Source organism: Schistocerca piceifrons, chromosome 4, assembly GCF_021461385.2.
Source record: "Schistocerca piceifrons isolate TAMUIC-IGC-003096 chromosome 4, iqSchPice1.1, whole genome shotgun sequence".
In the NCBI taxonomy this organism is placed as follows: Eukaryota; Metazoa; Arthropoda; class Insecta; order Orthoptera; family Acrididae; genus Schistocerca; species Schistocerca piceifrons.
The window spans coordinates 426,593,856-426,738,034 of record NC_060141.1 but is presented as its reverse complement, the minus strand read 5'-3'; the positions used below and the strand labels follow the sequence as shown (position 1 = coordinate 426,738,034).

Genomic DNA, 144,179 nt, shown 5'->3' with positions numbered 1-144,179 from the left:
ATAAACGATCTAACAACTGTGTCAGATATTTGTTGTCTTGTACAGACGTTGCCAACCGCAGCGCTGTATTCTACTCGTTTACATATCTCTGTATTTGAATATGCATGCCTACACTAATTTCATTGACACTTCAGTGTATAACTATTGGTAAATCACAAAGCATGGTATAGACTCAGAACGAAATTAAACAGTGGTCGAAACTGATGAATCACATTTTGGCAAAAGGAAGTACAACAGGGGTGAACCTCCGGTGGGATTATGGGTTTGGGGGCAGTAGTTTCAGGTCAGGTGTGTGACGATGTAGTGTTCAAAGTAGTACCCAATCGAAGGAAGTAAGTTTTGGTCAGCTTAATTGAAGATCACGTTGCAGAGGGTTCCATTGTAATTTCAGACTGGTTTTCTTCATATAAGGATTTAGGGGAAAGGTGTTATCAGCATCTCGTAGTAAATCACAATATAGAGTTCTGATCATTATCCACAGGGGCTTGCACAAATAGCATAGAGGATTATTGGTCAGCTGTGAAACCTCTTGTAGGGAAGGGGAAACGTCGGATTTCCACACATCAAAGTCACTTAGACGAGTATTCGTGGAGGCGTAGTATTCCCCAGACATATTGCCCGTTTAAATGTTCTGTTAAACGCGTTGGGCAAATGTACCGTTCGAAATAAGTTAGCTAATTTCACATTAGAATGGGGGAGGGTGTGGGGGGGTGGGGGGGGGGGTGAATGTGGGTGTCTGTGCATGTGTGTGTGTGTGTGTGTGTGTGTGTGTGTGTGTGTGTGTGTGTGTGTGTGTGTGTGTGCGTTTTCGTAATGTTGTGTATGTGGGTACGTGATTTTTGATGATGTCTTTATAGGCGAGCTTCGGTTCTTTTAGGATGTTCTCGTCTGGCAAGTTCACTTTTCCTTTTTATTCTTTTCCTGCATTTATTTCATTGTTGTATTACACCATTAAGTATGTTTTAGTGTAGTCCAGTACGTAATAGAAATTTCGCAGCTGTCGTTCTTCTTTCGTTTCCCAGCACTAGTATTTTCTCGAATCTGTACTTGCAATATTAAAGGCGATACGCCCGACACAACTAAAATTTATATCCCGTCCTTCAGTTGACCTTTACACTGACACTACCTATTCGAAAAGAACGACATATGTAACATTGATGAGATTTACCTATATATGTCAAATGGAGAGCAGGATACAAATGTTATGTATAGCTATGTAGCTCAACTAAAGAATGGAATACTGTTGTCACTGCTGTGATCAAAATTATAACTTTCAGTCAATACTAATAGCATCGAAGTCGAAAAAAAAAACTGTACCCCATAGTGAAGTACGGGATACAAATTGTATATGTGTCGTCTTATTGGTTCTTCACGTATTTCAACTGAGGTACAGGTTGCAAATGTAACGTACGTCCATTTCGAAGTTTTCGTTAGCAGTGTACATATTTATAGGTCAACAGAAGTATGGGATACAAATATTATGTACGTAGCTCCTTCTGCCATCGGTGGTACTACTAACTACATAAGAACAGAGGGAGGCGAAAGAAACAACACATGTAAAATTTGTATTCCGTGCTTCAGTTGACCAATATAGTTCAACTGAACAACAGGATATTAATGCAAAAAAAAAAAAACGAAGAAATCGACGTACACTAAAATTTTATCTCGTACAGCAGTTAACCAATGCAGTTCGAATGAGGTACGAGATACAACCCTGTTGGAATTGTGTGAACAATATACAGGGTGATTCAAAAAAAATACCACAACTTTAGGAATTTAAAACTCTGCAACGACAAAAGGCAGAGCTAAGCACTATATGTCGGCGAATTAAGGGAGCTATAAAGTTTCATTTAGTTGTACATTTGTTCGCTTGAGGCGCTGTTGACTAGGCGTCAGCGTCAGTTGATGCTAAGATGGCGACCGCTCAACAGAAAGCTTTTTGTGTTATTGGGTACGGCAGAAGTGAATCGACGACAGTTGTTCAGCGTGCATTTCGAACGAAGTATGGTGTTAAACCTCCTGATAGGTGGTGTATTAAACGTTGGTATAAACAGTTTACAGAGAATGAGTGTTTGTGCAACGGGAAAAGTTCTGGACGGCCGAGAACGAGTGATGAAAATGTAGCACGCATCCAGCAAGCATTTGTTCGCAGTCCAGGAAAATCGACTCGCAGAGCTAGCAGAAAGCTGCAAATTCCACAATCAGCTGTATGGAGAGTCCTACGAAAAAGGTTAGTTATGAAACCTTATCCCGAGGCGATGGATCGGCCGCCAGGCAGCCCGTGACAGAGCACTTCCTCACTGGCCTCCAAGAAGCCCTGATCTTACCCCCTGCGATTTTTTCTGATGGGGGTATGTTAAGGATATGGTATTTCTGCCACCTCTCCCAGCCACCATTGATGATTTGAAACGAGAAATAACAGCAGCTATCCAAACTGTTACGCCTGATATGCTACAGAGAGTGTGGAACGAGTTGGAGTATCGGGTTGATATTGCTCGAGTGTCTGGAGGGGGCCATATTGAACATCTCTGAACTTGTTTTTGAGTGAAAAAAACCTTTTTAAATACTCTTTGTAATGATGTATAACAGAAGGTTATATTATGTTTCTTTCATTAAATACACATTTTTAAAGTTGTGGTGTTCTTTTTGAATCACCTTGTATTTCGTGTGTGACGGCGCAAAGTGCACTGTGTAAAATAGATCTCTTTGGCATTGTCTAACACTCTTTGTGTGCGCTAATTATTCTGTTGTGTTCGCTGTAAATTTTTTTGTTCTTGAATGTGCAAATACAGTTATTAGTAAAATGTCATTTTTTTCTCCTTAATACTTATTCAGCTGCGCAAATTCCAATAGGTTATGGGCCCAGGCTGCATTTGGAATAAGTATATCAATAAAATAGTAGGGAGAAAGTATTAGAAAAGTTCCAATTTACGTGAAGTGCGAGTTATCCTTACAAGACGATTGAAATTTTTTTCCGCATTATTTTTCGGTGTTCTTTACGGCAATAAAAAGCAAGTTACCGTTAAGAATGAGTGCGGCACAAATTCCACAGATTGAAAGACTTATAGGTCGTGAAAACTATGCAACCTGGAAGTTCGCAGCAGAAGCGTATTTACGTTTAGACGACCTATGGGACGTGGTAGATGGGACAATGAAATCCACAGATCAGAATTATTCAAGTAAGGATAGGAAAGCAAAATCAAAATTGATATTACTGATTGATTCGGTGAATTATGTTCACGTTGAAAAAGCTGCTACAGCCAAAGAAGTCTGGGACAATTTACGAAGTGCATTCGAGGATGGTGGTCTTACGAGAAAAGTAGGATTATTACGCGAGTTAATTACCACTCATCTGGACAAATGTAAGAGTGTAGACGAATACGTTAACAAAATAATAACCACGTCGAACCGACTGAGAAACATCAGATTCGAGATCGCTGACGAATGGATAGGAACATTGCTGTTGGCAGGACTGCCCAAAAGGTATGCACCTATGACTATGGGACTTGAAAGCTCGGGCATACCAATCACAGGCGACAGTGTTAAGGTGAAAATCCTGCAGGACGTAAAGAGTGCTCCAAGCTGTTGTACATTGGAGAAGGAAGGTGCGTCTGCTCTCTACTCAAAAAACAAAAGGCAGAAACCAGTGAAGTGCTATAAATGTCAGAAGATGGGACATATTGCGTCTCAGTGCAAAGAAAAAGTAAGCCCAAGATCAGACACTCAGCAAAAGAGGTATGTTACTGATAGCCCAGAGAGAAGGACCAATAACAAAGGTAAGGCACTCTCATGTTTTTATTCTTTTGGTGGGATGAGCAATCGTGATATGGAATGGATTTTAGACTCAGGTGCATCTGTGCATTTTGTTAAAGATAAATCACTTCTTTATGACATCAAAGATAAGACTCATATGGGAATATCTACTGTTGATGGCAACAAGCTCCAGTGTCACCTGGCTGGGAAACTAGATCTACATGTAAGTGTAAATGGTGAATCAGATATGGTTACAGCACACAATGTTCATTATGTGAAAAATGTGGCAACTAACCTGCTGTCTGTAGGGGAAATTGTGAAGAAAGGATATACAGTCACTTTTGACATGCAGGGTGCAAGAGTAATTAGTGAAAGTGGTGAAGTTCTAGCTTCAGCAAGTAACGAAAGGGGCATTTTTAAGTTGGATACCATTGACAGCAAACATAAAAATGTTAGTGATTCAGTATATTCAGCAGAAGGTTATTTATGGCACTGGAGGCTTGGACATCTAAATAGAAAGGGTATGTCTATAATAAAGGATATGGTAAAGGGGATACAGAATTTTAGTGTGTCCAAGGATCCTTGTGAGACATGTGTAAAGGGAAAACAAGCAAGGTTACCCTTCAAGACTAGTAAGAGTAAATCCACAGAAGTCTTACAGTTAATCCACACAGATGTATGTGGCCCGATGGAGTGTGAATCCATAGTTGGGAGTAATTATTTTCTTACGTTTATTGATGATTACTCACGATATACTCATGTTTATTTTCTTAGTTCTAAAGACAAAGTGAGAGATATCTTTGAGGAATATTGCAATATGGTTGAATGGTGGACGGGAAAGATGATCAAGATCATCAGGTCTGATAATGGGAGAGAATATATTAACCAGAAATTGAAGAAACTTCTGGCAGAAAAGGGAATCGGGCATCAAACTACCATAAAGTACAGCCCATCTCAAAGTGGGGTTGCTGAGAGGGCTAATAGGACCATTGTTGAGAAAGCAAGGAGCATGATGACTGATGCTGAGTTATCCAAAGATTTTTGGGCAGAGGCAGTGTCAACAGCTGTATATTTGAACAATAGATCACCTACAAAAGCATTAAAGAATAGAACCCCTTATGAGATATGGATAGAAAAGAAACCTGATCTAAGCAATATAAGGGTTTTTGGGTGTGATGCAATGGCACATATTCCAAAACACCTAAGAGGAAAATGGGATCCGAAAGCTAAAAAGTATATTTTTGTAGGCTATTGTGAAAACTCAAAGGGCTACCGATTAATGGATCTGTTGACTAAAAAGATTGTCACAAGTAGAGATGTAATATTTTTTGAAAATAGAAAGGACTCTAAAGAGAGCAAAACCACTAAGTCAACTGCACCTAGTTCAGAAGGTGAAACCTAGTGTGAGGAAATAGAAAGTGAAGAAGAGGAAGACGACAGCCAAGGACAAATGGATACAATTTATGATGACAATGAGTTAGAGGATGAAAAAATGAAGAAAACAATGTAAGGCGTTCTTCTCGTGTACCAAAACCGAAGGAATATCCGGATTTTGAGATGTATACAGCACAGTCTTTTAATGATGAGCCAAGAATAGCAGAAGAAGCAATGAGTGGCCCAAACTCTCAAGAATGGAAAGAAGCGATGAAGAGAGAATTAGAATCTTTATATCAGAACGAAACCATTGAATGGGTAGATATGCCAGGAGATAAGGAACCACTGCAGGCAAGATGGGTATTCAATTTGAAGATCCCTGAAAGCTCATCACCAAAATTCAAAGCAAGACTTGTGGTAAAAGGATATTTACAAAAACAAGGGGTAGATTACGAAGAAACTTTTTCACCTGTAATCAAGTATGCATCATTGAGATATCTTTCAGCCTTGGCAGTAAAACGAAATTTAATAATTCATCATATGGATGTTAAAACGGCATATTTAAATGGGAAATTGGAGGAGGAGATATATGTAATTCCACCCAGGGAAGCCATAAAAACCAGATCAGAAAGTAAAAAGATTTGGCGTTTGAGAAAAAGTATTTATGGACTTAAACAAAGTGGACGTTGCTGGAATCGATGTCTACATGAAGCTCTAATAAATATGAATATGAAGCAATCCAAGGCAGATCCCAGCATTTACTATAAAGGGAGAAAAGAAGAAATAATAATAATGGCGATATGGGTGGACGATTTCTTTATCCTGACTGAAAGTGAAGGCCAAATGAGAATTTTCAAGAAACAGCTGCAAACCAAGTTTAAGGTGCATGATTTGGGAAAAGTCAAACGTTATTTAGGTATGCAGATTATTAAGGATGAAGAAAGACAAGAACTGAGTCAATCATCATACACGGAAAAAATATTAAAGAAATTTGGCATGAGTGATTGCAAACCCATAAGTACTCCAATGGAAGTAGGAGTGAACTTAAGTGTAAATGAGACTGATGTGGAATGTGACAAGAATATTCCTTATTTAGAAGCAGTAGGGAGTCTGTTATATTTGTCTCAAACGTCACGACCCGACATTGCTTTTGCCACCAATGCAGTGAGCAGATATTGCAGAGACCCAAAGGAAAAACACTGGAAAGCTGTATAGAGGATATTCCGATACATAAGAGGAACCTCAAACTATGAGTTAAAATACCATAGAAATGGTAACGCAAAACTAGAGGGATATAGCGATGCGGACTGGGGGAGTGAATTGGGAGACAGATACTCCACCACTGGCTGCTGTTTTAAATTAATGGGGGGCCTCACATCATGGTCCTGTCAAAAGCAAAAAACTGTTGCATTGAGCACCGTAGAGGCCGAGTATATGGCACTATCTTACACCACACAGGAAGCATTATGGCTACGAACATTAATAAGTGAAATAGAACCCAATTTAATTGAGGAACCTACAACCATATTCTGTGACAATAAGGGAGCCATAAACCTAGCTAAAAATTATGTTACTAGTGCAAGGACAAAGCATATTGATATACGGCACCATTTCATTCGGGACCACGTAGAGCGACAGAACATTGCCGTGGACTATCTGTGCACAGAAGACATGTTAGCTGACCTTCTGACCATACCCTTGGAAAGGGAGAAGTCTGAGAAGATTGTGGGACTATTTGGTTTATCTTGTGGAAGCAACACACAAAATATAAGTTCAAGGAGGGGTGTTGGAATTGTGTGAACAATATATTTCGTGTGTGATGGCGCAAAGTGCACTGTGTAAAATAGACCTCTTTGGCATTGTCTAACATTCTTTGTGTGCGCTAATTATTCTGTTGTGTTCGCTGTAAATTTTTTTGTTCTTGAATGTGCAAATATAGTTATTAGTAAAATGTCCTTTTTTCTCCTTAATACTTATTCAGCTGCGCAAATTCCAATAAACCAACATATATGTGACGTGAGGTATTCTATGCTACCAATATTTCTATCCACTTTTTCCCCTTCATTTTCAACAGAAATAATACGATACAAACATGCGATATCCTTAACGTGAAAATACTACTTGCCTTGATGTATGTCAACCATATTTTTCGTCTCTCGTATTCCTTTGTTTCTAAAGTCTTGTCAGCTCTTTCATCTGTCGTGTAGTGAATGCTCCCTGGCCAATTCTGACGTCATTGGTCAAAGCCGACGGGTTTTATCAGCACCCCCTGTATCATACTCACCTGTAGAACCCTCTATGGTGCTGGTTGTATCCCCTACTTCACTAGACCCCCCCCCCCCCCCCGCCCAGTAAGCAAATAGCCATTAGTTTCGGAGTTCCATCTTCGTTTGCTATCGATATAAATACAGTAAAAATGGAATTAAATGGATTACGAAAGCATGCTTTTCAAATCACTTTCTTGTTTCTGGTTATCCGAAATATAGCAGCAAAAAACAAGTCACGTTAACGAGACCAAATGTGTCGTATTACTAGAGCAAATACGCATTGGAGAACAGAAAAACGTTCGAAATTGCCTTCCTGAGACTGTTATCCAGGTAAGCTCTGTAATTTTTAGTATTTAAAGCAGTTGTTGCGCGCACATGACAGAAATAATAAACACGAAGCAATCGTAAACAGTCGTCTGCTAATGCTTCAGGCTACTTAATCAGGCGGTAGGCCTCGCCCAGTCTGGCTTCGAAACAACGTACAGCGTGTCTGTAGTGCCGTCTCCCTTCTTTTTTTACCTCCATGCATATTACTTAGTAGGTGATAAAATTTTTGTGAAAAAAGGTTATTCTACAAATTTGTAAGAAGTAGCACATTTTTATAAGAGACATAACTGCCATTTTGTATAAAAACACTGTATAATTATTGAAAATGTCAGAGAATCATTGCTGGAAAAGAAAAAGTGAATCTTTACTATCTTTTTTATTACCCTTCCAAGATGATCTCTCCTCTTGTTCTGACGAAACAGGTGTGAGCTGCACAAAGATCTTGATTTCTATGAGAAAAAGAAACAATATTTTGTATATTTGTATATTTTTGCAAAATATACGGTATAAAATACTCGAGTGCTTGTGAATTAGTTAAGCGTGGATTATTTCGATCCAAGCTAGTTGTGAGCTAAGAAGAAATAGCAACATAGTGTCAACATTATGGCTAACATGGGAACAACTGGTGAAAGGAGGGTCGACATACTAGATCTTAAAGGATCACAAAGAACGAAAATGTAAAAACTATAATTTTAAAATATTTACGGACACTGAACTGTATGAGTGTGTGAACGAAGTGAAACAAAGAGCTCCTCAAGACAGACCACTAAATCTGATCTTACAGTGTCTGTACTTGTAACAGTAGTGACTTACTTATAAACAGATATGTGTACAAGATTGATTATTCACGTAACAGTGGTTGTAAATTTCCTTTCTTTGTTAAGAAAAGAAATGGATTAAAAGAAATAATGAGAAACTAGTATAAGAAACAAGAATAGTAGCGGGAAACAAAGTTTTTATAAAACTGTAATACAAATAATAAGCAATGATTGAAACGGCAAACGAATAAGACACCATCACTCAAGATAAGGCAGTTAGATTCAACAGCAAGAATAAGCTTTTTCTTTGTTGGTTTCCTAGTAGCAACTTTCACTAAACACATTATTTAGTGAAACTTCCAGGCAGATTAAAACTGTGTACCGGACCGAGACTCGAACTCGGGACCTTTGCCTTTCGCGGGCAAGTGGTGAGCACTTGCCCGCGAAAGGCAAAGGTCCCGTGTTCGAGTCTCGGTCCGGCACACAGTTTTAATCTGCCAGGAAGTTTCATATCAGCGCACACTCCGCTGCAGAGTGAAAATATCATTCTGGATATTATTTAGTGTTACCAATCTTTTGCTACACGGAAGATTATCGTAGAAAGTAGCAGCAATCTTGTGCATGAATAACAAACTAAACATTTTCCAGTACATAAAGAATAATTAGTAAATATTTTAAATAATGAGACTCAGGAAATAGTAAATGATGGTTTTCTGATACGAATAATCGTTTTTGTAATGACGACACTATTAATGGCAGTCACGATATGGATTTAACGTAAAATATAAATGAAAGAATTTTTTCAGGTATATTTCAGCGCAGACAGTGGACGAATTACCAGCACAATCAACACCCAAAAGTATTTTTTCCAGGGCAGTTATGAAAAAGGTATCACGAGACGACAAAAAAATTCAGATAACGTCGCGGGAACAGCGAACGTTTACGAGCGGAGCAGCGCCACAAACATTACGTAACATTGCCTCAGGTGACACGAACAGCACGAATTGGCTGATGCAATTTCTAAGGGATATGTTTCAAACATTCGATCAAAAATTTACATATTTTGATTAAAAATTCGATAAAAAATTGCAATTCTTGATCAAATTTTCGATCAGAAATTTTCGCAAATATTAAAGTAACAAAAGAATACTGCACTAGGATTAGATGAGCTAACTGCGAAACAAGATGATTTGCAGACGGTGCACGAAGAATTAGCAAAAACCGTGACAAATTCAGACAGAAGTTTCTGAACTGCAAACAGTTTGCGATGCTTGAACAGAAGCAAGTCAGAAGAAAATTGTTGATGAAGTAGACGTCGACATCAAAACTGCACTGCAACAGATTTGTACTGAACAGACCACTGGTTCGGATCAGTTCGGACGAATCAAACAAAGCTAACACGGGAGCCATGCCAGATTGTTTGCTTGGCAGACGAGAGGCTAACTTTCCATCCTTGCAGGTTCGCGACGTTAACAACGGAACTTCCGGCACATAGTCAGTTGCCGCAGTTGACGAAGAACCAAACAGATTATCTGCCACACCATCACGTAAGTCAGTGTTGCATACAATGCTAACAGATTCTTACCTTTTGTCGATATTAGCTGATGAAGGCGTTTTGAAACGCACACAGTTTTAGGAGTTTACTTTTGAATCGAACAAGTACACCCAGTAATATTCATAAGAGCATTTCGTAATACACTGCTACGTAGCTAACAACAAAAGTCAACTTGATACCTGGACCTGGGCTGCAGTTATAGCAGACTGATGTCAAATGTATGACCAGTTCCAGCAGCCCTGTTTGGACAAAATTTGCTCGACAACCGTTCAGGAGCGATTATGGCGTTTGACCCACAACCATTCAGTGGCAAACGCAGAGGATTAGGAAAATTCACTGATGGTAAGATGTCGTAACATTAAGGGGGACCAGTGCAACATAAACGACAGCTGGTAGACGGGTTTCTACATCTGAAATATGATGTCTATTCAAATTTCGCTATGGCATGAGAGTGATCCTGCTAGGCTCACTATGAGGATGCAAATCAGGTTTGCTTTAAATACACGTTGTGACGATTGTGAGTGTTATTTAGCTTTGAGACTGGACGTTGTGAGCTGATGTTAGTCAAGAACGCTTTTAAGGCGACAAAGATGCCATTATCAACATCTCAGAGATTGTAAGAGGGCATGTAATAGGGCTGCGAGACGCTGGGTTTTCCTTCCACGATACTGCAGAAAAACTTGGAAAGTAACCTCTGTGCATGACTGGTGGCAGCGGTGGTCACAAGGATGTAAACTCGCAACAAGACTGCATTGTACTTCATCTGCAGCAATAATACGATCAGCATATCGCACCACAGTGACACAAAGAGCTGTTACAAATAGGTTACTTCAAGGACAACTCCGAGCCAAACACCCTTTAGCTTGCATTCCAGTGAGCGCAAACCATCGCCATTTGCGACTTCAGTGGTGTGAAGCTAGAGCTCATTGGAGGGCAGCGTGGTGGTGGTGTGTCGTTTTTTTTCTGACAAATGCTAGTTCTGCCTCGGCGCCAGTGATGGCCGTGTGTTGGTTAGGAGGAGGCCAGCTGAGTGCCTGAAACCAATCTGTCTGCCTGAGTTTGGGGTGCAATTTTGTATGACAACAGGAGCACTCTCTTGGTTATCCCACACACCCTGAGTGCAAATTTGTACGTCAGTCTGGTGATTCGACCTGTTGTGCTGCCTTTGATTAATAACATCCCAGGGGGTGTTTTCCAACAGGATAACGCTCGCCCAATACCACTGTTGTAACCCAACATACTCTACCGAGTGTCGACATGTTGCCTTGCCCCAGTCAATCACGAGATCTGTCTCTAATCATTAAACGACAACTCCAGTGTCATCCACAAACAGCATTAACTGTCCCTGCATTGACTGACCAATTGCATCAGGAATGGAACTCCATGTCTGGCACCTATAGAAGATAATGGATGTGTGTATGCATGGTTGCATTCAACATGCTGGCGGTTACACTGGTTATTAATCTACAAGAATTTCACGTTTGCGATGGCTTAACTTGTGCTTACATTAACCTGTGAGCTTGCAATCTTAACCAGTTAGTATGCTAGCCTAAACAAATGTGTTCCAGAAATTTCGTTACTCTACATTAAATATTTTTTGATGTTGCAATTTTTTTGTCAATGAATTTTGAAAGATATATTAACAAATCATGATATTGGAGCAAACCTATACCCCATGTGGATGTACTCAAAAGTATGAAAGGACTATTGTCACCTCATATTCGAGAAAAGCTAGTCACTATACCGGAGACAGACCTGGAATGCTTTCTTTCCATATTGGACTCTACTGATTCGATTTATGAAGACAGTCGAGACCAAGCAATCAACTCGGCTGTGCAACTGAATTTCCAAAGTAATGGAATTGCGCAGTAACAACAACAATAATAGCCACGGTTGGCATCTGTATGCGCTGCCACAAAACAATAGTTACAGAAACAATAACTGTCAAAGAAACAAGCATTACCAGAGAAAAGAAGATAACAGATATAGTACTGGCTACCAATATTCACCCGATCGCAATAATCTAAACTGGTTAAACCAGTGGTGAAGCAATATTAATAATAGGCAAAGAAATAATGAAATATGTAATGAGTACAAGCCAACGAATACTGGAGCAATGCAAATCAGGGAGGTTGGGCAAGTGGATGAACATTTCCACAGCAACCAAGTCACAAACTGGCGCAACACGGTACATATAGTCGGGAATTACAGAATGAGATTTTCCCTCTGCAGCGGAGTGTGCGCTGATATGAAACATTCCTGGCAGGTTAAAACTGTGTGCCAGGCCGAGATTCGAACTCGGGACCTTCGCCTTTCGCGGGCAAAGGTTCCGAGTTCGAATCTCGGTCCTGTACACAGTTTTAATCTGCCAGGAAAGTTTCATAGTCGAGGTTGTTGTTAATAGTAACGCTGTTCCACCGCCACCGACAGAAAACTCAGATTGTCACATAAGCCCCTCTCCCTCTCCACCCCCCTTCCCCATCAAAACCGATAGAAGTGGGACATGCGAAATGAACAAATACTTTTTATGAGATACTACCAGGATAAAGATGTAAGAGATGAGTTGTATTGTGCTGAATCGTGCAATGGTGGAGAGGCAGTTGAATTGATGCAGCTATAATAAATGCAAACATATCTGTATACATTATTCGTGGGATTGGTACTTTGGCATATGTAATGTTAGTTAGTTTATTCAAAGACAACAAAAGAAATTAGGTGTGCCTAATCTACCAGTGGAAAATTGTAGAAATCTAACAGTAATGGGTAACAAATCACAAGTAGTGGAAACACAAGCACATATACTTATTATGACAAATTATATTGTATTGAAGTATGACTTTCTTATTGTCATGTGTATAAGACGGAAGTGTACCTACATCAAACATATTGTCATTCTTCATATACTATCAAATGCTAAAAGGGAAGCGGTATGTAAAGAAATAGAGAGTGATAAATCGGGAAATATTTGAATCTTCACAGTCTCCATCTTGTAGCCCTTTTATGGCAATTCCATAACCGAATTGCGATGTCCTCCTAGTTTTAGACGCCAGAGAAATCAGCAAGCTCATTTCCCAGTTAGGACAAAGCCATGAAATTTAGACGAGTAATTGTTGAAATTTCACAATATAAAGTACTTAATTAGTATAGATTTACGTGTCTCATGCTGGAGATAGCACTTCATTCTGATAATGGGAAGTATACAGCATTCTTTTGCACAGATAGAAGTTACCAATTTAATGTACTTTGGGTCAAATGTTAGAGTGGGAATATTCATAGAAGCCCGAGATTTAGTGTTGGGCCCAGAGATGCTAAGTAGACTGACTGTGCTTGTGGATAACCTATTGGTTGCCAAAACATAGAAAGAACACCAGGAATTGAGCAAGGTATTAGAAAGATTCAAAGAGTATAATGTTACAGTAAACTTAGAAAAGTCTGAGTTCGAACGTCAGAAAATTACATATTTAGGTTACATTATTTCCTCAGAGGGAATAATACCAGATAAAATAAAAAAACCAATGACAAATTTTTCAGCGCTCCAAAATAAGACAGTTCAAAACATTCTTATACTTGATATCGTTTTTCAGAAAGTTCATGTAAAATCTATTACTAACTAATGATGCTCTATTAAAACTATTGAGGAAGAACAATACGTGGTTGGGGACAGCACAATGCCAAAAACATTTTGGCGAAATTAAAGAGGCCCTAGTCAGCGCTAACCTGTTATATCATCCTCGTATGATCCAAGACTTTTGTCTCAGCACAGAGGCATCAATGCAGGGAGTGGGGCCATGCCTATTTAAAATCAGAAAAACTGATGAAAATCTGGCATATGTGTGATTAGTTTCGCAAGTAGAACTCTGACAGAATGTGAAAGTTCTGATTCTGTAACAGAGTTGGGGCCTTGGCAGCCATTTGGTTGTTTAGAAAATGTCAGTGCCATTTATAGGGTAAACACATAAAAGTGGTGATCAGCAAACCCTCTTCTTTTTACTAGCCTGCAAATTGTTACACAGGCTTATTCCCCGTTTTTCTTGGAAGAATTCAGCTTCGAGACACTATGCATAAAAGGGGAGCAGAATATTATAGCAGATGCACTGTCACGATTACTATAAGGTTTACAATAATTCAGCGAGTTGACAGAACAAACTTCCGATTTTTGCATTTTCTTTATATACCATGACACCCATCAACCATACTACTTAAGGATGTATCGAAATATGAGTAAAATACAGGAAGAAGATTCACACTGGTGGAACATAATGTGGAGACTACAAGAAGATTACGGTGAACAACTGGGTAAGTATTAAAATCTGCACCAAGGAGCGTTGTTTCAACTTCACACACCAGAGTTGTCCCAATGGTGCACCTTGACGACTTTAACAAATACACCCACCAAACTTGGGCCTCTATGAGGTATCAAACTCCACAGACAAGATCGTTTTGTAATTATTTTCCTAATGGCCAACACAGGGAACACATTGTCACAAGAAAATATATCATTTGTTAAAAGGAGAAACTCATAAATCGATCTAATTTAACAGAACTCCATCCAGTTATTTCTATTAAACCACTGGTGTTGGAGTCCCTAGACACAGTTAGCCCCCTATGACAAGCTAGGGACGGGGTAAGGTATACAGGGTGGTCCATTTACAGTGACTGTGTGCTATGTATGCTGCTCGGTATCCTGGACGACATCATCCAAGTGTCCGGACAGTTCGCCGGTTAGTTACGTTATTTAAGGAAACAGGAAATGTTCAGCCACATATGAAACGTCAACCACGACATGCAACAAATGATGATGCCCAAGTAGGTGTTTCAGCTGCTGTCGCGGCTAATCCGTACATTAGTAGCAAATTGCGCGACAATCGGGAATCTCAAAAACGTCGGTGTTGAGAATGCTACATCAACATCGATTGCACCCATATCATATTTCAATGCACCAGGAATTGCATGGCGACGACTTTGAACGTTGTGTACAGTTCTGCCACTAGGCACAAGAGAAATTACGGGACGATGACAGATTTTTTGCACGCGTTCTACACTACTGGCCATTAAAATTGCTGCACTACGAAGATGGCGTGCTACAGACGCGAAATTTAACCGACAGGAAGAAGATGCTGTGCTACGCAAATGATTAGCTTTTCAGAGCATTCACACAAGGTTGGCGCCGGTGGCGACACCTACAACGTGCTGACATGAGGAAAGTTTCCAACTGATTTCTCATACACAAACAGCAGTTGACTGGCGTTGCCTGGTGAAACGTCGTTGAGATGCCTCATGTAAGGAGGAAAATGCGTACCATCTCGTTTCCGACTTTGATAAAGGTCGGATTGTAGCCTATCGCGATTGCGGTTTATCGTATCGCGACATTGCTGCTCGCGTTGGTCGAGATCCAATGACTGTTTGCAGAATATGGAATCGGTTGGTTCAGGAGGGTAATATGGAAAGCCGTGCTGGATCCCAATGGCCTCGTATCACTATCAGTCGAGATGACAGACATCTTATCCGCATAGCTGTAACGGATCGAGAAGTCACGTCTCGATCCCTGAGTCAACAGATGGGGACGTTTGCAAGACAACAACCATCTGCACGAACAGTTCGACGACGTTTGCAGCAGCATGGACTATCAGCTCGGAGACCATGGCTGCGGTTACCCTTGACGCTGCATCACAGACAGGAGCGCCTGCGATGGTGTACTCAACGACGAACCTGGGTGCACGAATAGCAAAACGTCATTTTTTTCGGATTAATCCAGGTTCTGTTTACAGCAACATGATGGTCGCATCCGTGTTTGTCGACATCGCGGTGAACGCACATTGGAAGCGTGTATTCGTCATCGCCATACTGGCGTATCACGCAGCGTGATGGTATGTTGTGCCATTGGTTACATGTCTCGGTCGCCTCTTGTTGTCATTGACGGCACTTCGAACAGTGGACGTTACATTTCAGTCGTGTTACGAACGTAGCTCTACCCTTCATTCGATCTCTGCGAAACCCTACATTTCACCAGGGTAATGCACGACCGCATGTTGCAGGTCCTGCACGGGCCTTTCTGGATACAGAAAATGTTCGGCTGCTGCCATGGCCAGCACAGTCTCCAAATCTCTCACCAATTGAAAACGTCTGGTCAATGTTGGCCGAGCAACTGGCTCGTCACAATACGCCCGTCACTACTCTTAATGAACTGTGGTACCGTGTTGAAGCTGCATCGGCAGCTGTACCAGTACACGCCATCCAAGCTCTGTTCGACTCGATGCCCAGGCGTATCATGACCGTTATTACGGCCAGAGGTGGTTGGTCTGGGTTCTAATTTCTCAGGACCTATGCACCCAAATTGCGTGAAAATCTAATCAAATGTCAGTTTTAGTATAATATACACTCTTGGAAATTGAAATAAGAACACCTTGAATTCATTGTCCCAGGAAGGGGAAACTTTATTGACACATTCCTGGGGTCAGATACATCACATGATCACACTGACAGAACCACAGGCACATAGACACAGGCAACAGAGCATGCACAATGTCGGCACTAGTACAGTGTATATCCACCTTTCGCAGCAATGCAGGCTGCTATTCTCCCATGGAGACGATCGTAGAGATGCTGGATGTAGTCCTGTGGAACGGCTTGCCATGCCATTTCCACCTGGCTCCTCAGTTGGACCAGCGTTCGTGCTGGACGTGCAGACCGCGTGAGACGACGCTTCATCTAGTCCCAAACATGCTCAATGGGGGACAGATCCGGCGATCTTGCTGGCCAGGGTAGTTGACTTACACCTTCTAGAGCACGTTGGGTGGCACGGGATACATGCGGACGTGCATTGTCCTGTTGGAACAGCAAGTTCCCTTGCCGGTCTAGGAATGGTAGAACGATGGGTTCGATGACGGTTTGGATGTACCGTGCACTATTCAGTGTCCCCTCGACGATCACAAGTGGTGTACGGCCAGTGTAGGAGATCGCTCCCCACACCATGATGCCGGGTGTTGGCCCTGTGTGCCTCGGTCGTATGCAGTCCTGATTGTGGCGCTCACCTGCACGGCGCCAAACACGCATACGACCATCATTGGCACCAAGGCAGAAGCGACTCTCATCGCTGAAGACGACACGTCTCCATTCGTCCCTCCATTCACGCCTGTCGCGACACCACTGGAGGCGGGCTGCACGATGTTGGGGCGTGAGCGGAAGACGGCCTAACGGTGTGCGGGACCGTAGCCCAGCTTCATGGAGACGGTTGCGAATGGTCCTCGCCGATACCCCAGGAGCAACAGTGTCCCTAATTTGCTGGGAAGTGGCGGTGCGGTTCCCTACGGCACTGCGTAGGATCCTACGGTCTTGGCGTGTATTCGTGCGTCGCTGCGGTCCGGTCCCAGGTCGACGGGCACGTGCACCTTCCGCCGACCACTGGCGACAACATCGATGTACTGTGGAGACCTCACGCCCCACGTGTTGAGCAATTCGGCGGTACGTCCACCCGGCCTCCCGCATGTCCACTATACGCCCTCGCTCAAAGTCTGTCAACTGCACATACGGTTCACGTCCACGCTGTCGCTGCATGCTACCAGTGTTAAAGACTGCGATGGAGCTCCGTATGCCACGGCAAACTGGCTGACACTGACGGCGGCGGTGCACAAATGCTGCGCAGCTAGCGCCATTCGACGGCCAACACCGCGGTTCCTGGTGTGTCCGCTGTGCCATGCGTGTGATCATTGCTTGTACAGCCCTCTCGCAGTGTCCGGAGCAAGTATGGTGGGTCTGACACACCGGTGTCAATGTGTTCTTTTTTCCATTTCCAGGAGTGTATTTGTCCAATGAATACCCGTTTATCATCTGCATTTCTTCTTGGTGTAACAATTTTAGTGGCCAGTAGTGTATTTAGGGACGAAGCGGTAACGTAAACCGGCATAATATGCACTACTGGGCAACGGAAAATCCACGATGGCTGCGACAAGTGGAACATCAGCGACCTTGGCGGGTTAATGTATGGTGCGGCATTGTGGGAGGAAGGATAATTGGCCCCCATTTTATCGATGGCAATCTAAATGGTGCAATTCATGCTGATTTCATACGTAATGTTCTAACGATGTTACTACAAGATGTTTCACTGCATGACAGAATGGCGATGTACTTCCAACATGATGGATGTCCAGCACATAGCTCGCGTGCGGTTGACTCGGTATTGAATAGCACATTTCATGACAGGTGGATTTGTCGTCGAAGCACCATACCATAGCCCGAACGTTCACCGAATTTGATGTCCCGATTTCTTTCTGTGGGGAAAGTTGAAGGAAATTTGCTATTGTGATACACCGACAACGCCTGACAACATGCGTCAGCGCATTGTCAATGCATGTGCGAACATTACGGAAGGCGAACTACTCGCTGTTGAGAGGAACGTCGTTACACGTATTATCAAATGCATTGAGGTTGACGGACATCATTTTGAGCATTTATTGCATTAATGTGGTATTTACAGGTAATCACGCTGTTAACAGCATGCGTTCTCAGAAATGATAAGTTCACAAAGGTACATGTATCACATTGGAACAACCGAAATAAAATGTTCAAACGTATCTACGTTATGTATTTTAATTTAAAAAACCTACCTGTTACCAGCTGTTCGTCTAAAATTGCGAGCAATATTTTTGTGACTATTTAATCGCCGTCTATCACAAAGCGAAAAAAGTGGTCCAACTAAAGCATTCAGTCTTCCTTACGTACTACACGAATATGTAATAAAAAAGGGGGGTTCCTATTTTAAAAAAACGCAGTTGATATCCGTTTGACATATGGCAGCACCATCTAGCGGGCCAACCATAGTGCCATCTGGTTTCCCCCTTCCAGCTAGACAAGTTTCGTTCCTTGTAGTTTTTTCGTTTGATGCTTATTTCGTGAGATAATCGGCCCAGTCACGATCAATGGACCACCCTGTATAATTGCATTATATGATGTTTTTACTAAGTAGCTTTGCACATATTTAGTTTAAACAGTGACTTCTGCACATCTTATCAGAAGGATTACAAATGATTTTTTGCCAAGAGTTAGTAAAACAATAACAAAATTGACTGATAATGTTTCCAACTTTACAAACAGTGAGTGGAGAGATTTTTTTTTTTAAAGAACAACAGATAAAACACATACTGCTTTCACAATCCCACCCAGAAGCAGGTCCAGTAGAGTGATTATTTAAATAATAGGTTCATTAGCACATATACTGTTCACAAACAAAGTGGATGAAATATTTGGCCCCATTTCAGCTAACAGTAAACAAAATTCCACGTGCCTCCACATAATTCACATTGACTGAATTGAAGTTCAGAAAGACTGAAATTGATGAATAGCTCAAATCACTACCACAAGTGCCCCAAAATGAAATACTGTTAGAAGTAAAGGTCAGGCTGGTATTAACAACCCTTAATGCATGAGCATAAAAACACTAACATATGCAGAATAGTCGACATCTCACACCCTCGATGATATCCTTTAGGTGAACCAAATTCAGGAAATATACAGGAACTATACTCACACAAAGACACAAAGAAATTTATGCGATAAAGCCAACTGGGAAATCACAAAAAGCTTATAGCTAGGTTCAAATAATAATTAGAAATCACAAAAATGAAACAAAAAACCTGAACATATGCAGATACTAATTTTTAGACTACTATTTAGAAGTAAATTATGGAAAAAAGAAGGAAGAAAAACAAATATGTACAAAAGAGGAACAGCACTACTAGCTGCATTAAGTATACTATTTACAGTATTTACACCAACACCTACAATGAGTAACTATGATTAATGAAAGGTAATGTAACTAACTGCTACAAGTAGGGTGAGGAGAAATAAATGTGACTTTCAGGAATTAGGTCTAAAGATTAACTGAGATTCTAATGAAACCCTCATTACATTATCTGCTGAGTAAAACGCTTAAAATGTAAGTTTTTACTGTCTGAAGACAAGTGCGTTTTAACATTAAGCTGTCAACATGAGAAGGCCAAATATGTATCTGCACTAACCAGAATTTCGCCTGAATGAACTCAGTTTTATTACTCATGCACTGTAGAAGTCATGAGAATAATGTTTAGCGAAAATGGTAAACAGTGCATTTTTAAACTTCTCTACAAAAGTTGTGTTTAGGTATAAGTGCAGAGCTGACTGTATTACAGGTGTTCAAGCAAGTAAACAATTTATTTAGTATTAGTTATATGTGAATGATACAAATGTACATCCCAACTGAAATGAGAGGATGTATGAATACAGTGGTGGAACCACGAAGACCCCATTAGTAGAGAATATAATTATGTGTAAATGTGTAAGTATGTTTGACCAGGAATGGGATGTAGAGTAGTGAAATATGTAAGAATAGTCATTATTGTGACTTTGAAAATACTCGTGAACATAGTGTAAGTAAATGTACTAACTCTGTCACATGTACACTGAATTGCATATGAATGATTGAAGCATCTAGCTAAACAACATTTGACAGCATAGGATTTTGCTGATTAGCATAACGCGTTTAGCAGTAAAGAAGAGATTTAACATTCGCCTTTTCCCCATATATGATGTACACATAAACATTTCACAGAATTTTAACGTTTGTAATCACTACTAAATGGTGAAATGTTTACACAAAATTACATTTTAAGTATTTTTACAATGCAGATGTTAAGTAAAGCACATATTTGAAATCAATGCATTGATACTCGTTATGCAAAGAAGAACTAGCAAATTGAATATTCATAGTTACAAGAACAATTGCTGAAAAGACAAGTAAAAATAGGCAAATATTTGTCTCACTGTTCAAAAGATAGAATCACCATTACAATGAGGACCATATATACTAAAAATATTTAAGTTGACTTGAGCAAACAATGCCAGTAGCGGAAGAAAATATCTTTTGACACAATGATATGAATTACACTGTCATCTCGTACATGGGTCCACATATATATAAACCTATACATTGTGTGAATAGTAATTAGACAAGTATTAAAGTACAATTCATTATGGAACTTTAACGTTCATCTAAAATGGCTCATTTCCATAATACTGTAGCAAAGTCTTTTTCTAGCTGTAGTCCGCATACCTGTCTTATGTCGATTATTATCTTAACCATCCACTATTGAAGAAAACTTAGAAGTAGATTTCATGGTGAATTCTTCTGTAAGTGTTGCTGATTCTAATTGTCAGTATGTTCTGTTAGTTATGAATTTAGCTGCCCCATTATTCTGAAAATTCTCAGGACATTCATTTGCCTAAAAGGCAATAAAACAGAGTTAACCCATCTTTTCAAAGGATCAAATGACACGTTTTAGAATTAGTGTAGAATCATATGTTATGACAAATGTAGATAAAAGACATTTTTTGAAATGTATTTAACGAATGATAACATCTTATTGAACATGAGTATTAAAACGAATTAATGTATATATGTATGTAAAAAAAACAATGTAAATTTCTGTGTCAATGACAAATGTACCTGTTACTGATACTAAAATTAGGTGGATACAATTCGATCACAAAGGAAGTCATAAGAGAAAGGAACAGCCATATGATTACAATGAACATTTATAAGCAAGTTTACAGACATTTAATTCATGCAATAAAGGGAAATTTTGAGGAGGTGTAAGAAGAGGCAAGTGGAAGTAAGTTTGCACAGTGTTCAAAAGGACTACAGCCAGAAGTATAATAAACAGCGAATTACAAATGTGTGGCATAAGTTCCCTGAACTGGTATCTTGGCCACAAATAGCACGTCTTGTGTTATCTTCGGTTTTCACTGTACTACAAGCAAACCTTCATAGTATCCTGGGGATAAGTCTTAAAAGCACAAGGCAAAATACAGTTATTCAGCTTGACAGGACTGCTGCACACTTTCTCTTGTGCTAGACCAGAGTCAGCATGGCTGAGAAATCGAACAACCTTCTCAAGCAATGTAATGATTTGGAGATTGGCCTTTAAAACAATGTGGGTCAAAATATCATATCTGAAATGTTTCAGTGACACAAACTGACCAATACGTAAATGAGTCCATTTCATCAAATATGACAAAAAATAAAAACAGTGATTCTTATAAGTCAGAATAAATGTAATGACAATGATGGGTACTTAATGTTAAGTACATTCTTGCGCTGTATGCAATTCTTTATATAACGCTATTTGTATAGAAAGTTAGTTTTAGTTTTTCTTTGGGAAAACACACCACTCTCATGAGAAGAAAAATACAATACATCCCTCACATCATTTGCTGTCCTCTGGTCCCATAATAAAAGGTACTTTGCTAGACTGTATAGGCACATTACATATAGTTGAAATAGATCTACCTTCCCAGTCCTGTCTGAAACTCCTTCCTCTTGTCAACATTCTCTGAAGAGATCAATTTCACTCAAATTTTTAACTTTCTGGACTTCATACTGTTGTGTTTATACCCAGTTCTAGTAGTAAACCGCCCTTTAAAAATTAGTACAAATGAGTTCACTATCTCAGATTGAATTGCACTTTAATATGTGACCAAATTTATATCAGCATTTAAGGGGAGCAATTACTTTGTTAATAATCCAGCTTTGAAATTTTGTGATATGAATTCTGCACTCATGTTGCACCACATAGTCTTGAAAACTTACTTTTCTCCTATTTCTGGAAACCGAATGTGTGAATTCATTATAATTATTTAAAACAATAGCTCTACTTGAGAGCTATCTAAAATACCCTTAACAATATTTTATTCAAAGTAAGTTGTTTATAATTAACTAAAATATAATATAAATCGTTGCCCTGTAAAACTCATTGAAACTGTGGCACATTTTCTGATGTAAGTAACAAAAAATTTCTAATGACTTTTAATTGTTATTTCGTAAATCTTAAATTTAACAGTGTATTCGATTGTTTAGTTTTATACAAAAGGAAGTGGTGTTTGAGCCATGTAGAGGCAGTTGTAAGAGATTCGAAGAGGAAAAGACGGTCAGAGGCAGTGAGAGAGTCAGTCAGTCAGTCAGTCAGTGAGTCAGCATAATTGTCTTTCAGATGCTGTTTGTGTGAGAATGTTAGGGGACTGACAGACAAGAAATGTATATACCATTAATGTACATCCAAATTGGTCATAATACCAAACGAGAAAAGTGATATACTCTGTGTTTTATTTAAAAAATTAGTACATCAGCAACATCGAACACTGATACTTTCTGATGCAACAACCCCTGAGGATATCAAGGTTGAGTATCTAATCACATGGAGCAGCTAATCTTCATCGTACTTGTGAATGGTGGAGGTCCAAACTATTAAGTTACCCTGATGGTGTGATTGAGAATTCACAATTCCCACTGTCCAGTTATAGACAGAACTACAAAATCTGTATATTTTATTCTCACTCAGCGTCAGTGGTAGTTAAAATGCTTCCCTCTTCGCACACATTTGAGCATGGCGGTTTAATATGATGTCGCTGAGCTGGGATGTGTGTAAGTATGTGTACTAAGTTTTGCACTATATTTCAGAGTCTAATTGTGACATTGACAATAGATTTTTGGACATCAGTTGGGAGGAGACAGAAAGTGCAGTGTAGCAGCTCATCATTGGAGCACATTTGAGAGGAGTATAATTTATAAATTTGAAATTACTTTTCTTCAGACTATAATTTTTCCTATTTTCTTTTGTTGTATGACTGTTGATAGGCAGGAATAACTGTGAATGTGTGTTTGAAGATAATCTAGTTAAGAAGTTATATTTTTCGTTTTTTGTGCTAGGAAAATCTCTATACAACTGGAGAGGTTTCATATACTTAACATCCTCAATTGTCGACACTGAACCTGCAACAGTCATCTGAGGCATTACATTTCTCAGGATTTTCTCCAATTGAACAGGTCACAGGTTTATTAGAAATGTTACCTCAACTCTTGGATCACAAGCTTACAAGTCAGAATAATGATTTAAAGAATGAACTGACAAATCAAAACAATGACCTAAACAAGTATTGTTAATCTAAATGACACTGTTAAGACAATGGAAAAGAAAATTCACGTTATGCAGGAACAAGTAGCAAACTCCCATTCACACCATAGTTAATTATGTCAGTCGACTGCCTTTTAAATTCAAACAGTAAATGATACATTGATAATGTATGGTTGCATTGGAGAGCTTTGAAGATGCTATTCATGCTGAGTTAGGTAGAAGTCACTCTGAATTCAAAATCATGCACAAATATATAAAGCAGGAAAGTGAGTTCATCAAACAGGAATTAAAACTAAATAGATCAAATTTGTAATGATATTACTAGTGTTAACAATTAGCTTTTGACTAAAAACTTGAACAGATTTACATCTGATTAAGTGATGGTGAAACAAACATTTCATATCGGCAAATTGGTGGAAATTTTGTATCATTTTGTAACAATTTATCTCTTGAATATTTTCCCTGGGAATTTTAAAATTCACACAGTGGACTACCTATGGCAATGTAAATACAGTTTTCTCTGAAATTGCCTCATTCTGCAAAAATTAAACCAGCCAAATGTTTCCTTGGTGGTGAATCATTGTCGAGGACTAATCAAAACGTAAAGCCAAACATAACATTTATGAATTCAAACATATGTTCATGAATAAATTCTGGTCTGAAAGTGAACAGGAGGGAATCAAAACAGAATTTTTGAATGGTAGTAGGTACACCATTAGGAAATGAGACACTTAAAGTTGTAGATGAGTTTTGCTATTTGGGGAGCAAAATAACTGATGATGGTCGAAGTAGAGTGGATATAAAATGTAGACTGGCAATGGCAAGGAAACCTTTTCTGAAGGAGATAAATTTGTTAACATCGATTGTAGATTTAAGTGTCAGGAAGTCTTTCCTGAAAGTATTTGTATGGAGTGTAGCCCTGTTTGGAAGTGAAACATGGACAGTAAATAGTTAACGCAAGAAGAGAATAGAGGCGTTCAAAATGTCACGCCACAGAAGAATGCTGAAGATTAAATGGGTAGATCACATAACTAATGAGGAGGTACTGAATAGAATTGGGGAGAAGAGACATTTGTGACACAACTTAACTAGAAGAAGGGACTGGTTGATATAACATGTTCTGAGACATGAAGGGATCTTTAATTTAGTATTGGAGAGCAGCATGGAGGCTAAAAATCGTAGAGGGAGACCAAGAGATGAATACACTAAGCAGATTCAGAAGGATGTAGGTTGCAGTAGGTACTTGGAGATTAAGACACTTGCACAGGATAGAGTAGCATGGAGAGCTGAATCAAATCAGTGTCTGGACCGAAGTCCACAACAAGAACAAGGTACAGACCAGGTAATCAATCGATGCGATAATTTTGTGAGAAACAGTTGTATAATCATGCTCACCTTGACAAACTTTTTGATGATCTAGTTCTTGTTGACGCCTTGAAAAGACATAGACCAATGAGAGCTGATTGGGGATTTGTTTGTGGTCCTGATGATTCATTAGAGAATTTTTTTAAGACATGTGGATAAACTTTACAAAACCTTTGATGAGAATAAGGTTAATAACTCGCATTACAACAGAAACAACAATGATAATTGGGGTCATCTCAACACAACCAGAAAAATAGACAGATTGGTAACAGAACAAACCATAATACTTATAATAACAGTTACAATAATAACAGGTATGGTGATAGTGATACTCAGAATGGAAACCATAGTAACCAGAACCAGGAAAACTTTTAATACCTTCACTTGGTGACTGTCAGGTGAAAGAGGTAAATAATTTTCATGAACAGGCAATAACAAATTCAAACTAAGAGCAGTGTGATGATGAAAATGGATATGACTATCCTGTTAAGGCAACTAATTTTGAAAGTAAGTTTTGGGATGTTATAATTAAACAGTTGTATAGTGGTAAGAAATGTACTGTGGATCTTTATGAATTTGAAGATGTTTTAGTGAAATTGCTTAACTCTGATGTTCAGTGGAAGATGTAGATGTTGACATTGATTACTTTGGTATTGGTATTTTAATATATCCTGAGCAGGAGGCTTTTGTGGCTAATTGTAATGAGGAGGGGTAGGCTTATCTTGAGTCAGTAGTGGTGGAAGCGTGTAATATTCAGGTGAGTGGTGTCAGCACTAATGATTTGGTGGTTGCAGCACAAGATTAAACACTTAATTTGGAAGAGCTCGGTAGTGTATTTTATGTTGAAGTAATTGATCATGACCAGGCTAGTAGTGAGACTTAGAAGAGACAACTTGTTCCAATCAACATTAGTGATGTTTTGTGCGAATGTGAGGGTATTAGAACACAGCACTGTGAGGTAAAAAGAGGATTATTGAACATTTCAGAGATGTTGGTAAGGATTGATCACAGTTCAGTTCATATAGTGTGTTGATCGTTCTCAGCCAGAATTTACTGCAACACTAATGAGTACACCTATTCAAGTCCAATTTGTAAGTCCAGTCAAGCATTAGAAGTTGCTCTTGACACAACCACACAGGTATCACTTTGCTCTATATGACTATATAATGATAATGAGAACCATTGGCAGAAAGATTTGTATTTTGAGGATATAGAGAATGATTTTCTTAGAGAAACTAATATTAACAAACAGCAGGATTTGGTGGTAGTCCATACATCACAGTTGGCAACTGATGTGGTTATTGTTTGATTGATACAGGTAGTGCAATTTCTATTATTTCCGAGAAATTCAGAGATAGAGTAAAGTGGAGTTCTGAGTACACTGAATTTCCTATAACAGAAGTTAGTATTAAAGGTGCTAAGTTTAGTAAAGTTGTAAACAAACAGGCTTTAATCACATCTTGTGTTGACAACGCAGTTTTTGAGCAAGGACACTTGGTAGTCAATGATCTGAAAGAGCAGATATTGCTTGGCATGGATTGGATATTGAAAAACAATATAACATTTGACTGGGTAAAGTTCGGAGTAATGTTCCTAATGCTAATATACATTTTTCTGGTTATACTAGATTATACTTAAGAGCTGGTTACACATCTTTTAATTAAATATACGGTTTTGACATTGAGGTAGAAAGTGGCTACATTGATGACGATGATTTATCAAGTAATGACCTTCATCAGCTTGTTGTTGATAAGGTAAATAAAGCAGGCAAGCTTACTGCATATGAGAAGTCAGATCTAGAAGAAGTGTTGATATGTTATAAAGATATATGTAGTGAGGAACCAGGTAAAGTTAAGAACTATGCTTGTCAGTTAAAGCTTCAAGAGCACCAGCCTTTCTTTAGAAAACCATATTCGATTACTATTTGTAAAAGACACCTTGTGAAGAGAGAGAGAGAGTTGCAGAAGATGCAAAAGGGGAGGATTACTAAAAGGAGTACTAGACAATACAACAACCCTTTGGTTGTTGTAACGAAATAAGTTCACCCTCAAGGGGATGCTCACATTTTGGGCATCATGAATGTGGCAAACACAAGTTCCTTAGATAGTGTGATATTTGCTTCTACAGTTTTACACTTCAGTAGCACGTTCTTCTCACACAAATTGGCTTATGAAACTGGATGATATATGCATTAAAAAACTGAAATTTGTTGATTGGAGAGCAGTGAAATGATAATTGAGTTGATTGCTTATTTATTTATAAAGTGACTGTGAGATTTCATCATTAACTTGCACACTTAGGGGCATGTACATTCTTTGTGCATCATGTGTGTAGCGAATGCAAGGTCCCTAGCTAGTATCATATTTGCTTCCACAGTTTTACACATCGATACCACATTCGTTTTATGTGAGATTAGACAGATCTTTCCTTATGATACTGGATCCTATGTATTGTCAGTAGATCTGTTGAGGATTGGATAATTGAGCTTACCATATACTTGTAACACAATCTTTGGTTATATACTCATATACATAAATATACTTATGATATGTATGCTTTGATGATGCTTATATGAATGACACGTGCTTATTATGCCTTTTCACATACATGAATACTATGTCCTTGAATGATTATTATGATGCTTATTTTGACAGTCATTACACACCTGATACATTTTATACAGAATGTCTGATACTTTACACTTGCTGGCTGATGCTTTGAGAAGGAGGTAACGCATCACATTTATTATTGTGTAGATTTTGAGGCAATAATGCTTTGTGCTCTGAGTGTATGATGTATTTAATGGGATTGTGTAATTCTATTGAAGTCTTAAGATGAGGATATGAAGTTAATGGTTTTGTTTCTATGATTGACTCCATCACTCTGCTGAGTATTCGGTAGTGTGTTCTCTGATTTGGCCTTTATGCTTTGCAGCTTTCTGCCTTGTCCTAGTGTGACAACATAAAATTTACCTACTCATTCTCTGACTTTTCTTTTATGCTTCACAGCTCTCTGCATTGTCCTGGTATTGTAACAGAAAAATTTACTTAATTGCTTTTGGCATTGTCTTAACATGATAATAGAAAATTTACCTAATTATTCTCTGACTTGACGTTTACACTTTGTTTCTTTCTGTCTTGTCCTTGTGTGACAACAGATAATTTACTTATTTGATTTCTTTTTTATCCTAATGCGAGGACAGACAATTTACTTAATTGCTTTCTGTTTTGTCCTAGAGTGACAACAGATAATTTACCTACTTGCATTACATTTCATTCTTCACTGTTATTTTTTAGTCAATACTTACCAATGACTCAGTGAACTTGCTCAGTTGCATAGATATTTAACTCTACTGGACTGGACACTTGTCTCTTTCTTGTTTCCTTGTATTTGATGTACTCTTGTCTTGCCTGAATTTCTCCTAGATTCTAGCTTTGGTGCAGGAAGCCTTTGAAATTTCGAACATGTATGTGGTTGATGAACTTTGGGTGTTTGTTCACCAATTCTATTCTGTATAGCAGAAATATGATTTAGGGAGATGGGATTTTGAGTTGTTATTTGATGTGACACTTTTCAAATGAGCTGATGATGATATCTGAAACTGATTGTTTCTGCATAGGCTTTTGTCCTTCTAGACTCCTGGTATATGGTTTTGTAATTTTGACTTTCATTTTTGTATCTTATGCTATGTATTATGATTGTGACAGCGGTTTGGGACAGGATGTTCCACCTTACCATTTTTGAAGTGTAGAATTTTGGTTTTCTTCTTGTGCAAACACACCCACTATATAAGTTTGTTTTTAATTTTCAGTAGCAAGTGAGGGTTAGTTTTCTCGAATTTCATATTGCAGTACCATGTCTATCTTATATTATACAGCCTGTTATGGTAGTTCAAATTATAAACAAATTACTTTCAATAAAATATTGCTAAAGGTGTTTTGGATAATAATTTGACCTAATATTGGCCAAGTATGTCATTCAATTAGCATGTAATCGATCAGTTATTTAGTTATACAAGAAAAATCATTACTGAGGCCATTAACAAAGTAAATGAAACTTAAAGTGTTAGCATTTAGTCTAAAAAGATTATGAAAAGTCAGATAAATATACATAATTTAAAGGTAATCAAGTTGCAAACTTGCTTCCTGGACCATTCCTAAAATCTCAGGTTGATGCCACCATATGACACAGATAATGGGGAGGATTTGAGTGACAGAAACATATGCATAAGGAAAAGAGGTAAACCAGTTGGGTGATCATGACATGAATGACGTAGTACAAAAGACAGAAACAGAGGACAGATTCCCCATACATTTCTCTGAATACCACACCCTGCCCATGTCAATGAAGGTGATCCTTGGATGTAGGTGTTGCCACATATCAACAAACAATGGCTGAAAACAAACTACCAACTTTGTTTTGATTCACACCTTGGGAGTATCTCATGTATGCTTTTAGGACATTTTGTTGTAATTGATACCTCATACCAGCGTAAATTTCTATATTTCACATCATATGTAATGCATTAGATTCTATTAATTCTATCCCTTTATAGTTTTGTATGTTTTGGGAGTTGCACATGTTCCCTATGATTTCTATTATATAATTTAATGATTCAATGTTTTTGGTGCTTCACACCACCTGTATCTCATTGATTTTGGTATTTCCAACTATATTTGGGGGGGGGGAGGGGAGCTGTTGAAATTGGACAAACTTCCCATTCCTGTCTGAAATTCCTTCCTCTTGTCAACATTCTCTGAAGAGATCAATTTCGCTCAAAGTTTTAAATTTCTGGACTTAATACTGTTATGTCTATACCCAGTTCCAGTAGTAAACTGCCCTTTTTAGTTTAAGTTACTATCTCAGACTAAATTTCACATTAATATGTTACCTAATTTATATTACCAACTAAGGGGAGTAAGCTATTTGTTAATAAATCAACTTTGAAATATCCTTATACGAATTCTACACTCATGTTGAACCATATATTCTTAAAAAATTATTTCTCTATTTCTGCAAAACCTAATACGTTTATTCATTATCCAAAAAACCTTTAGCAATATTTTATTGAAAGTAATTTGTTTATAATGAACTAAAACATAATTTAAATTGTTGTACTGTAATGATTTTTAATTGTTATTTTGTAAATCTTACATTTAACACTGTATTCGACTGTTTAGTTTTATATAAAAGGAAGTGGCGTTTGAGCCAAGCAGAGGCAGTCATAAGTGAGTTTAAGAAGGAGAAGCAGTCAGAAGCACGAAGAGAGTCAGTCAGTCAGTGAGTCTGCATTATTGTCTTTCAGATGCTGTTTGTGAGAGACTCTTTTGGAGACTGTCAGACAAGAAATGTATATATCATCAATGTACATCCAAATAGGGCATAACACAAAACAAGAAAAGTGATATACTCTGTGTTTCACTTAAACACTGAACACTAGTACTTTCTGAAGCAACAGCCCTTGAGGATATCAAGGTTGAGTATCTAATCATATGGAGGAGCAAAGTTATTTGTGTACTTTTATTAACTACGATTGAAATTTTCTACTTTTCACTCTTTGTCTTACTTGTGAATGGTGGAGGTCCAAATTATTAAGTTGCTCCGATGGTATGATTGAGAATTCGCGATATCCACTGTCTAGTTGTACAGGGTGTCCACAAAAGGACTCCCTGATTTCAAAATTAAATATCTCGAAAACAAAGATCGATAGAGGAATGCAGTAAACGGTATGTTTATCGTGAAAGCTTTAAGAAGTTTATACAGCAGTTTGAAATAATAGTTACAAAAGCTGCTGACAGATGGTGCTGTAATCGCCATACGAAATGCCTAGTATAAATAGTGATCCGAAGCCCAGAGCGATCAGTTCCACTATTGAAACGTGAAAGGAGGTTAGCGTACCGAAGGAAGAGATTAAAAGCATGTACTCCATTGAACAACGCGTTTTTCTGGTGCTAGAGTACCACAGATTAGAAGAGAGTCCTGCGACAACAAGGTGAAGTTTTAATGTTCCAAAAGGACCCGATGCGAAAACCATTCGTACCCTCTTCGCAAAATTTCAACGAACAGGCAGTGTAACTGATGATCTAGTGGGGCATGTTGGCCGCAAGCAAACCGCAGTTACGGAATTATTCAGCGAAATCCAATGTTATCCGTCTGTAGAATTGCATCTGAGACTGGTTTGAAGCGTTCCAGCACGCAGAAAATACTGAGAAAGAGCCTACACATGTTTCCATTCAAAATTCAAATGCACCAGGCCATACCCGTACGAGCAGTGCAACAAAGGGTTGCCTTTGCTAATCAGATGCTCACAATGATTGATAGTGAAGGATTTGATGTTGGCTGCATCTGGTTTACAGATGAAGCAGACTTCCACCTGAATGGATACGTGAATAAGCAGAACTGGCGATTTTGGGGTTCCAAAAAACCATATTGGTGTCAAGCGAAACCTCTGTATTCTCCTAAAGTTACGGCGTGGGCTGCAGTATGCAGCAGAGGGATTATTGGCCCTTTTTTCATTCGAGAAACGGTCACTGGTGCACGTTACGTTGCAATTTTGGAACAATTTGCCGCCACACAGCAAGCATAAGAGGATCGACCAGGTACTGAATGGTTTATGCAAGATGGAGCCTGACCACATCGGACCGAACAAGTGTTTCACTTTCTTGAGGAATACTTCGGGAATCGAGTCATTGCTTTGGAATATCCCAAATTTACTTTTGCAGGCATGGATTGGCCTCCATATTCGCCGGATTTGACTCCCTATGACTTTTTTTTGTGGGGCACAGTGAAAGACATGGTCTACCCGAAGCATCCCACCACGCTGGACGAGCTTGAATCGGCGATCTCTGTGGCATGTGAATCCATTTCTCTTGAGACACTACGAAATGTGATGGCGAATTTCATTCTTCGTTTGCGCCACCTCTGTAGTGCCAGTGGTGAATATTTTGAAAACATTGTGATGTGATTGTTTGCAAAGATTGTTTTCATATGATTATTTCACTTATGTATGCTGATATAAGCTGCACAGCGTACAGCACCATCTGTTAGCAGCTTTTGTAACTATTATTTCAAACTGCTGTATAAACTTCTTACAGCTTTCACGATAAACATACCGTTTACTGCATTCCTCTATCGATCTTTGTTTTCGAGATATTTAATTTTGAAATCAGGGAGTCCTTTTCTGGACACCCTGTAGATAGAACTATAAAAACTGTATATTTTATTCTCACTCAGTGACAGTGGTAATGAAAAAGCTTTCCTCCTCTCATACATTTAAGGGCGGCATTTTATAGTTAACAATCTATAATTTTCAAAATTATATATGCAACCTGTAATTTTGTACTTATGGTAAGAACCACCGTTATCCACTGTCATAAGCGAGAACCAATTTACGCTCTTCCAGCAGGTGTGATGTTACTTAGTACATAATAAAATTTTGTGGAAAAGATCATTCTAAAAATTTGTAACAAGAAGTGTGTATTTATTTCAGAAACATAACTGCAATTTTATATAAAACACAACATAATCATTTAAAATGTCATATAATCGTTACTGGAAGTGAAAAAGTGAATCTTTCCTATCTTTTTTGGTTACCTTTCTGAGATGGTCTCTTGTGTTGTTCTGACGAAGTGGGAGAGAGCTTACAAACCTCTTGATTTCTATGGGGAAATTTGAAGAGTATTTTACATAGTTTACATGCAAAGTATACAATATAACAATTGTTCATGAGTTAATTAATTGTCAGATATTTCAGTACAAACCAGTTATGAACCAAGAACATTACATGGACAGACCCACATAATTTCATGTAATTGATTTTAAATCTAGATAACTTGTGTAAATCAATTTTGTCAAATGTAATTTTTATATCATACATAATATTTCAAAAATATAGTGGCAGTCAACCTGTTGCTGATTACAATCGCTTGTAATACGTTGTTTGTTTTAAAGATTAAGTGAGGAGTGTTCCTGATCAGATATCTCCCTCTCTTGTCTGTTATCGTTTAGACTGATGGGATGCACTGTAGCTGTATTCCTAGTGTATAATTTATCTTTCTTTTGTGTACAAAAATTCGATGTAAGTATCATGTATAAGCTTTAGAATCATTTGCAATTAAAATTAACATAAATTAGTTAAGTCTCTTGAGTTCTCATTTTAACATTTATCCCAATAGACATATGACGCATGAAATGTTTTTAACGCTATATTGTTGGTGGAGATGCAATGGCCGAATACAATTAGTATTCTGCCATTATTCATTTGAAACTAGCTACAGCGTCCCAGAGATTAATTGCCAATCATCATGAGGTGTTTTGCAAACTTGAATGCAAGCACGGAACTTTAAATGATCTGGTGACAGACTCCAAGCTGTGATTCAGTTTCACCTGTAAATAACAAGTACTGGCCTTGCAAAATTGATGGTGTTATTTCTAAATTTTATAGCATTCTTCTAGAAGTCAATGTGGCCACTACTGAAGATGCAGCCACCATCAACAGTGGCCACCTGCTTCAGGTAATTTTAGCGTTTTTCCTAATGATTTATTTCAATTTCTATTTAAAGTCAAGTTATCACACATTTTAGTAATCTTGCGTGAGCAGGCAGTCAGTTCAGCTCCCAACTCGGGGCGCAGAAAAATCGTTATACAGGAATTACATATGTATGTTCTCTTTTTTATGTATCTAGTCTGTGGGAGGACGAACATATCTACGAATCTGGAGATACTGTGTATGAATGGAAATTGAATGTTAACTGGCTCATATCCGAGAAACTAGGAAATCACCCCCATCCTCATATGTCGTGCTAACGGGGTAAGGAACGTCAGCATTAGTAACTGGCATTTCAATAACGGGTATTTAATGTGTGGCTCATTAATTACAAGATTTACAACGAATTATTTTCACTATCGTTTTTGTTCAGCATTTTCTTATAAAGCATTGTTGTATCAGAAGTTGCCAAAAGGGCCGCTCTTGCGCGACCTGTCGGCATGATTAGCCATTCTTCTGTATCTGTAATTAGACATCCATCTTGTCTTTAGTAACTGTAGATCATTTTTCTGCAACGTTTTTGTATTTCTTTGTTGTTTTTGTAAGTGTGTAATTATTTGGATTTGAGCAAATAATTTTAACTTCTGGTTGACTACAAAATTTTGACAAAAATTGGAAAGCCTGAAAGCATGGATGCCAATCAGCAAAAACAAAACCAAACTCCAGGCAATGGTGACAAACAGTGGAGCTGAATTAACAGCTGGCGGATTGTGATACTTAAGTATCAGAATCTGGAGCAGAAAATGTAAATATCTTGTTTGAGGAAGAGGATGTATAATCGCAAATTTGCATACTGCTCATGCCGTCACCAGTCAGCTTCACCATTAGACGATTCGATTGCACGAATTAATGTGATTTTCACACAAGTTGTCAAACAACAATCAGACAGAATGGAAAATAAACTTAATCTGAAAGCACTGAAAATAAATTCAAACCATTTAAGCATTTCAAGAAGTAGTTTCTAGGAAATATACCATATTAACGAAAAAGGTCAAACAAGACATACATGCTGCAGTGCAAGCCGTAGGCGCGGAAATTGTGTTCGAACCAGAAACTGCGGGATAAAGTATTCGCACAGAACTTGGCGAAATACGGAAAATTTTAGCAGAAGATTTACCCAATAGTGCTCAAACAACCGACGTCAAACAACTGGTCAAAAGAGTTGTTAACACGTCGCGTGACATAATGTAGACGCCCATCCATATGCTGAAAATGTAAGGGAATAAACCGATGTACAGCCCGCAAATACAAACGAAATAGCATATCATGATGCATGTCGAGGATGCAGTTACGATTCTGTGGGCGCAGCACCGACATTAGCAGCTGTGCTTTTGGAAGAAAGCATTCTTAAACACAGGCTGTGTGGCGACATCGTGCAGTCATCTAGTGGTGTATCGCGCGCGTCATCGCGTGTGTTTGGAAATCGCGCCGTCAAACATGTCATGCGCAAGCCTCCAGAAGTGCTGTGTTTTATTTCATTTCATTTTTTATTGGTCCTTTTAATCATTTGTTGTATTTGGTATACAATATGATACTGGACAAGTCATTGTGATTTACAATACACATTTTTATATTACAAAAGAATATTTACATTGATTTAGGCTTATTATTATCACAGCTGATAATTCAGCTTTCATACATGATATTTAACACAAGTAATTCAATCAGTTTTTTTCTACATAAAGCTTTTATCAACGTTTCATTCATTCTTTTTAAATGTTTGGCATCAAATGTTTATGTTTCAAGATATTCATCTATACCATAACAAAACTTATGCAGTAAATATTTATGAACAGCAGTTTTAAATTTGGAAGTATCTTTTATTGTCTTAATGTTATTAGAAAGATTATTGTATAGTCTGTTTCCTGTTTGCTGTGGTCAATACTGTTTTAGTGTTTTGTATGCATGTTGAATATGTATATCCTGCTTTCTCCTTGTGTTACACTGATGGATTCTCTGGTTAGTTGACACAAGATTGCTGCTATTTTCTAGGTTTTCCTAACAAATATTATTGATGTAAGATGCATGTGAAGTTTCTCAATTAATAGCTTCCATGAGCTGCTCCTTTGGTATGTGAAACAACTTTTGCTTGCAGATGCATTTCCCCAAAAGATTATGCCATGTCGCACTAAAGATTCTAGCAGGGTGAAGCATACATTTTTTAAATGTCTCTTTAAATGTGCAACCAGAAATAATTTTGATAATATAACAAATGGTAAGCAATTTATTTGTAATGCATTTTGTATGTTTCATCCATCTAAGATATTCTTGGAGCCATATTCCAAGAAGTTCTGTAGTGCTTACATTTTAAAGGGCCCTGGTGAACATCTCTACGTTTGGTGTTAGTGGACGTTTATCTTGCACTATGCGTAAGTGCATTGTAACTGTTTTTTCTGTGTTTACTACTAAATTGTTTCCAGAAAACCAGTCTGTAATGTGGGGGGTACACTTTTTAATTTCTTGCAGTAATTGTTCTCTTGTCCTTCCCTTTGTTATCATATTTGTGTCATCTGCGAATTTTATGTAATGGCGTTGACTGGTTGGTTCCAAGTCATTTACAAAGAATAGAAACAGGATTGGTCCTAGAATGTAGCCTTGTGGTAAGCCATACTTAATGCTCTGCTTTTCTGAGCAGTAGTACTTTATCTTGTTCCCTTCTTGGATAGCAAGCTCAACTACTTGCTATCTATTTTGGAGATATGATGTTATCCATTCATAGGCTGGGCCCCTAATACCTACAGATTCAGTTTCTTAAGCAAGATGTTGCGTTATACATGTTTTTTGTTTTTGCATCTTTCATGCTAGCGTAGTTACCAGAGAACACTGCATGTTAAGTTATTTTCAACTATAAGCAAGGAACCATCGAACAAGCCATGCATTCTTTCCTGTCTCCTGTGGCTGTGATCAAAAAGCTAATATTAATGTTGTTTGAAGATATTTTTGTGTAATGTGGTTCTGTCAGTGAAGTGGGCACAGATTCTAAAGACCGTGTCAAGTTGGAAGGCGGACCAATTTTCAGCTGGTTGCGCATCCCCTTCCACCAGCCACTGGCAGTCAATAATATTCATCCTCTTTCCAAGAGGCTAGCAGCGAGCTACAGCTAGACAGCGAGAATCTCGCTTCTAGATGCTGCACTGTTGCCATACTTCACGACGACCGAATTACTCATTCAACTGTCAGTTTTATTGTTTTCTTTTTTTCTTGTAGCAATATAGGAGTGAATGTGTACCTGTAAATGCTTAAGTGCGATTAAAAAAGGTCATGAGGTGGCTTAAATATGAAGATCTTTATAAGCAGGCGAAGGGGATTATTTACAGCAGTTATAACTATTTCAAACTTAACTTTGAAAGCAGCTGATATTTGTAGACACAAGAACGGACTCCAGAACCATGTGGTGTTGGCAAGAGAGCTGTAAAGAGAATTGTAAACGAAAGTGTGAGAGCTGTAGGAAGTGTAGAAAAGTTGGTTTCATGTCGCCTGGAAAGCATCTAAATAGCAAGGAACATATGACATGAATGAATGGTTTTAACAACGATATTTTAAAGTGCTCCATGTGAATGATGAATGCCCAACATCACAAAAACGTGTTACAGTTATGCAACAGAAAATTGGCTTCAATGGTAAGTGCTTCGTCAATGTAAAGAATTTTAGAAGACATTGGCTCCAGATACGTTAAGAAGAGAGTTTTTAGTTCAAAGAAGTGACATAGATGCAACACGATCTACATCGCATACATAGATTCACAATACAAGAAAGGGAAGTAGTTCGACGGTGTATTACATTGATGAAACAGGCTTAATTAGAATCATTCCAAGAAGATCTCCTGGAAAATGAGCGATTGTATTGGCGGATTTAAAGTTCCCATAGGAGTAGGTTCTTGGATAATTATTCTTCATGCTGACTCTTGTTCTGGTTTTGTTTCTGGGAATAAACTTGTATTTACGTGCAAGAAAAATAGCAGTGACTACCATTCGGAAATGAACAATGTCAGTTTCATGACGTTATTCACAATTCTAGTCATACCTTGCTTCAAAGTCGGTCATTGCCAGTTATAATTCAGCTGTTACAGAGAAAACACCAAATACAAACACCAGAAAAGCAGACTTTTTCCCTGGTTTAAAAATAAGAGTGTTAAGCACAGCATAATCCAGACTTGTGCCAATCTCATGAGGCTCGTTAATTTATACAAATCACATAACAGAATGTACAAACTTGCCTACCTCGCATTTGAATAGGGTCGCACAGTTTTGCATTTACTCACGTGTAACTGTCAGTGTAGCGCCATGGAACTAAGTTCAACAAAGGGCTAAGGCTATGTGGGAGACAAAAACAAAACAGTCAAGATAACATCCACTGGATTGCTTGTGCATAAGGCAATAGACAACTTCCCACAGCCTGTGCGACATGCTGAAAAGTTTCAGAAAGAAGAATTTGATGCGGAAGAGATGATGGATATAACCCTTAAACCTGTCATCATAAATTTCCAATCAGATTGTATGGAATCAGACTCACATAGAAGTGACGATGGTATTATGATGTAGACTTTGGAACAACATAATAAAATTTCTGAGTTTTAAAGACTCATCCCTTAAAAATTGTTTGTCAACTTGTCAGTTGCATACATAATAATGAGAACTTCCCAACCTTTTTGATTAGGACTTCGTATCCTTTTAATTATGCAGACTATAATGTTCAACATATTGCCCATGGAGAAGTTAAGCTTCTCTCACCATGTTATATGCTTTAATAACATGTGAGAGTGCAGCTGGATAAATTCGTCAGAAGCCTGATATTTCCACCTGTAAACCCATGTCATTTTCAAGGCACAAACTGGATAAAACCCTAAAACGACGGAAATCGTGACTTGCCGAGATATCGGTGGTTTTCGATGTTATCGGTTAGCACTCCCTGGAGTTATTCACAGATGGTGGTTAAATGTTTACCTGTTCAATGGATTATAAATGCGATCTCTCGTTGTAATGTTGAACGAGTTTGCTTACACTCATAATGCCTGTTAACAGCGAAAAATATGACAAATTACTGACCATTTTTATCATAGTCTTTTACATTAGTCTTTTATACCACTAACTCGTTTTTGAGTGCAGTGATTACACTTAACTATAGCCAGACACATTCACACACACACACCTTACACATTTTTAAAAATTCTATTGAATAGAAGCAGTTGTCAAGCAAATATCATGATTTAGGTTTGTGCTTGAAGTTAATTTTGTTATGTATTAAATTTTTACTTATAATACAGTTCAAATTGCAATAAATGATAATTATTGCAAGCAGTTTCAATGATCTTGTCGTTAGACAATTGTCTGACTCCATGACACTACAGTCCTCTGAGGACCTTTGCCTCCTCAATCTCAGATTTCCAATCGTTTCGTTCTTCAGCACGACTGCGCCACCTCCTAGCTCCCACTGCTCTCTCAGGTTGACTTCCACATCTTTCAGCTGTCTCTCCCTCAGTCGTTCTCTCCTTCTTCTACCACCGGGATGTGCCATAATCATCTTCTTTGGGGGCCTTTCTTCTGTAATATGCTGGACATGTCCCAAACATCTTCCACTTCTCATTTTGATTGATGTTACCAAATCAGGTTCTTTTTACAGAGTCCTTATTTCTTCAATACTCCAAATTCTCCAATCTCGCCTTCTTTTACAGGACCAAAAATCTTCCTCAGCACTAGACAATTGTCATTTTGAGAAAAATTGTGCTCCACATCTGCACAAAGCTGTGTCAGCTGTTATTGCCTCCCACCGTCATACAGAGTAAATCTGTGGAGCAGTGGACGCAACGTCGTCAAGAGGTCAATTAATATCTCTCTCATGGCGACAGATCGAAATTGGTTTTAATACACACATCAAAAAAGTTTTGCATCACCCTGGTTACCAGAATTCCTGAAGATAGACGTTGACTGTGGATATTGTACCACAGGCGCAGTCCCTTTGACTGTTCAGAGATGTCACTAAACCCGACCTAAAGATGTAAACAACCACGCATGAGCAGTGCCTATAAGACAGAGGTGGTGCGACAGCCGATCAGTTCCAGTCATTCCACCAGGAACGAGGTACATACCTCGTGTTGTCTGTAGTTCAACCATGCCTAGACAGTCAGATCCGCGGTTCGATCACGTCCGCATTGTTACTCTGGGCCAGGAAGGGCTCTCAACAAAGGGAAGTGTCCAGGCCTTTCGGAGTGAACCAAAACGATGTTGTTCAGACATGGAGGAGATACAGAGAGACAGAAACCGTCGATGACATGCCTTGCTCAGGCCGCCCAAGGGCTACTACTGCAGTCGATGACCGATACCTGCGGATTATGGCTCGGAGGAACCCTGACAGCAACGCCACCATGTTGAATAATGCTTTCGCGCAGCCACAGGACGTCGTGTTACGATTCAAACTGTGTGTAATAGGTTGCATGATGCACAACTTCACTCCCGACGTCCAAAGCGAGGTCCATCTTTGCAACCACGACACCATGCAGAGCATTACAGATGAGCCCAACAACATGCCGAATGAGCCGCTCAGGATTGGCATCACGTTCTCTTCACCGATGAATGTCCCAGATGCCTTCAACCAGACAATCGTCAGAAACGTGTTTGGAGGCAACCTAGTCAGGCTGAACGCCTTAGACACACTGTCCAGCGAGTGCAGCAAGGTGGAGGTTCCCTGCTGTTTTGGGGTGGCACTAATTGGGGCTGATGTACGCCGCTGATGGTCATGGGAGTCGCCGTAACGGCTGTTCGATACGTGAATGCCATCCTCCGGCCGATAGTGCAACCATATTGGCAGCATATTAGCGAGGCATTCGTCTTCATGGACGACAATTCGCAGCCCCATTGTGCACATCTTGCTTCAGGATAACAACATTGCTCGACTAGAGTGGCCAGCATGTTCTCCAGACATGAACCCTTTCAAACATGCCTGGGATAGCTTGAAAAGGGCTGTTCATGGACGATGTGACCCACCAATCACTCCGAGGGATCTACGCCGAATCACCATCGAGGGGTGGAACAATCTGGACCAACAGTGCCTTGATGAACTTGTGGGTGGTATACCACGACGAATACAGGCATGCATCTGTGCAAGAGGACGTGCTACTGGGTGTTCGCTCTTCCTGCAATGCTGACACTTACTCGATCATTTCTGCGTTAAGTCAGTCGTAGGAGTTAGCTTCAGGTGGCGACGTAATTGTATGATGCACTTCTGCGGCGTACTTGTCACGTAATTGGCTTACTACCAATGCAAACTGGTTAGTGTCTGCCGAAATTCCAGAACCGAACAAACTGGCCTCCACTTGCACCAACATCAAAGCTGGATTGTGTGACCACAAAGGTGGTAGTCTTACAGCCTGTTGTGAGACAACGGACGCACCGAGGTTCGTGTCTGTGATGTTTTAATTTTCTTCTATAAACGCTCGTAAACCCAATGGTACTACGCAGATGAATCACATCGGTGTCAAACACAAGCTGGGCAGCCTGTCATTCGACTCTTAATAGCCCGCGTCATGTAGGATGGTGTTTCCACGCATAGAGACGGAGCGGTAAAGCCGTCGGCACTCGGGCCGTGCATTCCAACGTTGAGCGTTGAGCGTGTTGAGTCGACCGTGCTGCTGAACGCTCAGAAACGATGCAACTTGTGCATACGGTACGCGCGTCGTAGCGTGCTCACATGCAACGGCAGCGCGCTCCAGCGGCAGTTGTTGGCTACCGTTGGCGCGCGCGAGCTAAATAGCATACAGTCATGTGTTTACGAAATGAAGAAGCGTAAACTGGCTGCTTTAGCTTTACTAGCAATCATCGATGACGACAGGAGAGAAAAGCGAAGCAGACAGTGGACAAGAGAGTGGATTCAACGACGCAATGCTGGGACAGGAGCGTTGCATATGCTCCACAATGAGCTGAGGTACGTAAACATAGCTAGTTTGTTCGCAGTTCTGTTTCAATCTCCCAACATGTTTTCGGTTTAACCGGTTTACTGAATATTCTTCAAGTACTTCGTATATTGTAGTTTTAGATTATGTAATTTAGAAAAGAAATTCTTGATACTGATTTTTGTAGCTCTGATGTAAACTATTTTGTCATGTAGTAGGTTTCAAGATCCAGTTTCATTTAGGAATTTCACGCGAATGGATGCGGAAGTTTTCATGAAATTGCTGACTATAATTGAAAATGATATCCGTAGGAAAGATACGAGCATTCTTGGAGGGATGAGAATGAGCGGCAGCAGAAAGTGGGCAAACAAAGTCCATGTTGCCGCTCTGCGTTGCTGCGACAACAGTCACGCTCATTTGCCTACGGTACCTCGTATTGTACATTGAAATCTATGAGGGGAATAATAAACACACACATCAAAAAAAGTTTTGCATCACCTCAGTTCCGAGAGTTCCGGAACCTGTACAGAAAATTGGAACAGAGATCAACATAAACATCATTTCCGTCCTTTTTATTGCTCATGATAACCCCACATAGCATGTTGTACCACCATACAGCGAGACCATCAAAGGTGGTGGTCCAGATTGCTGTATACACTGTTTGATGTTTACACAAAGTGGAGGCCAGTTTTTTCGGTTCTGGAATTTCGGCAGACGCTAACCAGTTTGCGCTGGTGATAAGCCAATTACATGACCACTATGCCGCAAAAGTGCAGCATACAATTACGTCGCCACCTGAGGATAACTCCTATGACTGGCTTAAAGCAGAATTGATCTAGCGAGAGTCAGCATTGCAGGAAGAGCGAATCCGTCAAGTTCTCACTCAGGGAGATACTGATAGAAAGCCTTCGCAGTATTTATGGCACCTAATAAGCAAAGAAGACGTGGGAACCGTTCTGGACAGGTTACTGCACACGGTATGGAGCAGTCGTTTGCCGCCGCCTGTCAAAGCAATTAGAGCGTCACAATCTGACGTCATAGTGGAACTTGCTGTTAAAATCCAGGATGCGATGACACCGCCTCCTGTCAGCACAATTACTGTGCAGAGCGCTAGTGCGACGCCAACTATTTCGCATGCAGATTACGACGCCTTGGCGCCAAGGTAGATCTACTGACGCACCAGATCGTCGAACTGTCTTGTCGACGCGACTCGGTATGTCAAACTTTAATCGCCGTCACTTGCCACACACCGCTGAATTGCAAGAACAGTTAACTGCGGCGCTCACTGGCCCAAAGTGCAATGGTAACTCACCTATAATATGATAACATGTGTGTGGCGTTTGAAGCGACCAGAAATAGCTTTGCAGACGGCGAACTACTGGCGCCCCCTAGACCTACTGCATCTTTGACACTAGCGGTCGACGCTAGCCAGAACGCGATTAGCGCAATGTTGCAAGAACGACGTAGTGACACATGGCAACCACTCGAGTTTTTCTACCGCAAACTATCGCCCTCCCAGCGCCTTCGACAGAGAACTTTTGGCTGTTCATGAAGCTGTCAAGTACTTCAGACCTCACCTGGAAGCTAGAGACTTCGTTATCTACACCAATCACAAAGTGGTAACTTACGCTTTTTGTCAAAGCAAAACGAACTGTTGACCTACGCAACAAAACCAGCTAATGTTCATCTCACAATTCAGCACAGACGTCCGACACGTCTGTGACATCGTCACTGTGGCAGTCGACTGTTTGTCTCGGGTCAGAAGCATTACTAGCACGGTTTATTACGCCAAACTCGCCGCTGCTCAACAGTCAGTTCAAGAACTACAAGGACTGTTATCAGCAGGAACATTGGCGTTGGATCTGCAACTTATTGAAATTCCACGGAGCGATGTCAAGCTGCACTGTGACAAGACTCCGTCGAAACTGCGGCCGTTCCTACCAATTGCCTTCAGCAGGAACATCTTGAATATGCTCCACGACTTGTGTCCACCTCGGTATTTGATCGACTTTCCGCCTAATGACGAATCGTTACATGAGGCAGGGTGTACAGAATGACTGCGGTGAGTGGGAGAGGTATTGTCTTAAATGCCAACGCAGCGAGATACACCGCCACATGCAAGCACCGATAGGGAACTTTTCGATCATGACGGCCCGTTTCAGTCTCGTCCACATCGACGTCGTTGGTCCATTGCCGTCATCCGACGACCAACGTTACACACTTACAGTGGTAGACCGTTACTTCTGCTGGTTGAAGCCGCACCAGCGGACAACGCTACAGCCAAAACTCTGGCTCTCGCTTTCATGTAGTATTGGGTGTCACGCTTTGGCTGTCCGTTATACATCACGACAGACAGAGGACAGAAATTTGAATCCGACCTGTTGAGACAATTCGCTAACTAATGCAGCAGAAACCACCCACAAAATGACGAGCTATCACCTAGCCAGTAACGGGATGATCGAGAGATGGCATCGCTAACTTAAGTCAGCACTAATGTGCCACGACACTGAGTGGACCAAAGTCCTTCCCATGGTACTACTCGGCCTCAGACACACTTTCAAACCATATCCAACGCTTCTTCGGCGGAATTGGTGTATGCCGACACCTTGACGCTTCCAGAGGACTTCTCGGAAACAAATGCTCTGTCACAACCAAGGGACGATCAACCAGAATTCCTACGCCAACTGTGTGAGCACCTTCCCTGAATCCGCCTACATCAGCCTCATAGACACGGCAAAGCTACCATCTTTGTGCATCAAGACTTGAAAACGGCAAAGCTACCATCTATGTGCATCAAGACTTGAAAACCTTTTCACACGTCATGTTACACACGAAGGCTTCAAACTGTCATTGCAGCCGTCTTACTCAGGACCCTACTGTGCAGTCGCAAGGGGAGCCAAGACAATTGATATTTCAACTAACAGAAAGGGTTAAACTGGCTTATGTCTTCCAAGAAGAAGCAATACCAGAGCTTCCAAGACTATAGCCTCACCCAACAGCAGCCGCCGCTTTCACAACCGCTAGCGCAGATTACAACAGAAGCGGACCTACCAACATATACCTCAGCAACTGGACGTTGCTTCCACTTTCCAGCCCGATATTTGGAATAACGCTCCGCTTCCGCCATGTGGGCTGGTGTGGCGACATCATACAGTTACGCAGTGTTGTACTGCGTGTGTCGTGTGTTTGGAAACAGCGCCGTCAAACATTTCGCACTCTAGCCACGAGAGGCGCTTTGTTTTACACTCTGAAGTACCAAAGAAATTGGTATAGGCATGCGTATTCAAATATAGAGATATGTAAACAGGCACAAAACGGCGCTGCGTTCGGCAACGACTATGTAAGACAGCAAGTGTCTGGCGCAGTTGTTAGACCAGTTACTGTTGCTACAATGGCAGGTTATCAAGATTTAAGTTGTACGAATGTGGTGTTATAGTCGGCGCACGAAGGGACACAGCATCTCTGAGGTACCAATGAAGTGGGGATTTTCCTGTACGACCATTTCACGAGTGTACAGTGAATATCAGGAATCCGGTAAATCATCAAACCTCCTACATCGCTGCAACCGGAAAAAGATCCTGCAAGAACGGGACCAATGACGACAGAAGAGAATCATTCAACATGACATAAGTGCACCCATCCGCAAATTGCTGCAGATTTCAATGCTGGGACATCAACAAGTGTCAGCGTGTGAACCATTCAACGAGCCATCATCAATATGAGCATTCAGAGCCGAAGGTCCAGTTGTTCACCCTTGATGACTGCACAACACAAAGCATAAAGCCTCGCCTAGGCCTGTCAACACTAACATTGGAATGTTGATGATTGAAAACATGTTGCCCAGTCAGAAGAGTCTCGTTTCAAATTGTATCAAGTGACCGAATGTGTGCGGTTATGGAGACAACCTCATTAATCCATGGACCTTGCATGTCAGCAGGAGACTGTTCAAGTTGGTGGAGGCTCTGTAATGGTGCGGGGAGTGTGCATTTGGAATGATATGGTGTCCCCGATACGTTTAGATAAGACTGTGACAGGTGACATGTATGTCAGCATCCTGTCTGATCACCTGCATCCATTCATGTCCATTGTGCATTCTGATGGACTTGGGCAACTCCAGCAGGACATTGCGACGTCCCACACGTCCAGAACTGCTACAGAGTGGCTCCAGAAACACTGTTCTGAGTTTAAACACTTCCGCTGTCCACCAAACTCCCCAGATATGAACATTATTCAGCATATCTGGGATGCCTTGCAACGTGCTGTTCAGAAGAGATCTCCATCCCCCCTGCAGAATTCATGGTGTCAGTTTCCTCGAGCACTACTTCAGACATTAATCGAGTCCATACCACGTCATGTTGCGGCACTTCTACATTCTCGCGGGGGCACTAACGATTTTAGGCGGGTGTATCACTTTATTTGGCTTTTCAGTGTACGTGCGTATTTTGTTTTTGTGTCTTCCATGCTAGCAGTTTCGTTCGTACATAGTTACGAGCTAACACTGATGTTTTTGTTCCCTGCATGTTAAGTTATTTTCAACTGCAAGCTCGGAACGAGCGAATAAGCTGTGTAATCTTTGCCATCAACTGTGGCTGTGATAATAAAGCTAACGTTAACATTGTTTGAAGGAGTTTTTGTGTAGTGTGGTTCTACCGATGAAGTGCACACACATTCTATCTGTCGACCGATAGTCTGTGCAGCTTGTGCCGACAGGCAGCTTCAGCTGTTTATTCCAGAAAAAAAGTTTCCACATCCGCTGACGACGACATTCATACGCAGTTTTGAGAGCATACTGCCAAAGACGTGGAATGAACGACAGAAAATTCAGTTTACCACCTCATACATACAGGGCGAATCCACATTATTGACCAAGGCAACTATAGAATCCTGTTCGACGTATTAACAGTTTGAACAGCCATTCTTTAACAAATATTGGTCACCACACATTCAAGCATGTCTAAGACGTGAACTATTCAACCTGGAGACTTATAATACTAACCAAAGCAGTTTTCGGAAATTACGTTCGGAAATGACATTGGGAAGACATTTTATTGGTACAATCCCATTTCAAACAAAGACGTGATAGGAATTTTAAAACTGAAATTGACGATCAGAGATCGGGAAAAGCTAATACACGCACCTGAAGACATTTTGGATAACTTTCTAGCTGTAGTGGATTCGGTTGGTTTATTTCAAGAAGACGTGAAAATCATGAACGGCAACCGCAGTGACGGCCGGCAGCATAATGTGAACCACAACAACGATGGTAGGAGTCATGCTGGGAACGACAAAGATGCCACACCCATTGGCGAGCACAGGAATGATATTGTGCACGCATAAAACCAGCCAGAAAGATTCCAGAATTGTTCGTAGAAATAAAAGCAATAACTACTAATATCACCCCAAGTATCAGGATTACAGGAACTCGTAAAATCAGGGATACTGGGAGCAAAACCAAACCTGGAGTCAGTGGCAGCCTAATTTTAGGGGGCCATCGCCAGCAAACTTTTCACAGCCGCCTCCCAGCAGTCAACACCAGCAGCATCAAGCCAGATATAATAACCAACCACACAAATAGTTGAGGTTACTGTTCAGCAACCTCACCAACAAAATCAGCTGTCAAACCAAAAGTGGTCCTATCCTGCCCCCGAATATCGGCCACAGAATGAAATGGAGGCGAAATCAATAATGTTATGATGAACATGCTTCATTATAGCAAGGGAACTGACATAATAGAAGAATTATATAACGATCCAATGGCGAGTATAGAATGTTATGAAGAGCAAGTTCATGCAGCAGTAAACGTTGTAGTTGGTGGAATACCAGCTAACATCATTATAGATACTGGGACGAAATTAAATGCACTTGGTTTAATTTTTTTAAAGAGATGTGTGAGGCCCAAAACGTCCAACTTTCCCTGTGCAGAACTGTGCTGTCTCGGGAACCGTTGGCGCAAGGACGTAAAGGATTGAAACGCTGGCACAGATTGAAGTATTATTTGAAAGCAGAGCTGTTGAATGCACGTTTTCATCGTTAAGGCTTTGTCTGCTGCCTGCCTGATAGGTATGGAATTTCTACAAACAGGGAATGCAAAGGTCGACATCCAGAGTGGAACTTGCCAGATGAAATTTTGGAAGTAAACAGTTTATTTTGAAACTTCCTGGCAGATTACAACTGTGTGCCCGACCGAGACTCGAACTCGGTACCTTTGCCTTTCACGGGCAAGTGCTTTACCAACTGAGATACCCAAGCACCAATCACGCCCCATCCTCACAGCTTTACTTCTGCCAGTACCTCGTTTCCTACCTTTCAAACTTTACAGAAGCTCTCTTGCAAACCATGCACAACTAGCACTCCTGAAAGAAAGGATATTGCGGAGACATGGCTTAGCCACAACCTGAGGGATGTTTCCAGAATGAGATTTTCACTCTGCAGCGAAGTGTGCGCTGATATCAGACTTCCGCTGCAGAGTGAAAATCTCATTGTGGAAACATCCCCCAGGCTGTGGCTAAGCCATGTCTCTGCAATATCCTTTCTTTCAGGAGTGCTAGTTGTGCATGGTTCGCAGGAGAGCTTCTGTACAGTTTGAAAGGTAGGAGACGAGGTACTGGCAGAACTAAAGCTGTGAGGACGGGGCGTGAGTGGTGCTTGGGTAGCTCAGTTGGTAGAGCACTTGCCTGCGAAAGGCAAAGGTCCCGAGTTCGAGTCTCGGTCCAGCACACAGTTTTAATCTGCCAGGAAGGTTCATATCAGCGCACCCTCTGCTGCAGAGTGAATATCTCATTCTAGTTTATTTTGAATTTGTTGTGCACTAAGGTGCAGTGAAGCATATATTGCCAGAACCATAAATTGAATGTCATAGGCAGCAAGGTATTGTGGAAAAACAATCACCGTGTTGACTATTAAAATGGCAAGCCCATATCAAATGATAATTTACCTGATTCTAACTAGGCCTTTACTGAGGCAGATTACCTTAGAGGAAAGCAGGAAGCTGGGCTGTATGATTTGTTATTATCTTTTGTAAATGCGTTTTTTTGTAAATCTGGAATCATAAGATGACAGGTTTACAAGATGAATTTTGTTCCATGTGATACATTTCCACATCAAACTTATTCTATCCTGTGATCAAGAGGGGAGGCAGTTAACCAGGAAATATAAAAGATGTTTGCCTTGCATGTTATAGAAACACTGTATAACATTCCATTTCAAACTGTCAAAACGCCTCAGGAAGAACCATATTTGCTGGCAAGTCCAAACAAAAATGAGATCAAAGGATTGTACCACCACTGTGATTTGAAAATATTTATTGAGTAAAGATATATGTTTACACATTTTGAAAAATTTGTCAATAACCTGTTCTTTTATAATTATTTTGTCATGTATGTATGTACCTATTTTATTATTTTTTAACCTTATACTAATTTGTGATGTCATAAATTAATAAGATACTATTATTTGTAATGTGTAAAAGATTACATGGCTATGTCATGCTGATGAAGCGTGTCTCATCAGCAGAAAACTGAAAATCTTTATTATCAGCTGTGATAATGAAGGAGTTTATTCATGTCATGAACTTTGACCTAGATGTATGTATTTTATTCTTATCAGATGAAAGAATTTTAAACAAACCTGGGGCTAAAGACAGAAACCCATTATTTTTCAAATGGTGACAATGGTGTACGAAAACGAGGTGCTATGCCTGAAACAAAAGCAAAGACTTCTGTAAAATTGCAGATTCAAAATAGAGTATGCTTACATGACAGTGCAAAGTATGCACAGAATTTTGTGGTTAGATTTAGAAACTAGCGTGCAGATGTTATGTTTAGGATAGAAAATGTATTATTAGTTTCCCTTTTTATGATTTGTATTAGAAACAAAATGTCATTGTACTTATCTTTGTATGTTTATTACATTTTTCTCACATTTGTATGTATGTCATGGTATCTAAGGAGGGATGATCCATGCCATATTTACATGAAGGATGGAATCGTGGTTAGGATTTGATTCTTTGCCATGACAATTTGTGTCATTCGTGTTTTCCTAACCCTTTGTCCCTTATATTTCCGTCTTGTAAAGTTAAAAGGCTTGTGCCATATAATAGGCGGTGCTACACAAATCTGGGTGCTATCCTTTAACTCTCTAACTAGTCAAATGTGTAAGATATTGGGGCAAGAAAAGGTATCTTGCCATAGAACCATAGACAAGATAACATGAGTATGTCAAAACCAGAGCAAACAAATTGTAAGTTTTGCACACTGCAAAATTGTAACGTTTCACGACATGAAGTAATGCAAGGACCAGACTATATTTTCTGCAAATAATTGTGCAAGTGAAATTGCACGGACTAAATAACCATGAAAAACGAACCTTCATAGTGCAAAACAGACTGTCAAAGACCCTTAACTGTGACGATCTACTACCAAAGTGAAACAAGCGATGCTAGTGTACATAGAGAAGTACTCACCTTTGCCAAGCTCTGACGCGAAGAGACAAATAATGAAACAGTAAACACAGTACCCTGGTATCGACAGAATTCTAGAAAACACAGACACAATTCATAAAACGTTAACACATATGCAAACTTGGTACTTCCATAAACGTTCGCTGGTCAGTTCTACTGCCGAGAACATTGTAGAGTGCTACAGAGACTAACTGTTAGCATGCACTGTTGAGTGCGAGTTTTAAAAACAAAATTGTTACCACACACAAGTGAGTAAATTAACACATAACAAGACACTCGTGTGTGCACTGTAGATATTAGTTTAGTGCAGTCTGTAAACTGTGAAAAACGAAATCCTACAGCAGTGACAAAGAAACTTTGGTTTGTGCTGAGTTGTCCCCAAGGATACATGCTCCACCATCTTTAGAAAAATGAACAACACAAGTTTACACAAATTTCTAAATAGGAGTCCACACTTAGAGTATACTTTACACAGATAAACAGTCAGTCAGCAATTACAGTGTCTGTAGCTGAGCGTTTTGTAGCAACTACAGAGATTTGATACTGCTATTTTATCTTTTCTATACACAATCTTCGATGCTGGTGAACTTGTTGGCGGCACTGCAGCTGCTTGTTTCTCACCAAGGCTGCAGCGAGAGTCAGATGTCAGCAAGCTGAATGTTGAGCCAGTCAGGCGCTGACGATATGTAGATGTAAACATTCTATCACAAGAGAGTGGGGCGCCTCTCATGCCTTAACGCCATGCCCAGGTTTAGGATTGTGGAGCGGCAGAACACAACAACAAACCTTTGTAATTCCGTCTATCAGCAGAACAAAGAGTCTACATAGCCTTTCATAAATTCAAATCATCGAAATTCTACTGCTCCATACCTATAACTGCCAAACATCAAGACAACAACAAATCTTTGTGATACCATCTACCAACAGATCAACAGGTCAACATAACATTGTATAAATTTATATCATTGAAATTCTCCAGTTCCACACCAACAGTCATCGATCTTCAAGACATCATCAAAACTTTGTAAATCCATCCAATGAGGACGAGTCTACACAACAATGCATAAAATAAAAACCATCGAAATCTCCAAAATCAACAAAAAGAGATTACAATCAAAGAATAAAAATATATCAAATGTACCAGTTTATGTAAGACCTTTATAATTCTACCATGTATCCTATGTTCTATGATCTACTGCATTCCAGTCTGTATAACTCATGTAATATTTTATTTACCTATATATGCGCATATGCAAATACATCTTTAATTGGCATTTTTGTGTGGATGTACTGAAACAACAGCTTATGTATATAAACAATTTTAAATGCTCAAACATGTTATATGAACAACTGTACAGCCAAAAATATCTCATTTTAACTGTACTGGAGAGAATATAAACATTTTTCATGTTATGTGCTAAAGCCTTGAAGGCAGTTTATAAATGAAATTGCTTCAGGCGTTATGGGGGCCAATGAAGCATTACATGGACAGACCCACGTAATTTCATGTAAATCTGGTGTTGCTAAGGCGATGGAAAGGGCAAAATGTGTACTTGCCTATTTATTTACTGTAAATTATTTCAAATTTAGATAACTTACGTAAATTAATTTATAATATTTCAAAGATACAGCAGTGGTCAGCCTATGGTTGATTGCAACCGATTGTGATACATTTTTGTATTGTATTAGAAAGTAAGATGCTCTCTCTTGTCTATTACCCTTTAGACTAATAGGATGCACTATAGATGTGTTCCTTGTGTATTCTTAATTAATCTTTCTTTTGTGCAGAAAAATTCAATGTAAGTATTATGTACAACCTTTAAAATAATTTCCAATGAAAATTAAAATAAATGAGATAAGTCTCATAGTTCTCATTTTAACAGTTATCCCAGTAAATATATGGTGCATGAAATGTTTTAATGCTTTATTTTTACAGCTAATGAACAATACGAGCTTTATGGATTGTAGCATGGAGACGCAATGGTCGAATACAATATGTATCCTGACGTTTATTCATCTAAAACTAGCTACAGCTTCCCTGAGATTAATTACCTATCACCACAAAACTTTTTGCAAACTTGAATGTAAGTGTGGAACCTTAAATGGTCTGGCCACAGACCACACTTGCCATGGACATGAAAAGAGAATACAAACCAAACAAAAAACAATCGAAAACAGTTACGTCGATTCTTTGCCCAGCCCCTCCCCTCATCCTTTTGCCATTTATACTTACATGCTACTCTCACTTTAAGAAGCTATTTGCTATGAGTATGTACTTACATATGGTTAGATACTTGGATGGAACATACTAATGTTATACCCCCTAAGCGCTCATGTGACATCCCTTCTGCTCTAATTTCGAGCCGCCATATTGGATTCTTCATATTGTAGTTATTTTCATATTATAACTTGTGTATTAACACAGTATGCCATTTCATGGCAAAGGCTCAATGAAGATTTATCACTGAAGGTGCAATTTGTTACAATTACATGCCAGTTAACGACATTGTCTGTAAAAAATCATAATAAAATTAACTATGAACAGTTCTAAAGCAATAACTTACGTGTGTACCTCATGGTCGTGTGGTTAGGGACATGGTATTGTGGAACAGAAGAAAGTACGTATAATACCAAGTCCATGCTAACATTTTACTCCATCCAAATTTGTAACACATTCTGGAAGTTTCTTATTCATGTAATAGAAGTACATTCTGCAATATTCGATGTTAATTATACATAATACTGTTCTCTCTCAGTAATGAGTTCCTTCAATTTTGTGGCTTCATTCTGATTAAAAAATGGAAGATGAAATTGCTGTCAATGAAACAACTAGCAGTGTCATTTATGTTTCTTCTCATCATAAATGTATGACCATTTTTTCTGAATATGTCGCGATTTCGGAGGATGAGGTTAGGCAGAAATCTAAGAGTAAAGCCTGAACTGTTGCACATAAAATGAGCGGTAATTATGTATAAATATATTCTTGGCTGTCATAAATATTTGGTTGTTTATTTTCGGATAGGTAGCGATTTCCGGTGATGTGGTTAGGCAGGAACCTATGAGTACAGCTTAAATTGTGGCGAATGAAATGAGCATCAATCATATTTATAGTTTTGCTTGTCACAAATATTTAGCTACGATCGAATGCTTAACAACGCTTTCATAAATTTATCACTCAAGACAAATATCGTACCATACAAGGCAATGCATCACATAACCACCTCAGATGTGCTTCCGATTATTAGTTCCTCATGTATTACATAGAAAAGTTACATCTTACCTTGTGCCTGTATTACCTTTGGCCATAAGTTCTTTGGATTAGCTTTGTGACCTCTTGGAACATACTTGTACTTTTTGACTGCCCAACTTACTGTTGATCATGCCGTGGTTTTGATACTGAACACCTATGTTAAATGTTACTCACATTTTGACTTGATCTCATTATTTATCATACTTGGAAGTTTTATGTGTTGTCGACAATCTAATTTTTTTCGTAAATATCTGAAGTTTTTTATTGTGTTATTTCTTTGGATTTTGTTTTGGTGTTCATGACTTTTTCTTCTATTTTTTCATATGAACATTAACATAAAGCTAGTTTATGAATGAAACCAGTTGTAAATAAATAATTTTATAAGAGAGTTCTGTGTCATCATGCATTTTTATATCTATTTTGTGCTGCCACTGAAACACCAGAAGTCATATATATTCTGTTCCTTCCACTCTTTTTTGTTTGAGCATGTAACAGCATTGAATGATTGTTGATATTCAAAATAATGTAGGTAACAAAATTATTAATATAATTATAGTAAATTTGTTTCAAATAATGGGCACATCTCTAGATTTATGCCCACTCTACAAGACTGCCAATGAACAAGAGGTAATGTGCTCTCCAAATCTTTATTTATTTTTTATTATACATCAGTGACAAGTGAAAATGACTGGGCAGCAGGGACATATTTTGCTCAGATGAGTGCCTACTTGATAAGAAAAGATAGGAAATGAGATATAACAATATATAATAGTATTTTAAAAGCACAAAACTAGACAAATTGCACTATGTCACAGATCAAGCTTGACAAGTGTTTCCACCAGATACAAAAAAAATGAAATTTTTAGCATAATTGAGCACTGTAGGTACACAGTTATCTGTATTCCTGAGATGTTTCTTATTTAAATAGAAATTCTATTCTTCATTTGTAAAATACATAATATTTACTTTTATGTGCTAAGGTTTATCTTGCATTGATGTGACAACGACCATGAATACCCCTCTAGTGTAGTTGTAAATATAAATTCTCATGTTTTATTATACAGTGCATTCAACAAGTAATTATACAATTCATAACTTGCCATATTAAAGTTATGAAAGTTATAAGAGATGCTGGAGTGATCTCCTTGAACTTGAAGGCACAGTTGCACACATTTCTGCATATTTTTGAAGGTGATGTGCAGAACACGGAAGTGATGTTCCACATGTGACGTGTCACTGCAGCTTGGAGTTCTTGTATGGTGTGCAGATTGCCTTCATAGGCCTTTCCCTTCAATGTACCCCATAGAAAGTAATCCAGTGGAGCCAAGTCATGTGAACGTGGAGGACAGAGTCCTCAAGAGATGACATGGTCACCAAAGATGCCCTTTAAAAAGTTCATCGCCTTGTGGGCGGTATGTGCAAACGTCCCATCCTATTGGAACCAGGTTTTCTCAATTTTGTACTCATTCAGTTCACCTGGGAAGGGCTCCAAAGTGTAGGTGCAGTACCGTTCTGCATTTATGGTGACCTGAAAGAAGATTGGCCCAATGATACATTTACGAGTCATGGTGCACCAACACTGTAAGACTGGCATATACAAGGTTTCACGTCAGTGTGGGAAGACTTATATTCGACAGAGAGTGCGCACCATCGAAGATTGTTGCCGAGAACATCAGAGGCACACTCGACTTAGTCAGCTGTCACAGAGCACTGTTTGTCAGAAGATCACGAAATGGACTACTAACATACCATGGTGTTGGCACAGACATATAAATACTGGGACAGCATCGTTAGAGAGGCTATCGAAATTCTTGTCATGGACAGACTCATCAACCGAGATCGCAGCTATAGCTTCAAAAAGGCATGGGAACCAGCACTGAGTCTATTTAAAAAGTCGGCCAGCAAAGAAAACGAACGGGCGACCAGGACAGACGAGGTAATTACACTGACGCCACCACAGACGCCGACGCCAGCGTCTCAGCGATCACCGACGCGGTGCCGCTACTGCGGAGCTCGGGGAGAACGCCTCGCAAGAGAAGGGGATTTAAGACGGCCGCCCCCCTCAGGAGCTCAGTTCGTCAGCGCGCCTGACGATAGCTACATGTCTTATTGCCGAAATATTGTGCCCATTGGACACTGTGGACCAGCAGTACACCTGTGGACTGTTCGAGCAAGAAATATGTCGGGAGAAACTGAAGAATCACTTATAGGGGTAATGTAGCAAAGCGATATGAAATGGAATGAGCATGCATGAATTGCAGTAGAGAAGGCGAATGGTCCACCTTGGTTTATTGGGTGAGTTTAAGGGAGGTGTGGTTCATCTGTAAAGGAGACCATATATAGGACACTAGTGTGATCCATTCTTGAGTAATACTCGAGCGTTTGGGATGCTCACTAGGTCAAATTAAAGGAAGACATTGAGGCAGTTCTGAGGGGGGCTGGTGGATTTGTTATCAGTAGGTCTAATCAATGCACATGTATTATGGAGATGCTTCAGAAACACAAATATCAATCCCTAGAGGGAAGGAAACGTTCTTTTCAAGGTATACTATTGGAAAATTTAGAAAACTGATGTTTGAAAAGTATTGCAGAACGATTCCACTGCTGCCAACGCACACTTCGTGTAAGAACCTTGAATATAAGAGAAATTGGGGGTTGTAGAGAGGTGTATAGACAGTCGTTTGTCCCTATAGGACACTGATGGGATGGCGAGGCGCGGCGACTCGAGCGCACCGAGAATTCCTCGAGCCTCTAGCTCTCAAACAAGTCTCGAGAAGCTCACGAGAAACGGCTCAGCGGCGGGTGCCGCTGCGTGCCAGTTGACTGCGACAACATACGCCGCGCCGCTGTTGTTCTATGAATTGAATGCCGCCGCTAGACAAACTCGCTCGCTGCTCGCTGTGCTTGTAACTAGTATGTCTCAGGCTCCATTCGAGTAAAGTTGTTATTCAAATCAATATGGTCACTCGAAAACGAACATCATGGTGCAGGCAATACTTTACGGACTTGCAACATTTGTCATAAAAATTTCCGTAATGTATTAAAAAATGCAGCGGGCGTGATTAGACATTTTAAACTGCATAATTTATCGAGTAATAAAACAGCGACGTCCGTGGATACAGAGGCTCATTCTTCCAATAGTGCAAGGCAGACAAAATATCCATGTATGCATGGTACAAAAGGTGAATTCCATGCAAAAGTTCGGATAGTGTCCGAAGCGGTCCGCCGCGCTTAAAAAACATTGATTTTTTAATCGTACTCCGATAACGTACAACATACCACAAAATCAAACCTGTACTATCCTAGCTTTTGCACGATACGATATGTAGTTTTATTGGACTAGTTGTGAAGCATAACGTATCCCCTTGCAGGAGCACTGATCTAAATCTTACGTTTCTCTTCGTAGAGGGATGTAAACGGCAACAACAGCTAGATGAAGCACTAGTGGTCATGATAACAGACGATTTTCAACCGCTTTCAGTAGTCGATGACACTGATTTTCGACGTTTTGTTTCACTGTTGGACCCACAATACTCGATACCAATTCGAAAAAAGTTGCGCCTCATGAGTGAGGACGATTGCCATGAACAGGAAGAGGCTGTAAACTTGGCCGTGGAAGACTCTACTTGTGTTTCTTTAACGATCGATATTTGGACCTCACTCAGTAGTGAGGCATATATATTTCATTAACACTAATTGGTGCCTGAAAGCTTTAGCTCTCAAGACATTCCGCTTTCCGGAAAAACATACAGCGCTAAATATTAGTGAGGCGTTAGATAACGTGATTTCAAAATGGAACATTGAAAACAAAGTTGTAAGCATCACAACTGTCAACGCCAGTAATGTGACGGCAGTCGTACAAGTTACTCACAGTGGCAACATAGATATGCAATATTCGCCTTGTTTAGCACACACCATCAACTTAGTTGTGAAAAGTTCTTTGAACAGCGACAGGCAGCTCTGCATAATGCAGGGCCAGAAAAATTGTTAGCTATTTTAAAACAAGTTGCTAATGAAAAACTCCATGAGATCCAAGATCTAATGAAAAAACCTGTTCATAAATTGATTCAGGAAACTGAAACACGGTGGAACAGTACGTTTTATGTGTTACAACGTCTAGTGGAGCAAAAGGAATGCATTGCAGCCTGTTTATCATCTTTGTATTCAGATGTAGAGAACCTCACAGCTGACGAGTGGCGAATTTTGAGCGAATGTTTACATGTGCTGGAGCCATTTGAAGTGGTAACAAGTGAAATATCAACTGAAAACTATACCTCTCTTTCGAAAGTTATTCCAGTAACCAGACAGTTAATCCTAACCGTATGCAATGGGAAGTGGACTATCACGACAGTGTGAAAGGTACAGCAACATCTACATAACTCACTAATAGCGTGGCTAGGATTAATAGAAACAAACAAAGTACATGCCTTTGCCACAGTTCTCGTCCCCAGATTCAAAACGTTACCATTTACGAATCCCATTCATTCAAAACATGCCATTGCAAGCCTAATTGCAGAGTGCACAAACGTGGTAGAGACCATACGATCCACTCATTCGGCTGCTAATGACACTAGCCACGAGTACCATTTCGTACAAAACGCCAGTAGTTCCTTATGTGCTTCTTTCGATGAAGAGGTTTCCAATAAAAATCTAATGAAAAGCGGTTGTGATAGCATAGACCTGGAGGTACAACGAAATTTGGAAGAACCGTACCTACAATGCATGGATAATCCTTTACACTACTGAAACAAAAATGAAAACAGTTACCCAGGTCTAGCTGTCGTGGTAAAAAAATATCTTGCAATACCTGCAACTTCTGTTCCCAGTGAAAGGATATTTTCGAAAACAGGACTACTTATAAACAAACAAAGAAGCAGACCAAAAGGCCAATTGGATAATAAAATCATATTTCAAAACCAAAACCGACGGCAGTGCAGCAATGGGATGTAAAAATGCCTTCTGCTGAACAACTTTTGTTTCCTTTCTTTCTTCAGTAAGTAAACGCATGTACGCAGTTTCTGTATATAAAAGGCTATAGCACTTCTCTTTTACGTTTAAGCATGCATGCATACATGCAGAATGTACAAGGTAATTTATTTTGTAAGAATAAAACTTCTGTTTCATGCGAATTCTGTGCTTTATTTTAAACAACATTTCTATGATTTTTGTCTTATGAGACATATACTAATATTTCAGTACACATTAATAACGGTAGTACAGTTGATATCAATCATAGAATTTCAAAGTTTTCCGTGCACGTACGTACGACGTGTACGACCGCTGCGGCTCAGTGCTTCGTGTACTGAAGGTTTGCGCAATTGCTCAGAGAGTGCAGCACTGTCAACTTCTCGAGCATACCCGAGACATTCTCGAGAAATTGTCTTCGCGTCGCTCGTTTCTCGAGCGCGATCGTAGCCCATCCCTACTACAGGAAACGAAATGAGCAGTAGTAATACAAGGTGCTCTGTGTCGCACACTATGAGGTGGTTAGCAGGTTATGTATGTAGATGTAGTATAGGTTTTCATTTCCATACTTTGATAATCCAGTACTCTTGATCAATAATGACTGGGACACTGCGGTTTCATGTCAACATTACAGAACTTTAAGTACAGCCGTAATAGAAATAGTAATCTATCTATGATACTTTGATTATTACAACATATTGTATACAAGACAAATTTTGAATACACATTTAGTTTTTGGTAATGTTATCTGCAGCATCATGTGCGTAATATAGCTCAAACTGTGCTAGGGAAAAGAAGAACAATTTGTATCACCTAATCACTACATTGTTCAAGAATTATCTTCAAAAATGAAATGATGTACACCCAAAACACAAAATGGATATTTCCATGGATGTTGAGAGAAGCTTGTCACAATTTGAGCCTTATTACATGGATAATGTTCCAGATAATGGTACTGAAAACCAAACACGCATTCAAAATACATATTGTAAGCAAATTGTTGTGATAATATTAAACTGTCATAGATAAACAAAAATAATTTCTGATACTGCTTCACCCAGTGTTATGCAGTGTTGACATAAAATCGCAACATCCTTGGTAAGAATGGTCAAGAGTAATGTATTCTCAAAGTCACTGCACTACTAGACAAGTAGCAGATTCTTAGTTGTCATATATTCTTCCTGGTAGTCTGCTTCCCCCCAATGCATCTTGTTCCTCAGTTAATTGACAGACCATAAAAACGCAGCCCATTTCCCGCATGTGTGGTCAGTACCAGCTGGCTCGCAGCATGAAAACGTGCAGAAGCAATGAACCCTAGCATTTTCACACTGTGTGAATACAGTAGTCTGTCGGCGCACAGCATGCGAAAACGCATCAGCTGACCATCCTGATTCAATAAACTGCGGTTTGTATTGTTGGCGTAAATTCCAGTACAAACATGCACAGAAAAACACCTGTGTAGCCATAGACTCATGTCAGGTCACCATCTAATGGTGGAGAGATCACTCTAGACAGAATGTCAATATAACACCATTTCAGATAAACCAATACTGAATGGTGAAAATGAGGTTACGAGATTCCATCGGTAATTAAAAGAGAAAGAAAGAAATGGAGTATAGTATTGCAACTGAGGAAATAACAACGACAAAGTTTATTAATGGACAAATCAAGTTTCATAAGGGATATTCTTGATCAGCTTTGTATGTTAGATTGCTAGGAGGTGAAACAGCATTTCAAAATATCGAAATTTATTGTCTTGCGAAACTCTAAACATACAAACACATCGAACGATATTTCTAAGATAATACAAATACTTTTTTGCCTTATTCATTACGTTTTTCTCCTACGTAGCAAGTAACAGCATAAACAATTGTATTTTTCCCCTTCAAAAGAGCTGACTTTTTCACTTAATAAAAGGTTCTATAATGCAAAGTGCTTCATCACTTTATGTTCTTATTTAGACACAGTGCAACTATCAGTTCTGTTTTACTTTTCACTTTCAGATATCTGACCTTACTTATGGGAGAACACTCTATGGACAAATATCCAAGTTATCATAGAACATTAGGAATTTGGCATAAAAACAAAGCAAAGTAATAAAAATAAACATTAAGAAGAAATAAAAGCACGAAATCACTACTATAACATGAGTGGGCATGGCATAAATTCGTTAGCTTACGATGATAGCAGACTACAACGTATGTTCTCCCAAACAACGTCACCACCAAAACTTTCTTCTCGAGAAACCTTGATGGTAATTGACGTGACCAGACGTGACGTGATGTGACGTTTATGACTTATGTAAAAGCCACAATTTTAGATACATTGCGGAATGTTTTGACGTCACATTCTGTTCTGTCAATTATGAATCGACCTCAACAGATTTGTTTGCTCCACAAGAGTTCGTCTCTGAAGCGCTGAAAAACCTGGACTGGCAGACATTTAATGATGGATGGCAATTGTCCCATGAAAGGCTACTTACAGAATTTCAAGAGAAATTATTAAAGGCCAATTCACACTTATCGCCAAGTCACATAACGTCACCCCACGTCAAAACATTTTACAATGCATTACAAATGGCGGTATTAACACAGGCTATCAAAGTCGCATCATATCACGCCAGGTCACGTAAGTCACCGTTGAGGTATCTCAGGAAGAAAGTTTTGATGATGACTTTAGTCGGGGGAACCTGTGTCATGGTATGCTAACAAGGGAAGTTCCTATTTCCGCCTTGCTCACTCATGGCATAGTAGTGATTTTCTGCTTTTGTTTCTCCTTCATACTTATTTTATTAGTGGTCTTTGTTTTCGTGACAATTTCACGAAAACTTGGAGTGTTTCTCCATAGTGTTTTCTTCTGTAAGTAAGGCCAGATATCTAAAAGTGAAAAGTGATTTGTGTTTTACAGTTGCACAACAAAACTAACACTTACACTGTGTATTAATAAGAACATGTATTCATTAGGCACTTTGCATTAAACAATCGTTATTAAGTGAACAAGTCACCTTTACTTAAGCAGAAAAATGCAGTTGTTTATGATGTTGTTTGCTACATACGAAAAAGGAATTGTAAGATAAGCAGGTTATATGTATTCCTTTATAAATATTATTTGGTGTGTTTGTATGTTTGATGTGTTTGTATGCATTTATTTTCGCTCTCAAATAAATGCCATTGTTTTGCAATGTTGTTTCACTTCTCAGCAATTTAACATGCAAAACTGATCAAGAATATCCTTTACGAAATTTGCTTTGTCCATTAACGAACTTTATAGTTGTTAGTTCTTCAGTTCTGATAGTGTACTCCGAATTGTTTTAATATAGGTGGTATCTCATAACCTCACTTTCACCATTCGGTACTGGACTAAATGAACTGACACAACATGACATTTGCTGTGAATACACCCTGTCCCTGACGTTGACTTGATGTGATGGGATGTGATGGTCCATTGACATCTGACTTGAATTGGTCGTAAGTGTAGGCCTATACCACAATCCTGTACATATCACTCAGAAAGGGACTGCGAATACAAAATTAACATTAGATTAGATGTACATTTCGGTCCAATAGATCCACTGTGGGGAGTTACTCCTGGATGTAAAACACCTCAGCAAAACGAGAATACTCAGTAAATATTTCCAAAGAAAAACAAATAATATGTGAATGAACCTTTCACGGATATCAAGTGAAATGGTCCTCACAGATGAGGAATACATAAAAAAATCTTAAGCATATTTGCGTTCAAAATAAAAATAAATCGTCACAAAACATGTAAATCTTTAATATACTGAGGTGCATACGGTAGGTCTTAGGCATCATCAAATACGAGAATTATTCTACAGTACGTATTTACAAAGATCGCATTAGTCCTATCTCCATCAGATTCTATATTGAATTTGTGGCGAAGTTAGCCCCTCTTCTAACTTTCATCTATCATAGATCCCTCGAACAGAAAACAGTGCCCATTTCTTGAAAAAAAAAAAAAAAGCGCAGGTCACTTCCTTCTACAGGAAGGGTAGTAGCCAAAAATTACTGTCCAATATCCTTGACATCGATTTGTTGTAGAATCTTAGAAGGAATTCTGAGCTGAAACATAATGAGGTATCTTGAACAGGATGACCTCTTCAATGCCAAAATCACGGATTCCGAAAATGCCGATTATGTGAAACTCAACTCGTACTTTTCTCACATGATATACTGAATGCTTTGGATCAAGTCAGTCAGGAAGAAGCAATATTTCTTGATTTAGGAAAAATATTTGACTCAGTACCACACCTATGCTTATCGTCAAAAGTATAATCATATGGATTATTAAGTGAAATTTGTGTCTGGATTGAGGGCTGTTTGGTAGGGAGGATGCAGCATGTTATCTTGGATGGAGAGTCATCATCAGATGTAGTAACTTTGGGTGCACCCCAGGGAAGTGTGGTGGGCCGATTGCTATTCATGTAGTATATTAATGACCTTGCAGACAATATTAATAGCAACATCAGGTTTTTGGCAGGTGATGTAGTTACCTATAATGCAGTACTGTCTGAAAGAAATTGCATAAATATTCAGTATGAAATGGAATGATCACATAGACTCAGTCGTGGGTAAAGCAGGTGGTAGCCTTCGGTATATTGATGGAATACTGGGGAAGTGCAATTAGTCTACAAAAGAAAGTGCTTACAAATCACTTGTATGATCGGTTATGGAGTATTGCTCAAGAGTGTGGAACCCATACTAAATAAGACTAACAGAGGATATTGAATATATACAGAAAAGGGCATCATGAATGGTCACAGGTTTATTTGATCAGTGGGAGAATGTCACACAGGTTCAGAAGGACCTGAACTGGAAGATTCTTGAAGATAAAAGGTGAACTATCCCAAGAAAGTCCATCAACTTTGTTCTAAGAACTGGCTTTAAATGATGAGTCTAGGAATATACTACAAACCCCTATGTATCACTCACATAGGGATCGTGAGGATAAGATTAGAATAATTACTGCATGCACAGAGGAATTCAAACAATCATTCTTCCCCTGCTCGAAGCATGAATGGAACAGGAAGAAACGCTAATAACTGGTACAATGGTCACACCGACTGTCATGCACCTCATTGCGGTTTGTAGAGTATTGATGTAGCTGTAGACTCCGCTGAATTTGCACAGAAAGCAGGTGGAACTAATATATTATTTAATAATATTAGTAATATATGCACGTCAGTTGGGTCTACTTATAAATTTATCAATGGAGCACAAGCATTTGGCAACCAATAAATCCTTTAGGTTCCTCTTAAACTGAACTTTATTAGTGGTTAAATTTTTTGTGGCTGCAGGCACGTTATTGAAAATGAGTGTTTCTGTTTAATGGGTACCTCTCTGGACCAAAGTATGGACTTCAAACAGCGAGGAGAAGCATTCAGTCAACCAATCTTCCCCCACTCTTAAATGTAACGTGAATAAACATTAATACGTTGTACAATGGAAAGTAGCCCCTGCCAAATCCTTCACATTGGTTTAGAGTGCTTAGATTTGGTGCAGGCTTCGAATGTGTGTAGTCTCATCTAGCGGCTGTTGCTGATGGTCATTAAGTTAAGCTACTTTTAATTTTTCTGTAACGCTAACTCGTATGAAAGTGAATAAGTAAGGTCCTTTCATAATTTTGATAAAAGGTGAGGAGTTGGGTGCATTCATTTGCAAGTTTCCAATGCCTGTGTAATCACGTTTATAGATACATCCGGTGAAAGCCTGAATTCTATCTTTCACCGTTGATAGCTTTGGCGAAGCGCAATATTTGTTGTGGTGAACACACGTGGTGTTCGAAGGAAGACCGTACACATTGACAAAGTGAGTACTGCTTGAAATCCGTGAAAGTTTTTAGAAGTTCTCAATTCACATTGTTTCGAAAAATTTATTTCTATGTGATACGTTTTCCATCATCAAATTTCAGGCCAAAGTGGAACTGGATTACGGTTGTTATGCTCAGGGTTCTTCAGTTGCGTTTTAAGCAGATTATTTATTTGGTGCTGTAACTCTGTCATTAACACACAAAGAATCAATTTCACCCCGAGTACTGTACCAAGTAAGCGAACATAAACTTTTGTTTGAGTGAAAGTGCTAAGCGCGGGTCGACGATAGTGTGAGCGCTGCAGTATATTAGTTTTCAAGGCTAAAAACACGTACAAAAATCGGAGATGTATATACAAATTGGTACCTTGTTTTTACGGGGATTGGCGGCCGGGGCGGTTCTAGATGCTTCAGTCTGGAACCTCGCGACTGTTACGGTCGCAGGTTCGAATCCTACCTTGGGCATGGATGTGTGTGATGTCCTTACGTTAGTTAGGTTTAAGTAGCTCTAAGTTCTAGGAGGCTGATGACTTCAGATTTAAGTCCCATAGTGCTCAGAGACTTTTTTTAATTTATTCTTTTTTTTTACGGGGATTGAAGTATCACTATACTGCTAGTTGACTTCCTTACGCTTATGTATGTTTTTTTCTCAGGTGGCTATTCGGCAGCGTGAGTTTGTAAGAATTGAAAAAAAATTCCCAGGACACTAATGTTATCTATGCGAAGTGATAGATAATCAGTTCATAAATTATAGGTTGTGACATAATGATTTGGCCAGTGCCGCCAAACAGAATTTCGATGTTATTATTTACTATTATCGTACTTCCTGCTCTCAGCTTTGATAAATACTACCATCAAGTAGTATAGTGACTATGACGTCATAATCAAATAATTTGATTATTATAGTCACTACAGTTAAATGTTGCAACTTTTCCAATAACAAGCCCATTGGCAATTTCCTCTACTCTTCAGGCTCTTCCAGATCTGAGTTAATGCTTTATCTTTAGTGATTTTAGGTGTTCGTGCAATAACCGTTTCTCTCTGAAGGGTGTATCATTTCTACCCCCCGTCCTTTCCCTGTAGACTTGACACTCTCTCTCTGTAAAAAACGCTTGTTTTTGGGCACTGATCCACCAATCAAATACACAGCAATTATGACCAAGCGTTGGCTTGTGTTGCCAGGCAACCACAGCATCCTTCATAGCATTCCACTAGTTCCCTCTAAAACCGTTCTGCTCACCAACAGAGCTGGTTAGTATTCAAAAAATGCTTGTCATACTTTAGTTTTAACATTTTTAATATGTGACGAAATAGGTTATAATTGTTTTTTTATGTCTTCATGTCATTGTAGCTTTCGATGGTGGTTTCGGGTCTAGTGTAGCAGGGGATACAACCCGTCGGCTTTGGACAATGACGTCTCAAGTCGCCAGAGAGCAGTTTACCATTTTCGCTTTTGCTGTTATGTTTCAGTTTCGTTTTTTTACTGATTGCTTAATAAAGTGGATCTGTTTATTCTATCTCATGAGATTTTTTTTAAAAAGCCAAAAAACACTTATCAGCTACTGAAGGGAGCTACAACACTAAGAAGAATCGCTTCTCGTTTGGCGACTTGTGACGTCATTGTCCAAAGCCGACGGGTTGTATCCTCTGCTACACTAGTCCTGTGGTTTCAGCTATAAGGCTTTAGGTTGCAGTCTGGAGCATGTCTCTGTGCCTAACATTTCTTCTCATAGGCCGTATGCTGGAGATGTTCTCAGAGGCTGTAAAGATGTAGTTAGTAAATTATCAGACTTAAACAAGCTTAGAAAGACCAACTGTTTATATGTAACAAACAATGATCAAAACGTGACCACATACACCTGCTGCAAAAGACCGCAGAGTTAAGGAGCTTATACTGCAGAAGTGTTAGTGTTGCTTGCTTTATTTTCTACAAAGGCTCTTTCTGTTCAAGTTGTTTTTAACTTCTTTGGCCTCTGTACATCCTGTTATAGTAGGCCTAATGACTGGAACTTGCTTTATATTTTCTGATTGATGCCTTGAGTAGGGTCGACAGAAGCGTCCGATCCCACGCGTCGGCTTTGACCCGTGACGTAAGGGTGTTGTTGTGTGTGACATCATGACGGCGCGGAGTTTGGTTTGAGTGTGGCTGTCTCCAGTTCTGTTTTATCTTATTTTATTTACTTTTCTGATCTGTTCGTTCTATCTCGTGAGATTTTTTTTTTAATTTAAAAACACTTATTACTTATTTTAATTATCTGTTTCCTCGAATTTCTGTTTTAGTTTATTATATTTATCTTTCTGATCTGTTCGTTCTATCCCGTGAGATTTTTTTAAAAAAGACAAAAAACACTAATCAGCTACTGAAGCATCTTTATCTTCTATGGGTTGCAGGGGTTACGACCCCTGGGGAGGTGGGTGGGTATTCATGCATGGCTGTCTTCACTTACACGTTGTAGCTACGCAAGGCGTCTAAATTTGTTTATATTTAGTTTGCCCCCCACCCAAAACACCCCATTTCCCGCGCTTGTCCCGTTAGTGTCATTAGGCTTCTTGTGGAAAGTGTGTGTGTTTGTTTTTGTTTCCGCCATATTTGTGACGTCATGGGTCAAAGTAGACGGGTGGGATCGGACGCTTCCGTATTTCCCTTGAGTATTATCAAATCATACATCGTTTCTCTCTGATGGACATTTGCCATGTGGTTAAGGTAATGCATTGAATCTACAATGAATTGACTATGTCCACCTCAATTTTGCCTATGAATTTGAATTTTAAATCTACTGAACTATGTAAAAATCTATCAAATGTACATTCTCTTCAGATTTCTTATCCAGCTTTCTTTTAATATGTAGTTTCCACTTTGTTCCTCATTCAGACATTGTCATGTTTTTGTTGCCTTTTCAATGCTGTCTTGCTTAATTCTCCTCTCTGTTTATATTTGACTGACTACGGTCCAAAATTATGATAGTGGACATGCAGTTGGAATAATCAGGCCCCGTAGATTTTTCATGGTGTCCTTAAATCAATTAAGGTGAAAGCCATAATTGTTTCATTGAAGAAAATACTGCCAGTTTTCTTGTATATTCTTGCGGAGTGGAATCTGACACTTCTGTAATGCCAAAATAACTTGCTAACAAATAGATACAAGCTTTTCCAGTATTATTTACACAAACACTACTCAAGAAGTACAAAGAATAGCATTAAAGCAATTCAGAAACAAACATCCCACACAGAGAGCATAACCGTGTAGTCCAATATGTACTTTTCAAATGCATCACCACCTAGTTATCACACACAGCACAATTGTCATTTTTTTTGGGTGGACATCAAACTATAATCAGGCCAACAATAGTTTGCAGTACACCCCATCTGCTTTGACCCATGCCAATGAATGCAAACAAAAATGAAATTGACACAATGTCTACTCCTAAAGTAAAATGAAACTAACAGGACAACCGCGGAAAATTGGGAGTATAGGGCTGGAACAAGCTAAATATACAAAAAGAACAAAACACCACACCATCCCAAATGAAATAATTAAAAAAATTAAATTACAACATTCAGCTATGCAAACAAAACCACTGGTTATCCCTGATCTGAACCGCTGGAACTCTCACCAACCTCACGTTGTTACCACAAACGTGACACCTAACATGTACTGCAATATCATTACCCAACTGAGATTGTAATGATACACTCTTGGACTTCACTGTCATATCCAAATTTAACTTAAAAAGCGCAATAAAAGATTAGACTTCTTTCCGCACAACAAACACTAAACCAATCAGACCTAACAACTTTTCGCACAACAAACACCAAGCTAATCAGACCTAACAAATATACCAAACACTCAAACAAAAAACGTTAATAACCCACTGAAAACACTTCCACAACCCACATTATCTCACCAACTACCGAAACTGAAAACCACATTAGCGCTATGATAACCAAAACTCAGATGAACCCAATACCACACATTAAACTCAGCACATCCACCACCATAGTGCATTATCAAATATAACACGGCATCTACAAACATAACCAACTCAAAAAAACTCTGCACTGTAGTGACGTCGTGCACCATGACACTAGTGTCACAGGTCATAGCTGCCGGGTGGAATTAGATGCTTCTGTTGACCTGTTATTTTGATGTTGGTAGTTACAGACAATAGATTCGTTTTTGGGTTTGGAATTATTAGTGCAGAGTATTGTCTATGAATGGAGATGTAATTTTTTGTTATGTGTATGACACTGAAGTTTACGAGAAGGTCTCTGCATGCTGCATTTCGGGCGGGGGGGGGGGGGGTGGTGACATGTTGCACATGATTTACTTCCTACAGTTAATTGGTTTAATTACTCAGTGTGTGAAGTGTTAGGTTTTGTGGAGAAGGTGTGAGATTGATGAAAGTTACTTCCTCTTGAACCAAAACTCGGATGAACCCAATACCACACATTAAACTCAGCACATTCACCACCATAGTGCATTATCAAATATAACACGGCATCTACAAACATAACCAACTCAAAAAAACTCTGCACTGTAGTGACGTCCTGTTGGGTTTGGCGTTCTATTGGGTTTCCTGATTTGAGGAGTGTAAGTTGGCCATTCAAGAGATTGTGTTTATATTTTTTATGTTGTGAGGTTTATGGGGTTATGTATCAGCTGATTTTGGTTGATAAGTTTGTTTGTATGGTTTTACTTTTTTATTGTAGAATGTACAATATGTGTGTTGATGTGCATAATTGGGGTTAATGGAAACATCTGGTTCCACGTGTCTTCTTTGACCAATGACGTCACCAATATGGCAGAAACGACCATTCACAACTACTCCCATATCGCGGCTATGAAGTCATAACGTAAACATGAAAAACAAACACAAAATTAGATCGAAAAACCATAAAATATATATTCCTCCAAAAATATAATGAAACTAATGGGAGCAAGCTAGGGAAATTGAAGGTTTTTGGGTGGGAACAAACTAAACACACACCACTAAACCAAACGACAAAAACTATAAAATAAAATGACCACAACCTTCCCAAAATTAACTAAATACAGTATCCACTGTAATTGAACACTTACCTTGACCTGTATAGGTCAACAGCAACTATCGATACCAAATCATGAAACCCAAAACTACAACCACGTCCCACAATCATCACTACCTCAAAAAACACAACAAACCAACAAAATTAGAATCGAACACTTCCCTTGACCTGTTATCCTTATGACATCTCCACATATAGCCGTCCCTGATCCGAGACACCGGAACTTTAGTAAGCCTCATTTATTCACGACACACTGAACACTTCACGGCTTCAGCCAACAGGCTGAATAGCCGAAGAAATTTTATTAGAGACAATGCACTGTCCCCCCATCATCACTGACAACCGAAAACTGTTGGCCTTGTCAGTCTTATCCACACCTACCAAAGACATAAACAAAGCGATTCACCAAATTCACGCAGGACAAATAGAAAAAAAAACTACAATAACATTGACATAACAAAACCAAAATCGTTAACTCACTGAAAAGTATTCCGCTGAAAGCACAGTCGCCACCGATACCACACAATGCAATGCTACCACGCAAATGAACTCCATACGCCACACAACACACTAACCATAAACATCACCAGAGAGAACCACTGACCACAACAATACGCCACCTATAAACACGCAAACTAAAGCAAAAACATGACCTAACACATACACACACCACCAGAGCACCACCGATCATATCAAAACAACACGTACAAACACGTCACTCTCACAAACTAAACTCGGCGCCGTCGTGATGTCACACACCACAAGAGCCTTACATCACAGTTCAAAGCCAACGGGTGGAATCGGACGCTTCGGTTAACCCCATAATTGCATGTTTTCTGTAGTACGTTGGAATTTATGTTAACACAATCTTTGATATAATTTTAGGTTGCGTTGTTAGTTGTTGGTAAATGCATTGCTGGGGAGGGGGGGGGGGGGGGGGGAACCCTTGGTAAGATGACTTTGATTTTGATCCGATGATGGCATATGCCAGCCACCTGGGCAATGGTAGATATACTGATAATGATTTCAACATTGTCTGCCAACACAGAGCGTAATGGCATAGCTACCAGAGTGCTATCTGTATCTACCATTTAATAGTGAATGCTCACTGTGAGAAGGCTCAATTTGGTGCAGATGTGTGAAGTAAGCAGGCATCCATGCCACGGAGATGCACTCGTGCATCCTACAGCCAACTAAGCGAGTTTGAAAGGAGTCAAATCATGGCCTTCCAAGTGGCAGGATGGCCCTTTCGGTGAATTGCTATCCAAGTTGGATGTGCTGAATCAGTTGTGCAACAATGCTAGTATCGGTTGTTACATGGACATTGTCACAAACAGTCGCCCACACAACACAGACACCCGCTAGGATCATCGTGTTGTAAGGGCAGCAATGACAGGTAGTACAGCTACCACACCATAGATAAGGGGGCATGTGAGCCCAGATGTGTCAACACAAATTGTTGCGAACTAATTATTAGCAGTGTGACTACGGGCCCGCTCACCTCTAGCCCATCTTCCACTCATGCCACAGTACAGATGTGCACGGCTAGATTGGTGCCATCAGACGGTCACTGGGAAGATGGTTCGGCATGCTGTGGTCTTCAGCTACAAAAGCAGATTCCATATGCATGCAAGTGGTGGTCGTTGGCATGCACAACATAGACCTGGTGATTGCTGTCTTGTAGAGTGCATCCATCCAAGGCACACTGGCCCCCCATTGCTGGCCTCATGTTTGGGGTGTGACAAGCTACAGCTGTTGTTCATGTTTTGTGTTTCTAGAGGTGGCATTAACTGGTGCTTAGTACGTGCAGAATGTTGCTGTCCCATTATTTTGCTCTTCTTCTTGCAACATGAAAGTGATGTCTTTATGCAACCAGAAAATGCTTGCCCGCATACTGCCTATGATGCTCAATGTGCTCTGCAAGACATGCAATGGCTTCCCTGGTCAGCACAGTCTCCATACTCCAATTGATCACATGTGGGGTTTGATGAAATAAGAAGTGACTTGTCAACCAACAGCTCTTACAGAAGTACATGAACAGGTCAAGGGAGCATGGTTTAATGTATCCCAGAGCAGTATTTGCCATTTGTACAATCAGCGAGATGCCAGAGTCAGTGCCTGCATTGCCACCACATACTAATATTGACCCGTCCTGAAACATCCATATCTGTTATTTATGAACTACTTGTGTTATAGATCTGTAAATGGTATAATTTCATGTATGTGCTGCTGCAACAATAAATCTTGACTGAATTGGAAACCTTAAAATGGTATTCCCACCTTCATCCCGGCAGTGTATTTTGGGTTGTGGTTGGTAGGTGTCGTGGAGTTTGTTTTACCTATATCGGTGAGGTTTGGATTTTGATATGGTTATAGGCTATCGGTGAGTTTTGGTTTTATGGTATGGTAGATTTTGTCTTAGCTATATAAGTCAAGTGACATGTTAATACCAGATTTGTCGAGTTGTGTGCGATTTTGTAGTATCATGTGTTTTATTTGAGCTCTATAGATCAAGTGAAATTTTCAGTACTGGTTGTTGGAATTGTGAGTGTTCATGGTATCGTGGGCTCATTTGAATTCTGTATGTCAAGTGAAATTTCCTATACACCACACTCCTCAGTTTTGTGCAGTAATCTTCATTCATTTCTTTGCATTTCTTGTTTGACTCCTATTAGCAGCCTGTGATTTTTAACCATTCTTAGTTCTCATATCTATAATCAGTGACTGCAGTTCTGTTTATGTTTTTGGATATCTCTGTTACTGATTGTCATTGTTGGGCCACCTATAACTATTCTCTCTTATGATTCAGTGAATACCATCCATCTTAATCATACATATTTCCCATTTGTCATTGCATGGTGAAGGAAAACATTTCTAAACATGAGCGATCACATTCCCTTCTGTTTGTGTGTCTGCCAGTCCTGTCCTGGTCGCTTCTATTTCATCAGCCATAAACGATCTCTCCTGTTGATTTCAATAGCCATTTTATTCTGCTCATGTCCGCCTTAGAACTGTCAAAGATAAACCCTGAACATAAATTCTTCCGGAGTGATTTTTCTGTCTGATGGAATGTACTACCTCATCTTGTCTTACTTTTCACATTGTGTATATTTTCTTTTTACTGTCTTATTTGTGTCAATGAAGAGAATGTGATGTTCTTTATGTACTTCAAAGAATATAGATGCATGTGTGAAAGTTCGTTGAGTTGATCATATGATGCCTGTTCGAACAGTCACTCATTGATGAAGCTTGTTACATATTCGTCAAAAGTACTAACTGGCTGTTTATTGCAGGGATGGTGTTTTTCATCTGCAGCCACTGTGGTGCATCCTTAAAGAAAAATAAGGTTGAGAAACATTATGCACTTCAGTGTCGTAATGCTCCCCAAGTGTCTTGTATGGATTGCCACAAAGAATTCAGGTATGTTGCCGTGAGGAAAATGTTGTAGCTACTAATATCCAGCTGGAGATGCATTAAGGTATGTTTGGTCATTCTAGCATAGGTACTTCGTGACTAACTTTTCTTCTTCACTTTTGTTGCCTTGTAAACAACTTAGCCAATTATTAAATGTCTGCTGCAAACACAGCATTTTAGTGTTTCTTGAAAATGCTTGAACAATTCCTGAGTCAAAATTATCGTTATCCTCCAGATCTTGCCAGATTTGGGATTGCGGCATACCTGTAAGACTTTAACTTTGCAGCATATGTAGTGTCAGTTATAAGGTATATTCACAATTTTTTTCTTGACTGTTTAGAGTTTCTCTAAGAGAAAGTTGCAGTTCTATACTATAATACATGCCATTTGAGTTTGTCATTGGTGAGATACTTGTTTTGCTTTCAGGACAGCAATTCAAATCCCTGTCAAACCATTCAAATTAAGGTTTCCTTTGGTGTCTTCAAATTGCTTAAGGCAAATGCCAAGATGGTTTCCTTGAAAAGGACACAAGTGATTTTCTTCTCCATACTTTGCTGTCTGTAATGACCTCTTTGGCAGTGGGATAATTAAACCCTACTCTTTCTTCATTATTGTTAGTTTCAGTATTCGTTTATTTTTTAAATGCGTGTATTTGTGGCCATTTGCTGTACTTTTGTACTGTTATATGATGTAGATCAAGTCAACTCAAACTGTTGTTCTTGTTCTCATTATTCTCAGTACAAACAAAAGTTGTTTAAATGGTAATTTTATATTCTCAAGTGCCAGTTGCTTAGAGCTCCTCGGGAGATGTGGTTAACTGGTAGGTATTTCCTCCTTTTACCTCTAGTTCTATCCCACAAGGTGGTGAGGAGATTGGAGGATGGGCAGAGGAGACGGGAGAGATGGTAACCAGTGTGAAATTGCCATCCAATGCACTATGTGTTGGTAGTGCTGGTGCTGTAGTAGGAAGTGATAAATTGTAGGAAGAAGTCATTTGATGAAAGACATGCCACAAACATAAGCATATTCTTGGGGAATACTGTTTGTAATTGAAAGAGTATATGAAGGTATGCCAAAACAGATTAAATGTTTGGTTGGATAATAACAGACCATAGGAGTGGAAACTTTTTTAATTTTCTTAATATAACTGACAATATACTAGCAGTTTCATAATGTCTGAAGTTCCTGATAAATCTATGTTCCTGATCAAGACTTCAGTCTGCACTATTCTCTTTCACGGACTTAGCTCTTACCGACATCCAGACAAATTTCGTCACCTGTCCTCTCTGGGTTGTGAGTTGTGCCTGGATAACAGAATCAGTCATAATATGGCCCACAAAAGATATGATTCTGGTTTTGAGCCCCAGTCCAGCACACAGTTTTAATTTGCCACGAAGTTCCAAAACAGTGCATAGTTTTGCTGCAGGGTGAAAGATTCATTCTGGGTATTAAAATTATTTTTCAAACATAGTTTCTTAAAACCAACAAATGTTTTTCCTTGTTATGGTTAAAGATATTATTTCGTTCTTAATTTATATGATATAGTGCCTGTCAGGTAGTAAATTTTTTCCCACTCTGTGTAGAAATAGCGGTATTCATATTGCCGTGCGCTGTGCTGCATGCAGTGTGGAATAGCAGTTAGCATTGCTGGCTAGATTACTGTGGGTCAACAGTTCGAACTTCATCATCTTCAAATATTTCTTATTCAGTATGTATCATTTCTGGAACATTCTTGAAGTTTCTTATGCTTGTAATGTAGGCATATGTAATGTTTGTATAAATAGCATTTTCTGTCCAGGATGCAGTTCTGTATTGTCTGGACTTTGTTAAATTCCTTGAGGAATCTGCTTTCAGATGTGGACTTGATTGAATGTGGTTACAAAGGGACAACATTAAATTGAAATAAGTTATGATTAATGGACCTTTCTGTTCCTTTTAAGTAGTTTTAGCCCCTTAGAAACATTCTCCCATTAAGTACAAAGTAATTCTTATTTAGAATCCACTGTCATAATATTTGACATTCGACCCTTGTGCATTCGTAAGAAAACGATAGATTGCAGGAAGAGAGAGGAAAAATGAAGCGAATTGTATGCAAATTTATCAAAAACTGCTGACAGGAAAAAATGCAGTTTCTTTGTATATTTCTTTGACATTCTTGCAATTTCTCTTCAAATGAAGGAAGTTGGATACTAGAGGTGGGCAGCATGAACATCAAGCTTGCTCATTACATGTGACATCAGTAGCTACATGGGAATGGAGTAGCGAGAAACTCGTTGCTAGAGTACAGGGCCTCATGAATGAGACAACTCGAGCATACTGGTAGTGGGCGGAAAATTGGCAAAGTGTGTCAATGTCGACTGCCCTGCTGTAGAAATGGCATGTGTGATTAGAACATGTTTAATGAATAGCTTGTTTGATTATCATAATATTTTGGTAGCACTTTTGCTTCCAAATGTCACAGTATCTGGAAACAGCTACAATTTTCATTCATTCCGCTTGTGCCTAGAAGCAAAACTTTTGTCTGCTGTAATAATACTCATTTTCTGAAACTATGTCATGACTGTGCTCTGACTATTCCTCAATATGTGACATAAGAGTAATCCTTCACATCCTTCTCTTTAGCACTTGAACATAACCCACTGGACTAACAGTATTGGTTTCAGTCACTATTTGAAATTAAGAATAGTATTGAGAAACACGTGTTCTGCCAAATACAGCTCCCTATCTCGTTATCTTGCCACTTCAAGGTAGTGAAGCAAATTTTATTAAGCTAGAGGGCAAAGACAAAAATATGATGCTACTTATTCCCATAACTTTTACATGCTGAAAGTTGGACAACTCCTTTGTTAATTAAGACAAGTTATTAAAATTTTCCAGTGAAATTGAATGAAAGCTTTTTCTAAATCTGTTACTGGAATTTATTTTACATTCCATCTTCTATACCTGAACCTTCAATTGCAGTTTAGCTTTTTAACTGTATATGTAACTGAGGGAAATTAAATAAGACAATGAGCAAAAGAAATGCATGTTTACTCATACTTTTAGCATGGCACTGTTCAGAACTATAAGAGGTTTGAAAATAAACTTATGCAGTCTCGTTTCAAGTGATGTAAAAGTAAACAAGTAAAACTGCAGGAAAATCCAAAGCAATGGATTAGGTACCTGATTCATCTGTTATTCACTTGCACAAATTCCTAACAAAATTAGAAATGATTAGCTGGAAATTTTCCCAGCTGATACTTCCCCAACTTATTCAGCGTCTGTGTAGTAGAAAGTAAGTTTTGTCTGCTAATAGCTGTAGAACATCTTTCTTTGTCATCATAATACACTAGACTCTTGCTAATCTGGCCATTCCTGGCACATATGGGTGCCAGAGTAGCAGAAGTGCCGAATTATTGAGTGTCTGAACTGTATTTTATTCATTTATTTTGAAAACATAGACCGATGGATACAATTTTAAAACATAGAGGATATACTTTATTAAATCCAAAAATATATACATTTTCAAATAAAACTTAGTCCTTGAGTGTACAATATACTGTACATAATTACACAGTTGTATCACTCACTATGAAACATGTCCCTAATTTTTAACTGTCACAATGATGATACGTGATGGTGGCATGCTTTATCACGCAACCACTTTACAAGCATCTCATCAGTACTGCATGTATCTGGTTGTTGCAGGATGTACTCCAGGAAGACCTCGGCAGCTTCAGCACCAGCAATGTGAGAAATCTTCATGCTCTTCCCTCCTGTGTCCTCTTCTTCATCACTACTTTCTTACATGCTTTTGATTATTTCTTCACCTGTTAAAGTTTGGTCCGTATCACAGTTTTCCTCATTCAGCCACTTAGTAACGCATTATCAATTTCTTCTCCTCCTGGAAGGTTGCGGAACATGTCAGTGTACAAAGTAATTGATGATTCCGAATTGACTGGCTCATCGCTGTCACTCGCTACTGGATCCAACTCGACATCAATGGATGGCCACAATTTTCTCCAGCTCTTCATTACGGTAGCGCTCTCCATTTTATTTCATGCTTCGGCTGCTTGAAAAACAATATCACGTATGTTAATTGCTTTCCACCGCTTCAGCATAGTCTCAATAGTCATTTTCACTTTTGTTCAACAAGGAGATAAGTGAATGTCGATAATGACTTTTAATTAATTCCAACATTCCCTGCTCCATGGGCTGAATTAGGGCTGTCACATTGGGTGGGAGAAAGAGTGCTTGTATACCATCGGACTTAAGAGATACATCTGAAGAAGGATGACTGGGAACTTTGCCAATTATAAGGATAGCTTTCAGTGGAAGCTTTTTCTTCTTCAGCTCTTTTCTCAATGCTGGTACAAACATTTCTTAGAACCACAGAGAATATTTGTCTGCCCATCCGTGCTTTCTTCTGAGTGCAATACTGCACTGGTAGAGTATTTGTCATTGTGTTGAAAACAATATGGATGTTGGGATTTTCCAATCATCATAAGTGGCAGTTTATGACTCCCATTTGCGTTACAACACACCATTAATGTTACACGCTGTTTCTATTACTTGTAACCACGAGCTTCCTTCTCGTTGTTGGCCGCTAATGTTTTTGAAAGAAGCATCTTGTAAAAGAATCCTGTTTCATCAGCATTATACGAGGCATCAGCAGTTAAATCTTCTTCCTCCATTATCTTCCGTATCTTCCTTACAAACTCATCGGCATCCTTATCGTTAGCTGAGCCACTTTCCCCAGTGACTGGCAGCTGCCAAATGCCATGTCGTTTTTTCCAGTTTCATAGCCAACCTTCACACACTGCAAACAAGTTACTACCACCAAGTCATTTGTTAAATGCAGTTGCTTTTTCCTTTATAATCAGGTCACTGATTGGAATTCCTTTACTGTGTTGTTGTATGAACCATCTGTAAACAGCTACGTCCAGTTCTTCATTTCCTCTCTTTCACTTAACCTTCCATTTTCCCAACTCACTATCCATTTGTGTTGAGTACTGTCGAATAGCATCTTTCTTTTTGATGTCATAAATAGTTGCTCGTTCAACATTGAACTCGACAGCAGTGGCTTTCTGTGAAGAACCTCGATTTCACTTGTCTAAAATTACGAGTTTCTGTTTCAAGTCTAGCGTGACGTGTTTCCCTTTACAAGACATGATTCTGAACTGTAAAGAAAGCTACAATTTCAAATACAGTATATAAAGCATTGTTTAAGTAATCATTGTTGCGCAGGGCAATTCATTGTGTGTTTTTGGATATGTGCCGGATTACTGAGAGACTGGACTACTGAGGGCCGAATTACTGAGAGTGTAGTGTACTGTTACCAACAGCATTTAAGTGTGAATGAGTCTCATGAGTGGCATGAGCACAGTGGAACATGCTGCTCTCTGTGCTTGATGTCTGTCACCAGCTCCTGCCCCATTGCACCTTGGTCTGTGAGTATGTGATATTGTGGCCACAAGCTTACAAAGGAATCTGCTGTCTGAGAGGAGCGACTCTATTTGATATTCGTAGCTTGGATAAAATAACTTTGCTTGTGACATAGATGGGGGTGAAGGTCGATACTGTCTAGCACACATGGCCATTTGGTCTATGAACGTGTGCTTGTAGATGATTGTCACTATATTCATCTGGGGAGGGCATTAGTGGCAGCAGTAGAAGCAGAGGCTATAGTCACCACATTGTGTACATAAGTATCAACTTTGATGGTGAATAACATCCATAAGATGAATACTGCAAAGTAACAAATTTCCTAGCAAACCAGGAAAAATTGTGCATTGAGAATACAATGTAGTTTAATGCACAGGGTAGGATTAACGCTGAGCAGTCTGAGGGAGTTTACAAATGCTTTTCCATCCTGGTTCAGGCCACTGCTGTGCTGGTCTCCAATCTCTTCCCCGAGAAAATACAAAACACAAATAGTTAAATTATGATAGCATGCAGAATGAAGTTTACCCTATTCAGACAGTTTGTGTACATGACATCATACTTTAACTATGACTGTTGCAACAGGAAGGCCATTCATTATTAAAGGCGCATGTCCACTAGCAACTTTTGCAAGTTACTCGCATGAGCTGCTTCTGTGGGTTATTTGAGATGGAAATAGCCGCAGCAATTCGACTTCCACAAGTTTTCATCAGTCTGCAGTAGTAGCTTCTGGAAGCTAATGGAAACAATTTCTTGCATCTTGCTGTGAGTACTCTGAAAACTTGCCAGTAGCTGAAAGTTTTTCCCAAACTGGTGTTTCATGCGTTCAGTACTGTACGAAAATGTCAGTATTGAAAAGGAGAGTGGCACCAAGACAGTTGAACGGAAACAAATGTACCAAGGGAATCCATAAACATATACTGTATAATTGGCCACTGTAAGCCAAGGCAGTGTGAAATGAATTTACTGATTACTTTGTTTCACCAGAAGGGGAAGTAGAATGGCAGTACACACATCTTTAAATTTTAGCTGATTTTTCAGTATTAACACAAATGTAAATGCATTACATTTATAAAAGTAATAAATGCTTTGTGCAAAAATTGGAATAACTGAAAGGTCATTTCTTGGTGATACTGCTTTGCATCCTGGTTTTGAACAATTTAGTGTACAATAGACAATGTGTTTTTGAAAATTGCATATAGCAATCTCAGATGTTTTTAATGTGTATGAAGTCCTCTGATTTTATTTCCTTCATTGGTGTTTTTTGACAGTTTAAATATGTGCACCTCTGTACCCATAACTTTACCCCAAAATTTCTTTCTTTTGTAACTTTTTGTTTTTCGTCACGGTTTTACTTCAGTAGTGGTAATAATAATCCGACAACAGTGGCAGTTGCTCTGGTTTGTAAGCATAACCCTATATACTTGCACTTGTCTATCGCATGAAGCAACTCTAGTGGAGACACTTCTGCAAGTACTTGCAGTAAGTTCCTGAAATTAATTTGCACAATTGACTTGCAAAAGTGAACTCGTGCAAGTTTTTGTTCTAATGTAAACACCTCAGCAAGCAGTTGCAGAAGTTACTAGTGGACACACGCCTAAAGGGATAGTTAACTTATATTTTAGTAATAGTGTGGGGAATATGTACCACTGCAGAGAAGCACCTAAGTGGAATATAAACTTGGTATAACATATCTGGCAATTTGGTGCTGGGTTAAAGAGATTATCCGGAGAATAAATATGATGACTTCAGAAGTAACTATGTATATAAAAACAAAGATGAAGTGACTTACCGAACGAAAGCGCTGGCAGGTCGATAGACTCACAAACAAACACACACACAAAATTCAGCTTTCGCAACAAACTGTTGCCTCATCAGGAAAGAGGGAAGGAGAGGGGAAGACGAAAGGAAGTGGGTTTTAAGGGAGAGGGTAAGGAGTCATTCCAATCCCGGGAGCGGAAAGACTTACCTTAGGGGGGGGGGGGGGGGGGGGGAAGGACAGGTATACACTCGCACACACGCACATATCCATCCACACATACAGACACAAGCAGACATATTTCGACAGAAAAGATTTCGAAATGCAACAGTGACAATAACAAACGTAATTGTTGGATTCCCACGTGGAATGTTTCCTTCTATTATAATGAAGTAACTATGTAATTAGACTGTGAGGAGGAAATTTTGCTGAAATGTTTGGCAGGGTGCAGAAGGGGAAGAAAGCAAGACTAAGGTCCAGTTATTTATAAGATTACGTAAATTCAGACCTTGTTACTAGATGTCATCCATTGAATGGTGCTGTATTCAATCTTTTAGATCGTATAAATGAGAAAGTGAATAAGATTGATAAGTGAGTGTGCCCCTGTGTTTTATTGCATTGCTCTGTTGTTTACATGCATCAAATGGAATACATTTTTTCCTTACTGGTATTTCAAAATTTCGTGTCATTACTATGTAAGAGAATCCAGGGAATAATATTTTGTATTTTTATGTAGTTTACAAAGAGGTAGTATGTCCATTCACAAAGAAAGTCACAAATTTATCTTCTTTTGAACAAGATAATGATTGAAGCAGAAGAAATGAATTAAAATTTGTGCTGCGGCTGAGACTCGAACCTGGGTCTTCTTGCATGCAAGGCGGAAATGCTAACCATTACACTACCACAGCACTATGTCAACATTGCTGCACGAACTACTCAAGTTGAGTGCCCTTCCCAACACAAATTTCAATTCACGTCTTCAGCTTATTTTTCATTACATTGTCTCCAATGCCGGAGAGCCCTGGCAATAGTGACAATGTAAGGGAAAATAATCTGAAGACATGAATTGCAGTTTGTGTTGGGGAAGGCACTCAACTTGAGTAGTTCGTGCAGAACTGTGGTGGTGTAATGGTTAGCATTTCTGCCTAGCAAGCAAGAAGACCCAGGTTCGAGTCTCAGCCGCAGCACAAATTTTAATTCATTTCTTCTGCTTTGATCATTATCTTTAGATGAAGAAGAGACTTAAATGTCTCAGGGGAAAATATAATTATAATGTTCTTCTGAACATTTTCATGTCAGTGTATTTTCATTGCTATGTATTGCTGCAATTTGTGTTTTATTTAGTTAAAACAAAGCACAAATAAAATATGCATGTCAATACTGAAACAGCTCCTTTCTTGAGACTTGCAATTGGATAGAACAACAAGGTTTTAATTTATTCTTCGTCTCCTGATGGTGCTATGGATTGTTGTTTTATTTTTCATCTTCTGATGATTCCAAGGATTGTTTTTACTGTTTGCACAGCAACATTAATTCATAGAGGAAAATGTTATCCCAGGATCTCCATTTACATGTTTTGTGTTGTGTAAACAACCAACAGTCTCGGAACACTTAAGTTTATTTAGTAGAGATATCAAGATGACAGTCCTGTTAATGCTGAAAAATTCTCTCTCAAGTAGCATAATTAACTTTCACTGTTACAGGTTAGTTTTTGTGAAGCATAAAGCCAGTGCTTTTACCATATTCTGAAGAATGTTTTTTGAATGTTGGTCAAAAGCAGTGCAGTGGTGTATAGTGCTTACTGATATTGGCTTATAAGCAGTCTATTTGTTGACACATTATTTGTCTTTTGACTCTCAGATACAGCAGCCTGCCTATTCACCTTGGAGCAAAAATTGAAACGAAAAGACGCACATTCACGCTTGACGATAACCGCTTTTGTAACAGCTTGTAAGTGGCACATTGAAAGCTGTGTGATGGGTCCATCGTTCGGTTTCTTCACATATCAGATTTGCCCAGAACACTTCATGTCGAATCCCCCCTTCCTCCAGCAAATGCCAGCAATCTAGCAGTTGTAGTGTCAAAATTGCGTGGTGAAACTAAACATTGCAGTTTCTGTTGCTAGTGCTAAGCACCGATTATGTCAGCATTTCCCCTCCTACAACTCCGCCCACCACAACGACCAGTCTTGTCTTTTAGATTTTTGTTCATTATTTTCAGCAACTGTTTTTGAAGAATGTCAACGTGAAGAAATAGCACACTAGTTGCGTTAATGGTTTTTTAACTTAACTGGTGTGCTGGTTCTTCATATCGGAAATCTTGTTATTCCATTCACACTGCCCCCCCCCCCCCCCTCCCCCGAGGGTGTCCATTTCATTTTCATTGAAAAAGGGGACATTTAAAATAAATTAGAGAAAAACCTGGTACAATGAAGAAAAAAATGGGACATAAATATTGTATTGACTAAATTTAATACACATACAAGTTTACCTTTACAACGTGCACTCAGATGATCCCAAATCACTTTTTACAATTATTCTGCTATCGCTGTACTTTTCACTTTTATGTACTTTATCAAGAAGTGCATTTTCACTTGAAATTGTATCATAAAAGTCAGTACACAATACACCATTAAAGTGTTTTGACAATGAGCAAGGCTCTCACTGTTTCAACTTTCATTCTGTTGTTTTCATCTGACCACAAAGAATTCACTAACGAAAACACACGTTCCACAGCAGCATTTGACCCAGGAATTGCCAGACAAAACTCCACCAAATCAATCATGTTTTTCATGTTAATGTTTTTACTTTTGAAATAAGCAAATATTTTACACCAGTAAACACTTTCTTTGTCTCCTTCTTCACTTTTTATGAAGTTCTGTGCACATGAAAATTTGGTACAATACTTTTAACAAAAACACAACAGTCCTGAATATCCTTCCACTGTAGCTGCTCCTTTTTAGTATTAACCCAGTCAAATGCTTTAAAAGGTGTGAGAAATGGTAAACACCATTTTTAATATACCCAATGCAAGAGTAATAGAAGATGTCAGCATAAGTATGAAATTGTTCTACAGTAATTTCACCCTCTTCTTCCACCTTTCTTAGAGTCTCATGTAGAAAGGATGTGAGAAATCTTTTAGATTTTCTACGTTGTAATTTGCCCAATAATTTGTTTATTTCTTGATAAACTTCCAGTATTGTGATTTCTTGTTTCTCAATACATTTGTCATGGAGGAAGGTTTTAGCTGGCTAACAAGAAAATGTAGAAGAACAATAGACACAGGGTTATCAAAGAATTGTTTAAGGATAACAGGACACTTATCAAGGGAAATGAAATATGGTTTCAAAGCAAGAAATATCTCTACAATTCTTTCCAATGCTGGTAGCAGAGATAGCCACCTTGTCTTGCTGTGCCCAAGTACAGTTTTGTATTCAGTTTCAATAAACTTACAGAATAACTTCAGAGATTCAACCCTTACTGTATATATATGGAAATGCTGGTAGATTTTGTCTACAATAAATTGGCAGTCGATGGGTAGGCAATCTGAGCCAGTTTGTAAGGAATTGTGCACTACATGTGCTGGACAGCTAACACCTACTATATTATTTAGTGTTCTGTTGCAGTTTATAGAACAAATTGTTTTTTCCTTTTTTCTGCTTACTACCAAAATTGGTGTTCGTGTTGTCTGCAGAAACTGCAATCACCTTTCCCTCATGATTATATTTCTTTAAAACCTCCAGCACATAATTCTGAAGTAAATCTGAAGTTTCTCCAGCTAAATTAACCTATTCGAGCACTTTCACCATGATGCCATTTTCAGGGTGAAAATACCTGATAAGGAGAGGAACCAACTTCAAATCCAGATGATTCGATGTATCAATCATTACAGAAATGAATCGAGCACTTTTCAGTTCATTTAAAACCTGCTGAGCTGCATACGGTGCAATAACATTTGAAATGATTGCATTACATTTTGTGTGTCCACATGTGAATTTAGGATTGAAAAGTTTTTTAACAACTGCTGTAGTACAGTCCATTGACTTGAAGCTATGGTTATGCATTGCACTGTGGTATGTAAACGTAGCTCCTTGTACTGCCAACTGCCTATCCATTTCTGTTACTGATTTTAAGTTTACATAGTAGTCACTCACGCATTTATTTGCTCTTTTCGTTTGATCACTCATGCGATGTTTCATCGTCTTAATGTGGTTCACAATGTCAGACCTTCCACCATGACCAATAGCAAATTTTGATCTGCACAACGTACATTCTAGTTTCTCCACTACCAGTGATAAAAGGAAACTCGCTTTTTATATTGCTGTTAAAATTAAACTTTCGTTTTGGCATAATGACACAGTGATTGCACAGTGCAAAACATTAACAGTGCGGTGACGAAAGCCAGAGAGCAAGTATCAGTGGTGTAGAGTATCTCTGTACCGGAAGGACGGATTCAGTGGCTCGATTTAGAGGAGAAGAATCTTCGTTGTTATTCGTAACTTATAGTGCGTTTAAAATTACTTGCGATTTGTGACAGTTCGGTAGATGTTTGGGGTATACTGAAAGTCATCACACGTTTCCTAGCGTAAATAATTGCGCAGTTAATAGCAAGTCAAACAACCAGTAGGGTAAAATACTCTAGCCAAGTGGAATTAAAAAAAAAAAAAAAAAAAAAAAAAAAAAACGGGACATTTGAGCGTCCCCAAAAATACTTTCGGGACAGCGGGACATTTTGGTAAAAAATGGTACTGTCCCGGGAAAAACGGGACGAATGGCCAACCCCCCCCCCTCCCCCCCAGTGCAATCGGAGTTCTTCTTTTGTGCCACATATACTTGCTTCACACAGTCAAAAAGAAGCAGTGAAAGTAAAATTATATCCTACTACAATTTCAGGGAAACAACTTCAAATGTACTCTAAAAATTGTGAAAAAATGTAAAATTAAAATACCGGCACCCAAAATTGCTGTTTTGATATCAATATATTGGAAGAAAAAATATTGCTGATAAATAGCAATACGTTTTGGGGAAAAAATATCGATATATCAGTATTTTATTAACAGCCCAATCATGTACTGTAAATAAAAAATTACAAAAATTGCCGTGTGATCCTCTTGCTTGGTCATTGCAAATACTGATAACTCTTAATATTCTCCATAGATGTCATTTAATAACTACCATATGATAAAATACTGAACCTGCATATCCACAATAATGGCAAAAGGAGATGAAAAGGAGATGTATAGCAGTTTACAAATATTACTTGCATTAGACAAACCATTGTTACTTCCATTAATTAACCACTGAATGAAGTAAATACAACCCAGCCAGTGAATAATGTCTTGGAATTGTGAGACATAAGTTTTACTCAATGATCTCTGTGTCAGATATTGCAGGACATACAAAAAATGCCGCATGATGCATGCTGTGAACAACATAGACTACCTTTTACAAAGTAATTGTTGCTAGCACTGTCTGCCTCTGTAGCGTTGCGGTAGCGTTACCACCTACCACACAGGGGGCCCGGGTTTGATTCCTGGCAGGGGACTGGGTGTTGTCATTTTCATTACCATTGACTCACAAGTCACTGAAGTGGCGTCAACGAAAGAGGACTTGCAATACTGCGGCTGAACTCCCTCAAATGGGACCTCCTGGCCAACAATTCCATACAATCATTTCCTTGTTTTATTGCTGGCACTTCTGTTTCAATGCATTATGTAGTATTGTGATAATCATTCGTGTTACAAAGCTTCATTCACTTGCACCTTACCTTGAAACGTCTTGAAGCTTAATTATCCCCCATATGGTATTGTACATCAGATGTGACTTATGCTCCATGTATGGACCAGTTTGCTACCCCTGTTGCATTTCGCTAGATATAATGTTTCCTTGTTTCTTATTTAGTGTCTCATACTTCGCCTCAGCTGCTCACCAGATATGTGTGCAAACATTTGAATATTGAAAATCTGACAACATTTTTCCCATCTTTTATTATGAATTTTAGAAACACACAACATATGTCTCACTGGCCAAACCGCATTACCTGAGTCTTTATTTAACTGACTTCAAGATAGCTTGTTGTTACAGTTGCAGATTCTCCAGTAAAATGTGTCTGGTTAGAATTTTTACTAGATGTGACAGTATTGATTTTTTTTTCATTTTCCACAAAGTTTTTGAAGCCCTTTGTGAAGTCCACAAGTCTCAGATTGTCCACAAGCGTAATTGTGATGTTTCAAATGTTTATCACTCTTGTTTACCAGTCATGTTTACAATTCGTTTCCTCAATTGCCTAAAAAATCAACTGTGGCTGTTGAGCTGGAACAGTTGTTGGCAGGCAGCCTCCAGGGAGACTACCGCATCTCTGTTGTACAGGGCTTACCCAGGCAAGAAGGGATATGTCTGGACAGACACTTAATTCCGTAGCTGCTCATGGAACTTCTATGAAGCTTAAATCTCTTTCTTATCCTGCCAGTGGTTTGGGTGGTCTGTTGAGCAGTGTGGCTAGTTGACCTGAGACACCTTTGAATGCATTCAGTCTGAATAATGGACCACATCCTGTGGTTAATAATGTATTTATTGTTGTAAAGTGTTTGGAAGGTCCATTTAAAAGTTGTTGCCTTTTTACATTCATAAAACTCTAGAGAATCTTCCAGAGTAGCTTAAATCTATGAAGAGGCTTCATAACAGCACACTCCTGATCGACACACTGCAGGCTAACCAAGTAAACGAGTTACTGACTGCAAAATTATTTGGAGAATAACCAGTCAACAGTGAGCTCCAAGCTGGGCTTGTTGTAAAGGAACTGTGACATGCTGGCTCATTATGGGCATGGATACTGCTTTGTGTCAATGCTTTCTTCATATCATTGTTGGTTGCAACTGTCACACTACGTTCTGTGTCAATTGCTCCCAACCACATCCCATGTGGTGCAAAGAAGAAGATCCGGAGATTAAAGTGACGCAACACCTCTCATACTCAGACACAAAAAAGATGCTTAAGGCCACGCACACTTTTGTACAGTTGTTTACCTCAGGGTTGACGCTGCCTGTGCCAAGAACCGATGTTGGTACCATGACTTTGATAGTTGATCAGTGCACCTCCACCTGCACCTGTAAATGCAGCTGTAAGCCTGTATCGGTAAACAACCACCGTACGTACCCACCACAGCAATAGTAGTGGCTGTAAAGCTGAGTGTCGGGAAGGATAATGGATTCTCACAGCAGGCAGTAGATGATATCTAGCAAATGTTTCCTGTTAAAATGGCTGTGCTACTGTCCCCCGAATCCGAGCTGGGGACGAAAACCACCAGGACTGAAGTCATCAGACCACATTGCGTTGATCCTGTCAGATGGACCAGATGGTGATCATACTTGTGATGGTATGGATGTAAATATCTGCAAGAGGAAATTGGCGAGTCCCTCAAGTCTCCCCCCCCCCCCCCTTCACCCCCCACCCCTCCACCCTCTTGCCTCCTTCCAATGCAATCTCCCCACCGCAAAGGAGTGACAAAGAAAAAGACTTACCATTGAAATGGCATCAATACTGAAGTGGAACTTCAGAATGGTTTCAGGACGTATCTGGAGGAATGTCTGTTATCTCGACCGGTGTGTGTGTGTGTGTGTGTGTGTGTGTGTGTGTGTGTGTGTGTGTGTGAGTGCGCGCCTTTAAGAGACGCATTTTAAATCCTCTGACGCTCTGAGCTATGTCCTCCATAAAAACTGTACCTCTTCATCTTGTGTGTTGATTTTAATGCACATAATATGCTTTGGCTCTCTGCAATGATCTGTCCCAGTGGTAGAGAAATTGGGAGCCTTCTCTTGACCTCAAGTGCATGTTTGTTGAACGTGGATCAGTACAGTTGGAACACACACTTCAGCACTGCAACAGGGTCGCTCACTGCTGTCAATCTCTCGGTATGCTCCCCAGTCTTGCACATACACACAGCTCAGTGGGAAGTGGTCGACAACTTGCACTGAAGTGACCGCTTACTGGTCTGGACTCACCTGCCAGACAGAGAAATCCGCCACACAATGGATGCATCTTAGGGCAAGCTGGACACTTTACAGCCAATTTGCTGTGTTTGAACACTGTGACATCATCCGGGCATGGGTGAATCTTATTACTCAAATGATCCACAGTGCCTTTGTAGCGTCTGTCCCACAGTCTTCAGGCCAGACGAAAAGGCAATCTGCCCCTTGGTGGAGCGACAAATGCCACACTGCAGTCAGATTGAGGTGGGCGGCTCTGTGCAGGTTCTCAAGTACCGGCCAACTGGAAAGAACCTCGCACTCTGTCTGGTAGCAAGGGTGAAATGTAGGCAAATTATTAGGGAGAGCAAGATGAGATTGTGACAATAGTTCCTGACCACCATAAACTGTTCCACTAGAAGTATAGTTGTATGGGAGGCCATCAGGAGGATTTCTTGGAGCAGCCAGTGGCTGCTGTAATGGGGAAAGTAGGTCTCCGTACCACCCTGTGAGAAATTGCGCAGACAATGGTGACGATTTTTCCACAGTTACTGCCACTGCCAGTCAGGATTCACCTTTCCGATGCTGCAGAGTGATCACTGAGAGGGGCAATTAGGGCTTTTAAGTTCCATCATTGATTGAACAATACAACTGCCCTTCTGTCTGTGGGAGTCGGATTCTGCATTAGTTACAGTTTGACACACATCACCTGGTCTCAGTAGGTTCCTTTACAGTATGTTAAGGTAGTTCACAGGGCGGAGCAAAGAAATCCTCTTTGTCCTTTCCAAATCATTTGGGTATCAGGTCACTTTCCTAACTTGTGGAGAGAGGTCATTTTAATTCCACTTTTAAATCCTGGTATGGACCAAACGGGTCCAAGTAGTCATTGTAATGTTGGCCCTCACTAGTTGTGTGGGAAAGACCTTGAAGCAGATGGTCAGCCAATGCCTTGTCTTGATCTTAGAATCCGGACAGCTGCTTAGTTGTTTTCAGTATGGTTTCAGTAGCTATCCCTCCACCTTCGATGACCTTGCTGTCCTTGAAGCTGCCATGCAACAGACTTTCCTACACCAGCATCACCTCCTGAGTATATTTTTTGATATTGAGAAGGTCTATGATATAGTTGGTGGCATATTATTCTCTGGCAGCTCCGTGAGTGCAGTTTTTGAATATGTCTTCACATCTTTATATGGTCCTCTCTCTCACCCCACTATTTTAGTAATCGAGTTGATGTCCTCTCTGGTCATTTTGAGCAGGAGATAGTGTTGTAAGTGTGACTATCTTTGCCATAGCTATCAATGATATCATGTCCATTGTTAAATGCCTTGTCTAGTGACCTTGATTTGTTGACTACTTCTGTATCTTTTGTTCCTTTCAGGCCTTACAACAACACGTCAGTTGCAACTGATTCTTCGTCATTTGGATGAATGAGTGGAGAATAGGGGTTTTAAATTCTCAACTAATAAGTGTGTGTGTGTGTGTGTGTGTGTGTGTGTGTGTGTGTGTGTGTGTGTCTTTGTCTTTATTTCCTTTCAGTTGTAAATGTTCGTGATTTGTGGGTGAGGAACACTGTTGTTAGTTTAAAGACATGGTGAGATTACTGGACCTCACATTTAACTAGACATGGTGAGATCACATGTAACTCAAAGCTTATATGGTTGACACACTTTATAGACTTTAAACAATGCTCCCTGAAAGCACTCAGCATTTTAAAATGTCTTAGCCACAGTTCATGCTGAGTAGCCCAGACTTGTGCTCCAGTTTTATAGGACCTTTGTGCGATTTCGGCCTGATTGTGGGTGCACGCTGTACTGATCTGCACGAACATCTTATTTAAAAATGCTGGACGGTGCACCATGAAGGACTTGGGCTGGCCACTGGAGCCTTTTGCGGCACCGCTATACTGAGCCTCTGTGCTGAGGCTGGTGAGTTACCACTTCACATCCGGCAACGAATCCTCATGGTGCAACAGGTCTATAAAATACTGACCATACGATACTCGCCTGCATATTGTACCCTTGCTCGGCAACCAATAGAAAACTCTTTTATTCTTGGCACAGAGGAGCTTGGCCATGTGGGATATATGCAGAGGATTGTCTTTTAGAGATTTGTGTGGCTGGTTTTAATGTTTTACACCAAGGTTGGAGCAGATCCGCACCTTGTCGTCTATAGAGGCCTGGAATTATTTTAGATTTGATGAATTTTGAGAAAGGTACCACTCCCAATTTTACATTTTAATCTCTATTTTGTAACATAACAGTTGTATATACAGATGTCTCCCAACAAGGGGGTCTCCCTTGGCTATTCCGTCTTCCCCAACTGTGTCTTCAGAATTTGCCTTCCCTACAGCTATAATGTATTTTCTCAGAGCTCCATGCATTCCTGAAGGCATTGGAGCAGACGAGGTGTTATCAGGACACACAACTTTCTCACCTGCTCTGATTCTCTTAGTGTCCTACAGTTGTTTGAGTGCGCATAGCCAGTAGAGAAATTGGTCCAGTTCACGTACAACCAGCTGTATTTCGTACAGTTTCAGGGATGGAGGTATCGTTTCTGTTGGGTACCGGACCCATGGAAATTTGGGGAAATGAAGAGGCCAAAAGGCCATGGAGGAGGCCTGTAGGGAACATACTGTGGCAGGATGTGCCATTCCCTTGCAGGCTGTCATTTCGATGGTAGTTCACAGATCCATGTGGCTTTTAAAACTATTTATATATATATTGGCTACATTTTCTACACTGCAACATAATACTGAAAGCAAAGAGTTTGAGAGATCACATTTTTCACTACAAACTCTTCAAATTAAGTGCAATAGGTTACTTCATCTCAAGGTATAGTACTAAAACAATAAAGAAAAGACCTTTGCCTCATTGTCAGGTTGCTTCCTTAATATTAGTTGCTAAGGGCTGTATAGGTAGAAAACTTTTGAATCCTTAAATAGTTGTTTTCAGTTTTCTGTAAAAAAAGAAATGTCCCAGAAACATCCAGAAATTGATGCACCTTTGCTTTGATTACATAAATATATTTTTTGAGATATGCAAGACGGCAAAATCTTCAGTTTTGGCATCTCATCTCCGTGCCTCATGCAGCCAGCCATGTTTGACAAGGTTACACATATAAGTGCGATACAGCAAAACTGTCTGAATATGATTCTTGAGAAAGAACTGTAATTGGTTGGTGGCTGGCTCCACCACGTGACTTGCTGTAATGTCAGTCACAGAGTAATTGAAGTACAGTATGTGTGATATCCAGGTTGAGGATAGTAATTGACAGCAGTGTTAATATGGTGACAAGCTTAACATCAATTCCTCGATGGCTTCTTTGAAAAGAACGCTACAGATGTCTCTTTTTCTCCAATCAAAATTGTGTTCTCTACTGTTCAGATTACCGACAGTATTTTATATCATAATGTGTCCTTTCGTTTTCTTTGGGTTACTTTGCAGTAGTACCACCCTCTTCATTAGGGTAACTGTGTTAGGAGATCAATAGTAGGGATTTATGTAGTGTGACTATCTCTCTTAATATATGCTCAGTACACTTACATAGATCATAAGCAAATTGCATCTGAAGGTGTTCATCAATGGAAACAGGTGTGTGGTGCTTTGCGGTTTAGTAGTTGGCAGCGAGTAGTGTATGTGAACCAGAAATATAAATGAATCCTCAATTTCATTCAGTTTGCTGTCGTAATATCGCCACCAGCGATCATTTTTAACTTCTGTATCTTAATATGCCACTTTCACAACAAAGCTTAATACTTTTTTGTATGTGGAGTTAATCTCAAATTATCTGTAGATGCAACTGAAGAAATAACTTGCTCTATCATTTAAATTGGTGGTATTAACATGGGTTTGGATCCTGAGATGTACATGCAGTATTTTAATCTCGGCTTGGTAGTAAATTCTTGTAACAAGAACTCCCCAAATCCTACAGTTGGTTGCTAACTCAATGTGGTTGCAGTGTTGGATCTCAGAAAGTATGTTAAAAATCTGCTCCAAAAGTCAATTATTCACCTCAAGATATTTTAAATAAGTGCATAATTCAAGCTTAGTTCACTGAGTCCAACTTAATTCACACTAGATCAATCTCCTTCATCGTACTTTTCTAAAATCAGAGGGAGATTGGGTTGCCAACTAAGTGAAGAGGGAGATTGGGTTGCCAACTAAGTGAAGTTACATTTGACTTTCCATTCAAATATCCAAGCTTGAAGTTAATTACATTCTTTCATAAAATCCAAATAGATATCCAATTCACACGCTTCCAAAAAACACACCTAAGAATCTTCAGATAAATTTTAAAACTGCTCACATCATTTTATTTGCATCTTCTTGTACAAATAATTGTTACGTAACTTCAACATAATGTCATACAGTGTGCATACATGTAATCCAACTGTACTGTTCCAGTCCGTGATACAAACTCATCTAGGCTGTTTGAATACTAAGCAGATTTACTGTTTATAATTTAATTTTTTTATTTCTCAAAAATTGGCATTGTGAGAATGTGACTGTCGTCACAGTCTCCTTTTTGCATTGTTTATGAAACAGAAAAAAGTCACTTGTAGTTCACTGATAAAGAATACATTAATTAACAATAAAACTTAATAGTTAAAATATTCACAGTCTTTACAAACCACATATCACTGTCGCTGGCAAGAAGATAATCACCTCATGAAACGTTTTTGTCGCATTTCATCTTGTAATAGTGGAATTACTGCTTTTAACTTGACTTTGTTAGAGTATAATTATTGCATGTTGATGGGTAGTTCTTGGTGGTTCAGTTCCGTATTTAAGAAGAAAAAACAATTTCCTGGCTTGCTGCTGAGGGAAAGTGATCTGTGAGGATATGGTCATGAGCAAACTATCCAACCAGGTACGTGGCCACCAATAGACTATAGACATGGGCACAAGGACAGCCAGTCTCAAAGTATTTTGTACTGCTTTATGTAGTTGACATAAATGACTGCTTCACAACCTCTGTTAATCGTTTCCCATCTCCCTCTTTCTCATCCTGTTCTCCACTTCTCCAAGCCCAGTTTTCTGAATAATTTTGCAGCCTGGAATGCTCACTGCACCATTTCCATAATGGCCCTGCTTTCACTCTCGTCTAGACCCTGTTCTTCACTTCTCCTGTTGCCATATACTTCCATTTAACTTTTATTGCATCATGCTGAAAAGTTGCTGTACTTGTCAGTTGATAACCATATGTTATATGCCTTTTTGTTTTATTTACAGGGGTAATGATTATGTGGCTCATACAAAATGCATAACAGAAGATGAAAAATATTCAGCAAAAGGATTTGTACCAAAGCCAAACTCTAATAAGGGTGAATGTAAGCAGCACGAATGGCTTGAAGTCGTCAGAGGAGTCCAATCGCAAGAAAACTTGCCAAAATGTTTGAAGACTGTGTTAGACAGTATTGTTAAATTCGAAAATGTTCCAAGAAAGAAACCAAAATTTTTGGTGAGAAGCTTTTTATATTTATAAAAATTAAGCAAAACTTTATTTGTGGTGCAGCTCTCACTAATTAGAGGTGGTAACTAACAAGCAACTGAAAAACGACCTACATTATTATACTTGAACTGGTTCTGATAGTATGCGGTAAAATCACACAGAATGCAGTTTGAAGAGAATAATTAAGGAGGGGTTACTACTATAATACTTTAGTGGTGCTTTGTGAACAATATGTTCCCCGGGTGGTGCTAAATGCCAAGCACAGCTCACTCTGGCTGAGGTCCCAAGTTTGAGTCTCAGTCCTGCACATATTTTTAATCTGACAGGATGTTCCAGTAATTGGAGTATATCTCAGATTGTCTTTTATATAGTAAAGAAGGCAGGCAAGATTATTTCCACAATAACTGCAGAGCAATGTACATACCATAAATACCGTCAAGTGGTGCAGTAGCAGGACAGTTTTAAATCTACTGTAACAATTGAAAATTTATGGCATTTTATCTGAATGGTTAGCATTGATACTGTTTCATGTCGTTGCATCTTTGGTTCCATCCTCATTGATCCATTCATTTCATTGGGTTTAATGCATTTCATATAGAAGGATATTAGTGAAAAATGCTACTACCCAGTAGTGCAAACAGGTCCAAAACGCAAAATTGCTCACTGATTTAATAGTGGAAGCAGAATTGAACACCACTTTCTATATTAGCATCTTCATGTGTACTCTGTAAGCAGTTATATTTGCATGTGAAGAGGAGTATATAATGTATCAGAATAATTTTCTTATTCTTATTTCAGGTACTTTCCTCCTAAGGTAACCTCAGCCTTTGTCAGGTTCCTTCGGTTCCACTTGACTTGCCTGAATTTCAATAGCATTCGCATGATGCCAGATCAAATAGTAGGTACCCGAACTATTCCCTACACCTTTGCATATATCCAGTTACTAGATGCCATTTCCTGAGTCTCTCCACTTTTCAAGTTAATTGCATTGAGCATGTTTCATGCTCTATAGGCATTATTATCTGATATAATCAGTGGAAAAGTGGTAAACAATAGTAGTAATGATGGTTTCACTTGCCAATATGCAGGTATGTCCTTCAAGCTCATTGTTTGATTCAGTGTGGCAGTTAGACTGTAATCCACATCACATTTATGTGCAGAACAAGTACTTACGTAATTGACATTACCATATTTTTGTCTTGTTTACAACAAGATGACCATTTCTGCTCACGTTCAAAGTCTTTTTGAAAAGTGATGATATACTATGCCCTTGGTTTTGTATCCAATTTTATTGCACTAACATCACATTATGGCATGCTTTTATTATTTCACATGATAAATAATCTTTACAAATTACAAGATAATCAGAAAATCATTTGATAGAGCACAGAGTAGTGTTACAGCAAATGCACATTTTATTGAAATCCTACCCTAGTACACCCTTCACGTTATGTGGGAAACTGGATGACACCCTTTCCTTTTGTACACTGTGCAAAACTGAGAGTCAGTTCATGTGTTCTCTGTATCTGGATTTTTGCTGAGTGTTGGTTTTTGATGTTTAGTGTTCTAGGTTCTTGGTAGCAGTATTTGTGCTTATGTCAGTTTAAGTGCTAATGTCCACTAAATTGCTGTAGCGGTTGCACTATATTTGAAGTGTTCACTGCATCCCTGGTTCTTGAAACTTCGAAGGTTATATGTGTTGCTTTTTAAGTGTGACATTCAATACCAACAGAAAATTGCAAAGAGAAATCAGTAGCAAACATCTGATTAAAGGGATTCAGAAATTAACAGTTAGTACTTGTGATTACAACCTTTTAGATGTGTCAGTTTCAAGAGGCATAACACCAAATGAGATACTCACAGCTTATGAAACACTTGAAATTTCCAGTGCAAACCAATTTCAAACATGAAAACTTAGAACACAGAAAGAATGAATGAGTCAGTTGGTGTGCTACACAGGATGAAGTGTTAGTTTCAGATAGCAATTCCATTCACTGTCACGGACATCACAAGTCATTGAATGGGCAGAATTAAGGTTTCATTTTGCAAGGCACAAGCCAGCCTTTGGTCAGATCTGGGTTGCTTAAAGCTTTGAAGAGAAGATACGGAGGATATGAAAAATCTTTCGATGAAAATTGCTTTCAGTGATATCCTCAATTTCCCAAGGAACTCGAGTACAAATGAAGAACTGCAACATTATCGACTGCTGTTGAGAAAAGGTCTCTACTGTCTAGCCTGAGAATATATTCTCGAGTCTGAAGCAAATAACAGCACGATTGTGGAATTGTTGATATGCTGTAAGATGTGCTAGAAGATGGTTCCATAGTGCAACTCAACATAACCTTGAGTACCAAAGTCTGAAACCTACACATAGCTGTACAATGAATATTTTGTACTAATTATCAGACCAAAATTCTTGTTGAGAATGTACTAACTGTATGTGCATGTGCAGTACACGAGTTATTAGCCTATGGTTTTCAGTTAACAACTATCTTGTACGGATGACTTGTACCACGATTTCATTTGTGCCTTCAGTGCCTTCAAACAGGGGTGATATTCCTACCATGGATTTTTTAAGAAGGCACGTTGGGAAGTTCTCTTTAGTGAAATTTATTTATGGCAGAAGTATTTCACAATGCTTGTTCAAGTGGTGTGGAGTTATTCTTGATTATACTGTTTCTGGAATATTGACCGCATTTGGTGAAAAAAAAATTTCAAAGATAAAAGGTCATAAGAAATTGATGGAAGTGTGTAAAAATAATTATTGGAACATTAATGGAGCTGAAGGATCAGAAAATTTTTCAGAATTTAGTTGATTAGGTTCTCAGTTGTATGGAAAAGGCACTGATGTCTTCATTATCATACTACATAATCATCTGTTAAAAGCTTTGTCTAATGTCACTATTTTGTAAAGCGACTGATTTCCTCTATGAACAGTCAGATGGATAAGCATTTTTATGGATGTAATTGATTATATTAACATGATAGTCTTTAATTTTTAGCTTGCTGCATTGAACACATTTTTGACAAGAGAAGTCAGTGTGAAAATAGTAGAATGTGAGCTTAGAGAGCTTCCCTAATGAGCCATTCAGATTGCACCATCCATTGACTAGTTCATAATGATTAGCTGTTTCTAGGTTCACCAAATATAATTTAAGAGGTACAGTAACAGAGTGATAACCTTATATGTGCTTGCTCCCTTGACTGTTAATAATAATAATAATAATAATAATAATAAATTAAAGATCCCAATACCACAACAGATAAAGGCAGACTTTGCAAACAACAAATAGAATCAGTAGATCACATCACAAGTGGATGTACAATACTAGCAAATACAGAATACCCCAGAAGACATGACAATGTAGCAAAAATAATACATCAACAACTTGTCTTACAACATAAACTTATACAACAACATGTTCCCACATACAAGTATGCACCACAAAATGTACTGGAGAACGATGAATACAAATTATACTGGAACAGAACCATTATAACAGATAAAACACCACCACATAACAAACCTGACATCATACTCACCAATAAAAAGAAGAAATTAACACAACTAATCGAAATATCCATACCCAATACAACAAATATACAAAAGAAAACAGGAGAAAAAATTGAAAAATACATCCAACTGGCTGAGGAAGTCAAGGACATGTGGCATCAGGATAAAGTTGACATTATACCAATTATACTATCAACTACAGGAGTCATACCACACAATATCCACCAGTACATCAATGCAATACAGCTACATCCAAACTTATATCTACAACTACAGAAATCTGTAATTATTGATACATGTTCAATTACCCGAAAGTTCCTAAATGCAATATAACACATACCATACAGTTAAAAGGAAGTGACGCTTGATCAAGGTCCGCGTCACTTTCCATTTTTAACCGTACTTAACGTCTGAGAAAGTAAAGAAAGAATTAATAATAATAATAATCTAACCAGGCAAAATAGTAGTAATCCTCTTAAAAAAGTACACTAGCCACTTTGGAGTGCTGTCTGTGGTGTAGAACTGGTACGAGGTGGCCATGCGACCCTCATCTGCTGATGTAAGTAATGGCACAAAAGTGGTGAGTGTGGGATAGTCAGTTGTATGAAATAAGCGCATTAAGATCGATTGCCGAGGAGAGATAACAGAAAGAATCTGTCGTGTTCTGATGTGTCTGTGATCACACAGTGGATGAAGTTTCCTATTTGTTGGTGTATCAACCCGGTCTTTCCAGTGTGTCCATGAGAAGTGGTGTAGCACTTGCAGCCATGTAACGAGGTGTAACAACAACAGTCGTAAAGAAATCTTAACTGAATGGGGATCAGAGGATAACTTCGCACTTTATCTGATACACTCGGGTTCAAGCTCTCAGGAATGCGCATCCATCTCCTCCAGTTTCTTAGCAAACCTTGTGAAAGGAACTGAAAGCAGTTGACATTAGGTGTCTGGTACCTTGCAAAACGTAATTGCATGCTGGGTACTTAAAGCAACACTCTTCAATGGACCGGACAACTCAAACTGAATAGTAGCCAGCTGAAGGTCTGCAGTATAGTCTGACAAATAGCAGTTTTGCCTTGTTTGTGCAACTTGTCAAGTGTGCCTATGGCCCAGTGTGTGAAGAGTAGATCTGGCTGGAGGTGGCTGTGTGATTTATTTAGGGATGTTTTTTTTGTACAGCGAACTGGACCCACTCATTCAGGTTACCATGAACATGTTTATTTCAACATACTCGGTGACAAACATCTTCACGATGGGCATATTATTAACACATCCCTCTTCCCAAGTCTTTGCAGTTCTAATTGCATAGGATCCTTGTTTGATGAACACTCAGGCACCTTATTGCTGCTTGATCGATCTGCTAAGCTACCTGATCTTAATACTGTAGAAAGCATCTGACTCTGTTTGGAACAGCAAGTGAAGAAACACATTAGTCAGCACAATCACAGCTTGATAGCTCTGCGGGATCTAATAACTGATGAGTGGCTTACTTGGATATGGAATACCTAAAGAAAATACCTGTCAGATTTAGGCCGTTGATCAAGGCTAGAGCTCTTGTTATATAATAGTAATATGCTGTCTCCTGGGTAGTTTGCTAATTTGTTCGTCTGGTATACGTGCTTGTTATCTGCAGAAGTTGTGACAAGTGTTAAGTTTTTCTTGATGTAAAGAAGGAAGGAATTAAATAGAAAAATTCTTATAATAGTAGGTATGTTAATGTGTGCATATAGATTACCTTAAGATTATGCATGGTATTCTGGACATTGTCACTTCACATTAATGTAAGGAAGAAACGTGGAGAAAAGATGGCATTAATTTTCCATGAGAATGTTAGCAGAATTGTTTCCTGGTACTCAGAAAATGAATCAGTGTTATAAAATATGTGCTCACAGAATAACAATAGCAACTCTTGAAATACACCCCGTCTTGTACAAGGGACTACTGCAACCTTAAGAAGACATATTGAATAATAACGGTTTGGCTGCTCTTGTAAATAATTTATGTACTGACCGCTTCCATAGCATAGGAGCCACATTATCAGGTTAAATTAGAAAAAGCGTTCACTACAATTGTGTTTGAATTATAACTACAATCACTAGTGAGAGTTAGAGCAAATTACTTACATGATGAATCATTACATTGAAGTTCCAACATGGACGGGACCAGTCATTCCTTGTCTGTGAATAAATGAGGCAATTAACAGATTGTTAGCTAAGCAGAAAGCAGGGATCCATGGTTCCTCAAGCATGCTTAAAATATTGTTCTATAAACCGTAAGAACAGTCAAGAAATGTGTTCCCAAACTAATGCAATAAAAAACCAGTAATGGGCTAGAAACCCAATTAAAAATCCAAATGGATAACAGTAGACGAAACCTAATAGATTAACCATTGGATACATGGGCACAATCCACCCTGAGGCCTAAAAAGTAAGGAAATTGCTGCAAATATCAACAAGAACCCACTTAGTAATAAAAACAGTATAAAGGCAGTAAATGATGTGGAAATTTGCTTGAAAATGGCGTACCATAAATACAGCAGACTGCAGTGCATGGAAATGCTGGTGGTAAAGTGGTCAGCTATAGACAAAGTGGTAGGCCGCGTCAGTGGTAGAAATCGGTTTTGCACATGTGCAGTGGGGCAGTGTGACCTATAGAAATTTGCATGGCATGGTCACATTCATTGATAAAAAATGTTATGCTCCTGCCCCAAATAACATAATAGAACAGTCACAGGTGACAGAAATATCAGGGGGGAAAAAAATCAGTTTGTCATATGTTAAATAAGCACATAATGAGAATAACATTGGCAAAAAACATTATCAGAATATAAACGTACAAAATCATTGAGGCACGCTGGCCACTTTCCCTCCTGCATCTCTATGTACAGCAGTCTTCTGTGTTTACAGTATGTCATTTTCACACAAATTTCCCTATCAGTTGTCACCTTTATACTGTTTTTATTACTAATTAGGTTCTTGTTGATAGTTCCCACATTTTCAGTACTTTTTAGGCACTCTGTATGGGTGGTGTCTGTGTGTCCAACGGTTAACTGGTTAAGTTGGAGTTATTGTTATCCATTTGGATTCGTGTTAAATTTTTTAAATTTTTGACAGGGTGTTCTATCCCATTATTGGTTTTTTGTTGCATTAATTTGCAAGGATATTCCTTGATGGTTCTTAGTTTTAAAAAAAGGCACACCTGGGGAATTTGGGACCCATACTTTCTGCATACCTGATGATTGGCTTATTTTGCCATTTTTTCATAAACAAGAATGCATGGTCCTGTCCTCATTGCATCTTTAATGTCATGATTCACCACGTAAGTAATTTGCGCTATTTTTTTGCTGTTTATTTTTAACTATAATTCAACCACAATTGTAACAATGCCTTTTGTAACTTAACAGATTTAACCTGATGAAGAGGCTTCTGGGCTATGAAATCAGTCATTAAATAAATTATTTATAAGATCAGCCAAACAGTTATTATTCAAGAACTTTCAAAATATATTGCAAACATTTCCCCAGCTTGGAAAGATCAGCAAAAGGGTTGAAATTTAACTGCTGAATATAAGCATATTTGCAGCTGTACAATCAGTTTTATGATTTATGCTGTAAGGGCATATTCAGTTGACATGAATACAATGAAACTTTTATGTTGAGATATTGTGTTTTGTCAGAGTTTCGTTGAAGTACCATTGTTAGTGTATATACGAAAGTTGCTGTTCAGTCTTATATTACCAACATGTAGCGATATTCTACATCTACATACATAACCCACAATCCACCATACGGTGCGTGGCAGAGGGTACCTCGTACCACAACTAGCATCTTCTCTCCCTGTTCCACTCCCAAACAGAATGAGGGAAAAATGACTGCCTATATACCTCTCTACGAGCCCTAATCTCTCTTATCTTATCTTTGTGGTCTTTCTGTGAAATGTAAGTTGGCGGCAGTAAAATTGTACTGCAGTCGGCCTCAAATGCCGGTTCTCTAAGTTTCCTCAGTAGCGATTCACTTTCCTCTAGAGACTCCCACCCGAGTTCCTGAAGCATTTCCGTAACACTTGCGTGATGATCAGTAACAAATCTAGCAGCCCGCCTCTGAATTGCTTCTATGTCCTCCCTCAATCCGACCTGATAGGGATCCCAAACGCTCGAGCAGTACTCAAGAATAGGTCGTATTACTGTTTTATAAGCGGTCTCCTTTACAGATGAACCACATCTTCCTAAAATGCTACCAATGAACCGAAGACGACTATCCGCCTTCCCCACAACTGCCATTACATGCTTGTCCCACTTAATATCGCTCCGCAATGTTACGCCCAAATACACTCCTGGAAATGGAAAAAAGAACACATTAACACCGGTGTGTCAGACCCACCATACTTGCTCCGGACACTGCGAGAGGGCTGTACAAGCAATGATCACACGCACGGCACAGCGGACACACCAGGAACCGCGGTGTTGGCCGTCGAATGGCGCTAGCTGCGCAGCATTTGTGCACCGCCGCCGTCAGTGTCAGCCAGTTTGCCGTGGCATACGGAGCTCCATCGCAGTCTTTAACACTGGTAGCATGCCGCGACAGCGTGGACGGAACCGTATGTGCAGTTGACGGACTTTGAGCGAGGGCGTATAGTGGGCATGCGGGAGGCCGAGTGGACGTACCGCCGGATTGCTCAACACGTGGGGCGTGAGGTCTCCACAGTACATCGATGTTGTCGCCAGTGGTCGGCGGAAGGTGCACGTGCCAGTCGACCTGGGACCGGACCGCAGCGACGCACGGATGCACGCCAAGACCGTAGGATCCTACGCAGTGCCGTAGGGGACCGCACCGCCACTTCCCAGCAAATTAGGGACACTGTTGCTCCTGGGGTATCGGCGAGGACCATTCGCAACCGTTTCCATGAAGCTGGGTTACGGTCCCGCACACCGTTAGGCCGTCTTCCGCTCACGCCCCAACATCGTGCAGCCCGCCTCCAGTGGTGTCGCGACAGGCGTGAATGGAGGGACGAATGGAGACGTGTCGTCTTCAGCGATGAGAGTCGCTTCTGCCTTGGTGCCAATGATGGTCGTATGCGTGTTTGGCGCCGTGCAGGTGAGCGCCACAATCAGGACTGCATACGACCGAGGCACACAGGGCCAACACCCGGCATCATGGTGTGGGGAGCGATCTCCTACACTGGCCGTACACCACTGGTGATCGTCGAGGGGACACTGAATAGTGCACGGTACATCCAAACCGTCATCGAACCCATCGTTCTACCATTCCTAGACCGGCAAGGGAACTTGCTGTTCCAACAGGACAATGCACGTCCGCATGTATCCCGTGCCACCCAACGTGCTCTAGAAGGTGTAAGTCAACTACCCTGGCCAGCAAGATCTCCGGATCTGTCCCCCATTGAGCATGTTTGGGACTGGATGAAGCGTCGTCTCACGCGGTCTGCACGTCCAGCACGAACGCTGGTCCAACTGAGGCGCCAGGTGGAAATGGCATGGCAAGCCGTTCCACAGGACTACATCCAGCATCTCTACGATCGTCTCCATGGGAGAATAGCAGCCTGCATTGCTGCGAAAGGTGAATATACACTGTACTAGTGCCGACATTGTGCATGCTCTGTTGCCTGTGTCTATGTGCCTGTGGTTCTGTCAGTGTGATCATGTGACGTATCTGACCCCAGGAATGTGTCAATAAAGATTCCCCTTCCTGGGACAATGAATTCACGGTGTTCTTATTTCAATTTCCAGGAGTGTATTTAATCGACGTGACTGTGTCAAGTGCTACACTAATGGAGTATTCGAACATTACAGGATTCTTTTTCCTATTCATCTGCATTAATTTACATTTATCTATATTTAGAGTTAGCTGCCATTCTTCACAGCAATCACAAATCCTGTCCAAGTCATCTTGTATCCTCCTACAGTCACTCAATGACGACACCTTCCCATACACCACAGCATCATCAGCAAACAGCCACACATTGCTATCCACGCTATCCAAATTATCATTTATGTAGATAGAAAACAACAGCGGACCTACCACACTTCCCTGGGGCACTCCAGATGATTCACCTCCGATGAATACTCACCATCAAGGACAACGTACTTGGTTCTATTACTTAAGAAGTCTTTGAGCCACTCACATACTTGGGAACCAATCCCATATGCTCGTACCTTAGTTAGGAGTCTGCAGTGGGGCACCAAGTCAAACGCTTTCGGGAAGTCAAGGAACATGGCATCTGTCTGATACCCTTCATCCATGGTTCGCAAGATATCATGTGAAAAAAGCGCGAGTTGCGTTTTGCAGGAGAGATGCTTTCGAAAGCCGTGATGATGCATGGACAGCAACTTCTCTGTGTCAAGGAACTGAGAATATTTTCGAGAATCCTGCAACAAACCGATGTTAAGGATATTGGTCTGTAATTTTGAAGATCCGTCCTTCTACCCTTCTTATATACAGGTGTCACCTGCATTTTTTTCCAGTCGCTCGGGACTTTACGTTGGGCAAGAGATTAGCGATAAATGCAAGCTAAGTAAGGCGCCAATGCAGTAGAGTACTCTCTGTAAAACCGAATTGGAATCCCATCAGGTCCTGGCGATTTATTTATTTTCAACCCATTCAGCTCCTTCAAAACCCCAGGGATGTCTTATCACTATGTCCTCCATACAGGAATCTATACGAGACTCAAACGGCGGTATGTTTGTACGATCCTCCTGTGGGAAATACTTCTCAAATGCTAAATTTAAAATTTCAGCTTTCACTTTGCTGTCTTCCGTTGCTAGGCCAGACTGGTCAGTGAGAGACTGGATGGAAGCCTTCGACCCGCTTACCGATTTTACGTAAGACCAGAATTTCCTTGGGTTTTGAGTAAGATCTTTTGCTAAGGTATGTCGATGGTAGTGGTTGAACGCTTCGCGCATTGCTTTTCTTACAGCAGCACGAATCTCTAACTAACTTTTGCCTGTCCTCATTCTCCCGATCTTTCTTGCACCGCGAGTGCAACTGCCTTTGCTTCCTGAGCATTCTCCGAATTGCACTGTTAAATCGCGGTGGGTCTTTTCCGTCCGTAACCACTTTTTCGGCAAATACTTGTCCAATGCATGATTTACGATGTGTTTAAAATTTGCCCACAATTCTTCCACGTCCATCGCACCAGAAGTAAATGAAGTTGACTCATTTTCTAGGTGGGATGCTAATAACTACTTATTTGCTCTTTCTAGTAAGAATACTCTCGTAGCCTTCTTGGCCAACTTTTAACTTTAGTAACCATAGTCGTAATGACAACATCATGATCACTAATCCCTGTCTCAACACTGACACCGTCGATGAGGTGTGGTCTGTTTGTGGCTACGAGATCTAAAATATTTCCATTACACGTTGGCTGTCGATTTAGCTGCTCAAGACAGTTTTTGGATAATGTGTTCAAAAGTAATTCACACGGCGGCTTGTCTGTACCACCTGTAATGAATCCATAGACATCCCAGTCTATACTAAATAGGTTGAAGTTGCCTCCGACTAATATAGCATGATCCGGGTACTTCTGCGATACAGAATGTGGACTCCCTTTGAATGATTTTAGAACTGCCATGGTGGAACCTGGTGGCCGGTAATAACACCCCACAATTAACTTTATTTCCCCTACTCCTGTTAAACGTGTCCAAATAACTTTACAATCACACTCTACTTTGACCTCAGTAGACAAAATATTTTTGTCAACTACAGTGAAGACACCACCTCCTACGGTGTCTAATCTGTCTTTCTGATACACGTTCCAACCCTCACTAAATATTTCAGAACTTTCAATTTCACGGTTCAGCCAAGTCTCAGTCCCGAGAATAATTTGTGCGCCACACGCTCCCTGGAGGGCAGTAAATTCAAGAACTTTATTCTGAACACACTGAAAAGTTACTGCTAATATCTTGATAGCTGAAGTGTCTTTATCATGGAGGATTTTTAGTAAATGTCTGTTGATCATTTTATAAATGTGTGTTAATTATGCCCAAGAATTAAGAAAAACTAATAAGATTTTCTTTATTTTTTGCTTCTAATACATTTTTATCTAAATTTTTCTTATTTGTGTAGTTTTCTTATTCGCGTACTTTTCTTATTTGTGTACTTTCTTTCATGTCTCCATACAAAACTATAAAATGATGGTCAAAATTTCTTCAAAATTATTTATTATTTTTTCAGAACTTCTTAAAAAGCAATCACATCAAACTCGCTCCACATGATTTAGACCAGCTTTGGGATTTATTGGAGAAGGAGCATAAACGAGTGAAAGAAAATGTGGAAACATCTACTACAGACAAAGTTGTTGAGACAAACAAAGAAGATTCTACTGCAGATGTGGGTAAGGATTCCCACAAGCAAAATGGAGACTTGTCTGTGGAAATAGTTGAAGAATGTGAAGCCACACCAAAGGATAAAACAAAGAAGAGGAAGAGAAAGTCAAAAGATGAAGCTATAGACATTACTGAGAAAGATGCAGATGAGAGTGTACAAGCAGCAGAGAAACAAAATGAAACTGCCATGGACATTGATCAGGAATGTGAAGATACAACAAAGAGTAAAAAGAAGAAGAAAAAGAACAAAACAGAAACTGTGGATGGTAGTGAAACCCAAGAAAATGGAAATTTACAAGCTGCAGGAGTACTAAATGAAAACACTTCAATGGAAGTTACAAGTGAAATTACACCAAAGGAGAAAGCAAAGAATAAAAAGAATAAAAAAGAAAATAGAAGTGAAATTATGGATGATATTGAGAGTCATGCAAGTGGGAATTTTCAAGCTCCAGTAAAACAAAATGAATCCATCCCTATAGAAGTCAATGAAGAATCTCAAATTACACCAAAAAGGAAAACGAAAGAGGATAAAAAGGAGACTGGAACTGAAGTGGTAGAAGGTGGTGAAATACAAGAACTTGAAGGAAAACAGGAAGATGTGACATTAACAAAAAAGCAGAAAAAAGAGAAAAAGAAGAGGGAGAAGTATGAAGCTGAACTAAAAGAAATTGAAAATAGTCAGTTCAATGATCAGCCTCTGGAGGAAGATGATGATGAAGGACAAAACAGAAAGAAAAAGAAGTCTAAGAAAGATAAAGATGTAAATGGATTAGATAGCAATGTAAATAGTGTCACAGCAGTGCATTCTGAAGAAGTGCCAATAAAACCTAAGAAAAAACGGCAGTTAGATGACCAGTTTGCTGAGCCATTGAAGAAGAAGAAGAAAAAAGAACAAGGTAAAAAATGTATAATCATTAATTCATAATTTACAGTAATGCTGAGTAAATCAAAATTTCTGTACATTATTGCCTATCTGATCCAGGTTTAGACTGAAATTATTAATAATATTACCTATGGCAGCAGAGTAAAAGACCAGGTGGGGAGTGCGTACCAATTTTGGATTGGAAAGTTCTGGAACGGGCTGTAAGGTACACCTTAAAAATCATTTTACACGAGTTTACTCTAGGGCTTTACCTTTCAAATATTTGCTTAAAGTGAATGTTAAAAATAGAGGGTAGTAAGACAGAGCAGAAGGTAGATGGAAGAAAATGTAGTCCTGTAATGCATGTTATATGTTTTCCTAATTCAGGATGTGAAATCGCATGTCCTTTCGTACAGCAACTGAACATCTTATTACTTATATAGTAAGGTAAATTTGTATGGCTAGATAGGCCCTGGGAATCAGCTGGTTGTATGTCCTTAACATGCCTCTGCAATCCTACCAGGGAAAGAGGACACACAATTCAATCATTGAGAGGTCAATCCTATTATAAAGGCACCCTGAAAAATTCCAGTGTTGCTGAAATTCTTCTATAAATTTAACATCATTAAAATTAACGAGTCTTTCTATTGGCTATTTTATCCTGTTGTTAGTGTTTTCCTGTACATCATTAGATTCATTGTGTCCCAGACTTTCTTCTATTCTTACTTCACATTTTCTGTCTCCTCGTTTCACCTCGTTTCCCATGGCTAAGGAATGGCTTTTAGAACTCTATCATCTCTGCTGGTCAAACAAGACGATACCTAAGCTATGGTTGAAGGCCAAGGTAGTAGCTATCCCAAAGCCAGGTAAACCAAGAGATGATGCTAAGAACTATCGTCCAATATCGCTGCTGTGCTGCCCTTTCAAGCTATATGAACGTCTTATCTTGAATAAAATAGCACCACAACTAGAAAGGCAAATCATTCCACAACAAGCAGGATTCAGACCAGGTAAATCTTGCACTGGCCAGGTCGTCTGCCTAACACAATACATAGAGGACGGTTTTGAGAAGGGAGAAAAAACTGGCGTGGTGTTTGTCGACTTATCAGCAGCTTATGATACGATAAACCACAAAATCCTCCTGGGAAAAATTTTTAAAATGACGGGAAACTACCACCTTACTGAAGTTGTGAGATCACTGATCTCCAACAGAAGATACTATGTGGAATGTCAAGAACAAAGAAGTCGCTGGAGGAACCAGAAGAACGGGCTCCCACAAGGTAAAGGTAGTGTTTTGTCCCCCCTACTTTTTAATCTGTATACAAATGACCAACCAGTTGGACCGATGACAAGAAGCTCTATCTATGCTGATGATGTAGCCATTGCATGCCAATCTAGATTAATCAAACAGATTGAGAGAAACCTAACAGATGCCTTAGAAGAACTAACTGAATATTACAACGGGAACCAGCTTCGACCTAATCCAGCAAAGACGCAGACTTGTTTATTTCATCTAAACAACAAGGAAGCAGGGAATTACAATTGGAATGGAACTCAGTTAAACTTCAACACTGCCCAAACCCAGTTTATCTTGGAGTCACGTTAGATTGAACATTGTCTTACAAGAAACACGTAGAGAAAACTAGAGCGAAAGTCAACACACGGAACGGCATAATCCGTAAACTTACCAACTCACACTCGGGAGCAAACCCTGAAATTCTACGTGCATCATCCCTGTCATTGTGCTTTGCTCCAGCTGAATATGCATGCCCCGTCTGGAGAAGATCGACACATGCTCAGAAGCTAGACGCAGCACTAAATGCCTCATGTCGATTAATCACGGGATGCCTGAAGCCTACAAACCGCGATCTCCTTTATATGTGTTCTGGAATAGCCCCCCCCCCCCGCCTCACAGATCAGACGGCAAACGTTGGCGATGGGTGAACGAAGCAGGCAAGCAGGCAGTGCGAAGATAGAAGACATCCCCTGTACGCACATCAGCCAGCTGAGGCAAGACTTAAATCTAGGAAAGACTTCATAAAAGTTGAACGCCCACTAACCGAAAGTCGGTCTACAACTAGAGAATCAATGTGGAAACAGAAATTGGATAAAGGCAGTCTGAAAAGTTGGAACATGAAAGAAAAACTTCCTGCTGGATCACAATTGGAATGGAGAGTCTGGAAGAGCCTAAATAGACTTAGATGTCAAATGGGAAGATCACAGGATAACCTGATCAAGTGGGGATACGCCGAAGAAGAGCCCTGCCAATGTGGAGGAAAACAAACCATGACACACCTGCTGACCTGTCCATCTTTGCTGGCCCCATGCACTTTTCAAGACCTGTGGTTGGCCAACGACGCTGCAGTGAAGTGTGCCAAACACTGGAGAGAGATATGAGCCTTGCATTAGACAATAATGACGACTTACAATATGTGAAGATCATGAATGTATATATGAATGAATAACTATCATTTACTTGTATTTGTAATCTAGTATATACAGCGTATTAATTAATTACAGATGTAGCTCAGACACGATTAAATAAATAAACCTGCTGAAAGTTCTAATCATAATTGCAAGAGCAAGAGGTTGGTTTTTGCTTCTTGCCCTTCTCCAGTTCTTTAGGTTTTGACTACTGGCAAATAAATGTTCCTCTTTTGCATCGAATAAAAATTTCTAGAATTTGAATTATTCAGTAATTTCACACAATATAGCTAGTGATATTTCCACCTAGACAGTGTGTAATGTGAGATACCATTCCAGTTAATTCCATTTAAAAAGCTTGTGTTTGTGTGGGTGTTTTTTTTTTTTTTTTTTTTTTTTTTCTGTGAATACGAGGACTGTCCCAGGGAGCCGACCTGACATATAGATAGTGGTTCTTGTATTGAACAAATTACTGTGATGGAAAGTACAAACTTTATAAAGCTTAAATTTGAAGTTTGACGATTTTACATTGTATAGTATTTGTTTGGCAACCATCAACAGTGGACGCTCTCAGCAAATTAGTGAATGTGAATCAAACTGGTCATTATTATGTCATACAGTACATTCATTTGAAAAGTCTTAGTCCAGCTAATGTTAAAGCTGAGCTAGATTTTTCTCTGCGGGAGTGTGCTCCTTCATTTACTAAAGTAAAATATTGGGTGGCAGAGTTTAAGTGAGCCCGTACAACCTGCCCAGGTGTGACCAAATGAGGTGAATATGCCAGAAATTATAAAGAAAATCCATAAAATGGTTTTTGGCGAGATCCACTGAAAGTGCGCAAGCTAGCAGGCATCATAAGGATTTGAAGGAGAGTTGGTTCAAATGGCTCTGAGCACTATGGGACTTAACAGCTGAGGTCATCAGTCCCGTGAAAGAGTGTCGTACACCACATACTGACTGAAAATTTCATCATGAGGAAGCTGTGCACAAGATGGATGCCATGTGTCACAGTGGAACAAAATCAGCTTCATGAGGATTTTTCACTGCAATAAACCCAAGTTTTTGCATCAATTCATAACCATGGTGAAACAAGGGTTCATCACTTCACACCTGAGACGAAGGTAGAAACAGTAGATTGAAAGGGGAGAATTGGTTCCAAAGAAGGCAAAGACAGTTCCATCTGTCAGTTTCTTTTTCTTCTATCTATTCACATGGGATAATTTTCATTGATTACCTTCAGAAAGGAAAAGCTATCCATGGTGAGTATTACACAAATTACTGCAGGGTGAACTCAAGCAAAAACACAGACTTTGCTAAAAATAAAGTTTTATTTAATCAAGACATTGTACCAGTTCACAAATCCATTATCACCATGGCCAAAATCAGTTAACTTTGGAATTGCTTCCTCATGGATCCCATTCACTGATTTTAGCTCACTGATTATTTTCTATTTCCAAACTTGAAGAAATAGCTTGGTGACAATTGATTTGCCAAGAAAAGAGGTGAAGACTGCAGTTGAAGGCTATTTTGTGGAACTTGATGGTTCTCAGCATGATCACGCTATCAAAGCTATTGAACATTGCAGGGAAAAGTGTATCGAGTCAAAAGGGGGTACGTAGAGAAATAAATGTTTTTCCCAACATTTTTGTGTGTTCTTTGTTAGGTCAGGTACTTCTACGAAAGCCCTAGTATATGTATATCTGACAACACAGTACCCACTCCGATATGAAGTGTTCGTCTGGTGATATCAGTAATAATTTTGTAGACCGCACATTTTCTTCTCTTAAATGAAGACATGAGTGCAGTGAGGTTCCTCTTCAGTTGCCTTATTACAGTCATAGTAAGTAGTCCATTCAGTAAACAAAGTCATCAGTGGTTTTTTAGTGATGAATAAACTTCCAGAAGTGTTGTTGAAACAGTTCTGAAACTTGTCTCTTTTTGAAACATGAGAACCAGCAACTCCTTTTGAATGGCTATGCATTTAAAAAAAAATTTTATGAGAAAGAGTGCAATGTAAAATTTTGTTTCAACCTTGCATTACTTGTCTGAAAGATGTTTTGGTTCATAATGCTGCAAAAATATTACAAGGGTTTTAAAGAATTCTATGAAAAAATAATTCATGCCTTATTAATTTTATTACAGTGTGAAATTTTTAAGTCGTTGTTTAGATTTTGAAACAAAAATGCACACAGTCATAGCCATGACACAAGAAACTATTTTTTTTAACCTTGTTGTGATAATCCTCCTTAAAAAAAACTGCTGCTGTGGCTGTGTACTTTTTTATTTGTGCTAAGCATTATTGGTTCTGATTTTAGAGCACTATGTGCATCCCGGGGTTAATAAAATAACATCTGAAGTCACCTCTGATATTACTGACTGAATGAAAATTGCAGTTGCATTGTTGATGGCTCTTAGTTCTCAAAGAGGTTGGTTACATTGTTACTTTCATAAATAAATTTTCTGGAAGTGTTAGGATAGTGATCAAGTGAAGTACTGAAATTGCTGTAATTGAGATGAACTGTTTGTAATAAGAGAATTGAAAGTTTATTAGATTGGTTTCATAAATAGTACTCAGTGGTGTGTACTGTGAGCCTGAACTGAGTACCGAGCAGAGTCCTGGTCTAAATTTGCTTGAAACAAAAATATTTAAGTCTGTAGACGGACTTGTGAGCCCCACACAGTGTAGACGAAATTTTAAAAAGTACCTACGTCCTGAGTGCTAATGTTGAGCTGTTGGAGGCTAAATAAAAGTCCTGTTTGTTGTTCCACAAAATAATTCCTTAAGTCACACCTGGTGATAACACAGCAGTTAAGTCCCGACCAATCCTCGATCTGCAGATGAGTCCAGATGGTTTGTCAAGGTCCCTTGAGGCTAAAATGTAAGAAATTCAAATTTGGTATGTTAAATGTTCTTGGAATTGCACTAAAAAAATTGACGGTCCGAGGAACAACTACTGCACAGAGGGCTCACATGCAAATAATACCCTAAGGTGAAACAAATGGGTGGTAGGTTTGCTGCACAGGTCTGGTGTCTTGTGTGGTCACAGTTGTATCCCCTTCAAGTCTCAGGCTGCGTCTTTATACACACTCATACTGGACTTTCTGAAATAACTGTAGACAATTTGCTTGAGTACAAAATAACAATTCATGCCAGCTAAAATCTAATAATGTAGGGGATGATGCACACGTTCATGCTGATTAATTTGAGATGTAGCAGTAAGATAATAGTTTGCTGACAATTGATAAAATTATAATTAGTGAATTGGACAGTTTCATTCAGATATCAGCAGTAGTGGCTAAAAGTTATTAGTATGTTGTCACACATCATTCCTGCAGTAAAATGACTTCCCTTTCTTTTGGTACAGCATTTTATTCTGTAAAAGAACCCTAATGACTCATATAAAAGATGTATCATAAAAGTAGAAAGTAGAAAGAAGAGAGCCATATTTGCCTCAGTATTTAGTCTGTAGCAGAATGGACAGGGATTTGTTTCTACCTGTAAAGTCTCAGTTTTTTGTTGAACATCATGAGGATAAGTTTGGGGAAGCGACAGCACTGTCCAAGATGAGAAGCGGTGCAGTCTTGATTCAGACAGCATCTCCAGCCCAATCCCAAGTGATACTCACTTGTGACCTGTTTCTGTCACTCCCCACGAAAGCCTCAACATGGTCCAGGGGATTATTTTGCATTGCGACCTCCTCTTGCTGTCTGAAAATGAGCTCCGTGCCAATCTAGAACGGTGGGGTGTTCATTTCATCTGACGTGTTTACTGGAGACCCAAAGACAACAGGGTTGCTACCGGTCCCTTCATCGTGGCCTTTGAGGGTGATTCATTGCCTGAAAATGCCAAGGTGATAGTTTACCACTGTGACGTTGAACCATATGTCCCTCCCTCTGTGTGGTGCTTTAAGTGCTGGAAATTCGGGCACGTCTTCCCACTGTACTTCCAATGCCACGTGCCGAGACTGCAGACATCCACTGCATCCAGACACTCCCTGTGCGCCTCCTCCCACTTGTATCAACTGCTGAGAGCACTAGTCCCTTGCTTGCCAGACTGCACAGTACTCCAAAAGGAGCGGAACATTATGGAGTACCCTGGACCAGTTGACAAAGAGGATAAACGTAAATTTGAATGATTACACCGCATTCGGTTGACGTCCACATATGCTGTAGCTACATTACCATCCCCATCACAGGTACGTCATACCACACTCTGTACCACGAACAGTGGCCCCTCTGGGCCTTTAGAATACATCCGCCCTCTTGGTGGTAGAGGGAAAATCTCCTTCCGTTGCTCCAAAGTACCTACTTCGGGAGCAAGCGCCCCCCCCCCCCCCCCCCAAACACACAGGACATCAGTCACCTCCCCCCAGTCGGAGAAGCAACAGCCTCCTCCAGCTTCTCTCTTGCAGAAGCGGTCCCTTGGGACCCTCTCTTCGAAGGTCTTCACTAACGCCACAGCGGACACTTTCCAGTGGCTAAAGGAGCCAAAAGCTGCTGGACAAAGAGCTTCATGGTCTTCCTCAATGCCTGGAGCTACTTCAGAGGAGTCCTCCCAGCATGCCCCTAAAGAGAAACAAGAGGGCAAGCAAACAAAGAAGTCTGTTAAGAAAAAGGACCTTCCAGTGGCCTCGGCACCACCACTCCCTACCAGTTCTGCACCTGCTGATGGGGTGGAGATCTCAGCGTCCCCTTAGGACCTGGATGTCACTGATGCCTCGTCCACAATAGGAATGGATACAAATACTCAATCAGTGGCAGCAGGTGACCCTGAAGCGTAACCTGCCTCCTTGCAAGCTTCATGCCTTCCCAGCCTCATGATAACATCATTCTCCAGTGGAATTGCTGCAGTTTTTTCCACCAACTGGCTGAGCTACGGCAACTGTTAAGCTTTACACCTGCTTTCTTCATTGCCCTCCAGAAAACCTGGTTCCCGGCAATGCGGACCCCTACCTTTCACGACTATAGGGGATATTAAAAGAACTGTAGTGACTATTATAGAGTATATGGTGGAGTTTGTGTCTGTCCTGAACTGGGTATGCAGTGAACCTGTGCCCCATCAAACCCTCTTGAAGCTGTGGCTGTCAGGATAAGGACGACGCAGGAAATTACTGTCTGCAACGTATATCTTCCTCCAGATGGTGCTGTACCCCAAAATGCATTGGCTGCACTGATTCATCACCTCCCTAAACCTTTGGGAGATTTTATCGCCCATAACCCCTTGTGGGGTGGCACTGTGCTTACTGGCTGAGGTAGAAATGTCGAAACTTTCCTGTCTCAACTCAACCTCTGCCTCTTAAATAATGGGCGCTCCATACATTTCTGTGTGGTTCATGGCACTTACTTGGCCATTAATTTATCCCTGTGCAGCCCAGGACTTCTCCCACCAGTTCACTGGAGAGCCGATGATGACTTGTGTGGTAGTGACCACTTTCCCATCTTCCTGTCACACCCCCAGCACCATTCCCCTGGACGTCTACCAAGATGGGCTCTAAACAAGGCAGACTGGGAAGCTTTCACCTCTAATGTCAACGTTGAGTCTCCCCCACATGGTACCATCGATGTGGTAGTTGAGCAGGTCACTAGAACGATCGTTTCTGTGGCAGAAAACACAATCCCTTGAAAGTCGGTACCTTGGTGTTCGCCAGAAATTGCTGAGGCCATTAAAGAGCGTCAGCGATCTCTACTGCAACATTAGTGGCACCCTTCCATAGAGCACCTACTAGTTTTCAAACAGCTCAGTGCCCACGTTCGCCAGCTTATAAGAAGACGGAAACAGGAGTGTTGGGAGAGGTGCATCTAGACCATTGGGTGCCATACGTCACCTTCCCAAGTCTGGACGAAGATAAGACGTGTCTGTGGGTACCAGACCCCGGACAGGTGTTACTTGCATTAACATCAGTGACATGTTATCTAACGATGCAAATGCCATTTCTGAGCACTTTGCTCGAGCCTACGCGTCAGAGAATTATCCCCCAGCATTTTGCACCCTCAAACAGCAGATGAAAAGGAAAGCCCTCTCGTTCACTGAATGTCACAGTGAACCCTATAATGATCCATTTACATAGTGGGAGCTCCTCAGTGTCCTTGCACATTACCCTGACACAGCTTCTGGGCCAGATTGGCTCCACAGTCAGGTAATCAAACATCTCTCATCTGACTACAAGCGACATCTTCTCGTCATCATCAACCGGATCTTGTGCGATGGTGTCTTTCCATCACAATGGTGGAAGACCACCATCATTCCAGTGCTCAAACACAGTAAAAACCCACTTGATGTGGACAGCTATCAGCCCATCAGCCTCACTAACATTCTTTGTAAGCGTTAGAACATATGGTAAGTTGGCGGTTGTGTTGGGTCCTGGAGTCATGTGGCCTACTGGCTCCATGCCAGGGCGGTTTCTGCCAGGGTCACTCTACCATGGATAATCTAGTTTCCCTCGAGTCTGCCATATGAACAGCCTTTTCCAGACGCCAACAACTGGTTGCCGTCTTTTTTTATTTACGAAAAGCTTATGACACGATCTGTTGACATCATATCCTTGCCACATTATGTGAGTGGGGTCTCCGGGACCCATTCCTGATTTTTAATCCAAAATTTCCTATTGCGCCGTACTTTGTGTCCAAGTAGGTGCCTCCCCTAGTTCCCCCCAAATCAAGGAGAATGGGGTCCAGCAGGGCTCTGTATTGAGTGTATCTCTGTTTTTAGTGGCATTAATGGTCTAGCAGCAGCTGTCAAGCCGTCGGTTACACCTTCTCTGTATGCAGATGACTTCTGCATTTCATACTGATGCTCCAGTACTGGTGTTGCTGAGTGGCGCCTACAGGAAGCCATCCACAAGGCGCAGTTATGGGCTCTAGCCCACAGTTTCCAGTTTTCGGCTCTTCTGTTGGTGTTGTACCACTCATCCAAATCCAGAACTTTACCTTAATGACAATCCTCTAACTGTAATGGAGACATATCGATTTTTAGGACTGGTTTTCGACACCTTATTGATGTGGCTTCCTCATCTTCGTAAACTGAAGCAGAAGTGCTGGCAGCACCTCAATGCCCTCCACCGCCTGAGCAACACAACAGGAGCTTTTAGGATAAGTCCGGTGACCAGCGTCCTGGTGGAGGCCGGAGTCCGTCCATTGAATATTGGGCATGCACAACTGCTCGCCAGTTATGTTGCACACATTCGTAGTTCTCCTGAGCATCTGAATTACCGTCTCCTTTTCCCACCCATAGCGGTTCATGTCCCGCATCGGAGGCCCAGATCAGGGCTTACGATTGCGGTTCGCATCCGATCTCTTCTGTCTGAAGTGAAGTCCTTGCCTACCACCTGTACTCGAGGTCCATTCACGTACTCCTTCATGGTATACACCTAGGCCGAAACTTCGCCAGAACCTTTAACATGGTCCTAAGGACTCATCTAACACTGCAGATCTCTGCTGTCACGTCCTCTCAGTTCTAGACATGTACTGGGACCATGAAGTGGTTTACACTGATGGCTCAGTGGCTGATGGTCACGTTGGCTTTGTGTGGCTTCCATGAGGAGGAGATATTGAACAGCACTCTTTGCTAGATGGTAGAAGTGTTTTCACTGCAGAGCTGGCGGCCATTTTCCATGCTAATGAGCACATCTGCACATGCCCTAGTGAGTAGTTTCTTCTCTGTACTGACTCCTCGAGCAGCCTACAAGCTATCGGCCAGTGCTACCCCCGCCATCCTTTGGTTGCGACCATCCAGGAGTCCATTTATGCCCTGGAATGGTCCAGTCATCCCGTGGTGTTTGCGTGGATCCCAGGTCACATCAGAATCACAGAAAATGAACTTTCCAACAGGCTGGCCAAACAAGCTACACAGAAACCACTTCTGGAGATCAGCATCCCTGTAACTGACCTGCGATTGTTATTACTCCACAAGGTTTTTCAGCTTTGGGAGACGGAATGGCATGATCTCACAGTACGCACAACAAACTGTGTGCCGTTAAGGAGACTACAAATGTGTGGAAGACCTCTATGCGGGCCTCTCGCAGGGACTCTGTGGTTCTCTGCCGGCTCCGCATTGGCCTTACATAGCTACCTCCTCCGTCGCGAGGACCCACCTCTGTGTCACTGTGGCACACGTATGACTGTCATCTACATCTTGCTGATCTGCCCACTTTTAGCCACTCTGTGACAGGCTTCTACCTTCCCTGCGCCCTACCTTTGGTGTTGGGTGACAATGCCTCAACAGCAGATTTAGTTTTATGTTTTATTCGTTTGTGTGTGTGTGTGTGTGTGTGTGTGTGTGTGTGTGTGTGGGAGGGGGGGGGGGGCATATCATACCATCTAAGGGGGGCATTTAGTCTCCTCTCTGAGGTCGCCACCCGCCCTCCATTTTAACTCTGTCGCACTGCACTTTCTTTGCCTTTGTTTGTCTTGGTATTCTTTTCCCTACATGTGTTCATTCGCCTTTTTTTGTGGTGGACATTTTAATGTGTTGCAAAGTGGCTGGCTCATCCTCTTTTATTATTGTGATCATCCCGCCCAGACCATCTACTCTGTGGTTTTTTAATACCTTCTTTACTTTTCCTTGTGGTGTATGTTTGTTTTTTCCATTCGTTTTCTCTGTAAGTATGATGGGTGTTTTTGTACCTTGAGCCTTGCTTGCATCAGGAAAAAGGAACTGATCACCCTGTAGTTTGGTACCTTTATACCCCAAACCAATCAACCATGCTTCTCTGCATCACATAGGTTTGTTGTGATACAAATATATATGTGAAACAGTCTGAAAATGTGTACACAAATGAATAGTTGTCATCTGCTGAGCAACTTGTCTGTCATCTGACAGCTTGGATTCTTGCTTATTTTTCTTATGCAGTTCCAATACTTTGTAGTGTTACGTGAGTTTTAGATACAGGGAGTTTTTTTAAGTTGGGGAAATGAATGTTCTGTGCTATCTAATCAAAAGTACATTTTCAAAGGTCCAGAGATAAATGGAAAAAGATTGATGGAACATAAATATTAATACAAAAATTAGAGATTTTGTTGTATATGACATTAAATGATGATGTGAAAGCAGAGGAAGGGAAAGAAATATGTGAAAGGTGTAATAGAGAAAAGTCAAACGTTTATCTCCAGTCCAGATTTCTGTACACTGGAACAGCAAATTCCAAAAATTAAAGCTCGAGTTATTTTGACTTATCTGTAACTGTTTCCTGTTCTCATTTCTGCTGCTCTTTATTGCTTTAGTTGGGAGTCACGAACAGTGATGGTCGAATTTAGGCTTGTTTTGCGCACATACATCACGCATACGACGACAACTAACGAGCGTTCAGTAGTGTTCAGAGTGCTCTGCTGTGAATGCCATAGCTAATGAGAGTATTAAATGTGATCATAGTGAGTTTTTTAGTAAATTCCTATTTCATTTGTTATGAGTTGTCGTTGCTGATGGTGGTGGTAAATGATAAATCATACATAAGCAAGTGATAGTGATAATTTGCAGGATATATGCTTCCTCCAAGTGAAAAGCATGCGCGTACCGCAACTGTCACTTGGAATCGTCAACAATGACATTCCCGTCTGTGCCGTGACATGTGCGAACTGCCATTGTTCCCAATTGGACTACACCTGTGTCTGATTTCCTCTCTCTCATGTTGTTCTTGCAACTTACATTTTGTATTCCTAACTTTACTGACACTAGCCATTGAATTTCCTTTCTCTATTCAGATTAAATGCTAGCTCACATTTGTCATCTGGATCTTGAGATATTTTAAATTATTTATTACTGCTTTTGTTTCCCTGAATTATATTTTGAATTTCAAAAGTTATATCACTCCACATTGATATTTCTTGGAGCCTATAAATGCTTTGTCACAATCTGCCATTTATAGAGACATCTTTTCATTTCTGAAAATTTGGCTAGTCAACAGCTTCGAAGCATGAAATGATCAAACTAAGTGGCACATTTATTTATCTGCGCTTTCTCCAGAACTATTAAACATAGTGCAGATCAGGAGCTCATATGGCCCATCACCAGTTTCAGAAAATTTGAGGAACAGGCAGAGCAATAATCCTTAATCCTTCCAGATTCATCTACATACATACTTCGCAAGCTGTCGTCTGGAAGTGGCGGCAGATAGCTTGTATCACTACTGATATTTCCTTTCCTGTTCCACTTGCAAATAGTGAGGGGAAAAACAACTGTCTATATGCCTTCATATGAGCCCTAATTTCTGTTATCAGTCTTTGTGATCCTTACGCAAAGAGCACCTTGACAGTAGTTGTATTGTTCAAATACCAGTTCTCTTAATTTTCTCAGTAGTGTTCCTAAAAAAGAATGTCGCCTTCCCTCCAGGAATTCCAGTTTGAGTTCCGAAGCATATCTATAATTGCATGTTGATCGAGCAGCGCACTAGAATGGATTGCACTAGTTCTGTTTATGATCTCCTTTACAAGTGAAGCAAACTTTCCTAAAATTCTTCCATTAAACTGAAGCTGACCATTTGCCATCCCTATTACAACCCTTACGTGCTCATTCTATTTCATGTTGCTTTGCATTATACCTAGGTATTTGAGCAGATTGTACCAAACAGCACACTATTAATGCTTTTTTCTATTCATCTGCATTAACTCAGTTTTTTACATTAGAGCTTGCTGCCATTCATCACACCAACTAGAAATTTTGGCTGTCATCTGGTATCCACCTACAGTCACTCAACGACAACATCTTACCCTACACTACAGCATCATCAGCAAATAGTCTGAGTGCTGCTCGCTCTGCCTGTTAGGTCGTTTATGTATATAGAGACTGCAAGACGCAACTATTAGAAGGGTGTAAATAGAGTTGGTTCTGTGTCAGGAGGCACTCTCCCAGTTCGCTCCTTGCCAGTTTTTCTTGGAAGGATAGTGGTGACCTGTGGTCACTGATAGGTGCTGTGAAAGAAGAGTCCCAATTAGTTATTATTTTCCATAAAAATAAGGCTATTATCTTGACTCGAAGTTAGCATTGTCTGCAAATGCCCACTGAGGAATCGCTCAAGGCAGCTAACATTACACACTTAATTCCAGCTGACTTTGACACTGGCAGTTCGCTGCTTGCGGTGATACTGGCTGCAGCGTGACACTGTGACACCCTGAGTAATGGTGGTGAGTGTATTGAACTTGCACACACTGACTTGGGAGGTACTCTGTTGCCTCCCGCTTACCACCTTTTTTCGTCATCCTTCATACTGTGATGACAGTTGCCGTGAAGTTAGACAGTATTGGTCTGCCGCCCAGGTAGGCCCTATTCAGTCCTCTGGAATGTCAGGAATGCTGGTGTCCTTCTGGAATGTCAGGAATGCTGGTGTCCTGATCCCTGGAACAGAAAGACCTCCTGGTCGTCCCATCTGTGACAGAGACAGACTGTGATATTGAACTCTACAACTGGTGAATATGGTGAGGTAGCCATCTCTCTCAGTGGTGACTGTTGTTTTCCATAGCGTGCAGGAAATCTGCTGCAATCAGGAAATCGAGTGCAAATGTCATGTACGCCATCGAACCATCTGACTTGACTGTCTTAAGAGCTAAACTGCTGGAGTATTTATGGAGCAAAGTAGTGGCTAATTTTTATCTGACATCATTAGTCATGACTGCGTAGGGCTTGCTATTACGAAGGCATCAGTAGTTTGGTTCGTGAAAGCTCTTGGTACTGTTCGTTGCTTTTGCCCTAGCCTTTATTTTGTCACATAAGGAAGGTTAAGTGACCCTGTTTCACTGCTCTGAGCCAATACATTCTGCTGAAGTCTGCTGCCTGTCTCATCCTGATCCCATCTTGACGGCGACATGTTTACATTGCGGCCGCCTCATGTCGACATTGCCTTAATGTAGCAAGATAACTTTGTTCTGGGACTTTGAAAGTTTTACCTGTTTTACTGCCCTATATGAGGTTGACATGGAATCTTGTATAGAGCACACTCCACTTACAACCTGGTGAATTTGGATGGCGGCATTGGAATGGCCTTTTTGTTCTGTGAGGGCATTCAGTAAGTAAGGCAAAACATTCTTTTTCTGAAGGCATATTAGTTTGATTCAGGATTACAATACACCATATTTTTCCTCACTCTTCTGGCTACAAAACCCTGTTTTTCAACATAATCTCTGTTCAATGCAATGGCCTGACACCACCTTACTGGGCAGGCCTGTATGCCTACACGGTACCTATTTACTTGTTGCTGTCGGAGCCTACGTCTTGCTGCATCAATAACCTCTCCATCATCCATGTACTGTGTAACTTGGCGTTCATCCTTCGTTGGGCCAAACAGATGGAAGTTGTGAGGTGCAAGATGTGGATTCTAGGGTGGATGAAGAAGAACAGTCCAATGAATTTCTCTGAGCTGCTCCCAATTTCACAGATTTGTGTGAGGCCTTGCATTGTCATGCAGAAGGAAAGGATGGTTTGATTTTTGTGGCAATGAATACGCTGAAGTTGTTCGTTCAGTTTTCTAAGAGTAGTACTGGAAACTACACAACTGATTGTTGGATCACGAGGACATCGAATAGAATAACCCCTTCTGAGTTTCAGAAGACCATTGCCATGACTTCACTAGCTGAGGGTCTGCTTTGAACTTTTTCTTCAAAGAAGAGATGGCTTGGCACCACTCCATGGATTGCTGTTTTGTTTCCAGTTTGTGATGTTCAACAAAATATTTTCATGATCAGACTTGTAACACAACTCTACTCTGCACAGATGATCCTTTGCTCTTTTACGGTCTTCTATTAGGCAGCAAGGCACACAATGGGCACACTCCTTTTGAGTACCCCAACTGGTGGACAAGTGTGTAAGCACTAAAGACAGAGATGCCCAGTTGAGCAGCAAGGTGTTTGATTGTGATCTGTCGATTGCATCGCAATAGTGTGCATACGTACCATCGTTGCAGAAGCCACTGCTATGTGCTGATGCCTGACACATGGGAGATTGGACAGGTTTGTATGACCTTATTGTGATAGTGACATATCTCAGCCAATACATCACTGTACTTTTGTTCACTGCCAGGTCACTGTAGGCATTCTACAAGTGTTTATGAACATCTATGATGCTCTGGATTTCCACATGAAGAAACTCAGTGACAACCTTCTGCTTGGAGCACGTCTCCATTTTAGATGTCATTTTGAAGACTATGTATAGTGCTGCCACCTATTGGAATGTCAGGAAACTATAGGAGCTGAAGCAGGAATATTCCTTGATGTCCCACAACAAATTCCGTGTTTTTTCAACTGAAATTGGCTGTGATCGCCCCTCATACTTCTACTTTATTTGTGGTCTTCTGTCACACTATACGAAGGCGATGTACTTGAGGACAATATTATGGAAATGGAAGAGGATGAAGATGAAATGGGAGATACGATACTGCGTGAAGAGATTGACAGAGCCATGAAAGACCTGAGTCAAAACAAGGCCCCGGGAGTAGACAACATTCCATTGGAACTACTGACGGCCTTGGGAGAGCCAGTCCTGACAAAATTCTACCATCTGGTGAGCAAGATGTACGAGACATGCGAAATACCCTCAGACTTCAAGAAGAATATAATGATTCCAATCCCAAAGAAAGCAGGTGTTGACAGATGTGAAAATTACCAAACTATCAGTTTAATAAGTCAGAGCTGCAAAATACTAACGCAAAATCTTTACAGACGAATGGAAAAACTGGTAGAAGCCGACCTCGGGGAAGATCAGTTTGGATTCCGCAGAAATGTTGGAACCTGTGAGGCAATACTGACTCTACGACTTATCTTAGAAAATAGATTAAGGAAAGGCAAACCTACATTTCTAGCATTTGTAGACTTTGAGAAAGCTTTTGACAATGTTGACTGGAATACTCTCTCTCAAATTCTAAAGGTGGCAGGGGTAAAATACAGAGAGCGAAAGGCTATTTACAATTTGTACAGAAACCAGATGGCAGTTATGAGAGTCAAGGGGTATGAAAGGGAAGCAGTGGTTGGGAAGGGAGTGAGACAGGGTTGTAGCCTGTCCCCGATGTTATTCAATCTGTATATTGAGCAAGCAGTAAAGGAAACAAAAGAAAAATTCGGATGGACAGTGTCTTGAAAGGAGGATATAAGATGAACATCAACAAAAGCAAAACGAGGATAATGGAATGTAGTCAAATTAAATCGGGTGATGCTGAGGGGATTAGATTAGGAAATGAGACACTTAAAGTAGTAAAGGAGTTTTGCTATTCAGGGAGTAAAATAACTGATGATGGTCGAAGTAGAGAGGATATAAAATGTAGACTGGCAATGGGAAGGAAATCGTTTCTGAAGAAGAGAAATTTGTTAACATCGAGTATAGATTTAAGTGTCAGGAAGTCGTTTCTGAAAGTATTTGTATGGAGTGTAGCCATGTATGGAAGTGAAACATGGACGGTAAATAGTTTGAACAAGAAGAGAATAGAAGCTTTCGAAATGTGGTGCAACAGAAGAATGCTGAAGATTAGATGCGTAGATCACATAACTAATGAGGAGGTATTGAATAAAATTGGGGAGAAGTGTAACTTGACAAGAAGAAGGGACCGGTTGGTAGGACATGTTCTGAGGCATCAAGGGATCACAAATTTAGCATTGGAGGTCAGCGTGGAGGGTAAAAATCGTAGAGGGAGACCAAGAGATGAATACACTAAGCAGATTCAGAAGGATGTAGGTTGCAGTAAGTACTGGGAGATGAAGATGCTTGCACAGGATAGAGTAGCATGGAGAGCTGCATCAAACCAGTCTCAGGACTGAAAACAACAGCAACAACAACAACAGCAACAACAACAACTTGTAAGTAAGTGATGTAGTTAAACTCCCATTTTCTGTAGCACGTTATATTCCTGTAAATGATTATCATTGTTATTAGTAACAGACAGGCACACTTTTCATTGAGCCTGGCTGTGATTTAGTGCCTCGTCCATGTGGTGAGTAGTACTCTATCCTTTTCATTAAATTGTTGTTATTCCATCCTGTATTTTCCCTTGTTTCGTTGTTATTTGTGTTGTAATTGAAGCACACTCTGTTCTGTGTGGGACGTATATACGGAACTTACTCTTTTTGGACTTCACACAATGTAACATGTAGGCTACATTCTAATACTGCTGAGTGGCGTGGCATGACATCCCCGAATAAACTGCGGGCTGTCAAGGAGACGACCGATGTGTGGCGCTCCTCCCTGCGGGCTTCTCGCAGGGACTCTGTCATCCTGGGTCGGCTCCGCATCGGCCATACCTACCTGACGCACGGCCATCTTTTGCGTCAGGAGGATCCCCCCCTGTGTCGGTGTGGGTCCCGGCTGACGGTCGCCCACATTCTGTTGGAGTGTCCCCGACTGCGCACCCTCCAGCAGTCTTTTAATCTCCCGGGCACTTTGTCTTTGGTTTTATGCGACGATGCCTCCATGGCTGATGACGTTTTAAATTTTATTCGTGGTACTCCTTTTTATGGTTCAATTTAGGGAGGTCCTGCACCTTTCCCTTTCTGTGTCTTTTGTCCTCGCGTCTCAAAATTTTGTTGCTGTTTTGGTGTGTAGTCGGATGGTTGACTCTTTCCCTTTTTTTGTTCTCGTGGTCAGTCAACCAGTCTCCGGCCATCTTCTTTTCTTCTGTTTCTTTCTGTCTGGTGTTCATCTGTACTCTTCTTGTCTGTAGTGTTTGTTGCTGCTTTTGTGTTCTTTTAGTGCCTGGGGGGGAGTCTACTCCCCCCTTTGGTTTTTACCTGCTCCGCAAAATTTTCGGCTCGCCTGTTTTTGGAATGGGGGACTGATGACCTTCGCTGTTTAGTCCCCCTTAAACGTCCCAACAACCACCACCACCACATTCTAATAGCCTTCATTTGAGTGTATCTCAGGTCAGATTCCAGTTGTGGGGCTTTTGCTATAAAGGAATCCTTCAGGAAATTAACAGGAGATGACACATTTTTTGTGTGTGTATTGCATCTTCAGTATACTGCTCTGTTACCTCGTCTTCTCATGTTTCAATTACTTTCAAGTACACTTATGCACTAAAGGACGCAATACTCACTTGAAAAATACTGTCTTTGCTACAGCATATGGTATTTGTGTGGAAAATACTTGATCAGTTCCACCTGTGAGCCTCATTCTTGCTGTATGATGAGTGTCATGTTGAAAGGTGGCTTGAGAGAGAGAGAGAGAGAGAGAGAGAGAGAGAGAGAGAGAGAGAGAAGGGGGGCATGTATGGAGAGCATGTTTCCCTATGCATGCCTGGGGAGTGGGGGCACCTCCCATTTTACCAAACATTGCAGAATGTTGCTGCAGGCAACAATGAGTAAAATCGTATTGCCACTGAAAGGTGGGCAAAGCACAACCTGAACGAGCTGTCATTGTTCAATGTTAAAAGCAACATGCCTGGGAGAATACCACAGCTCATTGGCTCCCAGTAGTTAGTGCACAGAATGGTTCAAAACTAGGACACCTTCTGAATGTGACACTCACTCACTCTTGAAATATTTAAAATCATTTAATTGACTGCATGGTAGCAGTATAGAATTCTCTGCTAATTTGGTAACCTCTTGATAAGCTTTCTTCAAAATTCAGTGGCCAATTTGTCTGTAGACACAATTTTAAAACTTTGGGTTTTAATGAGACTATCAATCTACAATTCACAGTTGATTTAAATCTTTGCAAAACTTTGTAATGAGCTTGATCATTTGTAAGCAATGGTATGTTTCCATTGACATCAACATGATATTAAACTCCTGCCTGCCTGCCTACCTACCTACCTAGCATTCTCAATGGTGAATTCTTAAGTAGCCCGTGTTCTCAGTTATGTAGTCTCTCATACTACACATAAAACAGCCAATTGGAAGGAATGCATCACATCTTCATTTGTTGAGCTGGTAGTGAAAGTAATTATTTAACAAAATCACAAACAAGCAACAGAGTGCAAGCAGGTGCGTTATGGTGCAAAAACCATTAATTGTTTTGCCACAGATTCAGTCTTCTTTTAATATTTTATTTCCCTTCTAATCATCTGGATTGCTTCACACAAAAGACACTGAACTTGTAAGCACTCACACTGATCGTTCACACTTGTGCGAAGAACTCGTTGTGCACTGTGCCATTAAAATTGAATAAACAAATGAGAAAAACTTTCACTTTTGACTATACGCGAGGAGTCTTCATTTTTGGCACCTAGAATGCATCCACCAGGACTACTGAGCCTTGGTTTAGAGAACATATCTGACATATTGTATCATCTGTTATGACAAGTTTCAGTAGTTCTGCATGCACTGTTGTAGACTTCATCCAGTGTCCCCTGAGCAACATGCATGTGTCACTGTTTTTGTTTGAAGTTAGACAATTTTGGAGCAGAGTTTTCCAGAAATAAATGCAACCAATTTCCTTCTGTTATTCTTCAGTTTTTGTTTATCAGACTGGTTTTGAATCGCAAAGCGTTTCACCATCAGATGGTGCACATAACTAATGTTTGGGAATTTTGGGTGTCATGTGGCAGTGGCAGGATATAAAAACGAACCACCAAACACTGAATATTACAAGAATTATTTATATCATGAGATTGACTTACAGTTATTAACATTCATTGGTTTATTCCTGATACACGTTACTCTGGAAAACATACCGTGGAAAACAAAATGTATATTTTCTAGTAACAGTAAATCTATAGCAATACACAAACTTTGCAATACATGGCAACTCCCACATGCATTACAGAATGTAAATAAATCAAAAGGCATGGCTAAAATTATGTTAAAACAATGTGTTGGGGCAGACTTAATTAATATTGGTTATTGCTTAGAAATTAAACATCCGTGCTTAGCATGTGTCTTTGTTTAACGAAATGTTAATTTATGTAGGCATATGGGAGAGGGGTGTGTTGATGTGCAAAAAAGGCGACTGGTTGCAGTATTTCAGGAAACCTTTATTCATCACTGTTGCAATGTTCCACATCCATAATGAATCAAAGTTTTAATTTTGAAACAAATTTTGCTCTCATATATATCATACCCACAACATTTGAAAAAAAATCATGACAGTTTTTTAACCAAATCTGTTCTCCATTTTCTTGCATGTAAAATTGCCTAAATTTCACAATTTACATTGGGCCAGTCTTAGATCCTGATCTGAGTTGACAGCCTCAGATTTTGTTAATTATGTCGATCTTGGTCAGTGCGTTGTTTGTGATAGTTAACTTTGTTTTGCCCTGACCAACTGTTCCATTTTTTATCCCATAACAGTACTGTTCAGTGTGACAAAGCCGTGTGGCTGTTCTGCGTTTGACACTGCACAGGTTAGACAGATAAGGACCCTGTTGTGACCACACAGACATAGTCACAATTGGATTTTAAATAATCATAGCATTATTTGTTTTCTAGATCCACATAAATTTTAACAGCATAACGCTCTCATATTTCACACGTTTAATAGACAATAAGCAAGCTTTTTACATCAGTTACACAGCACACCAAGGGTGCCAAATATGCCCATGGGCTGAGGCAGAGATGGAGATTTTGCCTTTTGTTTCCAGCAGAGGCAAACTGTTAGGTCTGCACATCATGTAATAGATTGAGGAGGAAATCACACTATTTTGTTTAAATCTGTTGATCTGACTGATTTCAATAGAAAAATTTGTGTCGATTATTCAGTGATTCACAGGCTAGATGTTACCATCACAGGTTGCTGATGTGAAAATGTAAGATTTGGTTCCTGGCAACTTTCTTCCATTTTTTTCAACATGTGGAAGTCAGGGACAGGGTCCACCCAGTCTTGTGAGAAAAAAGCATAAATTTGACATGCAAGCTGCTGAAGAGATGTTGGATCAGAACGTTTGCAGCTGGCTGTGAATTAAAATTCTTTACTTTTAGTTCATTGTTGATAAAGGCTTGTAGATTTTAGAATGTGTTGCAGAAAATAAATTGTAATGTTGTTGCATAATCAGACATTTATTGGTAGCAGAAACTTCAAGTAGAAATGCAGACATCCTCATTTTGTTAATATGTGTTGTTCATGATGTCAACAATCTGCTGTTCACTTTTTATAATTGCAGATGAGTTAGAATAAAAAGAAAATACGACGAAGTAATTTAATGGAAGAGCAACATCCAGTTTTACTCATTAAAAACATGCTTTCTGTCTGAAGATGCAGTGACGTACTTCATGGCATCCCTTCCTAAACAAGTACTACTGCTGATATTATTTTAAAAATAAAATTAAAAGGAGACATTTAGTCGCAGAGCCACAACATTTGAGCTGCTGTACATTTGAGCATTCGACCAAAAGGCTTTCTTCTAAAGTAGAAAAGAACAAGGAGGAGGGATAGTAGGGGAAGGGTAGTAGAAGGTATAGTGCTGCTTTATGGGAGATGTAGGGTGGCAGTTAGGACAGGGTAGGACTGCTAGGTGCAGTGGGAAGGTTTTGGAGAGGGAAGTAAAGGAGCAGGGAGGAGGGAGGGAGGGAGAGAGAGAGAGAGAGAGAGAGAGAGAGAGAGAGAGAGAGAGACTAGTGAGTGAGTGCCCAGGTGGAATAGAAGGCTGAGTAGTGCTGGAGTGGGTACAGGGAAGGGAACAGGTGGTTGTAGAACAGGGACTACAGAAGGTTTGGGTGACGGGGCTTCAGGAATGTAAGATTCAGAAAAGGTGGTGTTGGTTGGATGAGTCCATGTGACTATAGTGTGAAGCAGTCATTGAAGTGAAGCACATTGAGTTGAGCAGCATTTTCAGCACCTCGGTGGTCCAGCTGTCTCAGCCACAGTTTTTTGATGCAGTTCATGTAAGCATACTGATAATTGGTTGTGAGGCGCATGTAGAAAGCGGCACAGTGGTTGCAGCTTAGTTTGCAGGTCACATGACAGCTTTGGCCGATAGTCCTGTCTTTGATGCGATAGGTGATGTCTGCAACTGGACTGGAGTAGGTCATGGTGGGAGGATGTATGAGACAGGTCTTGCATCTAGGTCAGTTACAGGAGGGATATGAGCCATGAGGCAAGCTTTAGGGAGCAGAGGTGGGGTAGGGATGAAAAAGAATATTGGGTAGGTTCAGAGGGCAGTGGAGTACCACTGTGTATGTAGTGGAATGGATATTCCTCATTTCAGGGCCCTGGCAGAGAATCTGATCCAGTTGCTCCAGTCCTATGTGGTGCTGAGTCATGAGGGGAGTGCTCCTTGTCACTAGAGATCTGTTTCTGTACAAGGTTCGGGGAGTATTGGTTTGTGAAGCCTGAGTGAGACTTTTGGTATATTTGGGGGGGGGGGGGGGGGGGGGGACTGCTCATCTTCACTAATGTGATGGCCGTGGGTGACTAGGCTGAATGGAAGGGACTTCTGGTATAGAATGGGTGGCAGCTGTTGAAGTGGAGATATTGCTAGTGGTTGGTAGGTTTGATGTGGATCAAGGTACTGATGAAGACACTCTTAAAGTAGAGGTAACATGTAACATCAAGGAGGTTGAGTTGAGCGGGGGGGGGGGGGGGGGGGCAGGTGAAGCAAATGGAGAAGGTGTCAATGTTCTGGAGGAATATGGATAGGATGTCTTCACTCTCAGTCCAGATCATGAAAATGTCATCAGTAGATCTGAACCAGGTGAGGGATTTGGGTGGTTAGGAAGGATTCATCTACGTGGACCATGAATAGGTTTGCATAGGGTGGTGCCAGGTGGTGATGCCTTCACAGAAAAAGTAAGAATGTGAGGTGACCACGAAGGAGGTTGTAGGTTTGATGTCAGGCGATGGGAAAGGCAGTGTCAATAGGAGCTAGACTGTAGGCACTGGAGATGTTAATAAAGAGGGAGGTGTCATTGACAGTGATGAGCAGGGGTTTGTGTGGTGAAGGGACAGGAACTGTGGAGAATCAGTGAAGGAAATGGTTGGTGTTTTTTATATTGGAGGGAGTGGGGTAGGTTACAGGTAATAGGCTGATGGTATTGACCTGCAGGAGCGGATAATCTCTCATTGGGGGCACAGTAACCAGCCATAATGGGGCATCCTGGGTAGTTCGGTTTATGGACTTTAGGAAGCACGTAGAAGATAGGAGTGTGGGCACTGATGGAGGGGGGTAGGTTGGTAGGTTGGTTGGTTATAGGATGGGCCTAAGGATTTGAGGAGGGACTGGAGATTGTGTTGGATTTTTGCAGTATTGTTATTCCATCCTGCATTTTCCATTTTTTGAAATATAAAATTAAACTGGATATTCTGTGAGCATCACAGTAAATAAATGGAAACCTCCATAGTTCAAAATGATCTGCCACATTTGTCAAAGTGTTTCACACTAACAGTAAGTAAATAATTGTCATCTGATTTTACATTATTGATAAGATTTCAACTTGGTGCAGAGATATTTGCAACTTGCTCTAAATGTTCAGAAATGTAAAATTTTGCACTTCACAAAATGAAAAAAAGTAGTATCCTATGACTATATCAATGAGTCACTGTTGGAATCGGCCAACTCCTACAAAAACCTGGGTATAACACATTGCAGAGATATGAAATGGAACAGTTCACTGATTTGCACACACTAATATCACTGATTGAGGTCAGATGAATAGGAAGGAAAAGAATTGAAGTATCAAAATGCTCAGGTGTAAGGCAGTGTACTCTGCAGTTTACTGAGAAAAGTGTAGTGATTAAAAGATGATAGATATCAGAATTTTTCCCTTCAGTGTATGTTTATATAGCAAAATGTAATTCCATATTAATCTAATGCTAGGAAACCAATAAATAAATGAGTGGCGTAACTAATTTTGTGTTAGTCATGCCCTTGATCAATACCGTGTCCTCACTCATCTGTCATGGAGTGGCCAGTGAGTCATTATCAGTATAAGAATGACACCATAGATAGTGACAGTTACTTTTCCAAAAAGAGTATTTTGAAATGTACACTAGAATCTAGGTTTTTGATGGCTGCTGCTTATAAAATTTTATTATTGTTGTCCCTACAGGTGACGAACAGGTTGAAGAAATATGTGCAGTTGAGTGTGTCGCAGCTGAGAACACTAATGGCTTACAGAAGTTTCAATGGAATGAAGCAATATTGGAAGTAGTACGATCTAAAGGTGGTGAGATACCAGTGAAACGACTGCGTAAAAAGATTGTGGCAGAATACCAAAACTGTTGTTGTAGCGCAGAAAGTGAGGACAAACTTACTGTAAAATTCAATAAGAAGTTGCCTAAAGTTCCAGGCATCATAGTACACAAGGAGGTTGTGAAACTTGCAGAATAAAGTGGTGACTTTATTAAAAAGTATTGACATGTTTGTACATAAAATACAAATAAAAGTATTGATTTTTATTGACACCTTTACATCTATATTTTTGTAATATTAAGATGCAGATTTAGCATATTATTGATGTGCTGTTTGTCTGGTGCCAAATATCAAGAAATCGTAAAAATGTAATACTACGTGGCAGCAATAATTTTGTTCTTCCTCTGTGATCAGCAGCTTCCATCTGTCTTCTATTGATTGTGGAGCAGCTTCATACATTGAGTGTGAAAAACTGGGTTGCCAGTTACGTGTGTATGATAGTTCAGTATATTGGTGACAAGTGACCTCCAGTCGCAGATGAAAAGATTGCTCAGTTAGCTCCATGCTGCTGAATGGAAACAATTTAAGAATTTTTTTAATAACATAGAAGAAGGAAATATGTGGAGTCAGTTCTCAAAATTGTAATTTTGTGGGCAGTAAATGTTGTATGTTTTATGTGCAGTGAAGACTTTTGATACTGTGTGTTGCCTCTGAAGAAATGAATGATACATAATATTCTTTGCAGTTATGTGGTGTAATGCAAGAGTTCATGGCTCTTAAACAGTCTGTATTTTCCTTCTTCTATGTCATGAAAAACTCTTGAATGGTTCCCATTCAGCATTATGGAGCTAACTGAGCAATTGCTTCATCTGTGACTGTAGATACCTGTAGTTGCCAATATACTGAACTACCATAGACACGTAACTGGCAACCCCAGTTTTTCATGCTCAATATATGATAATGCTCCACAATCTACAAGGAGCGTGTGTCATGAGTTTCTTGTTAATTTACAATTCTGTTAAAGGCGTAGTTCAACAACTTGAAGATAAACACACAATATATTCTTCTCTTAATATTCAGTGACTCTAACTTGGACTTGGTCTAACATTTTAACAGATAAAATGAATACCATTACAAATACCATAAATTTAGTCCGGACATTATAGTTATGTTGGACATTCGGGTCGTTGATGTTCCTTGGGGCAGTGTGTGGCACAAAGGTATCTTTGCTTTACTTGTGCTGCTGTTGGACATAGCATGACTATACTTGTCGCCACACAGTCCAAAAGGAATAACTCCGACTAACAGAACATGATGTAAAGTAACATTGATACCAAAAGAAGATAACTTTAATTCTTAAGACAGTGGTCTTATCTAAATTCCAACCAATTTTTGACTTGCACGAAATCTGTCATTGTAGTTAGTTTATATACAACCACACTATGGGTGTTTCCAATGAACCAACTAACTTAAACAAAATTATTACCAAAGAAACAACAGAAAATCTCATGCTCTTTCAGCAGTATTATACAGAGTAAGCATAAATTTGTTCCTGTATTACAAAAATTTATTTCTGAGAAACTATATTGGATACAGTTATACAGTTTGTTGCACACGGTAGCCCACATTTCCACCTGTGCTCCGTTTGGTGCCCATTTAACATCTCAGGTGGTAATCAGTTTCTCTTCATGCCGTTGCCAACATCTCTTCTCCACTACTTCAGCAGCATTTGTGCCATAACAATTTGCACATCAGGAACTGATGAAAACACTTTGTCCTTAACGTAACCCCAGATGAGTGATGCGGTGCAGTGGTTAGCACACTGGGCTGTCATTTGAGAGAAAGACCTTTCAAATACTGTCCAGCAATCCAGATTGAGGATTGCCGTGGTTTGCCAAAATTGCTTAAGGCAAAATCCAGGAAGATTGTTTTCGAAAGGGCATGACTGATTTTCTTCCCTAAACAGACCTGAAGTAGTACTGAACCTTTCCTCCAAATGATGTTAGTCCCACAGAAGTATTCCAAAGGACTTACCCGAAATCCCTTAACATGGAAGCTAATGATACTTCTACAGAAAGAACTGCAATCCACCAACTAAAAAACTTATCATAACCTTAGGAGGGTGTTTTGAAAAGTTCTTGGAATCACCACGAGAGGTCAGCACTAGCGCAACGAGTTGTTCATGTGATATTCCTTGGACTGTTGCCTGTGAACATGTGCCACGTCAGTGCTCTTGGAAGAGAGCTGTGGCGGTGATATGGTTCTGTTGTTGTTCCCACATAGTGATTTGCGGAGATGGAAAAAATCAAGATTCGAGCAGTGATTAGGTACTTTGTAAAGAAAGATATGAAAGCAAAGGACATTCATGACAATTTCCAGAATACACTGGTGGACTCCACTCCTTCATATTCAACTGTTGCCAAGTGGACAAATGAATTAAATTTGGTTGGGAGAGCGTAGATGATGATCCGTTCAGTGGTCGACCAAGATGTGTCAGTACTCCAGAAATCTTTGCAAAAGTGCACAAAATAATCATTCAGGATCATCAGTTGGTAGTGCATGATGTTGCTCTTGCTTGCCAGATGCCATCTGAAAGGGTATATCATACTTTAAGTCAAGAATTAGAAATGAAAGAATAGATGGGTGCCGCGACTATTGACACTGGATCAAAAACGCATGAGAATGGACATATCGGAACAACATTTGGCCCATTTTAGGAGAAACGAACAAGATTTTTTGCACTGGCTTGTGACCACAAATGAAATTTGTGTGCACTACTATACCCCAGAGACAAAACAACAGTAAAAGCAGTGGAAACTTGCTGATTCTCCGACACCAAAGAAAGCAAAGACAATTCCTTCATTGGGAAAGATCATGGCATCGGTGTTCTGGGATGCAAAGGGGATTATGTTTGTAGATTATCTCCCCACTGGGCAAACAATTACCGGAGAATACTATGCTAACCTCCTGGACAAATTGCAACAGAAGATAAGCGAAAAAAGGTCGTATTTAGCAAGGAAGAAAGTCATCTTCCATCAAGACAATGCACACCCACATACATGCCATTGCCATGGCAAAATTACATGAACTAAGGTATGAATTATTGCCACACCCACCTTATTCACCTGATATGGCTCAGTCAGACTTCCATCTCTTCCCAGAACTGAACATTTTTCTTGGTGGGCGAAGATTCACTTAAAACGAAGAATTGATAGCTGGAGTTGACAACTATTTTGCAGGCCCGTAGAAAATGCATTTTCTAGATGGGATCAAGGCACTGGAACATTGTTGAACTAAGTTCATTAATCTACAAGGAGACTACATTGAAAACTAAAACAAAGTTTCAATGATGTAAGTACTTTTTTTCTATTCTGTTCTGAGAACTTTTCAAACCACTGTCGTATAATACTACCTGACAACAAAGGTGCCACCACTGTGATTTTGAACTACAGGGATTACCTGTTAGAAGGACTCTGCTAATTGTAAGATTCATCCACCAATAAAACCTGCCACAGTGACCCCATTCCAGAAATACAACAGGATTTCCAGTCTCTCCTCTAATCCTTAGGCTCATCCCAGACCTTTCCCCTGAGTCTCTCTCCTTACCTCTGCAACTCCCCAGACTACTACATTCTTCCCAAAATCCATAAACCCAACCACCCAGGACACCTCATTGTACTGTGCAACCACTGAGAGAATCTCTGCTCTCACGAGCCAACACCTTCAGGCTATTACCTGTAATCTATCCTCCCATATCAAAGATACCAACCATTTCCTCAACAGGTTCGTCCAAACTGCGCCCCTGGGGCGCTAGCGCCAGCAGCCAGTGCCCCGGGCTAATTCGGATGTTGTCGCAGTGGCCGAGCAGTGTCGCTTAGCTGGCCATGGAGACCGCCCGCCGAGCCTTGCCATGCCGATGTACACAAATATTGCAATAAATAAAAATTTATTTTGCGACCACACATCGCTGTCCATTTCAGCGGAACTGCGGGAAAACGTATCTAAAATCAATCTTTTTTTGTTAGTTTTTTATTTGAGTTTCAATGAATGAAACAATTAATTGTTAAAGTGATAAAAGTGTTTCAAAAACAGGATTGTACAAAATTAATTGTATGTTCGTTTTTGGCGTGGTACGAGCAGGAAACAGGTGGGCAAAGTTTGTGCGCAAGTTACAAATGATCGCCGAGAATAGGGAAAGCATGGAAACCCTTTGCTGCTGGGAATCTCATCAAGAATTGCCTGGTCGACTCGGTGGCTTGCATTTGTCCACCAGACCTCATGGGAAAATTTGAAAAAATAGCTCTTTCGCCTCAAACTGTTGCTGACAGAGTCTAAGATATGGTCTCAGATATGGAGCAGCAATTAATGGAGAGAGCGGCAAACTTCATTTCACTTTCTATCGCCCTTGACAAGTCCGCGGACGTTACGGACTTATCTAAGCTCGTCATATTCATTCGAGGTGTCGATTACAAGATCCATGTCACAGAAGAGTTTCTCGATCTTATACCATTAAGACACAACCACGCATTTGGATATTTTTCTAGCCATGGAAAACGTGAGAGAGTCAATGGGTTTAAAATGGGTACTCCTGACCAGTGTAACAAGTGATGGAGCCCCTATGCTACGAGGGAGAGACTTACTGTGCAGTTCAGGGTGACTTACCCGAAATCTACCCCTTTTCCTAGCCATCTCCAGTCCCTTTCCTTCACCCCTCTTCTGTCCCCTTCAACCCTTCTGCCTGAAGAACGAGCCACTGACTCCAAAAGCTTGCTAATTATAACCGTCTTTTGTGTGTGTGTTCTGCCGCCACTTTACAAGTGTGTGTGTATATATATATATATATATATATATATATATATATATATATATATATATATATATATATGCAGCTGTAGCAGGAAAGTGTTGTGTGTTTGCTGGAGATGTACAAGCAGTGCAGTGCAATTAGTGTCTGCAACCCTCGTCAGTTGTCTTTATTTTAAACTGTTACAATTTTATAACTTACCGATGGTGCAGTGGAAGGTTATATTTTACATGGAGTAGTAGGAAGGAAGGCTAGATGCAACTTTCATTACAGGTTTTTTAGACACAACTTTCATTACAGGTTTTTTAGACACACAGTTAAAACATTCTGACAAAAGTAAAATATTTTGTAGTGATGGTTGTTAACCTAACGAAAATGCACTTCTGTCAAATGTGTTACAACAGCAGCATAGCAAGTGGTATGATATTAAATATTTACCTGAAGGACGCACAAGAATGGAATGAGGTAGTGTGCATTACACAACTAAATGCTGAAAGAGAAACAGTTCTGTATTTCCCAGCTAATTATGTTCATGTAGTAAAGAAAACAAGTTGTAGCAAGCAGTGCCAGTATGAAATATGTATCTCATCACTTTTTAAAGACTTCTCTGAAGTTCTGTATTATAAATCAGTTCGCCTGGAGAATAATGTAGGAGATCCATGTGTTACAGATATATTGGCTCTGAGGTATACTCAGTCCATGGGTATGGAATATAAACTGGATTTTGAAGAGGCTTGAAAATCATTTCCAAGATTCCCAGTACAGCCATCAGGAATATAAAAAAATTGTGACCAGATTATTTGCAGTTTACGCACAAAAGTAATGTGATAATGTCAAGAAAAATGTGGGAAAAGAAGAAAGGACTTTTCCATAACTTTAACTGTGTAAGGAAAACATACATTGCTACTTACAATGAAGGTGACATGTTACGTTGCAGAGAGGCAATTTAACATGTCATCTTTATACTAATTAGCAATCTGTCTTTTCATTACCTTGTTGATATTCCAACTGGGAGATCCTTTGTTTGATTATCCATAACTTTTATTTTTATATGAAATGTCCTTAAATTAAAACAAAATTGGTTTTGTGTGTGTGTATTCCAACTGGGAGATCCTTTGTTTGATTATCCATAACTTTTATTTTTATATGAAATGTCCTTAAATTAAAACAAAATTGGTTTTGTATGTGTGTGTGTGTGTGTGTGTGTGTGTGTGTGTGTGTGTGTTTTTCAGTTCTGTTGGTAACATCAAAAACTATTTGAATGTAACAATTCAGAACTTGTGTATGTACAACATTTTGTTAAAAAAAATTGTATCTTATTAAATAAGGCTATGAACATCATAAAACTGCCGAATGAGAAGAGCAGCAGACATTATTACTTTAATTTGACTCACATCTCTCTAACTCTAGTAGGACAGGCATTAGCAAACTACCTGCAAGGACCATTACCGGTCATTTTGATGGGTGATGTTTTTCTTCACTTTCTTCAGTTTTACTCGTTAAATCAATTTAGTAAGGTGTCTTTAAATGTCACTAGTGTATTATGCTTACCCTACCAATGTATTAAGCCTAAATTTTTTCTATAGAAACTCTATTTAATTAAAAAAAAAGAATCAAAGTAAAGAATAGATTGTAGATACAATATTCGTTGAAACTAAACTTATAAATGCAAATAAACACATACTTACATAACTTTTTTTCTCTCTATGACCTGTTCTCAATCAGAGCCTCAAGTAGGCCATAAACACACCACATCTGTTACAAAACAGAAAGAAATGGACATAAATTGCTGTGACAATTATGAGAAAATAACTTTTTTTTCAGTTTGACATGTTTTAAATCAAAGCCATTTTTGCCAAAACACTTTGCATGCATGTACTGAATACTTCCAGCACATGGAACACATACAAATTTCTTGCAGTGTACACACCTTAAAACCAGCTGGAGAATATTCAGAATCAGAACTTACTAAGAGGTATGTTTGTGGCTTGTATGTATGACTGTGTATAATAATAATAAAAAGGAAGGCCATGAAATTTATGTGACTATACGAACTGGTAGCTGGGTATGTATTTCCAGCTGCAACACTATCTATGCTCACTTTCAATTTGTGATGTTTTGAAGTTGTATAAGCCAGTTTAAATTGTTTCAATGTGAAGGCATCACTCTGTATCAGTGGAAGGTACTAGACTAAGCTGAAAACACATTTAGTTCATTGAATTGCCTAATTTTAGTTTGAAGTGTATTGTACAAAAGTGCTGTTGTTTGAAACCATTATGTTTTGAAATTTATTTACATAATTTTTGGGAGCTTTTAGTATGCTTGAAAGCTGTGTCTATTGGATTTTTTTAAGAATAATTAAAATTGTGTGTCAAATAAGATGATTTTGATTTAATGAGATCAATATGTGATAATATGGCATTGGAAATTGGTTTAACATATGGTAAAATTTTCAGTTTATTAAAGTACTCCTTTGTTAAGAATGGCCACTCCACACTAATAAACCCTGTCTGCACTTGTATTACCTCATCCAGAGAGTTACAGAGGTTGCATTCTGAGACACTATTAGAAGGGTTAAGTTTTGGGCAGATAGTGCATCTAAATGTTTATCAGTCCACTATAGCATGGGATATGTTGTGTTTAAAATTGTAGCTTCCGTTATGGTAGCTGCAGGATGGAAAGTTGACCCTGAAATAACACAAATCATACTGTTTACAGCTCCAACCATTCTGTGTCCTTAGGTTGCCCAGCTTATCATAGCTCACAAGACCCACTGGGTCGTATATAGAATATGTAGTGTGGATCCGCCGTCTGAAAATAAAGTTGCAATGCTAGCATGTCCCACAGGCATCATTCTGCTGCTGTCCCTCCTAAAAATTATTTTATCTCACATGCTCCTGTGGCTGTCTGAATCACTTGGGATGGACATATGGTGACTTGTTCTCGATAGCAGCAATGAAATTCGTCTGCTGATATCAATTAGTACATGGTTTTTTCCTCGTTATGAAATCTCTTGTACCTCTTTCATTCTGACGTGCATTATTTTCGGTCTCCCAGCTCACTGGGTTAAGATGAGTTGTATAGAATTCATACTGGGCATGAGGGCTTGATACTGGGAAGCTGACTAGCACAAGGAGGAGAGTGCAGTCAGTGCTAACGTTTACTCTCGCGAGTTGGTAAAATAGTGGTAGGGCTTTTCTTCCGGGGAAGCAGTAAGCTTGAGTGTAGCTGCCTACTCCTTTTGCTTATTACTTATGCTGTCCAGAAACTGTCTTGGTGGCAGCTGGGTGGAAGGTAATTGCCCTTGCATCTTGTGGTGTATTGTTTCATGTAATTCCAGTACTTCAGCTTAGGTGTCCCCTGAACTGTTTGTCAGCATCTGTAGGAATCTTTCTGCTGTCATCCTTGTGTCTAGTCAGTTGAACCCAGTCTGTACTATACCTGCATCCTGGTTCACCAAACTGGTAGCCATTTTTACATGCTTCATTAGTCCATGTTAATGCTCATAGCAGTCTGGTATTCTTCAGAACTCCTTGCTCTAGATTTGTTACAGGGTGTTTCAAAAATGACCGGTATATTTGAAACGGCAATAAAAACTAAATGAGCAGCGATAGAAATACACCGTTTGTTGCAATATGCTTGGGACAACAGTACATTTTCAGGCAGACAAACTTTCGAAATTACAGTAGTTACAATTTTCAACAACAGATGGCGCTGCGGTCTGGGAAACTGTATAGTACGATATTTTCCACATATCCACCATGCGTAGCAATAATATGGCGTAGTCTCTGAATGAAATTACCCGAAACCTTTGACAACGTGTCAGGTGGAATGGTTTCACATGCAGATGAGATGTACTGCTTCAGCTGTTCAATTGTTTCTGGATTCTGGCGGTACACCTGGTCTTTCAAGTGTCCCCACAGAATGAAGTCACAGGGGTTCATGTCAGGCGAATAGGGAGGCCAATCCACGCCGCCTCCTGTATGTTTCGGATAGCCCAAAGCAGTCACATGATCATCGAAATATTCATTCAGGAAATTAAAGACGTCGGCCGTGCGATGTGGCCAGGCACCATCTTGCATAAACCACGAGGTGTTCGCAGTGTCGTCTAAGGCAGTTTGTACCGCCACAAATTCACGAAGAATGTCCAGATAGCGTGATGCAGTAATCGTTTCGGATCTGATAAATGGGCCAATGATTCCTTTGGAAGAAATGGCGGCCCAGACCAGTACTTTTTGAGGATGCAGGGACGATGGGACTGCAACATGGGGCTTTTCGGTTCCCCATATGCGCCAGTTCTGTTTATTGACGAAGCTGTCCAGGTAAAAATAAGCTTCGTCAGTAAACCAAATGCTGCCCACATGCATATCGCCGTCAATCAATCCTGTGCACTATATCGTTAGCGAATGTCTCTCGTGCAGCAATGGTAGCGGCGCTGAGGGGTTGCCGCGTTTGGATTTTGTATGGATAGAGGTGTAAACTCTGGCGCATGAGACGATACGTGGACGTTGGCATCATTTGGACCGCAGCTGCAACACGGCGAACGGAAACCCGAGGCCGCTGTTGGATCACCTGCTGCACTAGCTGCGCGTTGCCCTCTGTGGTTGCCGTACGCGGTTGCCCTACCTTTCCAGCACGTTCATCCGTCACGTTCCCAGTCCGTTGAAATTTTTCAAACAGATCCTTTATTGTATCGCTTTTCGGTCCTTTGGTTACATTAAACCTCCGTTGAAAACTTCGTCTTGTTGCAACAACACTGTGTTCTAGGCGGTGGAATTCCAACACCAGAAAAATCCTCTGTTCTAAGGAATAAACCATGTTGTCTACAGCACACTTGCACGTTGTGAACAGCACACGCTTACAGCAGAAAGACGACGTACAGAATGGCGCACCCACAGACTGCGTTGTCTTCTATATCTTTCACATCACTTGCAGCGCCATCTGTTGTTGCTGCTCGTTTAGTTTTTATTGCCGTTTCAAATATGTTGTTGTTGTGGTCTTCAGTCCTGAGACTGGTTTGATGCAGCTCTCCATGCTACTCTATCCTGTGCAAGCTTTTTCATCTCCCAGTACCTACTGCAACCTACATCCTTCTGAATCTGCTTAGTGTATTCATCTCTTGGTCTCCCTCTACGATTTTTACCCTCCACGCTGCCCTCCAATACTAATTTGGTGATCCCTTGATGCCTCACAACATGTCCTACCAACCGATCCCTTCTTCTGGTCAAGTTGTGCCACAAACTTCTCTTCTCCCCAATCCTATTCAATACTTCCTCATTAGTTATGTGATCTACCCATCTAATCTTCAGCATTCTTCTGTAGCACCACATTTCGAAAGCTTCTATTCTCTTCTTGTCCAAACTATTTATCGTCCATGTTTCACTTCCATACATGGCTACACTCCATACGAACACTTTCAGAAATGACTTCCTGACACTTAAATCAATACTGGATGTTAACAAATTTCTCTTCTTCAGAAACGCTTTCCTTGCCATTGCCAGCCTACATTTTATATCCTCTCTACTTCGACCATCATCAGTTATTTTGCTCCCCAAATAGCAAAACTCCTTTACTACTTTAAGTGCCTCATTTCCTAATCTAATTCCCTCAGCATCACCCGACTTAATTAGACTACATTCCATTATCCTTGTTTTGCTTTTGTTGATGTTCATCTTATATCCTCCTTTCAAGACACTGTCCATTCCATTCAACTGCTCTTCCAAGTCCTTTGCAGTCTCTGACAGAATTACAATGTCATCGGCGAACCTCAAAGTTTTTATTTCTTCTCCATGAATTTTAATACCTACTCCGAATTTTTCTTTTGTTTCCTTTACTGCTTGCTCAATATACAGATTGAACAACATCGGGGAGAGGCTACAACCCTGTCTTACTCCCTTCCCAACCACTGCTTCCCTTTCATGTCCCTCGACTCTTATAACTGCCATCTGGTTTCTGTACAAATTGTAAATAGCCTTTCGCTCCCTGTATTTTACCCCTGCCACCTTTAGAATTTGAAAGAGAGTATTCCAGTCAACATTGTCAAAAGCTTTCTCTAAGTCTACAAATGCTAGAAACGTAGGTTTGCCTTTCCTTAATCTTTGTTCTAAGATAAGTCGTAAGGTCAGTATTGCCTCACGTGTTCCAGTGTTTCTACGGAATCCAAACTGATCTTCCCCGAGGTTGGCTTCTACTAGTTTTTCCATTCGTCTGTAAAGAATTTGCGTTAGTATTTTGCAGCTGTGACTTATTAAGCTGATAGTTCGGTAATTTTCACATCTGTCAACACCTGCTTTCTTTGGGATTGGAATTATTATATTCTTCTTGAAGTCTGAGGGTATTTCGCCTGTCTCATACATCTTCCTCACCAGATGGTAGAGTTTTGTCAGCACTGGCTCTCCCACGGCCGTCAGTAGTTCCAATGGAATATTGTCTACTCCGGGGGCTTTGTTTCGACTCAGGTCTTTCAGTGCTCTGTCAAACTCTTCACGCAGTATCATATCTCCCATTTCATCTTCATCTACATCCTCTTCCATTTCCATAATATTGTCCTCAAGTACATCGCCCTTGTATAGACCCTCTATATACTCCTTCCACCTTTCTGCTTTCCCTTCTTTGCTTAGAACAGGGTTTCCATCTGAGCTCTTGATATTCACACAAGTCGTTCTCTTATCTCCAAAGGTCTCTTTAATTTTCCTGTAGGCGGTATCTATCTTACCCCTAGTGAGATAGGCCTCTACATCCTTACATTTGTCCTCTAGCCATCCCTGCTTCGCCATTTTGCACTTCCTGTCGATCTCATTTTTGAGACGTTTGTATTCCTTTTTGCCTGTTTCACTTACTGCATTTTTATATTTTCTCCTTTCATCAATTAAATTCAATATTTCTTCTGTTACCCAAGGATTTCTACTAGCCCTCGTCTTTTTACCTACTTGATCCTCTGCTGCCTTCATTACTTCATCCCTCAAAGCTACCCATTCTTCTTCTACTGTATTTCTTTCCCCCATTCCTGTCAATTGCTCCCTTATGCTCTCCCTGAATCTCTGTACAACCTCTGGTTCTTTTAGTTTATCCAGGTCCCATCTCCTTAAATTCCCACCTTTTTGCAGTTTCTTCAGTTTTAATCTACAGGTCATAACCAATAGATTGTGGTCAGAGTCCACATCTGCCCCTGGAAATGTCTTACAATTTAAAACCTGGTTCCTAAATCTCTGTCTTACCATTATATAATCTATCTGATACCTTTTAGTATCTCCAGGGTTCTTCCATGTATACAACCTTCTTTCATGATTCTTAAACCAAGTGTTAGTTATGATTATGTTGTGCTCTGTGCAAAATTCTACCAGGCGGCTTCCTCTTTCATTTCTGTCCCCCAATCCATATTCACCTACTATGTTTCATTCTCTCCCTTTTCCTACACTCGAATTCCAGTCACCCATGACTATTAAATTTTCGTCTCCCTTCACAATCTGAATAATTTCTTTTATTTCATCATACATTTCTTCAATTTCTTCGTCATCTGCAGAGCTAGTTGGCATATAAACTTGTACTACTGTAGTAGGTGTGGGCTTCGTATCTATCTTGGCCACAATAATGCGTTCACTATGCTGTTTGTAGTAGCTTACCCGCATTCCTATTTTCCTATTCATTATTAAACCTACTCCAGCATTACCCCTATTTGATTTTGTGTTTATAACCCTGTAGTCACCTGACCAGAAGTCTTGTTCCTCCTGCCACCGAACTTCACTAATTCCCACTATATCTAACTTCAACCTATCCATTTCCCTTTTTAAATTTTCTAACCTACCTGCACGATTAAGGAATCTGACATTCCACGCTCCGATCCGTAGAACGCCAGTTTTCTTTCTCCTGATAACGACATCCTCTTGAGTAGTCCCCGCCCGGAGATCCGAATGGAGGACTATTTTACCTCCGGAATATTTCACCCAAGAGGACGCCATCATCATGTAATCATACAGTAAAGCTGCATGCCCTCGGGAAAAATTACGGCTGTAGTTTCCCCTTGCTTTCAGCCGTTCGCAGTACCGGCACAGCAAGGCCATTTTGGTTATTGTTACAAGGCCAGATCAGTCAATCATCCAGACTGTTGCCCTTGCAACTACTGAAAAGGCTGCTGCCCCTCTTCAGGAACCACACGTTTGTCTGGCCTCTCAACAGATACCCCTCCGTTGTGGTTGCACCTACGGTACGGCTATCAGTATCGCTGAGGCACGCAAGCCTCCCCACCAACGGCAAGGTCCATGGTTCATGGGGGGGGGGTTTCAAATATACCGGTCATTTTTGAAACACCCTGTAGTTGTCATGTGCCATTCCATCAGAGCTTTAGTACCCCCTCCCTCTGTACATGCATTAGAATGTCATTGAGTTTCTGGATGTTCGTCAGCATCTTTTGTCCTGAATATTGTTTTAAATGACCTATCTCCTGTGTCTAACCACCACCGCTTTCATTTTTTCAATGAAGGGGGCACCAAGTCCACTGCTTGCTGTGGTTGGTCCTGGAGAGGTTAGTACCGGCTAATGTGATACATTGACTGTCAGTGTATCTCACTATTACTCCCTTCTCCTCAGCTTCCAGGTGCAGTTCCATGAAAACTCCTTTCAGTCTTTGTATCTTTTTTCTCACTTCCCATTCGTTATGCATTCAGTGTGTATACGTCACAGGACAGCTGAGAAAACTGGGGAAAATGAGAGAAATGTTTCATCTGGGGAAAAATGGGAATTTTTTAGAATTTGGTAAATTTTTCATTGTTTTAGTTTTCAGTTAAATTTTTGTGAGTTTGACTGGCAAGAATTGATACTATAACAAAGGATTTCGCTTTGGGTGCTGCCACAGAATAATACTGCAGCAATAAAACATAGATGAAAGAATAACACCAAAACAAAACTTTAGTTGCAAAGAAAATGTGCCATTTACAACAACAAACGCAA

At 39.9% G+C, this 144,179-nt stretch overlaps 1 protein-coding gene across 1 annotated transcript; it reads left to right on the top strand.

The window, feature by feature from the left end:
• The first annotated feature begins 64,138 nt into the window (after positions 1 to 64,138).
• LOC124794925 (cell growth-regulating nucleolar protein) lies at positions 64,139 to 130,701 on the top strand. Its single transcript, XM_047258633.1, has 5 exons — positions 64,139 to 64,270; positions 72,610 to 72,736; positions 93,105 to 93,333; positions 105,021 to 106,068; positions 130,347 to 130,701. Exons 2-5 carry the CDS (start codon positions 72,612 to 72,614, stop codon positions 130,625 to 130,627), a joined length of 1,683 nt encoding a protein of 560 aa, XP_047114589.1. The 5' UTR covers positions 64,139 to 64,270; positions 72,610 to 72,611; the 3' UTR covers positions 130,628 to 130,701.
• The last annotated feature ends 13,478 nt before the right edge of the window (positions 130,702 to 144,179 follow it).

What these genes read in the sequence shown, in the direction of transcription:
- LOC124794925 (XM_047258633.1), top strand. Translation starts at nt 72,612, where the DNA reads ATGGTGTTTTTCATCTGCAGCCACTGTGGTGCATCCTTAAAGAAAAAT. An exon ending in GATTGCCACAAAGAATTCAG is followed by an intron (nt 72,737 to 93,104) that starts GTATGTTGCCGT and finishes TTTTATTTACAG; the next exon opens with GGGTAATGATTATGTGGCTC. An exon ending in GAAAGAAACCAAAATTTTTG is followed by an intron (nt 93,334 to 105,020) that starts GTGAGAAGCTTT and finishes TTATTTTTTCAG; the next exon opens with AACTTCTTAAAAAGCAATCA.